Genomic DNA, 139,023 nt, shown 5'->3' on the forward strand with positions numbered 1-139,023 from the left:
AATATAGGTGTTTCCAAAACTTTTGGAATAACAATAATGTGAATTAGGGTCTCAGAAAAAGTTTATCGAGGAATTACGTATTTGGGAAAAAAAAAAAAAAAAGCAAAATGAAATATCTCACTATTGCAATGAAAGGGAAATGACTATTTTGCCTGTTAAATAAAGGAGTAATACGTCCTACAAAAAATTAGTATAAATTTTTTACACTTGCTGGGGCCTGGGGGCCTTTGGGTTCCATGACACAATCAAGACATCTTTGCTTACCCAAAAAAAAAAAAAAAATTCAATCCCCGAAGCATAGGCAAGAGAGTTCCCACCAAGCAATCCTTCAAGAAACATCCGAAATTTTCAAAAGCTGGCAATGGAATTGATGTTTGCAATTGTGAGAAGTATCAATGTTCAAATGAAAATTGGGGATACTGGTATTTACTGACGAATGAAAATGAGTATAGAGATGTTAAAACCAACGAATTCCTTCTGGAAGCACAATCAAGTGACTTACATCATGGTCTGGCTTTCTGTAATCACAAGAGTGAATTCACTCTGCCATAGATCTATCTCCATACAACAATCGGCTCATCTATCAGTGTGTTGCATCTGATAGCATCAAGACTCAAAAATTGAACCACAAACGATCTCAACCTCGGTGTCTAGCCCACTGCGTGTGTATTCTCAAAATTTGACTTGTTCTTTGCTCCTTGGGGTATAAAAAATTTTAGCTAGGATAAATAGAGCCTTCATGAAGCATTTACACAGATTATAAGCATTTGAAACTCAGAACTAGTGAATTCTTAGATATGGCCAAATCAGACAAGTTCTACCAATTTATTTTGGCACTGTATCTTCTTAGTTTTGCTTCAATCTACCACTTCAAGCATTGTCCAGAATTGTTGATCGGATCCTCTTGAATATCTTGTTTCTTTGAAACTTGCAACAGGGCAATCGATCCTCTTCCAAGGGAACCTAAGATATATATTGATTTGAACGTTCATCTACATTACCTTTGACATACCTTTGCATCACTGCATGCATTGTAATGTTTACCGTCAACTTGGTATTCGTTTTAGACGATAACTTGATAACGGATGTCAGCCATGCAGCGTTGAAAGCAATTATCAACCAAGCTTCCTCTCATGGATTGTCACTTCTCTGTGGTGTTTTAGCCGAGGTTTTGAAACTTGGCACTTAACCTCTTTCAATAACTCACTTTAGCAAGTATTTTCTACACCTAAATAATTAGAAAAAGAGAGGTTGCTTATGAAACATGTTTATTGTAGTTCAGTAGTATCGTCTATGCAATTGATTAAACACCAACATAAACTAAGTTTCCATGAAGTTGTTTTCGCTTTTGAGGACAAAGGTATGGTTCCTCCGATTGCGTATCCCCATATACAGTTATGGTTTGAGGGAACAAATCAACCAAAGAATTATGCTGGCCACAGTCCAGAAGTAGCACGCGCCGATCTGCGCTACCTGGCAAGAAATCACTTGCTACTAAAACTTGCTAAAATATACCACAAACTACAAAAGATCAGACTTTCAGGTTTGAATTCTTGTTATTGACAATATTCGTCTGCTTGGCTGTAGAATCTCCAGTGTCTGCTTCTTGCGACAATCTAAACTTTAGAATCTTATGAAGTTGTGTTATTGGCTTGACTTGCTTAGTGGGGGGCCGCTTGACGCTTGTTGTCTACTGTACATCTTCCGGAGAAAAGGTTAGCTTCAGATGGTCCTGTTTCTTGATGGAGCTCGGAAGCAGCATCTACAAACATAACTCAGCTTTAGTATAATATAGGAAAAGGTGTTCAATACATGTATTCCTAAGATTTTTGCTGGTACTATTAGAAGAAGGATACAAATTTAAGATGCTGGATAAATAATTAACTATGTAAAACGAAGAAATTCAACATTTCAAAGTCCCAAATGTGTCCAAACATGTTTGTAAAATTTCATCTACTCTTTCAGGGGTAATGGGGCAGATATTCTTCTTATTCCTCGTTTTCTCCCCCAGTGCTCACAGGAAGCCCAGAAAGGCAACGTAAAACAAGCAAAAAATAGGAAATTTTAGAACCCATAGCTAGCTTATTCTTTAAAGTGGGACAATTTGGCAATCATTTCATGTACAACTTTTAATTATGTCCCAAAAGAACTAACCTGAAAGCAACTCGAGGATCACCAAAAATTCCATTTCAAGTACTAAAGCAGTCATTCTAAGTTACATTTTCACGTTACTGAATGGCACAATATTCGTTGTAAGAAATGAAGGGCCTTGACTATGGTGAAAGAGTGGTTGTTGACCGGTATGCCAACCACTTGCACAACTACAAGCAATAATCATCAGAAGACAAAAGGATCCTTAAAAATTTCGGTTAGAATTCCATTGTGCCAATCAGCATAAAAAAAAAAAAGGGGAATAGACTAGCAGGTCTGGCAGAACTAAAATCTCACTCAGCTATCATGATAGCTCTACCCAAGTAGAATGAATAAAGCATATGTTAAAAAAAAATAAAAAAAGGCTAAAATCCTACGCTTTCAATTTGCCGGTGCTAATGGTTTATACTCGCTTTTTATCCCCTAAAGATAGAGATTGGCTAATGCATTTCAAATATTAGCAGTCATGCATTAGAACTACAATATGTGACATTAAATGTTGGCAAATTCACCTGCTAAATACGTTTCCTCAGATCATTCTAAAATTTCCAATTTTTATATTGTTTGGTAAAATAGAATACTACAATAAACATCACCAGAATGAGCAAAATATGATGTGTGACTGCAAAATTATGTTCAAGCAGACGGGAAGTAAAAAAAACTTTAAGAATTGTATATTACCATCCATAAACCATTCCCTATTTGAGAGTAATTCTGACCTGTGTCTTTCTGCTATAATAATACTTTAGGTTAGCACATCATCTTATACTTCTATAGCAAGTGCATAACACTTTAGGTTTGCATGAACCTCTGAGAGTAATTCGGGCAAGTTTATTCCTATAAATTCAAAGGTGTTGTGTTCGGGGGCAGGTTGAATACCAATGGATCTTCTAAGCTTCTTGCTAAGCACTGCAACACTATTTTCAAATACTACGATTAGATACTAAACACTGATTATATGTTTTAACAACTATTTTATAGATAATAGGATAACTCCATACTGGTTTAAACAAACAAAGTATAAGAACTCCTAAAACACCCTCGATATCTGAATAAACCATCTACCCTAACCATACTATGGCTGAAATCAAGACATGATACCTCTATCCAAGTCGAATGAAAAAAGCAAAGATAAGAAAAAAAAACCACCAAAAAAAGGTCAAAATCCTAAACTTCCAATTAGCTAGTACTGATTGTTTATGCTCTATTTCCCCCCTCCCCTAAAGATAGAAATAGGCTAATGCATTTCAAACATTAGCAATCATGCATTAGAAAAGTAATAAGTTACCATAGTATGTGACATTAAATGTTGGCAAATTCGCCTACTAAACGCATTCCCTCATTATTCTAAAATTTCTAATTTCCATCTTGCTTAGTAAAATATAATACTATAATAAAACATCACCAAAATGAGAAAAGCATAAAGTGTAACTGCAAAACTACTTGCAAGTAGATGGAAAGTAATAAAAACTTTAAGAATTGTATATACCATCCATAAACCATTCTCGATTTGAAGAAAGGTAAGCTCATTTAAGTATCTTGTTCAAATCTACAAGAAATTTTTAGCGCCATCAACTTGCAAATGACATACAAACAAGCTCAAATTTGGATGATATCAACCATAATTAGAGGAAACTAAGTGCTACAGTTTATCATGAACCAAACTTAACAGAAAAATAATTACTACTATCACCTTTTTGGACGAAAACATTATGCATTATTATCATTTTCATATCCAAATAACTACCTTTACCAAGCATACACCTCATTGTAATATAATTCCTTTCCTCTTTGCCCAATCCCTATCGTATTATGTAACTCGCTATTTACATTATCATCAAGTAAATAAAAACAGTTCACTAATTGAAACTGTCTCATTTTAGGCATAAACACTTACATTACACTTTCCTACCCTTCTTAAACTTGGCATCAGACCCTATCAATTTGCACGGACGATTATTCTAAGCAATTATTTCATGTTACCAGATACAGGCCATCAATGTACACAACTAACAAAACAAAAAACTTTACATTTGCCATGTAAAATGTGACTATGGCATTTTCCTCAAGGACTAAATTTTTTCATATTCAACCTTACCATAATTTAGCAAAAAAACTCATTATTCTTGCCTAAAACCTAATAAAAACACCTTTGCCAGGTAGTGTAGGTAGGTTATATAGTGTATTGCTGGCAGAATAAGGCTTTGGTAACTTAACAAAATTGTAAATCCGCTAATAAGTATTCATTAGCTAAAATAAGTCTCACTTTGAAAATACTGCAGAATATTCATTTTTTTACATGAATGTACTTAGCTCTATATTTTCCGGTAACTATTGCTATAGAAAAATGATAAGAAATGTCTCGCAAAGCTCTTCTCATCTGATTTAAATAGAAAAAAGCAATAATTCATTAAGACTAAATCTAATATTTGGAAAATAGAAATTTTTCAAAAAGAAAAATGATGGAGAAGAAACTTCACTAAAAATGAAACCAAGTAAGGTCATGTCTTCAACGATGGAAGTAAGTATACCATCATTATCCTAAAAGTAAGATGAATGGACAACATTTTCAGCAATTAAATGAGGGTTATATTCTCTGCATTAAGGATTAAAGTACCAAGGAAAAGCTATCTTCTTCCACCTCCCCAAGGTTTTCTTAGCATATAAAATAATATAATAGGAGAAATGAAAAATGTCTGAAAAGAAATCTTTGGAAAAACAACCATAAGAAATCACCTCCAACCACCCCAACCATTCCACTATAATTTGAACTATGTATCATAATAAGAAGTTTCGTCCTTGCAAGACAAGTGAAGTTGGATTTAACATCTCTAACAGTCTCCTTAATTGCAACATTAGCAAATCTAATCAATGGTGAAATCAAATAAGAAAATGGCTCCAACATTTACGAATAGTGTAACTTAATCCATATGGGAGAGAGAGACTTTAGATTGAAAAAAACCCTAAAATTAATACAAAACATCCAAATCATACTCACTTTAGAGGAACAAAACAGCTAATTTAGAAGCTCCTCTTTGTAAAATTGATTCAAAGACTGCTGCAAGGTTACTTTCGAAAGTGGGATAATGAAACAATATAAGTACAGATGTTTGGGAACACACATACACTATTGGTACACATTTAAGTGGAAATTGAAATCTAGTGATTTTTACAAGCCAGCAAGAAAAGCAAAATTAAGGAAAAAGGGTGATCTTTACAAGTCAGCAAGAAAAATAAAATCATGGGGAAAGGAAAAATCACTGGTAAATGTTAAGAGAAACAAAACCAGATTCAATGATGACCTTAAATCAAGTAACGAGACTCCGCCACTTCACGAGAAATACACTTTCCACCTTCAATTTTGCACTTGCGGTGGATCTTCAATCATCTGAAGGTTTTGAAATTTTAAGATTCTAAGGAAATATGTTAGCAATTGAAGAAAAGAACGAGAAGAAAGAGAAGAATTTGGAATTTAAAAAAATAGAAACGCAGAATGAGAATGAGAAAGGAAGGATACGACGAGAGTTTAGAAATTTGGAGAGGACAAGAAAGATAGGAGGGGGGAGCGGTGAAGGTATCAAGAAATGTTTTGTGCTTGGCCTAGTTTTTGGAAGAGATATTAAAATCACAGCACATCGCGCAAAAAACATGCGACTTTTTTGAAAAAAGAGGACGACGAAGGATTTGGCTGAATCGAATCGAGTTGCTACTTTATCTACTTATGTTGAAAATTTTTTTTGCGATTGTGCTGTGCGTGTAAAACAATTTTGTTTGGATAGAATATTATTTGAAATCATTACTGTAACACTTTTTGTGATGTAATGTATGTGAAATAAAAAGATAATTGAAAATATAAAAAGATGAATTGGAAAATGTATTTATGATGGAAGTGAAATATTATTTGAAATATTTGTGCTATCCAGGCAAGCGAAATATTCTTTCCTGCGAGTCCTCGTTAACAGTGGAATCTGACGCAGAATTTCACCTATTCTCCTACGTGTCAGAGAAAAGGTTGTCCACGTGGCAAAATTCTTGCAAGAATGACGAATCCATCTCGAGGAACGAGAGAGAGAACACAACCACCAAGGGCCGACAGCTCGAAAATCCACCAACAAAGAGGCCATCTTCAAGTCATCAAAACCCGGATACACTAACACACTAAAAGTACAATTGAAGTTTCATGCTTCAAATTATTCCCACACGAAATTTCAGACTAAAAATTCCACATTGGTTAGAAAAAAATAGGAGATGCATAAGGCACTCTACATTGTCATTAGTTCAGACAGCTCCATGCATACGTTGAAAAGAAGATACCTGGCCATCTCTTGAACAATTTTTTTTCTAATTTCTTATATAAAAGTAGCACAAAATTACTTCATTTGTCAGTCATCTCTGCTTTATAAAGTCCACATCTTTTAAGCAAATTTCAATAGTAAGCACCCAATGAGCTCGGCATTTGATGGATTGGTCGCTAAGCCCTCCTCAACTTTTCCTTTTTCTTTTGTCATTTGGGCTACAAAAAGTAGAAAAGATTAAAATAATCGGCACCGAAAAAGCTTTCATTAGTCACTTTCCTCTTCTTTTTCTTTTCCTTCACTAATAGTCTGTTTTTGTTTATAAGCAAAATGATTCTACAGTCTAAAAACTGCTGCTGGCTTTTCTTTACCTACTTGATTGTATCAATCCCTAGTTTCTGATCCCCCAAGTCCCCACATTTTTCTTTTCTCACTTCAGAATCACGCTTTTTTTAAAGAGTTCAACTGTAGCTGATCTGTTCTCTCTTCGGATCGAACATTTTCTCAGCTGGGCTTTCCAAAAATTCAATCTTTCTTGCACAATTCGGGTTTTGAGCTCTGATTTTAGGCTTCTCATGATTTATATTATTTCACTGCTTAAATTACGATTGAATTTCTCGTTTAAACCCTTAGTATCATCAAATTTTCTTCACTCTGACATCATTTTCTTCATAATTTGCTTATACTGTCTCCGATTTCGACTAAAAATTTGACCTTTCACCAATTCAAGCTCAATTACCCAACTCTCCTTAAAAAGAAGAAAAAAGGATCCATTTTTCTCTCTTTAAAAATGGGGGATCGGTTAAGGACTCCTTCAATGGAGGACTTGCCTTCGCATTTGGTACTTGATATATTGATCTCAGGGAGGCTAAGTGCGGTTGATTTGGCCTGTTTGGAGCTGACTTCAAGGACTTTTAGAGAGAATCATGGGTTGTTTTCCAAAGAATTCCGGTCTTTTGTGGATTTTGCTGCCTTTAGGCTCTGTCAGTTGCACCCAGTTTATGCTTCTTTGCATTTCAATGCTCAGAAAGAGGCTCTGAATAGGTGTAACGGTAATTGGAAGCGGCTGTTGAGGTTCTTGCAGTCTGTGGAGAAATCCTCGGACGTGGTTGAAACCTCTGCAGGCAATGTACTACTTCTTGGAAATTAAATTAGTTTTCAATATTTGAATTCTCGTTTGCTCGCTTATTTGTTTGCTGGTTTTAGTTGCATTTGATTTTGGAAGTTCGTAACATGGTTGTATACCTTATTTATGTAGTACTGCAGTCGATATGTCATGCTGTTGTATGTTTCGTTAGAATTATCCAGGAATTGTTAGTTTGAAATGTTTTTGGCTTTTGCTACAAACATACATGGTGTCTAGGTGAGAAGGGCAAGGTGAGGCAGACAAATATTGTCTGAGAAATCCGGCGGTCTCTACGATCGATATAGAAGGCAAAAAACAACCAAACAATTGAGAAAAAAATTGTACACGGCCCCATCGCTGCAATGAGAGGACGAAAAATGAGTCAAGTCTGCCAGGACATTTAGTCGTTTACTTCTTTACCATGGCACTTTTTTTTTTCCTTGTGTTATGGGAGTATTGCTTTTACATGGATAAGTTTGATTTCTCTGACAATAAAGCACAAACCTAGGTGTAAACTGTGGCAACATGAAATCGAACAGCATTACTTGGTTATTTAAACTTGATACTTTGCATTGTTTGGGATATTAGTTCTGTATGCCATTGTAGCGTATATTAGCAGAACTTGAAGATAATAGAAAATTAAAATTTTGGGTAAGTATTGCAAAGCTAAGTTGCTAACTATAAATATCTGATTTGAAGAAGGATAGAAACAAATTAAAGTTATCGAGTGGAAGTATCAAAAATGAGATCTTAGATTCTAAGGGGAGTTAAAAGAGTCTATGACTATGTTTATGGTGTTTGAGTTGTGATCTTTGTTTAGTTAGCCAGGATGCAAGTGTTCTAGGTACTAATTTCATTAGTGTTACCGGCAGATGCAAATAAGATGTGGTAGATATCACACACTGCTGATCAAGGATTCAGAGGTATACTCTTGTGGTTCCAGCTTATGCGGCGTTCTTGGTCACGGTCCAGAGACAACACAATGTGTAGCATTTACATGCATTAGCTTCCCAACTGCTTCACAAGTAGTCCATGTGTCGGCCTCCCACAACCATGCTGCTTTTGTTACTCAGTCTGGAGAGGTTTGTTGCTACTTCTACTTCTTTTTCTATCTATCCTAGGATATTTCCAGTAATATTTTGGAAGAAGATAGTTCCATTTGCTTCTGATTCACTGCATTGTTTGTGATGTCCTGAGCATGTAAGATGAGATAATGCCTAAATATATATTTAGGTGTTCCATTTCTACTTTTCCTGGCATTGGTTGTATTTGCATTTTGAAGGGATTAAGAAGTAAGAATAGCATGTCATTTATAATGTTTCCTTTTTTATCTTTTTATTTTTAATTTGGGCTTAAATGATATCTACATTTTTCTGGAGTGGAGACTCTAATAATGTTGCTACATGAGTGGAGAAATTGTTATACATAATTCAAAGGAATACAACTGTATTTCTTTTGCATTTGTCTCAGGAAAGGTTTCAGTATTTAAATGCATATTTTTTGGGTAATTTGTCCTGGTTTATTTGTATATATCAATCTCCCCTTTATGATTAATATTTTGAGTATCTTAAATTCTGAAGCCCTTTATTTTGACATTCTTGTGATTCTGTTTAATGATGCAGGTTTTCACCTGTGGAGATAATTCATCGTTCTGTTGTGGGCACAGAGACACAAACCGTCCTATATTCCGGCCTCGTCTTGTTGAATCACTGAAAGGAATTCCTTGTGAGAAGGTATATAATTGTTGTTACGCTTTTCTATGCAACCATCCCTTGTTATAGACACTACTAGTAAAACTTATGCAAGTAGTGACCCAAAAACCCTCTCCTCCTACCCTTTTCTTTCCTAACTAGAAGAATTATAGTCCATAAGGTGGTTGCTTAGAAGACACAGTGTTTTGGGTTGAAGTGGAATGGTTCCCTTTGAGTCTACCCTTCCAACTCTGAATGGACAGCTTTCATGTTATTGCTGAGTTTTAAATTAAGTTCTTAGCATTTTGGAGCCATTAGGCCCATTATTGAATTTTTGTTTTTTCGTGAGTTTGTTATTGACACTAATAAAACTTGTTTCAGGTTGCTGCAGGGCTTAGTTTCACTATGTTCCTCTCAAGACAAGGCCATGTCTATACATGTGGCACCAATGCACATGGTCAACTTGGACATGGTGACACACTGGATAGACCAACACCGAAAATTGTACAATTACTTGAACATCTTGGTTCTATAGTTCATATTGCTGCGGGTCCAAGTTATGCTTTTGCTGTATGCAAAGATGGGACGCTCTTCTCTTTTGGTTCAGGCACTAATTTTTGCCTGGGACACGGTGAGCAACATAATGAGCTTCAACCACGTGCATTACAGTCATTCAGGAGAAAAGGAATTCATGTGGTTCGTGTATCTGCTGGTGATGAACATGTGGTGGCACTTGATTCCTGCGGATATGTAATCCCTCACATTAGCTAAGAGAAAATGAGTTTTTTTTTTTTTGTTGCAGAGATGTTTGCTGTTAGTTACTCAATTATCCCAATCATGTTTATGCATTATTTGATAACCTACAGGTGTATACTTGGGGCAAAGGTTACTGTGGTGCACTTGGCCATGGAGATGAAACTGATAGGACGACTCCAGAGCTCTTGAGCAGCATTCAGAGTCACCTTGCTGTGCAGGTATTGTTTATGTGTTATAATTTATATAGTAATTGGCTGAGAAAAACATGTGTTATTGTTGTAATTTATTCACGTGTTAAGCATAGGTCATATTGGAAAAGATATCTAGATGTGAGGTCTGAAGATGGAATCCGTCAATCTAAAACTTATAACTAGGAGCCAGACTCTTGCTGGAAGGGCATCACTCTCTGGGATACAAATACAATGTCCTAAATATATTTTAGTCTCAACAATATACCTTTGTACCTCTATTTTTCCTGTGTTAATGTGATCCACAAAATGTCTGAGCTTTGGAGATTGTTTATCATTTCTTCACACGTCATCTTAGACGTCCACTGCAATAGCCTTATTTAAGTTACTAATATCCAATTTATCGTTTCTTAATTGCTTTATTCCTTCAAAGTTGCGCATTGACCTAATGAATCATTTTACATAGGTCTGTGCAAGCAAGAGGAAAACCTTTGTTCTGGTGGATGATGGTTCTCTTTATGGCTTCGGGTGGATGGGATTTGGTAGTCTGGGCTTTCCTGACAGGGGAGTGTCTGACAAAATATTATGGCCTCGAGTTCTTGACTGCTTGAGAAACCACCACATTTCCCAAGTTAGTACTGGGTTGTACCACAGTGTCGTGGTCACTAATCAGGGACAAATGTTTGGGTTCGGAGATAATGAAAGAGCACAACTGGGGCACGACTCGCTCAGAGGATGCCTTAAACCAACTGAAATCTTTCTTCAGGAAATAGATGGCATAGACCTTGTGCCAGAAAGTGCTGAATAGGGGTGCTCTTCTTTTTGATTATTGGAGGCTAGATATTATTTTGTGTTTGTATTGGAGACTTATTGCTTGATGTTCGGAACTGATGACAAGACAGTTGTAGTGTTGCAGTGCTTGTGCTGGATAATGATTTTTGAATGCTTTTATGTGGGACGTCCTGTTCCTTGGAACTTCTACTACAAAATTGATGTCCAAAGATCTTTTCCTGTACTTGCATGAAGCTGTTGGCCATCATTCCTGGTTTTTTCTTGCTAAAATCGGTTTATCCAAACCTGGCTGCCACTTAGCTTTTGCATAATGGTTCTTCACGTGCTACTGTTAAGATTGCTCTGGTCTGGCTTGTGCCAATAATTGAAGCTTTTCACATTTTTGCTACCTACAGCTACAACTACGCTTTCGAAAGGCAAAGGAAGCACAAACGTTTCCTTCTATATTTGCCTGTGCACCACGTGAAAATGTACCATGCAAACCGCAATTATTTTATCTGCATGCATCACCCTTTCTTGAAGAGCAGCAGTTCTGATGTACTACCCTCCTCCTCTGCTAGTAAGCTCTGAAAAATGTAGGACTACGATAGTGAATAGCACGGAGAGGATAGATGACCGTCCCCGCCCCGTGTCCGAATAACACACGTCTACACCTTCTGCAACAATCTGAAAAGCTTTTACTCCTCGTGGCTGTGGCAGCTTTGCTGTACTTGTACCTCCTCCTCCAGCATGTCCATAAACAACCTGTGTGGCCGAGGATTGATGAGAACTTTTTTTATCCAAACCGGTAAATAACTCACGCACACATGTCCACCTAATTTAAACAAATGCAGGAGTTAATCGAAAAACGATCCGAAAGCAATCTAAAGAGGCCCACAAAAAACCACCCAATTGGTGAGGATTGATGAGAACTTGATTGAGCAGTTTTATTATCCAAAAAAACTTAATAAGTACATGTTGCTAGCAAATAAGTGATGCAGATTTTTTTTTTTTTTTTTTAAAAAAGGCTTATCATACCATCAGATAAATGGCCCTCATTATTTCAGTTAGACTTTCGACCGTCCAATAACTAAGGATATGTTTGCCGTCTAATCATGTAGTAATTAGTAGCAGAGACTTGACCCTGATCAGAAGTGCAATTTAGCCCCATTAACATATAGTAATAGGCAAATGGCATGGCTCCATGCCTGGCAAATGAAGAAGGGTAAGAACTTGATTGATTTATTAATTCATGATACTGTACCTATATGCAGATTTGAAACTGAAGGCATAACACACCTGATTCATAGCTTACACTCCAATAAAGTGTATAGCTAAAACCCACCAAAATGGGTTAGGTAAATTTCGAAAATGAAGTTCCACATTTTTGACCAAGTTGTCAACTGGATAATATTGAAATTATGACTGAATAGACAACAAGTTTTTACTGTGCAAGCCTTGTGAAATTATTCGTGTATACTACCAAACTTTTCATTGTCCCAAAAAATAACTGGAACTCGCTTTCAAATCAGAGGAGACAAGGGGGAAAAAAGTGGGTGAAAACGAATTCTCAACTATAAAATGCAGTCCCATTTTGTCATAGGTTGGAACAACTGCCCCACCTGCTCCTTTCTAACACCATTGGCCTAATCATCGTATTGCATCGTGCCTTCACCATTTGCCACTTTTCCTTCGCGTCTCAATTGCTTTTACTGTTTTCCGCTATTGCTTTCATTTCACAGCAGCTAAACCTACCTACCTACCTCTGTTAATACCTTCACCACCAATGCCAGAGAAGTAGGAGCTGGAAGCCTGCAACCCAATTTTGCAATTTGCATGCACACTGCGGATGTTCTGAAAACATAGATAATCCCGGGAGAAACCATATAATAATAGCTGGTTTACTTTTGATTCGATGGATTATATCAGAAGAATGTTGGGTAGCTTAGAGCAAGAATAAAGAACACCTCCCACTAGTGCTATCAAATCAACTCGTAATCCTATATTATGAGGACTGTTGCCCTCTGTGTATTATGAGACTCACGTCTCATGTAAATCAATGTATGCCAGTTTGTATTATAACTGGAGTAGTTTTTTTGTCTTTTCACTCGAAAGTGAACGTGTTAAATAATCAAAATAGTATAAAACAAGAAGTAGGCAAAAAGAAAGCGAGAAGTATACGCCTTTCATCTCATTAATGGAGATTACTTATAATGACAACAGGATGTAGACAGAAAGAAACTTAAGAAATCCACATCATCTTTTGGGTCAGGAAACTCACCAGCTATCTTGAAGAAGCTCGTAGCAGTACATGACCCAATCTATGAAATATACAGTGGAACGAAGCATAATGCTTGTACAGATAAAACTAACTGCCATGCCTAAGCTCTCTTAACATCGATACAAGAATTGGTTATATGTATATATATAGCCCGTAAAAAGAATTCTTGATATATAGATGCCAAGTTAACATGCAAGACAAACTTGGTCTCGTCTTTTCTGAACAAGAAATCATAAATACCATTACTCATCATGCAAGTACAAGACACCATATTCCGGTGTTGCTAGCGTTCAAACATGGTTGCAATGACTCTTTTTTTTTTTTTTAAGGCATAGCTTAGCTATGGGGAACACAAGTGAGAAAAAAAAAACTTGAAGTTATTTGTTTACATAAATTCATCCTAGCCTTTGAAGCTACTTGTGACATTCTCTCTTCAACGTGCTTTCAATGAATTTCAACAAATTGGAACCACATACCATGCTTGTTGAAATATGTGTTAGAATCACATATTTTCATGCTTGTTGAAATCCATCTCTTTTTTCCCCCATTTTCTAGGTAGAAGTCTTTGTTGTTGAGCCGAGGAAGAGACTAGGATGCTGTAGGAAAAACAAACTTCTTCAGTTCTTCGGAAAAAGTTCATTTAAGTCAATAAGCTATGAGTAAAGCAACCGTGTATTCTTGCATTCTTTGCCAAAGATAGAGACAGACTAACAAAATACATAGCTAGCTAACAGGACTACCACAACTTTGCGAATGTCTTTCTTGCATCTACTGCCTTGAGAGACAGCGACTGAAAATTGAAGGATCAAGAATTTTTGATTCTTTTCAGAGAGCCTAGCATTGAGTAACCGAGCTATCATGCCTTAAGCGGCATTTCAAGCAGGGGATCAATGCACATTAAGAAAATACTAGATGCTGCTAAATCTTTGGCTTTGCCATGTAAGTAGGGGTCAATGAAGAGAAGAATACTCGTAATAGATTTGTTCATACATGAAGAAATTCATAAAAGTCAAAGCATACAAAACGTACAGCCGGATTCTCAGTCAGCAAATGTTCAATGTCACATGCTACGACAGAAAACAAAAACTGGGGCCCAGGCTCGCTCGACATATTCACATGTTCCCCTTTTTTCTATTTTACAACACCCCATTATTAACTTCTACTGATGAGAGATCAAATCCCTTAAACCATGGAATCTAGATGTTCGCGGAAAACCCCCAAAATGTCTGAAAATGTGACGATTCCAACCACACTGCCATCCTCTTCAATCACCCAAACGAAATTTACGCGATGCGCAAGTGCCTGAATCATCACAGCCACCAAAGAGCTTCCTGGATGGCAAACTATTGCCTCGGCCCTTCTCATCATCCTAGCTGAGTAACTACTAGACCTATTAAGCCTCCCCAACCGTGACAACGTCGTGGTTGAGGATGAGAACTCCTCATCAGATGAAGATGAGGAGTTAGAGGAAATGTTAGACGAATCGATCATGAACTCATCTAACATTCCCTGGAGATCTCTCTCCTTCAACCGTGCAATCACAAGCCTCACAATGTCCTCAGGTGGACCTCCGCAATCTATATAGGCCATCAGATCACTTGCGGAGAGGGTTGTGATTGCAGCTGCCACGGACTCGTCGCAGCAAGCAAGGGTGAAGGGAGAAATCTCTCCTACCAAAATGCCGTCATCATCAACAACAGCCACTGATGTTTGATCGCTGTGGGCTTGTGCAATTGCTCCAATCGCTGATGAGGCCCGCGAGTGGTACGTTACGGCCATAAATTCGGAGCTAATAATCCCAAGTCTTTCAATTGAAAGTGCAGCAATTGGCGAGAAAAGGCCAATGGAGTTGAGAAGGAATCTGATCACATCCTCTTGTGTTAACCAACAAAATTCACGGCCATTGTGTATCGTGGGAGTGACTGAGGTTGATTTTTGGAGTAATTTCCTTCTTGAGCTTCCAGTAATTCTGCTCTTTATAGGGACAACAAGATTCTGAGCCCCTTGAAGGATCAGATCAATAGCTTCGACTATGCTGTAAAAAGAGAAACAGGGTTTGAATTAAGGTTAGATCCTCAAATCTTGTCATCAACCAAATAAACATAGTTTCCATTCAGGTGCCGGTGACTCCTGTAAAGAAAAGAAAACAATAGCTAATGCCAACATAAAAATGAGAAATCCTTCTCATGTTCGTTGCAAAATTGCAGAAAAAAACAAACAGTGACTTTTACCTGAAAAACAAAAATTGAAGGATCTTTGGGCACATGAATCTCCCTCCACATAATTACCTTCTACTTATATATTGTTATTCAAAGCTTGACCTTTCTTTAAACGAAGAAGAAAAGTTAAAGAAACTCCTAGGAATAGGATATTAATTAAGTCAAAGGGAAACTATAAGTAAACAGAATTGGAGTTAAGGCCATTAATGAGGTCTAGAAAGGTACGGAAATATATATTTGTTTCTCAACAACAATCGGACTGGGCAGGCAGTACTTCTGATGAAGATTGAAGATAACACTGCAGAAAGTGCCAAATTTCTTGAAGTATGCAACAGAAAAAAAAAAAAGAAACAAGACAAAGAAAGAGAGAGAAGAGATGGAGGGATATGGAGATAGAGATTGATATCCATATCCAATCCAATAGGACCAATACCTTGAAGAGGGTTCCACGTGCCTCACCAAGCCAGGAACCTTTGACAGCAATGCAGAAACAGGAGACTGCAGAGCCAAAGAAGGGCAACAAAGGTTCTCTTCTTCACAAAGATAACAAATGATATCAACCATGCAAATTTTTCCAATGCAGACACAATCCTCATTCACATTGAAGCTGTTCTTGTTGGAGTGGTGGTCGCAGCTCCATACACTGATCCAGTTCTCATCGGAAGCCTTGAGAGCAGTCAAAGCATCAGCAACAGTGGCCGAAATGGAAAGAGATTTCAGGGGTGGCTTTCCTAAACAGAGGTCAGCTACCTCATGAGCCAACAAACCAGCTGCCATGCAACTCTGAAAATATTGGAGATTTGTTTAAGAAGTTTTGTTGCAGGAAATTAAAGAATCTACTTGGAAAAGGAATGGAGTGGAAAGTGGCTGATGCAGGGGAGTGGATGTTTTATGTATATTTATAAGCAGAGATGTTGGTTGGGTTGCCGGCTCAGTGGGAGTTCTCGGGAGGGGGGCGTTGAAAAAAATTAGTGGGGTCTTTGACACTTAGTAGTTAATAGTCTAGTCGTATAAAGTTTTTTGGTTGCATTATTATCACTATTTCTTTATTAAAAAATGCTGAGGATTACTAGTAAACATTGTACAAAAGTAACAATTACCCCAGCCCATACGTTCGTCTTTTGGAGCCAGAGGTAAACTGGGCTGCCGTATTGAGCCCACTGCTGATTAAACCCCCGACTGCTTTTTTGTTTTTTTGTTTTTTGGGCAATTTTTGTTTCTGGTATGGTACAAAAGAGCAACTGGGTATGTACTAACTTTTGTTGATGGAGTAAGGGAAAGGGTGCTGTATCGCGGTAAACTCAAGTAATAAAATGACCTATTTTGTTGATGGAACAAAAGAGCACTCTGTCCTATTTTTTGTTTCTGGTATGGTACAAAAGAGCAACTGGGCACGTACTAAAATTTTGTTGATGGAATAAGGGAAAGGGTGCTGTATCGCGGTAAATAAGTAATAAAATGACGTGGGTTTGTTTGGATAGCAAAATTTTTTAAATAATATTTCACTTATATCAGAAATATATTTTTCAATTTACCTTTTTACATTGTCAATCATCTTTTTTATTTTACATGCATCACATCACAAAAAATATTACAGTAAATATTCCAAATAATACTCTGTCCAAACAAACCCAATTGAAAAATATTATTCCCTTAGTCCTATTTTGATTGTCTTGTTTTTCTTTTTCATCGATTTTAAATTATACTTCATTTTTTAATTGAAAAATATAACCAACTTTTAATTTCTTTAAAATGTTATTATTTAATATATTTTATCATCGATGAATACAACCCATCTTATTAAATAATTGCTTTGATTCATTCTTTGAACGGTGCAACTTTCTATCAATACTGTTATTGTAATTAATGTCAAGGTATAATAATTAGCCATACTACTAATATTAATGTAAGAGTATTTTATAAAAATAATAGGTTAGATTTACTCTTCAGCTAACTAATTTTTTTTTTCAATTTGAGCGAAAAAAATCAAAACTATCAAAATAGGACGGAAGAAGTAGTGATTAGCCCAAGAAAGACCGAGTTTAACCACCAAATGAACCCATTAATTACATGAGTTACTGCTATAATGATAGTTGGTCTTATACTAGTCTTGTTTTCCGTTCAAGTCTCACTGTGTGAATTGCTTAGTTTATGTGTTATTATTTTTCCTATCATTTGTGAGTTAATTTGTAATATTACGTGAATTGATATTGATCCTCGTATTATTAAAAAAAAAAAAAAAAAAACTTTGTCCCTAGGTATGATTCCGCTGACAAATAGTAGTATCTACCTACATGATTACATGTACCAAAAGTCCATTTGGATTTTGGTGTTTGGAATGAGTCGAGATCAAATATTAATTGGTTATGATTTAACGTATGATTGTCAAAAAGAGACTACCCGTCTAATTTTAAGTATTTAAATGCATAATCCTTTTTCCACAGAGTGATGTAAGATTTGATCCAAATTTTTAAGTGCTAAAATAACTTAATCACCCTCATATTATTGTACCAAAATTTTCTTCCTTTCAATAGGTTGTTTATATTCCAAGACATATTCTTAATTATCAACACGAGACCAAGAACAAGACGAATAACTCCAGAACAATTACACTGGCGGACCACTTATTCTGAAATGAAAAGTATTCCATTATTTAAAGGAGCTCTAGGGGATCATACTGACCAAAAAAAAAAAAATTTACTTTAGATTTTGTCACACTGATTTTGGAAATGTTTAGAGCATATCACAAAAAAGTTGACTAATTTCTATCACAATCATGGAAATAAACATGAGATGAGAACAAACTTCTTTTTCATCAGATTCAGAGCAGGAGAACTTATGGATAAGGGATATTTGTTTTTTTTTTTTTTTGGGTGCTGACGATTATAGATATGGATGGAACAAAATATTGACCCATGATGGAGATTTGGAGATAAAAGTTAACATTAAAGTAACAGTTCATCACTTTCCACTTTTTAACCTGGAAATTTCTAAACATTCATTGCACTTTTGCTGGTGTGGCCAATTCCTACTACTAGTAAAAGTGATTGATGTCGGAGGAAGTTATAAGTGTCCACTAATTTAGGATAAATGTGATTATTTGGTGAACCTACTAAGGCACTTTAGCTTTGGCATGTTTAGTGATGATTACCGGTGTTATAACGATAGTAAATTTTCAAACAGCGAGTTCTTTAAAAAATATATATATATTTCTACAAGCGTGACTGTGAAAAAACTTATTCATTGAAACTTGCACTAACAGAATGCGTTTTTTGATTTTTATAAGGATTTATTTCTCACAAGTTACATTCACCAAGTGCATTTTTTAAATAAAAATTTCGTTAGTTGAGTACTTTTTCTTCAAAAGTCTCTCATTATTGTTTAGTAATTCTGTCAACAAATAACCGCCTTCTGGGAATTTGCACTCCAGGCCCGTGAAAGAGGTTCCACAGCGAAAGTTATGGAAGTAAAGTTTCAACTACCAACTTGACACCCAAATTAATAACGCGTACGCATTAAACCCGTAGGATTTGGATCAATTATTGGTTCTAGGTCTGATTTCCATTAAACATTTGAGTTAATACTTTGAGTAAATCTTATATACACTGACAGTATATACACTATCATCGTTTGATTCATGATATGTGCGCAAAAATTAAATTTCAAATTCAAATTTTACATAATTGTCATTCATCCAACGCTGATAGTATATATACTGTCAGTGTAAAAAAGATTAATCCTAATACACTGTCAGCGTAGAAAAGATTAATCCTAATACTTTTGGTATTAGGAATTCTGATACGTGATCAGGGTTTATTTGAATTGCTTTGTTTTTTGCAAAAAAAAATAATAATAAAATTTGGTCTCAGGTTAAAGCTATTTTTAATTTTTTTTATTAATTTCAACCTTTTTACTTTACGTATTATCAAGTGTTATTGTATACTTTCTATTTCAAATAATCTCCAGTCCGAACAAAAAACTTTTACTCGTTCTCTATTTATCGCACTTAGTATCCTCCCAAAAGAAGCATGACACAGCTCGTATCCAAGTCTATCTGAGGCATTTTGTATGAAATAACTAGACCCCTTTTTAGCTACTAAAAGATAATAGTATTTTTTTTAAAAAAAATCCTTTAAATACCTGTATTTTCCTTTTTTGTTTTAATCTCCCATATTCTCTTTCTTTTTTTTTTTTAGAACAAATATAATATTTTTATAATCTAATCTATCCTAATCTATAGGGAAGGGGAGTCCAAAGAGATTATATATAAAAGGCTAATAGGTATAAGAACCTATTAGACTAAAAAAATGCTCTAACACTTTCTTTAAATTTTTTTCACCAGAAATAGGGTTCAAATCCCTTACTTTAATCCTTTTTTGGTAGTCAGCTTCCCATGTCATCTCTGTCTGTACAGTTTTATGTAGAGACGGTAATAAAGATTAAAACCATACGACCAAGAGTCGTTAGGTTGCTGAATATTGGAGGACAAGTTATCAGACTTTTCCGTGCGTACGCCACCAAACCAAGCCATAGCCCACAATTGTGTACTTTTGTCGCTTGGCTGCTACTCGCGGGCAAATTCCTATAGGCTATAGGATCTCGATTGGCAGTTTCATTGCATTTTTCCTTTTTGTAACTTGAAAAGTTAATAATAATTAAGAGGCACATGCATGAAAAAGTGGAAAACCAAGCTAGGAGTAGGTTGGTGCCACGTAGAAAACGTTTTCAACGTGGTAATAACTAATTAATGATGAATTTTATGTTGATGACTTTTTGTATTATAAATAAAAATTCATGAATTTATATAAATGGAAAGAAAAAGTTTGAATTTTATCTTCATTTTGCAATATATATGTATATATTGTCACCAAAGATGATCAACAATCGAAGGTTTGCTGGAAATGTTAACGTTGTATTGTAGGACATGCTGCAAATGTTAACGTATGTATATATATATATTGCAATATATATACTACTAGTAACCCATTTTGTCATCCCCTTCCCCTTAAAAAGGTAAAAAGTAAAGTGAAGTCAATAATAAATGAAATCGTGGCTGCTATTTCTAATAATTCAGAAAAGTACTTTCCGGCATTCGAATCCGTCTTGTAGTCCTCGAAAAGGATTGATGAACAATCATGTCAACTCTCCAGTCTCCATACTCCAACGAGCTTGTAAAATGCGTATAAAATATACTTAACCTGAGACCCCCCAATATTGTCAATTGAGACGGCCAGTTGAATTTTCTTTATTCCTGTTCTAAAAAAAAATTTCTTTACTCAAGAGTACAATATCTAGGGTATATACTTCTGCAAAATTGACCCACTTCTGATCCTCAACTCCGCTGTGAAGTTTCCTTACCAAACCTCCTCATTGTTACAACAACCATCGTTGCCTCTTTTCTAGACAATTATCGACGCTTAGGGATTTATATGTTCTTCTCGGAAAAACTGCTAAACTGCATTTTATTCTTGAAAATATATATATATGTAAAAAATAATAAAAGTAGAGGATAGGAAGGTGCTATAGCAGCTATCATAAAACCAAATGAGCTTGTGGAATTTGCTTGGAACAAGCCTTGGGAATTGAAAATTGATACGGCTTATCACATACAAAAGACAAACCGGGTAGTATAACTATAACCAAGAAAATTACGCCAATTGATTAAGCGACTTGTGACCAAACCATAGATTATTTTAATGTAGCATGTTGCTCCATGCACTCTGTTCTGTTGATGACGGCTGTAATCCGTGCGAAGGATCACCTAATGTACAATGAACATGCCTTTGTTTTTGTTTAAATTCTCAACCCACACTCCTTTGATGGAACCACTTCTCCAATAATCACATGTTGATTATAGAACTTTTCTACGGCTTATAACTTTTCAAAAACCGCTCAACCTATTTATCTCCTCGTCCTGTATAAGGAGGAGTTGTATTCTACTATATTATAATACTGATAATGACTTTTTTTAAATATTGATAATACCTTTATTATCATTATCAATCAAGACAAAATTATGCCACTTTGTTTGACTCTAATTTGTATGATCAAGAAAAATGCTCCAATTACCATTAAGAATCTCCAGACACATGATGGCATCAACAAGAAGTTGGCATTGGCTACCAAATGGCCACTATCTCAATCATTAATAGTTCGTACTAATAACTTTTTTCCTTTCCCATGTGCGACTTAAATTCAAAAAAAAAAAAAACCCCCAAAATGCTCCGACCAACGAATCGAAACAATTTTGACCAAATACTACAAATCCTATGTGATCTCTCCAAAAAAAAAAAAAACCATTCGTACTTTGTCACAAGTACGATGACAGCACAAAAACATGCAGCTGACTATGATAATCAACGAATATTCCAAAAAAAAAAACAAAGAAAATAAAAGTCTTAATAATTTAATTATAATACGAAAGTAGTTTCCTACGTGGCTTAACGAGACGGCAAATAGTTTTCTACGTGGCTTTGCTCCTTTTTTGTTTGGATATATATCAATTCTTATTTCCTATAAAAATTCTTAATATTATATGATTCTTATTTCCTACCCAAAAAAGGAAGTGGAAAGTAATGCGATATAAATAAAAGAGACATAAATCTCCTCTATTAGATATATAGGAATAAATGATAATATATTTTTTTATAGTGTCCTATTCTTTTTTTTTTAACAGCTTCATCATAGATCCTTTTTATTTTAAGATAATCTACCCATATATAGAACAACATACAAACAATCTAGACATGAAAATTAAAGAAAGTTAGCCCGAGAAAGTTTTTACAAGACTCACAGTCCCCATACATAATTGATGTGCAAAGAGAAATGGCACTTCATCTGATTGAAAAATTCTAGAAAAGTCCATAAAGAAAATGGAGTGTCATCTACCAAAGAAATAAAATCCCATTATCATAGCTAAAGAAAGATGAGATAAAACATTAGATATTTGTTGAAGTTTTGCACCCCGAAGGCCCCTACCCGACCCTCCGTCCGTAGTGTCCTCCGCCCGTCTTTTTTTTTAATATATTTTTGCTAATAATTCCTTAATCACAATACATCTTTGCCCAGATGGTGGGGAGTATTTCGTGTGTGAACCCACATCATAGGAGTCCATGCACTTAAAGGACTCGATATAGTAGATGTGGTCTGTTAAGATCAGTAAAATCTATCTTGATAACGCATTTGTAAATTTATTATGTACAGGTTTATATACGTGCATAGTACGGGTCACATAAGATCTTATTTCCTACCCAAAGTTATTTGGACAATTATGGTTTTATTTCCTATAAGAATTCTTAATATTATAAGATTCTTATTTCCTACCCAAAGTTACGTACTTTAAACAACTTAAATTAAGATAAACATACTTTTAATGTTCTTATCAATATCTCTTTGTATTCTTATCAATTCTTATTTTCTATGTCTACACTACATATAGCCTCTAATATATTGATTTCAAATATCAAATTCATGGTTAGGTATTTTCAGTGCAAGCGATTGGCATATTAAAGTATCGATTTTGGGTTTCCACTCCTCTTGATTATCAGGTACATATTCTTTCAATATATATATATATTTTTTTTAAAAAGGCATGTTGATCTTCAATTGTAAGAGTTTAGTAACATATCTTGAATTTTATTTTTTTTTGTTTTATTTTCTATTTGTTTGTATGAAGACATAGGATTTAAACAAGTACTTTCATCGTTATTTTTGTAGGATTTTTTCTAACATGTTTGTTAATTGATTTTTGTGATCATATACTACGATGTTTGTTAATTTGCCTTCAGGAAAAACAACAAAAAATAAAAAGCACTGGAAAGTAATGCGATATAAATACAAGAGATATAAATATCTCTATTAGATATACCTGCAAATTCATTAGTTAATTAAAAGACTCTGGCCATTTACTTAATTATAATCTTTACGTATTGTTATACACAAATTTGAATGCGATAAATCATTTATTTTTTTTATATTTAGTTATCCTACTTTGCTATCATGCAGCGATAATAGAAAATCAATAAATGCTGATTTGCACGGACAAATCGAGGAGAATGTTCAAACAGAAAAAAATAAAAACGAGTTTCTGAATAGTAGAATATTATTTGATACTATTTACTGCACTTTTTATTTATTTTCAAGTTTTTTAATGTTATGGTATTGTTGAATGTTATTTTTTCTATTTTTGAATTATTATTCATTGAATTAGATGTTCAAAATTATATTATAAGAATACTTTACATTACAATGCGCACATAGTAATATACTTAAGACAAGTTATAATAGATTATACATTAAATATGTATTTTATATCGACATTTTTATAAATTGACTAAAGTTTATTATTTTTCGACGATTCCCGTTCAACGAACGGGTACAAAACTAGTTCTACTATATTATAATACTGATAATGACTTTTTTTAAATATTGATAATACCTTTATTATCATTATCAATCAAGACAAAATTATGCCACTTTGTTTGACTCTAATTTGTATGATCAAGAAAAATGCTCTTGATGGATGCTAGCCTCCTCTTCTTCTTCTTCTTTTTTCTAAATAAAGTTTATGAATTTTTCCAATTACCATTAAGAATCTCCAGACACATGATGGCATCAACAAGAAGTTGGCATTGGCTACCAAATGGTCACTATCTCAATCATTAATAGTTCGTACTAATAACTTTTTTCCTTTCCCATGTTCGACTTAAATTCCAAAAAAAAAAAAAAAAAACCCCCAAAATGCTCCGACCAACGAATCGAAACAATTTTGACCAAATACTACAAATCCTATGTGATCTCTCCAAAAAAAAACCATTCGTACTTTGTCACAAGTACGATGACAGCACAAAAACATGCAGCTGACTATGATAATCAACGAATATTCCAAAAAAAAAACAAAGAAAATAAAAGTCTTAATCATTTAATTATAATACGAAAGGCTGATAAAGCAAGTCGCAGAGCCGCACATGAAATATTGCAGAAGGTCTTCGACGTGGCCAGCGATAATATCGGAATGAGCTGTCGAGTTCCGTACTTTTCACAAGCGACAAAAAAGTAGTACATACGAAATGACAGAAAAGTACACGGAGAAGGTGGTGACCATGTGCGGAGCTGGGGGCTGCAGCTGGGGGCATTACTATCTACTGATTACGCTAACGACAGAAGATGATGAAATGTACACGGGCTTATCTGCACAAGGTGGAATCGCTTTCATTGGGTTATCAGCATTTCCTCTTTTCGACAAGGACAGAAGAAGCAAAGCCCCGTGAGACCCATTTCGGGATTCAATTCTTCCCGTAATGCAATTATATGGTAGGAATATGGAACCAATCACTCCTAGAGTAGTTATGAGGGATTCTTTTGACTTGCATTCTTATCCAGAATTTTTTGAAAATTTCATCGGTGAATGTTAAGGTATTTATTTGATTTGGTGGCGGCTTAGTTTCTTTCGAGTTCCTCGTTGACCTCTTTGGATCCATCCATTTCTCTTAATATAGAGTAGGATATGTGTAAAATAGAATTTGTCGTATTCAAAAAAAAATTATATGATAGGAATATGGGCTTGTTGGATTGTAGTTTATTTATCAATTTTTATTTACCTGCATTATCAACATATTTTTCAATTACTTTTTATCTCACATACATTATATCAAAAAAGTACTAGAGAATTTTTTTCAAAAAAATTTACGTCAAATAATCTATTATCCAAGTAGACTCCATCATGGTTGTTCGATTAAATACGTTTCTTGAAAAGTTTTTCCAAATTGACGACTTGACTTAGATTTCTGAGTTAATTATATAATTAGAATTCTGGAAGTTTATAAAATATTGGGGTTTATGTGATTTAAATTAAGGAGAAAAAAGGATACACCATGAAGATCCTACCATAGCAAATTTAACTTGGAGAAAGAGTGGCTACTCATTTTTGTTTACAAAATTTTGAGTTCTATATTGAAGGATTTTTACTTGGAAATAACAGAAAAACTTTAGACAGGGTAAGAAGGTTGCTATTTAAAAAATTTTGCTTGAAAACATGGACATTGCATGAATGCATTAGCTATATCCAGTTCTTGTGCTGCTAAGTTTTGAAGATATTGGGATACATGTTCTGTTGTTCTTATCCGTTCAATGATTTTCTTTACAATGTTTCAACTTAAAATGATCCATAGATAGATAAGTGCCGCTATTGGTGCAAAAAGAAAGGAAATTAATAGAAAATTTTTTTGCTTGTTTACCCAAGAAATTCTTGGGTATCCCTACTCAACTCCAGAAAACAATGTATAACATGTGTGTTTGGATAGGTGATTATTTGTAATAATTTTGTGAAAAGCACTGTAGTGATTTTAATGATGTGATGTATATGAGATAAAAATATGATTGAAAAATTTTAAAAATATATTTATAATGCAATCAAATAATTTTTGACAAATAAGAACATATTCAAATTACTGTATCTAAGTTGCACCAATATAATATATTATTGGATCATCACTAAGTGTATGGGAAACTAATAAATTTCAATTAGATGACTTATTCTAACATTCTATAGTTTTGCCAACGAGGCTTTAATCTACTCTAATATTAAGACATTCAAGGTTAAGGACTTAAGAGTTATATATCTTTAATTTTAAGTTTTGACCTAAATTTATGTTAATACCTATTTCACTATGTGTTGACTAGCTATAGTATGTTAATATTGATTCATGGAGGAAATGAGTCGGATGGTACAGAGGGATAGAATGTAAGTGAGAGATCTCCAACTTGAGACCTCCCACTTATATTAAAAAAAAATGTGAATATTGATTACATAATTGTAAGTTACACATAATCTTTTAAAGAAAAAAAACACTATTTGGAGGGATTTTTGAAATGTATTTGCTACAGCAGTGTATATGAAAATTTTTTATTTTGAATGTTTTTATGCGGTGTTTTTGAAAGGATTTTTGGAATATATTTTTGGGTACTATTTAAAATTAAAAAAATATTAGAATACATTTTTAAAAATTAACATTACCACTCACAAACCATCACCACCCACAGCCACCATCCCCTCCCTCTCCTTTCTTCTCCCTTCTTTTCCTTCCATTTTTCTCCTCCCTTCCCCTTTCCCACCAACCCCCGTCTCCCGCCCAATTTGGTCCTTCCTCTCCCCTCTTCCCTATCGCGATCTAGTTGAGGCTAGATTAGGGTTGGGAGAGGAGGAGATGGAGGGGCTGCAAGAAAGGGGAGGGGAAGGGAGGAGGAAGGGGGAAGGGGATAGGGAGGAGGAGGAAGGACATGAGAAAAAAGAGAGAGGAGGAGGAGGGGAAGGAGAAAGAAAGAGAAAAGGGGTAGTGGCGATAATGGGTGGAAATAGTAGTGGTAATAGGTAAGGGTGTGCAAATTTGAAAAATTCCGATTTACCGACCGATTTTGAATTGAATTTGGAATTTCGGTAATTCGGAATGCAATTCGGTAATTCCGATTTCGAATTGGTCGAAATCGGATCGAATTCGAAAATATAATTTTTGAAATCGGAATTACCGATTTCGAATTGGGAATTTGAAATAGGAAATATGATTTCGAATTCGATTAATAATATTTATATATAATATATATTATATAACAAAATAAGTTAATAATACATCTAACAATTGAAATTGCAAAAACCTAATCTGTTCTCTTGTTACTCTTCCGCCGCCTCTTCCTCATCGTCTCTCAAGAGTCTTCCCCTACCGCAGCCACCTCTTACCTCTTCCCTATTCAGCCACATCAAATTCGTGAGCATTGCCGAAATCGCATCGAATTTGTGTTGCAGTCTATAAGCCCGGCACATTTTAATCCGAGCAATCTTGGCAACCGCGTACCATTTGTTTGTGGGCTCCAAAGAACCTGTCAACAGCGCGCTTTCTGGGATGGGTTGGGGGGCGAATTTGGGATAAATGCAAGAGGAGCCGAGGAAGAGAAGTTTCTTGACACCATGGGAGAATGAGGAAGTGATAACGTTGGTTTGGATTTAAAGGTTGATGGTAATGAAATCAGCAGGGTAGGTGTTGTTGGCGTGGATGCCGCTGACTTTAGTGGCGGAGAGGATGACATAGCGTGGCTTCTCGGCGGCGAAGAAGGCGTCAACTGTGGATTGGACAGTGAGATCGAGCTCGGCATGGGTGTCGAGGAGGAGGTTTGTGAAGCCTAAGGATTGGGGCTTTCGGACGACGACTGAGCCGACTAAGCCACGGAGGAGGAGGTTTGTATGGACCAAATTCGTTGCTTACATTTGTATTATTTGATAATAGTTGATTTGTATTATTTACTGGAATTGTTTTGTATTTGAAATTTGAACTGGAATGGACCGAATGGTTGTATAAGTATTCTCCAAGGGGACTGCATTAAATTTGAACAGGTTTTTCCCTTTTTGAACAAGAGAAAAAAAAAAGAATTCGGTGAATTCGGAATTCACTGAATTCTGAATTCAATTCGGTATCGAATTTGAAATCGGAATTGGCCATTTCGAAATCGAATTCGGTCGGGAAAATTCATGTCAAAATTTCGAAAAATTTCTATTTCAAACTTCCGATTTACCGATTTCGATTTCTATTTCAATGCATTGCCCTAGTAATAGGTGGAAGATGTTGTAGAATTTTTCTTTGTATATTTGTGAGTTATTTTTAATATATTATATGGATAAGATATTTTTAAAGTTATTTTTATTTATATATTATTGTAACATTTTATATGAAAACTAATTTTTTGAAAATAGGCCAAATCCAAACAGATTGTTTGAAAAGTACAAAAAAGCTAAATCAGAAGCTCGAGTGGTTTTGGGCTTTTACGTGCACCTCCAAGAAAGGCCATTTGGTTAATCTCTGCAAAAGAGATGCCAGGGAAACTTCTACTTGCCCAAACCAGCTTATGGGTGGAGATAGTGGTGGTACTGGTAAGTGGTGATGATAAGTGAAAAATGTTATAGAATTCATATATATATATATATATTTGTATATTCGTGCATTATTTTTAATATATTATATAGATGAACTGTTTTTATTTGTCTATTATTGTAACATTATATATGAAAAACTAGTTTTTGAACAATAGGCCAATTGAAATGGATATTGTTTGAAAAAATACAAAATAAGCTAACTCAGAAGCCCGACTGGTTTTGGGCTTTTTACGTGCACCTCCAAGAAAGCCCATTTGCCTAAACTCCAAAAAAGAGATGCCAGGAAAACTTCTACTTATACTTACCGGAACCAGCTGTGGGTGTCTCTGTTTGGGCTTGTTTGTCGTTCCATCCACCCTTTCACCAACTTAAAAATACAAACCCACAAAACACACAACAAATTCCGTGGGGTCTCTGGAAGGCGGCAGTAGTAAATTGGGTCAGAGCGCCTCGTAAGGACATCGATAACGCTTCACCATAACAGCCCACAGAGAATAAACCTTTTCTTTTTCTTTTTCTTTTTTCTTAATTTTTTAAAATCAATCACATAGTAAATTTCGGACTCTTCTTCAAGGAAAAAGAAAAGCAACAAAAGAAAAAGGTTGGATTATGGGTTTTTTTTTGGTTTTTCTTTAATCTTCTTTCTTTTGACTTGTTTTGGAAAATAGGATCGGATTATTGTTCTAACCATGTGCCATTTGACTGATATTTTCGGAAATAAATGTTTGGTTATTTACACTCTCATTATTTATTTATTATAAAATTTAATAAATAAAAATTATATAACCAAAATGATAGTAAAAATATGATTAATAAAAATAAGGGTGTAAATAACATTTTCCTAAACGTCTTCACAAAACTGTGGGTCAGATTACATTTGAATCAGGCAGATGTGCCCACAGGTTTCTAAAAATGGCGTGGCTGCTCAACAATGCTGACCAGTTTTGGATAAGAATCGAAACCAAACTTTCCTCATTTGGAGAGCTCTCACTATCCCTCCAGCCTCCTCAAGTTTTACCCGCAAGCATTAATGAAATGTTTAATCTACTTTTTCCTCCTCCTTAAAAGATCTCCCTAGGGAAACGGATAATGATCATTGGTTCCTTTAATTTCAAGAGGTTCGAGACAAAAGAAAAGTCCAAAAAATAGAGTGACGAGGAAAGGCAGAAGAGAAGTTGCTTAAGCACTCTTCCTTTGTTCTAGTAATAGGATAACATAGAAGACTCCTGCCGCTGCAAAGGTATGGATAAAGCTGTTGGAAGAAAATAAACAAAAGATTGGTACATTACGCATAACCTTCTAATTATTTCATTTATTGCCATGTAACCCTTCCAATATTTTAAAATATTCACTTAATTTCTCTGTAATTTCTTGTAAAGCGAAAAATTGACGAGAAATAATCTCTATAACATTATTGTTAGTTGAAATATTGGTACTATCCTTATTTAAATACTAAATCATACAATGATCATCTTGTATAAAAGTATAAGAAAATTATATGAATAAAGATAATAATTAAAGGAGAGTAGAGCGGATACTCATATAAATTATAAAAAAGTAAAGTTGATATTACAATTTCATCATAAGAATTTTTTGAATGCGTGTGATTCAATAGACGTAGTGGATGATTTATTACTTTGCATAAATTTACGAGAGATTGTATGATTATTTTAGAATTTGAGGGAATGATGTGTATTATGCAAAACTATAAGGGATTATATGTAATTTAATCTGACAAATTTGACATAGGAGTAGTAGTGTCATCGAAGTACGAGAATCCTTATCCAACATCATCATCATCAATTTGTCATCATTTACACATCAACCCCACACTCTGTGACTTCTGTCCGTCTCTCCCTTATATAAAGATAAAACTTCCCCCTCCCCCTTCGATCGCCTGTTTGTGTTATCCTGTATCCTTTCCAATTTGCTACGAGTATATGTTGCGTCTCTTTTAAAGTCCCATTTGTTTTTGTTTAAGCCATATCACTCTCAGTTTAATGAAAACCGTTCCTGGTTCCAATCACATCCCGTCTCTATAGTAAAACCGAGGAATCTCATTTTTAAGTTGATTTTATAATTATCAGCTAGTTATAGACTATTTGGTTCAAGCTTCAGATAGAGGAAAAGATGCTGGCAATCTTTCACAAGGCATTTGCTCATCCACCAGATGAGCTTAATAGCCCTGCATCTCACCATGGTAGCAAGAAGCCAAAGATGCCAGAGGAGACCCTCAAAGAGTTTCTCGCTTCTAACCCCAGTGATGCTTTTTCTTTGAGCTTTGGAGATGCTGCTGTGCTTTCTTATGTTCGACAAGACCAACCTTCCCTCCTACACAAGAACCAAAGGTAATATCAGCCCCTTTTCTTTTTTCCCTTTCGTTTCTTTAAAATGCTATTCTTCTTTAAATTCTAGTAGTACGAGTGTCTGTTTCGACAGCTCAGCTGGTACGGATTCAAAAAAAGCGCAGACAGGGATCTAAATGAGGGGTTGATTGCAGGTTGTTCTGTGGGCATGATGAGATATACTGCCTCTTCATGGGAAGCTTGAACAATTTGTGTGCTCAAATCAAGCAGTATGGGCTATCAAAAGGCAGCAACGAGGCCATGCTTGTGATCGAAGCCTATAGGACTCTGAGGGACCGTGGTCCGTACCCAGCTGACCAGGTTATTAAGGATCTTGACGGTAGCTTTGCCTTCGTTGTGTACGATAGCAAGCGAGGAACTGTGTTTGCAGCGCTGGTATGTTTTCTTGGTAGCTAGCATCAATAGAATGAATTGTACTGGCTGGCATCAGTACTTTTTGTTGTTAGGCACGCTTCCTCTCTCCCTCCTCCTCCATTTGTATCAGTACTTAATTGCCTTTCCATCATAAATTCGTACACTTTTTTTTTTTTTTTTTTGGGTGCAGGGTTCTGATGGTGGAGTGAAGCTGTACTGGGGCATTGCTGCAGATGGTTCTGTGGTGATTTCAGATGATATAGCTGTCATAAAAGCAGGCTGTGCCAAGTCATATGCTCCCTTCCCAAAAGGTAATTAAAGGAACCGGAATATAGTACGTAGTATATTTTGAAGCATGAAATTTCTACTTTTTAAGAAATTTTGCTGCCATTAATTGATGGTTTGGTTGTATTTCAATTAGGGTGCATGTTTCACAGTGAGGGAGGGCTGATGAGCTTTGAGCATCCGATGAACAAAATGAGGGCTATGCCAAGGGTAGACAGTGAAGGGGCGATGTGCGGAGCTAATTTTAAGGTGGATCTTTACTCCAGGGTTAACAGCATTCCTCGTGTTGGGAGTGAAACTAATTGGGTTGATTGGAATACGGAACAGATCTAATATATATAGCTTATGGATGTGTTACGAAACACATGAAAGATCTTGTTTGTTTGATGTTTTTCTAATCTTGTATTTTGTCAGTCTTCAGTCAGCTTTGTGAGTGTTTTTCCTGGTGGATAATTGTAAATTGAGTGGAGTCTGCTTGCAATCGATGATGCATGAATAACGTCCACTCTTCAACCAAGAAAACCTGAGCATCTTGATATCTCTATCATTTTCTAACTGCCTGTGGATGCCTGAATTGATCTCTGTATTAAGTCGACTACTGTGTCTGATTTCACGAGCTTGCTTAGAGAAAAAGTTTTATGTTCGCCAAAAAATTTCACTACAATCGGCATTCCTTTGGTTTGGAGCTAGAAACCAAGATGGCAATTGACAGGCTCAGCTTTTAAAATGCTCTTTTTCTTGTTCCAATTACAAAAGTGTCATCTGATAGGCAGCAAAACTGTCTATTTGACAACCAAATGACCAATCACTCTGCTCAAGTCCTCCAAATCCAGATTCAGGTAAGAGCCAAGTTTTTGAAACTGCAGAAGTTCCACTTCCATCACAAGGAATACGTAGATGTAAATTTGCATTTGATGTTGCCACAGATCAAACTGGATACAATTTTGATCCTCTTGGGGCCTGTTTCTTTTCCCAGTGAAAATTAAGACACAAAAGGCAACTCGATTGTTCAAGTTCAACAGAATGTCCGGATTTCATCGGAAGCAATGATTTCTCTTATCAGGTCATTGAATTTAAATCTAAAACCACCTCTGGAACAACATGAATTAATTCCATGCAGACAATTAACAACTCGACAACACCAGCTGAATCCAACGCTTTGCATTGTCTACGCGCACATACGCAATACTGGTAGCTGATAATACGTGCAATTTACAAGTCAGAAGTTAGCAGTAACAATTTCCAGGCACGGTTCAAAATGTTTAATCGCTCCAAAATGTTTAGCAGTTATTAGCAAAATAACGAATTAAAAGGATTGTCAACACCGAGCCAAAACAAGTAGCCGAGTAGGATTTCATAGATTTAAATGTAAAATGATACACCAGCGCTTAAAAAATCATCACTCTCTTTTACCCCCCTACACATGAGTTGACGACAAGACTAAAAAGAATTAAACAACAATTCTTTCTTCCTCATTTGTTTCCAAATTAATAGAAGTATCTGTGTGTAAACGACAAGATGGAAATTTTCTCCTGGATACCAACACCTTCGCAACATATTCTTGATAAATACTACAGATCAACCGACATTAAAATGCATCCATTCACTGCTTGGAAGAAGATCCTTACAAACACAATTAAAGACGGAATTTTACTTGAATGCTTATAAGGTCTTCATTTGCACCAAAAGGGTGGGCAGTTTGAAGTGATGATATGCTAAAAGCTCTGCGCCAATGTTGTATCATTCATTCCACATATGTGCAAGTTCATCAACCTGCAGAGGATTCTCCAGTTCGTGCATCTTCCTCCTAGTCTTGGCTTTAATTTTCTTTGCATACTTCCCAGCCTTCTGCTTTTTCTCCAAAGCACGGATCTGTACATCGCACGATGAAATTAGATAATGAAACATAAGCACTTTGAGTTAGGGAATCTATGGCTCAGAGCAGTTGCTTATGAATATGGATTAAAGTATTTAAGCAACAGAAGTCCAATTACAGCCATCATATAACAAGAATTTTACAGCCACAATATAGCTACTACCTAAAACTTATCAAGGAAAGCAAATACAAGACGCAAATTTTCTGGAAGACCAAGGACCACAATTTACCTGTGCCGCTAAACAATTCAAGTTGATTTGGGAAAAAGAATCAAGTGACAATTAACTACTCACTAAAAGCAGCAAAAGATTGAGGAAGTTATCTAACCTGGTTTGGTGAAACATAAAATGGATTTTCATACAACGTAGGGCCTCCAAAACTACCTCCAAAAATCTTGATCGGATTCAGACAAAATCTTGGACCAACCTATTCAAAAATGTTAAAATCAATCCAAATGTACATATGCATGCATCATCCCATACTGTGTGTGCTACAGCAGATCTCATTAGTGCAAACCTCAACAAGGGTCATCTTCTCCAGGTCTGCACGATCTATTTTCTGGGTTCCAGTATGAGGGCAAGATATCTGCATCAGAGATGCAGAAAAAATACTGGTGACAATTGTTCTCATCAATGTGCAAGCATATACTGAAAATGTTAATAGTAACTCCAAAGCAGTAGAAATCAAAGATGAATAGCTATTTTATTTTCCATACTTTGCATGTCAAGAACTTGCCAAAAGTAACAGAGCACAAAGAAACATGCATGCCTCAGGGTTCCACAGATACACTTCTAAATAAACCACCATCAACATGAAAAGCAAGACTTTAACAGAGGAGATATCTGAAGCATCACAAACCTGGTAATTCCTAAACCATACATGGTCATCAAGAATGGAAAAAACAAAGACATGATCATGGTATGGTTTAGATTTCCTGTGGTCCTTAGGACTTCCAAATATCTGGTTCAAGGAAAGAATGAAGTCAACAATACTGACTATACATCAGCAAGAAGTCAAAATATCGTCAAGTAATGACTAGAAAGAACTTGCCATTCAAATAGGAAGAATATGTATACAAACCTGCATGATCATCTCTTTCAGAAGCTTCCAGTGGGGATCCTTGTCAAAATTAGTTGAGAAAGTTAAGATTGGGCGTGAACCCTTCAAGTGATTTCCAGTGAGCTTTAGTTCTTCCATTGTGTGCACTACATATGTAACATGCCCACACGCACACACATAGAGGGGGTAGTTAGGACCTCCAAAATCTCCAAATATAACTTGACAAAGCAAAGCTAATGAAAGGAGAAAATACAAAGATCAAGAAGGGTTACTACTAACCAGCATTAACTAAAAACTTCACAGATGGACCGTTTGGGCACTTGGCCATCCAAAGATAAAGGTCCCTACCTTTTCTACACTGAAATCACAAAAACCAAAGAACGAGTTATACCAGGAAAAGAACATTAGACAAGTTACAGACCTAACACAGCGTTTTTGGATCCACAAAACCCTCAACTGCCTTATATACTGAGCAAACTTAAAAGTCAAGTTTCAAATTCTGCTCCTAGTTTAGTAAATACTGAAAAACCAATGCTTTTTCAATAACTCGCATTCATCCCCAAAGAAGTTTGTAATCAGATAATCATAGTCAACCCTGATTCATACCTCAAAAAACAAACAAGAAGAACAACCCTTCAGCTCAACTAGCTCATTCAAGGTTGCACCTTTGCTATCCTTGGACTCAACCTTGTTATCCTTCTTGCAGTGTGGCAAAAGTGACACCACATTTAACATTAAATGCCGATACCTAAAATCATGGTGAATTCCAACCAAACAGAAAGTAAACAAGCGAGCAAGAATTTCAACAGAGAAAATGAATATGTAATAAAAGAACAGACAACAGAACACTCAAAAAAACAAATAAAAGTTGAATCGTGGACCTGAAACTGATACGGCGAGAGCAAGTGACCAAGACCTTCTCTTTGTTCCTAAAACCCACAACAGAATCACTCTCCTTTTTCTCTTCAATCTTATCTTTCCAACCAAGGAGTGTCCTTTTAGGCCGCTCTGCTGCACTGTCTTCTTTATTAACTTCAGTCACAGCAGCAGTTTCACTGTGCTTTCTCTTCTTCCCCATTGGATTCTTATGGAATTCTAAGCACAACAATCACATTTCCAATAAGGGACCATGAAATAAAGAGCTAAAGACAAAATCAATTGCACCTTTCAGTAAAATATTTGGGATAAACAAGATAATTAAAACCCTGTTTAAAAAAAACCTATAATTTGCTAAACAATTCTGCAAAAAAAGAAGCGGGTAAATTGAAGGACAGCTTCTCACAGCTGTCATGCCTTATTTTCTTGGGGATGATGGAGGAGGATACCTGGGATGAAGGGCTTTGACGAAGAGTCGGATGTAGTGAGTCCGGTTTGCTGCTCGGGGCGTGGCGTCGACGGCGGTGGCAAGGAAAAGTGGCAGGTTCTTTTGGTGGTCGACGGGCGAAGGAGGTTGGGGGTTTTGGGGTTTAAGCAGACGCCGCTGGCAACAAAGATATGGGGCTTAAGTTTTGGGTTCGGCCGCTTAGGATCGAAGAAAGAGGTCCATAAAGTGGCCCACCCATTATACAAGAACTGTCTCAAAATGCAAATCAAGTAAAAATAATTAGTACTATTATAAAATGTACTAGCAATTTTTCAAATGTGATTGTTTAAGAAATAAGGAAAATTCTGTAGGGAAATTAACAATCTTAAAGCTGTTAATTAGCTAATTCTAGTATTGTTATGATCCAAGTTATTATCCAAAACAATTTTTGTGCAATGCTTAATTTCTTTCACTCAATGCTTACTTTCTTATTTTGTTGTACTATTGTCCAAGATTTCTTATAGCAGAAAAGACAATATTCATTTTGACCAGTGACTTCTGATGTTACAACGTGTGTGCATATATGTATATGCGTGTGTATATGTATATATATATATATATGTATGTATGTACATATGTATACAGAGAAATATTAATTACACTCCTTTTTTTTTATTTGTACTTTCACAATTTGTTCTATCATATAGTTTAATAAATAAAATTTATATGATTAAAATGATAATAAGAGTGAAGTTAATAAAAATGAGAGCATAAATAACATATATCTATATATATATAGTGTAATTTTTTTTCATAACGATAACATTTATATAATTCAATCTATTTTATTCTACGAAAAAATTGTATACCTCGTTGAATCAAAGGATGCGGCGGCCACCGAGCCAAACCTCAGTGGTTTACATATATACTGTAATTGTCACACGTGTGCAGTACTTCTAATTCTAATTTGGAGATCTTCTTCAGAATTGTACCCGAGAAGCACCCACTCCCAAAATTCCATTCAAGAAGAGCTAGAAGAGTCCAATTCTATTTTGCACCCACAGCACCCCCGTTTGTGTTCTGCTAGTTCTAGTATGATCAGCTCCACTTAAATCGTCAGCAGAAAAGAAAACCATAAACAAACGCCCACAAAGAAACAGCAACAGAGATGGCCGACCGTTTCTTACCAAATGAAATGCCAGACTACCTCCCAGAATCTTCTGTGGAAATAGAATCAGCTTCTGACAGAGCCAAGGGGTCGCTCGAAAAGCTTCTCCATCTTCCCTGCAAAACCCTCTTTGAAAGGCTCAAGAACGACGCTTTGGATCTCAAAAAAACAGTGTGTATCATTTATTCTTCACTTGCTCGTGTCTCCCCTCCCTTCTTGAAAATTTTTTATGGTATTTGCTTGCAAGATGGTCCCCTTTTGTGTTTCTGAATATGCCCTTTTCCTTCTGGCACGAATTCTTCAGGTGGTGAAGGAGACATGGGGAGCTAGAGGAAAACGTGTTACTGACTACACACTTTACACAGGCACTCTGGGAACTGCTTTTCTGTTGTTTAAAGCTTACCAGATTACCAAAGACAAGAAAGATCTTCTTCTTTCCTCTGAGATCATTAAAGCTTGTGATTCTGCTGCTAGTGGCTCAGGGTAATGGCTGACTTGTGTGCTTTTTTGCTTAAAGGTTGTTTCTCTGGGGCAAGAATGTATGTGCATTAAGTGCACATTTGGACAAGAACTTATGGATGGAAAACTTAGGTCCTTAAAATTCGAGCAATAATGATAGGAGAAAGAGAAAGGATGTTCAGTTTGAGGTACTCCCTCATTAAAGTGCTGAATTTAGACGAAATCTGATTTGGAATTAAGTGAAAGTAGGGATGACAGAATGTAGAATCTGGAGCAGTCTAATTTTCTTTAATTTGATTGTTGTTTTACAAGTAAACAACAAATTGGGCAATTAGCTGCCTATACATGCTGTTTTGCTTGATCAAGGCAATTTCATTCCTTCCTTTGGGGCTTGTACAGGAGCATATCCAATTGATGGATTATGCTGCATATCTGACTTATTGTTAATTTGCAGGCGTGTAACATTCATATGTGGGCAAGCTGGTGTTTATGCTCTTGGTGCTGTTGTGGCAAAGCACAGTGGTGATGATCGGCTGTCTGGGTACTTTTTAACTAAATTCAGGGAGGTAAACACTATCTTCCTTGGCTTTTTTCTTTATTCGCCCTTCTATGTGGACACTTTCATAATTTGTTTAATTGTTTGCCCTATGTTTTTACTTCTGGTGAAGATTAAGCTTCCCAAAGAGCTTCCAAATGAACTATTGTATGGAAGAGCTGGGTTCTTGTGGGCATCCACATTTCTGAATAAAAACCTTGGTAAAGATACTGTATCTTCCACTGAAATGGTAAAGCCTTTACAAACATTTTAAGTTGTTGGCATTTTCTTACTTCTTATATCAGATGTAATGCCCTAACATTTTGCAGAGAGCAGTTGTTGACGAAATCATCAAGTCTGGTAGAAAATTGGCTAAAGGAAGATGTCCTTTGATGTATGAATGGCATGGGAAAAAATATTGGGGAGCTGCACATGGACTAGCTGGAATAATGTATATATTGATGGACATGGAGCTGAAGCCAGATGAGATCGAAGATGTCAGGGGCACCCTACGGTACATGATCAAGAATCGATTTCCCAGTGGAAATTACCCTTCCAGTGAGGGCAGTGAAACTGACCGTCTTGTACACTGGTGCCATGGTGCTCCTGGAATTGCTCTAACTCTCACTAAAGCAGCCGAGGTACACACCCTTTGCCTGCCTTGTATATGTTGGTCACAAAGTCAAGGAATTTAAGGAAAGAAGATTGAGTAATTGCAGAACAAACATTCCTTTAGCAATTAACAATTGGGCATAACTCCCCAGATCTGATTGGAAGTAACTGATGTTTATACAAAGCTCAACTACTTTCTCTATTTGCGCTTTTCAAAAGAAACTAGAGAGGGGAGGCTTAGAGTGGTTTGATGGATCTCTATGCGTAGGTTGATTTCTTGGCCATGTCGGTCGCTAATTGGTATACCAATTATATATGCCAAACTGATCTGATTCCTCAATAACCTCCACATTTGAAGAAAAAGAAAAGGTTTCTTGGAGCCTATAAGTTGCTCTTGTTTTCAGGTATTCAGCAGCAAGGAGTTTCTACAAGGTGCTGTTGATGCTGGGGAGGTGGTATGGAATCGTGGTCTACTCAAACGAGTGGGTCTGTGTCATGGCATCAGCGGGAATACTTATGTTTTTCTTTCACTCTATAGGATGACGGGTAGAGTGGAGTACTTGTACAGGGCCAAGGCATTTGCCAGCTTTCTGCATGATAGAGCTAAAACTCTTATTTCAGAAGGTATTATGCATGGAGGTGATCGGCCATACTCATTATTTGAAGGCATTGGAGGAATGGCTTATCTGTTTCTTGACATTGCTGAACCTTCTGCTGCTAGGTTTCCTGCTTATGAACTCTAGTTTTGTATACTTAGAATGAACCGAATGTAGATATTTGCTTCCCATGTATGCACGGTTTTGTTTCTATATGAAAATTTGATCTTTGAGGTTAGAAGTCAAGTTGTTTATAGTTGGTACTTAGCGTATTAGTTTACACATTAAGTCAGTACTTCATAAAATATTCTGTGAATGTTACGTTTATTGAGGATGATATGCACATCTTTTTGATTGGTATGCTAAACATCTTCTACTTTGGGCTCTTTTCAAATTGAAGTTGTTTTATTTCATTGTCAGATGATTTGCTTGGTTTCTAGTAACTTGGCCCTTTCTTCCAATTGTTCAAGCTGCTTGGATATACCTCAGTTTGAGAACGGAATGATATGTGCTTGCGTATTTGTTCGTGACATACAGATCATGCTTCTTTAATATTCCTACTGCATAAAATTACCCTGGACAATTTGATTTAAGTCTCAAAGATACGGTTTGAGTGATTTTATTGACATTTTAACTCAAATTTTACAAAATGCGAAATTGATTACAACAACCAAACTTCTCAATTCTAAATCTCAGAGTCTCTCACCCTTGAATTTCATCTGCCGCGGCGAAGTTAGTCAAGAAAATGATGAGGATTTTTTTAAGCCAAACCAACAAGTTTCTCACTGATTTCCCACATTTTGCGGGCTTTTTCGACATCACTGGCCTCTTGAGACAATTGGTTCTCGAAAGAAGCTGAGTCCTTGTTCCAGCTCCAGTAGACACCTGATTTTGTCAAACTTGGATCGCTTACAACCTGTATCAACAACCAAGATCATGTTCAGAAGACATAAGCTCTAGATTAAAGTAGGTAAATATTGCATATATTCATGCATGTCTTCTATCCATTGCGTGACATGTTTCTACCTGTGCAAGTCTCTTGCCAGCTTCTTCTTCGGATACGAATCCTTTTGTGACGTACTTTTGGAATGGAGGGAAGAGGAACCTGAACAAGGGGATGTGCTCCCTGAATAGGCCTGTGGTTGCAATGCAGCCTGGGTAAAGGGAAGCAAAGGTGATGCCTGTATCCTCGTGGTATCGGCGGTGGAACTCTTGCATAGTAAGCATGTTGCACACTTTGCTATCCTTGTATGCCTTGGCACCATCAAAGTCTCCACCATCAATCATGGATGCGGTGTTAAGCCCATTTAAACCACCAGCAAGACCCCTCAAATCACCAAGACTGGCCTTTGGAGGTACATTTCCAGCCAATGTATTAGTATTCCCTGGGATTTATTTTTCAAGAGGAAAACCAAATTCTAGCATCAGTCCCTATTTGTCAATTAAGCTGGATCAGGTATGAAGAGTAATCTAACCTCTGACTTGAACTACACTGTATCAGCTGATACCTGTGATTGAGCCAACAATAATGAGTCTCTTTGAGGGGTAGTCAGACTGGTTCATGTCATCAAGCAGCGATCTTGCAAGGAGGAAGTGTCCAAGGTGGTTAACCCCAACACTCAACTCAAATCCTTCAGCTGTAAAAGTAGGCTCTTTAGCAGTTGGCAAGTACACAGCAGCGTTGCAGACCAAGACATCAAGAGAGCGTCCAGATCTTCTGAAGGTGTCGGCAAATTGGCGAACACTGTCCAGAGAGCCAAGATCCAAATGCATTATTGTGTAGTTCTCCTTGGTCATGCCAACCGACTTTGCAGCTCTCTCAGCCTTAAGAAAATCTCTGCAGGCCATGATTATGTGCCATTTGCCAGTTTCAGCCAGAGCTTTGGCTGTTGCAAGACCTAGTCCGGAGGATGCTCCAGTTATCACAACAGTGCCCTTTCTTAAGGTCTTTTTCCCTTCTGCTGTTGCTCGGTTGACGGCCGGAGTTGCTGTAATGACTGCCTCGGCTCTTACGGCTCTCTGAAAGAAAATGAGATCTCAACCAATGAACATCCATGCACCGAACAGCATACTTAGAGCCATCACAGTAAAACATAAAATTTCAGGGACTGTAATTCCCAGCAAAAAAAAAAAAAAAAAGTGAATACATATCACGAATATGTTCAGACAAATTGAAAATAATCACAACTTGGGTCATCAATGGAAATGGAAGTACCTTGATCTTCAATGAGGAGGAGCTGATGTCAGACTTGATTTGGTCTGACAATGATTTGCCAAATAGACTAGAGTCTTTTAGTGATGCACCAACTTTTCCCTGCAGTACCAAAACAACAAAAAGGAAAAAAAAAATAAAGATTAATAATTAACAAGCTTTAAGTTAATAAGACTAGCAGTTAAAAAAAAAAATTGTAAATAATAGGAAGGAAGGAGGAGCAGATTGCAGACTTCTTTGGAGAAGGAGAAAGTGGAAGGGAGGAGAGCAGCAGCCTGAAGAGCCATTGGATACTAAATTGTTGGTTTTTGCTTGGTGTCACAGCAGAAAAGAAATTGTAACTCAAGATTTTTATTCTATGCTAAAAATCTTCTTTTTATCTTTGTATGATACTTTCAAGAAACGAAGCTTATATATATTGGTAAGGTGGGGGTGTCATCAGGCAGAGCTGCAGTCCCTTGGATATGAAAAGGAGGTGCGGATAAGATAATTATCTGTGGAATTATATGCCATGTCAATTCCAGTCGACCAATGAGGACTTGAGGTTTGGATTTCCTCTTGCATTTTTGTACTCCTCCTTAAGATAGCCCGGAAGTCTGTGGGGATAGAAAGGGATGTTCAGGTCCACTGCCCAAAGCCCACTCGCTGCAGTTATGGGCCTGCAGGGCTACTGACTGTTGCGGATATGGTTCTCAGAGATGAGTGCAGTTGTAAGCGCCTCATGCCTCGGCCTTATCTCTGTAAAAACCCAGCCGCGCGGTGTCTGGACAAAGGATGACATAGAGACATATATAGACCAGCATTAGCACTAAATTTCTACCAAGAAAGATAGAAAGAAAAGGATTAGCATTAGAATTATAAAATGTGATGTATAATTCCAATTTCAAAATTCTGATTGAAAAAAAGTATACAAAGTAGGAGGCGATCTATCAAGTTTCTCATTTTGTACGAATTCTGCTTACTTTAGTTCACTTCCAAAATTGGAACTCTATATTTGAAAGGGAAAATGGATATTCTTTTCAAGGGTAAATGATAGTAAAACCCCTTAATGTTTAGTCCCAGAATCACTTTATCCTATAGTGTTTATTTTTTAACACTTTAACTTCTACATTGGCAGCCAAAACTAACAGAAATATGAAAGGAGAAAAATTCCCTCATTTTAGTAGTAATTGGATTAAAATATCCATGGGGATGAGATCCAGTTTTGCATTTTTTTTCCCCAAAAAAATGACCACGAAAATGTTAGAGAAAAATATATTGCATCTTACGTTACTCCCAAAAAATTTTTTTGAAAAGAAAAGACATGAAACAGTAAAAAGTTCTGCATATTTACCTCACTTCGATATTTGAAAATATTATATGCTTTAGCAGTTTATTAAAAAAAAAAAAGTCAATTAATTTTTGTGCAGAAGATTTTCAATAAGTAACACTACAAAAATAATACCAAAATTTGAAAGACTACATTTGTTTAAGGCCATAATTGGTGAGTTTCATTAGAGCCGCAAACAATTCAAACTGACTTGCAAGCACTCGAAAGCCAGCTCAATCGCTCAATTTGAGCTCAATCAACCTCAAGCTCTAATTTAGATTGAACTAACCTAGAGAAAGAGTGGAGTCAAGTCGAACTTATAGGTACTGAACTCGTTGAGCTAAATTGAGTTCATAAAATTTTAATATTTTGTATTTTAGTGGTGAAATTTGTTGTGCCTTCTTTATCTTTGATTATTTATTAGGGTGAAATGTCTACTTCATCTATTTTAAAAAAATAAAAATTTTAAATCTCAGTTAGGCTTGATCTCAAGTTCGATTAGGCTTGAAGTAGTGTTCCAAACTCAAGTTTTAGAATGAATGCCCGTTGAGTTCGAGTCTCGCAAAATTGAGTCAAAACTCGCAAAATTGAGTCAAAACTCGATAAGACCAAAACTACACTTAACTCTACTCGGCTCGTTTTGCAATCCTAAGATAGAAGTTCAAGTCGTGACTATTATATATTTAGACATACGCCTTGCACCATAATTATCCTGTCGGTATAAATTTCCCGCCAAGAACTGAATGATTGATGAAATACAAGTTGAAAAGGAAAGGATCATAGAATATGAACTTGAGCTGCGTAAATATCAATCAACAACTTGCTTTCTTTTGCTACGTATCTGTCAATTACAACAATGATGCTACATATACCGTACAAATAAGTTAAAAGTCATCACTGAACATGTAATCCTGGCCGACCAAGGAACCAATCCATGCCCAGTTCCACGCCAAATCTTATGTATACACTAGCAAACTAGAGTAGAATGAATAGTCAAAGAATTTTATCTAGATTCGATAAACTTTCGCAATGCTTAGAACTCTACATTTGCCGATTACAGAAAATCAATCGGTTTCTAAACTGAATTGTAACTTCTTCCTTTTTTTTTTTGTTCTTTGGGTTCTCTCTTTTTCTCTTTTCTTCTTCTTCTTTTTTTTCCCCCTTTTCTTTTGTCCCCTCTTAATCCTGGGAAATCTATTTGCTTTCTCAAGGCCGCGTTGCAGAGGCTCCTCAACTGACCGGCACAAACAGAAGAAAGAAAGAAAGAAAAGCTAATAATACAAATCTCACCAAGTATCTGTACAAATATCACAAACTCTTGGGAGCAGACGTCCGTTGTGGCAATAGACACTTTATGCGAAATGGGATTCTGATGATGCCCTATATCCGCACTGGCAATCCAAAGTTTTGGAAAGTCCTGATTTCCCCTCGAAGGCCTGCAGTGACAATCACCATACCCCATGCCGACCTATTGTGGTTTAACCCATTGGAGAAGTCCACACTAACGCGAGGGCTGCAATTCTTAGTAGCTAAAGTAAGTTTTTCCTCAGGCCATGTTGCTGAGATTCTATCAAAGAAGTAGCTATTGGAGGCACTGGATATTGTCCCATTCAGTGGACTACTACTGCATCCAGATGCCGGTGGGGAATGATCACTATCATTAGCCTCTTCAACTGGTGTAGGAGGGTGGTTAGCTGTCAAAACCTCATCTGGGCGATCAATTGGACCACTCTGTTCTCTAGAAGTGGTATCCCGAAATGCCCATGTCTCGCACATCCCAGGCCAAGGAATAGCCACTGATACATCTTGGCAGTGAAAATGTTCATAAGACCGTGTTACAGTGACACCCTTACTTCTGCTTGGCCGAGAATCATCTTCATGTCTCCAAACATAAACATGAGAATCCTCACTGGCACAAACGACATACTTCCCATTAGCTGTAAGAGAGGCAGAGATTTGGCTATTGGTGTTGCGAAATCCTGTCAAACAATAGCACCAACTTTATTGGTTTATAAGCCATTATAGCATTGCAATCAGACTGTGTAATCTAAAAGCATCATGAATACTCAATTCAAACAGCATTTCTTTTGTGTCTCAGACAGCATTTCACCTAGTTTAAGAGAACAATATTCAAACCATATAGTCTTAAGTGGCAATAAACTTCTGGGAAATATACTGGTCAATGGAATCTGAGTCAGCCAGCATCACAAAAATATGCCAAGTTAACCTAACATTTTTTCTGGGTGGAAAACCCATTCTTGGTTTGTCAATAGACCAGTTCATCTTTAATCTTCCAAAGCCGTAAATTTGGAGTAAAAGAGTGTAGAACAATATTTAGGATACCTTTGAATTTGTGAATCAAATCATCTCCATCTATAACCCGAATCCTTGAATCTGCAGATGTTACAAGCACTTCTGATGTACTTCCTGGAGAAAACTGTTACAAGGAAAAGATGCAATAAGGATATGTGAAGACTGAAGATCAAATTTCTCCAAAGTATAACGTGGAAACAGGTTGATCAGAAAGGCTTTTGCAATCAAAACAAAAGTGCGAGAGGAAACTACTTTACACTCAACTAATAACCTCTCCATTCTTAATTGTCACCAACAAAAACAACATTTAAAAGATAAAACTAACTTTGGCATCTCAGGCACGCAGAAAAATGCTTAGATGCAAAGTGATCCATGATGAAAATGAAAACTATGCTCTATTTACCTGGAAACCAGTAATTTTCTTCTGATGAGATTTCTTCTTCTTAATTTGCAGATTCATTTGACTCCTTTGCTGCAATTTATTATCTAAAACAAACAAAGCATAAATTAGCCGTGACAACATCACAAAACAACAACAGCTATTTTGTAGAGAATTTGACATGTACCAGAAGTGTTGTACAAGTGACAGCTCCCTTTGTATGAACCAACCAATGCACCCTTCAAATCAACAAATGAGTTCCTTTAACTATAACTCAATATAGCATGCACAAAAGATCACTACACCTCCTCTCCCTTACTAGCACGATAAAACGAAAGAAGCAACATATATAGCAAAATAGTCAACCTGACCATCTGGTGTATAGCAGGCAGCAGTGACCATCTCATGCAAATCATTCCAATCAACAACTTTGCGCTCAGGAATACTCCATATGCGCACCTTAGCATCCAGGGATCCACTGATGAAGTATCTATCATCAACAGGGTTAAAGTGGATGCAGGTAACTGCATTAAAATCCAATGAAGATCATCAGTAGACAGGAGAAAACAAGGTCAGCATTCCAAGTATTCCCTATTTAACCATGATATCATGTCAAAATGAGGCTAGGGAAAGCAAAGATCATTTTGTTATGGTAGTGGAACCGTACTAACATTCAACACTAAGGGCCCAAGGACAAGAAAAATGAAAGGGAGGGGAGCTGAAGCAACAAGATAGAATTCAAAGTACTTACCATAGTCACTGTGTGAGAATATCTTCAGACAAGAGTTGCTAGACAAGTGCCAGAGTCGAACTGTTTTATCCATTGAGGATGATAGCAAAAGCTGAGGCAAAAGAACACTGTCATTCAGATAATGGAAAAATGTTCATTTAAAAGTACTAAGAATACTTAAAGTCATATTTAACATGAAAGTTAAGATGAATCAACATAACAGTGGGTGGCCAAGATAAAGAGAAACAAGAGGTCCCTCAAGCTGCACAGCCTATCAACAGCTCAGACAGAGAGAGAAGTTAGCACACTACTTTGAATAACTGCAAAAGACAAATCAAACCTTCCTTTCTTACTTCTAAATGCCTAAGTGACACATGCACATAACATGCTCAGATGTTCACCAAGCCAAATCCAACAACAGCCATCTTCAGGTCTATTTGTTCACTTTCCCAGATCAATTTTGAACCTCATGCCATATGACGACGCAATCTACTATTTTCCTACCTATGGTAACAAAATTACTAATAATTGCAACAACTCCTATTGTTTTGTAAAAAGTCACTCTTGATCCTGTAATAAAATAAGTTGCACACCACCAAAGTACAATCATAACTTCGAAAATAATTTCAGAGCACATTAATAAGTCTGACAAAATTAGTAATATAGATAGCAATCAACCTAATTCTGCCTCCAGCATTAAGATGGTAAACGAATACCTAAGCTTTGAAAACTTAGAAAGATAGCAATCAAGCTACATTCGTACATCCTAATGTACTCTTTACTACCAAATCAAGTACAGAAGACAATGTAAAGTACAATAGTGGTAATAGCTAGAGAAGAGGCATACAAGTCCAAGCACATGCAATCAGACTACTATTCCGTCATGCTTACTCATGGCAAATCATGAATATCAACATAAGACTGATAAGAAGCTCTACCAAATTCTTAAGTAGATTTCATATTCTTAACCTGCTCAATCACAAGTACAACCTAATGTCTCATTGTCTTTTGTGATAAAAAGGGATTCAAAACTTATTAAGTACAAATTGCCAAATAAATAACAGGTTAAGCTATTAATTTCCATAGCTCTACATGGTAAGAATGAGAGCAAAAATCCAATGTTATCAGTAGAATGATTCAACAGCATAAAACCTATAATTTTCCAATGTTTTATTGATCCAATATTTACCACTTCAGCTAAGGACTTACCCAATCTCTATGAAATTTTAAATTCCCAAAAGGAATAAAGGAACAAATGACGACTGAAGTGAACTACTCTAAATTGCAAGAAACTGATATTGTAGTCCATCCACTTAAGACAGGATTGAGAAACATACCACAATTATCTGTAAAGACAACAGACAAATAGATACTTCCTTGGTCAATGTTACATATCACTGACTCAGTTTGTGTAAGAACCAGCAAGAATTTGTTATTTGGAAGAAATTCCATTAAGTCGAAAGTGATACGAAAAATTGTCATTTTGAAGAAATTCCATTAAGTTGAAAGTGATATGAAAAACAAACACTTTCAATTCTCTAATAGACAAATAGCTATCTTCGTTGGCCAATGTCGCACCAACTCTGACTCAGTTTGCTTAACAACCAGCAAGGATTTATTATTTAGAAGAAAAGGCAATATTACAAAAAAAAAAAGCAACTTAAATTCTGTACTAGCAATTTAAATATGTTAACAAAAAAGCAGTATTACAACTTGAACAAAGAATCACTTCTCAAAAGTCCACTTATTCATCACGAGACAGTTGATTGAGAAATTGATAAAATGCCAAGGCAAAAATAATTTCTAACCTGGGACTTGGACCATGACAGGTCAAGCACATCATCCAGATGCCCTTGGAATGAACAAAAGGGTTTCTCTGAAAGGGCAAAAATTGTCTCTGGGACCAAAGCATGTTCCAAACTCACTGATTTTCGGCTTATAGACGACCTTCCTCTTCTCCTCTTATCTGAATGACCATCCAAACTCGGTGACAGCAAAGTTGGCTCAGGGGATCCATTGGTTAAAAATAGAAGATTCAGATTTCCATCTTCAGGTTTGTCAAACAACAAATCACCCTTCCTCTCTGATTCAATAACCTGCCATACATGAATGATGCAGTCCTCTCCAGCACTTGCAAGATACTTTCCATCCAAACTAAATTTAATAGTCCAAATCGATCCATTGTGTGCCTGTATCTCTTGGCTCTTGTAAAGCACAGTAAGTTCTTTATGAGACTTCCCATATTGTCTAACCCGAACTCTTTCCGGCCCATGAAAGGAAGCATCCTGGCTATCATCAGTAGCAGAACTCGACCTCCTCCCACCCTTGTCAGATGATGTATCCCTCTCATCGCTACTACGCCTCTCCTTGTGACCTGTAACAGAACTAGCAACATTTCTGATACTCTTCAACCAACTTCCCTTCTTTTTAAACCTGGATCCACTCCCACTGTTCCCGTCCACATTACAATCCCCAGCATCCCTATTCCCATTCTCCACATTCTGCCTCCTCATCAATTCTTGAACAATCGGCGAAGTCCCAACAGACATCTCAAACTCCTCCATAGTCAACTGCCTCCCTGTTCCCACTTCCTTAAGCTTGTTCCACGTCCCATCTTCCCTCACCTCATTCACCACAAACTCCTTTCCAGTGTCAAGATTCCGTATTGTACAAACTGGATTATCTGGATCATCAACCCTAACCATCCTACTACAATCCAAACCCTCCTCCACCTCCCCATTTCCCAACCCGGGCAACGAAGTACAACTCCCATTCCTTGTGCAATCCGTTCTAATCTTTCCCTTAGGAGGCTTATTCGACAAACCATTACCCAAATTATCAACAATAAGAACAACACTGTGACTTTGACTATTTCTATGATTGTTATTTACAATTATAGTACCATCACTCCCAGGCCCATTGGCCATTACTGATGGCGAAGAACCAGAATCAACCGAAAGAATATTTGAACTCTTATACTCACCGTCCGATTTTGATCGGACAAACCCAGAAACATTCCTCTTATTGTTATGATCACCGTTATCATCGTCACAACCAATTTTATGATCATCGTTAATATAACTATTTGATAGAGTTTTAGAAAAACCCTCACCAGGGTTCCTATGATTCAAGTGATCCGACAACATCGATCTGCCGAATAAATCCTGTAAGCCACCGCTGTCAAAGACGGCGGAGGACGTCGGTCTGTGGCGCACGAGGGAGGGATCACGGCTGAGACCCATCTGGCTGAGGAGACGGAGACGGCGTTCTTGAACGGAGGAGGGCTGAGAGATCCAAACATCGTAATTATTCGAGAGGCCCATCGGAAATTTAGGGACGACGCGGACAGGGTCAGACAAGCCGTCGGCTACATAATTAGGAGAACCCGGGTTTGAAAAAGGGTTTGGATCCTCGGATTCGGAAGAAGAAGGAGAACAAGAACAGGAGGTGTTGGTCGAGGAGAGGAGCCGGTCCAATGAGTCGTGGAAACGCTCGTCCTCTTCTTCTTCTTCTCCGGCTTTGCTCATCGTCTTCGTTTTTCAGTTCCTCCCATTTGCAGTACCCGTCACATTGACCCGCTGGCCCGCCCCGGTATTAAACGGGTCGGACCCTCCCCCCCCCCCCCAAAAAGCCGCCCTGGGGGAGCCAGACGGAAGAGGCCTTTTCCCACCCCCTTTGTATGCGTGCCTGCGTTTTTCCAAGTGGGTTTTCAGAGAAACGAAGTGGGGTGGAGAGAGAGTGTGTGGTCGTGTGGGGAAATGGGAAGATCGGACAAAATATAGAAGATGAGGGGATTGGTTTTAAGGTTAAGGTTTTAGCGTTGGGAACTCAGATCCGATGATGGGTTTTGTGAGAGAGATAGAGAGAGGCGGGGGGAGCAAAAAACCGGACTGTGTATTGAGATGTGAGAGAACAAAGGAAGTAACCGCAGTTCTATGCAAGTTTGCAGGCAACGGAGGAGAGAAGGGAACGGTGTCGTCTCGTGCGATGGTGTACTTTACTATGAGAGGCAATTAATTTGGAAATGACCCGCGGGGTTTGAGACAGAAAGAAGAAAGTTACTCCGCTGGCTATTGGGACATGAAAAAAATGGATTTTGGATTGAATATTATAAGTTGATGACTTTTGATCTAGCGTTGGGGTGGAGATTAGAAGAATTGTACTTAAAAATAGGCCTGGGGGCTCCGTTTGTGGAGTTTTGGAATTTTATCCGTTTTTAGGAGTTTTTGTAAAAAAATATATATTATAATAATTTTATGTATATAAAATAAAAAGTTAATTAAAAAATATAATGATGAAAAACCACAGTCAAGCTTAGTGCCTGAAATCGGAAGAGGGTTTGGACTTTGGATTGATGACACCAAGCATTCCTGACCTTTGAGACTTCTATTGTTAAAATTGGAGGTTTTGATCCGGCAATGCTTTTTACATTTTGTTTTTTCTTTTCTTTTGTCAATTAAGTTCATGGATTTACTTGAACAAGAGAATGTCACGTTTTAATTTGCAAAACGCTCGACGATAAAGACGAGGTGCGTTCCTCAAAACTAAAACAGAGGGAGTGACTGGAAACAGGGAATATTTGTTGCTTGATTTTTAGTGCTATAGCGGCAGAAAATTCCCAAAGGCCAAAGATTGGGTCCAAGAATTCAAGAAGCAAAAGAAAAACTGTTTGAATGAATCCAGCCAGCAGGTAAGGTCCTTTGAATAATGTGCAGTACCAGTACCAAGAGAGTAGGATTCATGAGTTAAGTTTATAACATCACCATCACCTGTCTACTTCCGCTTGGATAATCTAGTTACAGTTCTCTACCAAAATGAAATCAATCCAGTGAGTTTCTTTTGTTGGCTAGTTGGTATAGCATCTAATAGCAAAGTTGTATCAAGATATTTGAACAAATCTGAGTAAAATTCTTATCTGACAGCAAATTCTTATTGTCAGAGTTCAGCGGGGCAATTGAAGCAAGGATACAATATCACTTTTAGTAATAAAATAAACAAATAACCTTGAATACTAGCTGTTTTTTGGGGTGATTTTAAAATATTTTACTAGAGTAATGTATATGAAAGCCTTTTACTATAAATATGTTTTTTATGATGTTTTTGAAAGAATTTTTGGAATATATTTTGGAGGATTTTTTAAAATTAAAATATTTTTAGGGTATTTTTTAAAAATTAATACTACTACCTACAACCACCACCCCTTCTCTCTTTCTCCTCTCTTTCCCTACTCCGCACCCCTCGACCCTCTCCTCTCCCCCTCGATCAGGTCGAGGCCTCTAGTCTCAGCTAGATCACAATCAGAAAGTTGCGACCTTTTGGACGCGATTCGGCCGCAACCAGATTGAGGGTGGGGAGGGGGGAAGAGGAAGAGGGAATGGGAAAAGAGTAGTACGAAGAGGGTAGGAAAGGGAGGAGGAGGGAGGGGTTGGTAGCGGTGGTGGGTGATAGTGATAGATGGAAAATATTATAGAATTTATTTTTTTTTAATTTTTTGTGTATAATTATGGGTTATTTTTTATATACTATATGGATGAGATTTTTTTTGAATTGTTTTTATTTATGTATTGATGTAATATTGTATTTAAAAAATTAGTTTTTAAAAAAAGGCCAATCCAAATGGAGACACTAAAATGTTGGATTTAATTAAATTTATTTACATTCCTAGTTGATTAAGTTAGTATGTTTGCACCCTAGCTCATTTTCCACAACTATGTTGACGAGAATGGAGCATTCTCAAATTTAGAAACGAGGACATTGCAAGGGCTTTGAGCAGTTTAGAGGTATCTAATATTTCATGAGTGAGTAAGAATCACAATAAAGTCATTCATGTGTTAGTTAAAAATGCAAAATTCACACGCGATCATATCTTTTTGGGGGAAAGATCCTCACAACTTTGTTGTGCCATTTCTAATATGGAAGATTTGTTAGAAAGTTAGTGAAATTTCAATATTTCTATCAAAGAAACAATAATGAAGAGTAAACAAATGTTAACCAGGCCATTTGTGACAAGATTAATTAAATATCACACAGAATTTGGACCAGGCAGCTGCTAGATCCTGGCACTTGCTTTTTAACTTTATACACGAGTGAGTTGGATTAGATATGAATCAAGCTGCACGCGGTTCACCTTTGAGATCGATCCAGCTGTTAGCAGTGACAGATTAAATTAGGAATTTAGGATCCTTCCAAATCAGAAGTTAAGTAAGATTGAGTTGTCTCAGCCGATTGGAGATACCTTATTGGTCTTGCTTTGCTTTGTTTAAATTCCATGTGTAAATACAGTAGATTTGGGGAAACGAAGGGAGCAAGAATTCTGCTCAACCAACCCCAAATCCCGAATACACAAGTGTAAATTTATAGACGGTCAAACTAATGCTGGTTCAATGGGAATGTCGGAAAGTGAAACTTTTTGTGGTCCATGAAGTTCTGCAATTGTTCATTGTCGCTTTGTCCCACTCATAGTGTTGCACCAATTGATGGTATCACATAAAAAGTGCAACAAAGTGGATTTATTAACCTGAATAGAAACTCTTGAATGTACACAAACACTTACCAGCTGCTGGTAGGTCGAACGACGAAAAGGCTTGGAATGAGCTAATCTTAGAAATTTCCTAATTTACTCAAATTTGGAAAAGAGTATAAGAAGATGGAAAGAGTGCTAAAGTGATCCCAAAACAAAACAATAGGGTAAACACTTGGGTAAAATCCGACTATGTGGATCATGTGGTTTAAAATTTGTCACACTACCTCATATATTCAAGAATTGATAGTATGGCAAAATTTGGACTGCATGATATACAGAATCGGATCTACTCAAGTTTTTGTCAACAATTAAGTAGCTTTTCTTTGAGACTTAGCTCGAATTCGTGGAAATCAAGAACCGATGTCGGCATTAAAGGACCAGTTCAAGGATAAATCATATTTTTTAGGGTGGCAATTCGGGTCCAATCAGGTTGGCGGGTCGGGTCAAGATCCGGCCCGTAAAAAATGTGTTGACCCGAACCCGACCCGTCAACCAGTGACGGGTCAGTATATCTGACATGAACCCGAAAAATTTGGGTTGGCGGGTCGACCCCGAAATGACCCGAAAATTAATTTTAATTTATTAATTTATCACTGTAAATTCTAATAAAATCAGTTTCTCACAAAATTAATTACATCATCAAGTAATAAAAATTTAAATAAATAATTTCAAATCAAATCCAAAATAAATTAAACACCGTAAAAGTGTTTTATCCCAAACCAAATATAAAATAAATTAAAACGAATTATATTATTTGTCCAAATATAATAATTCTAACTTCATACAAGGTAAATAAATTCATTTAGGATTAAGTAATTAATGCCTTTGAAAAAAAAGAATGATTTAGTTTAGTTAGATAAAATAATTTTTATATTTATTAAATTATTTTTAATTTATAAACGGGTCATATCGGGTCACCACGGGTTGACCCGAAATCGACCTGTTTTCTTTTCGGGTTCATCAGGTTCGACCCGATTCTGACCCGAACCCCCAAAATTTCAACCCAAACCCCCAAAACTTCAACCCAAACCCATTAATTTCGTGTTAGGTTCGTGTCGTGTTTTCGGGTCGTGTCAAAAATTGCCACCCCTAAATTATTTTTGTGGATGAAAGAGAATTTGAGATTTCATAAAAAAAAAAAAAAAAACTGATTAGCAACGAGTAGACGGTAGAGTGATTCAAAATCTTGTTAATTTGACTGGAAATTCTTGAGCAGTTAATCCGAGGCGTTCATGCTCTTAACACTGTAGATTAGAAAAGGATAAAGGAAGCTAATAAAGTAGCCTCAAATTAGAGTACCCAGAATTATATTCTTTTCTTCGCATTGTTTCGAGACTCGACACGAATCAACCAGACCAGTTCATTTTCCACAAGGTAAAAACACTTTCCTAAGCTTCTTTATTGCTCCCTGAAAGTTGTACGCTTTGTACTACGAGGATGTGGACGTTGAAGTGTAGTAGTTGGGCTTTGAAACTACGGAGAATAGAATGGGCCTAAACCTACTAACCTTTAATCAAAAAAGAAATGTACAGTTCCCACATGCTTCCAGCCCATTACTGTTAAATCGACAGTGACATCAGTCCTCAACTGCTTCCGGGACCATCTCTCATGAATGTGGAGTTTGTCTTGGCTTAGCTGCAGCAGTGCCCTCTCAAATCTCTCCTAGGTTGGTGGTGAAGATACAAGGAACGATTTAATATACGTGAAATAAAAATGTGGCTAAAAAATAAATTTATAAAAATATATTCCCTTTATTTCATTGAAAGTATCATGTTTTTTTATCTTAAAATGTCCTAAAACAATTGTCATGTTAAAAAAGTCAAAATACTTTTTAGTCTCTCTTTCTAATCAAATGCATGTTACCATTCAAATTTAAATTTTGAATTTGTGGGGATAAAATTGAAAAAAAAGTACAAACTTTACGATCAAACTACTATTGTTAAAAAGTTAAATTTTCCAAATATGACTAAGTAAATGTAACACTCACTCACGTACTAGAGTGTGATTGAATATTATTCTTTTTTTTTTTTAAATAGTTATTTGCTTGAATTACAAAATGGTCCTTTCATGTCCGTTTGACTTTTGCATGCTTCAAACAAAAGCTGTAATGAGGAGCGGTCTATAGTGTGCTACTCTATAGCATATAGGTAAGACTTTGAGAATTCGAAGCGTGGAAGAAAGTAGAGGCCAACATGTTGAGATTGTGAGGTTAGTGGGATGTAGGTAGGTCTCAAAAGCAGTGTAAATGTCCCGCATTTTGCCTCAATTTTCAACAGTGGACTAACTGCCACCGCATACTCCAATTAGTGGAAAATTTTCGCGTTAAGATTTTGATGCTTCGAAGCTCTGAGTCTGGGGAAGAACAAGTCAAATGACACACCATTGCCCAAATTTTCTTGATTCGTTTTGTGAAGCAACTATCTTGATTCGTTTGTTCGCGTTAAATATTTGCTTAAATACATTACAAGGTTACAGAGATGGATAATGCACATATGACATACATGCATTTGGATTCATTTATACATACACTACTATTAATGTAGGAAAAATTTACTTTTATGTCTGATATAAGATGTTATCAAAATTATTTTAATAAATGTAAGTATAATTTAGGAAAAAGATTACTAAACTTTAAGATAAGTTTGATCATCTAAAGCAAACCTAAGAGCCTTGTTTGGAAAGTAATTTTTCCTTTTCGCTACGTTTTTTATGAACACATTTTTCAATCACCTTTTTACCTTACATGTATCAAATCGCTATAGTGATTTTTCTATAAAAACTTTAAGATAAAGTTTGATCATCTAGAGCAAACCAATGCCTTGTTCGGACAGTAATTTTTCAAAGAAAATTTATTACTTTTTCAGCAAATACATTTTTCAATCACCTTTTTACTTCACATATATCCAACCGTTATAATAATTTTTTTATAAAAAAAATTCAGAAAAATGCAATTCGAACGAGGGATGGAAGCAGATGCGTAGTGGTGCCGCATCATACTAGTTCACAACTCATTAACTACCACTACTCATCATTTTTTTTTTTTTGGGTTATAAACATGGGGATACTAAACAACTCATTCGATCGTGGGCATTTTAAAAAGACAGAACGGACTAGCTCGTCTGCAAGTGTAGACAGCAGGAACGCGGGGCAGATGGTATAATGGTAAAGAGGTTCAACAGAAAAGGATTAATAAGGAAGGACGGTGGCTGGCTGCTGGCTCTCATCCTCTTATCTAATCATCTAAACACAGCCAGCGTTGGCGCACATGCTGATCACTAATCATAATTGGCAGCGATAATAATAATATTCTATTTGTTTAGTTGCTCCTTTCTTCACAGCTCTCCATTGGAAACTTCATGTTGTACTTGGCAGTATTAATTATTCAGGCAATATGCATATACAGAAGGACCAATCCACGAGCCATCTCAATTATTTTTCTTTGTTAATAATGTTTTATTTCTCAGATTAGTACGCACTAATTTGTCTCCCAGACCCAGAATTTATTTATGAGTTTTCGAGCAAGTACGTTTCAAAATAAATTTATTACAAGAGCCAAGTAAAGTAATTTAGTCCGTAAGGAGCTTTCATTTTTTTTTTTTTTAACTTTTTTAATAGCTTTGTAGATGAATGTTATTATCGTATCTTTAGTAACAGGAGAAATAAGTACATTGGAATATTTAAACATATGTTTAACGGCTTTAATTTGAAGAAATGTGAATTATGAGATAACAATTTAGTAATATTCGTAATGATTTGTCCCTTCTTTTCTTTCTGATCCATTAATCATCTAAAATGTACTTCTTTCTTTTTCTTTAACCGTCCATACCTTCCATCACCACCTAAAATTTAATTTGGTTGAAAATTGACATGGAAAAAAAAAAATTAATGGGCATGGGCAAAAGAAAGGGCCATGTCAAACAGGTCAATTCGTTGACCTAATTTCAGCATCACACTGAAAAATATTTACTGCAACCAACAAGCAGACCAAATTAAGTGCCTTGTCACAAAAAAGTTGAACTTCTACCATATGCTGTCTTGTTTTTCTAATTTCTGCAAAGAAATCTTACTTGAGATTTTTTTTTTTTTTTTTACAAAAAATGGAAACTGGAATGTTAAGTGGCTGGGAAGTTCCTTCACAAAAAAACAAAAATCACAAAATGTACTCAAAATGAACTTAAAATCATCAAGGAATGTTCAGTAAAAGTTTGAAAAAAAAAATTAACAGTAGGTGTCCCTTTTTTTTGTTTTGTTTTACACCCTCATCTAAGTGGACTCTGTGAATCGGCCTGAAAACGAAATGCGGGTTGTATACAATTATAGCTTGGGATTCCATTCCATCGCCATCGATGGAGATCAAGTATTTTGTAACCCCACCACATTTGGCCTCCATGGATGGGATTTTGGAATAATGAAAGGACCACATGATGAGATATGTGGTGGACGATTGCACGACGTCCATGAATTGGAAGAAGCCACAGCCAAGCACTGTCATTAACCACATAAATCATATATACACCGGTAATTAACCAAGTTTGTGTGGTTTTGCTTCGCCTTACATTATTGTAATTGGACCATTATTTTCTGATTTATCATGGAAACTTGTGGAAAATGCTACCATGATTAGTAGTAAGTACATTGTATAGTGCCAGACAGACAACGTGGCCTGATTCCCTTGAAAGGAATCTTAATCAGCAGCAATGCAAAGATGTGAGAGAGACTCAAGTTGAGGCTTAATTTAGTGGTTTAGATTTTACTACTATTTGGAGTAGTTTTTACTGATGTCATTAAGACTATGATGTTTTACTATTTTATTGTTAATCAAAAGTTACAACCTGACTTCCTCAATCATCAGTGGTCCGATTAATGAAACCATAGAATATAAGTTTGTTCTTATATATAAAGCTTATTACCAATTCAACTATAATGGGTAGACATCAACATTTGAGACCACACGTTCAAAAGGACTCCATTATGTGCTTTTATCTTTGATTAGATGGCTTTTGATTTTGGCGCATCATATCACCAATCACAGCTGCTTTTCGAAAATGGCAAGTGACAATTATGCGATTTAATTAAGCTCTTGCCAGGTGTGTTTCAGACGTTGAGAATAAAAGCCTCTGGTGGTGGTGGGGTGGGAGATTAAGGATTCAAATCTTGACTCCCATCATTTACTACATTATACAGTTTTTTCAAATTCATATGGGTGTGTAGTGCACGCGTCTGACTCGATGATAGTTCAGTTCTCGTCGACTCACCTATATGCCCCGTTGGGCCTCTCTCATAAGTGACGAATGACAAAAAAAAAAGAAAAAAAAAAGAAAACACGATGCCACTCCAATTTTCTTTTTCCTTTTTTCGAACGACCCTTAGAACAACATTAATCTTTTTATATGCATAGCGTGGATCAATAAATTTAAAAAGAATTTCAAGACGTTAATGTCTGAAAGAATCATTTCTCCAACGTTTTAACTTAAACGTGACCCCAACCCAAAACCAAAAGGAATGATTTTTGGCAAAAATCTAAATAAAAAACAAAGCTGTGACCCCAAGAGAAAAAATCAAAGGAACGATCAACAAGATAAGTTTTAGAGTACAGAATAGTATCATTGCTTAGATCACAATTAGATGGTTAAGAAAGTTGTGAGACCAAATTGAATATGGCAATCTCGTACCAACCTCCAATGAAAGCAGCATTTTCTTGATGCATGTACTTAGCAGATTTGATAAAAAGAAAAAGAAAGGTCATTGGTGAAGGCAGACATGCTTGAGATACTACGTACTACTACTCCACAACCAACAACGACTAGAGAGTAGAGAGCATGCATGTGCATTGTACTAACTTTGGGTTTTATTAAACATTAATATCAGAATATGATAGATCAATGAAAAGCGATCGAGTTGAGATTAGGCCAATGGAACGTTTTGGCAGAAACATGGCAACATGATATATCACAAATATAAAGACATATATATATATATATGGCAGAGACAGCATGTCAGTAACATATTAATAATTATAAGATATTAGTATAAGATTCAGATATAACTGTTTCTTCAAGTAGTACTAAGCATCTTAGAGTTTAACTTTCACAGCTGCTCAGCTTCTGAAACATATAAGACCAAACCGCTTGTGATCTGTGTCAAGCCCCCTCCTTGTACTCAACTTCAATTTTGTAGTTTTTTTTTTTTTTTATAGCTCAAACTTCGATTTTGTAGTTTAAATGCAAAATATGATGGTATTTTTGAGGTTGGTCGGGCACAAATCCAAGGTCAGGCGTCAAACAAAATTTTTTTTTTTTTAAAAAGGCTTAACAATGGGCCGAGAGAAATTTTATGTTGCACTCTCTAGGTTTTGGGTGCCCCATATTTTTAGTGGACTCATTATAGCTCAATCCTCGTACCAGCTAACAGTTTTGTTTCTGGGCCTAACGGGGATTTGGGTCTCAATGGTGCTAGACTACTTGTCTTCTAGTCTGTCGTTGTCTCCCTTCACATCCTCGTTATGTTGTGCAAAACCTAAAGCCTCAGACAGTAAAACCAATAAACAACTAAGGAAAAGTCCAAGGTTTATAAAAAAAAAAATTTCATGATCGTTAAGAAAATGTTTGATTGGAGGAATTGGGAAGCCGCCAGCGGTCAACTTGTCCCTTTTATAATCTTTCTTCGTCTACAACTCTAAGAAGAATTCCACTGATTTTTCACCCTCACACTACAAAAATATTTGAGCCACTCATTCTTATTTCGAACCTTTCCTCCTAAAGAATTTCAAACCTTGAACAATATTATATAATAGTATCTTAACTTGTACTTTGGTAATGTTTGTAATTTGCGGTTCAATTACTTTTTTAATAAATAAAAAAATCTTAAATTTAGAATTTCCTATTTACTATTTCTCCCGACCAACTCAACCCTCCCCGATTACTGGTTTATTCTAACCCTGGGGCGATGAATTCAACGGTATCGCTTAGAAGATAAGATAGGCGGCGCTACACTACACTGTAAGCTGACTCCGACCCTTCGAATTTAGAAAGCTCAGTTATTTCTTTTAAGCTCAGTAACTCTTTCAGAAACACGTTAGCCATTACATGCATCTCCGACGATCCACCGGCGAAATATGTTTATTTCTGTTAAGGTAGAAGAATATGTAGTTGATCTTCGTGCAGTTACAACGTTAACGTTTATACTGTAATTCTATAACATCACTAACCTAATCATCAATTAGGCTTAATGAGTAATGACTGACTATTTAGTTTAGAAAACTCTGCGATGGTTAGGCATGCGTTGGGACGGAGCCAAAAATTTTAATTTGAGGAGACAAAATACATGTGCATATAAACTTTATAATAAATCCAATTTTTTTTAGGGAGAGGGGAGAAATAGTTCAAAATACATATAAAAAATTTAAAATATCTCAAAATTTTGAGAAGAAAGAAAATCTGGATATCAAGAACTTTGGGTGCAGTGGCCCTTCCTGCCCCTCCCCAGTTCTGTCCTTCCCATGCGAAGCTCTCAAACTTAATATGTCAAAATATATATATATATATGTAGTTCCACTGCCTCGCCCACAAGGAAAAAAAACCAATCCAGAAGAAAAAATGCAATCCAAACAACAACCATCATATGCATGTTTGTAGAATAAAGTTTAAAGTCACATAGAGGAGCTAGGGAACCGTGGTCCATGCCACCAACTCCGTGCGTGCTTCAATTCGATAAGCATTATAGCTCAATTTGCTATATGTCTGGTTGAGAAAAGGTTAGTTTACCTGACAGATCAAAAGTGGAAATTCATGCTGAGGCCGAGAGACATCCTACTTTTAAGAGCCAAAAGAGTGCAAGTCTACAAAGTACAAAGATCATATTCGTCTTTCTGATGCAACAACGTATGCAGGGAATGACTAAAACGATTGTGTAATTAATTAATGGATCGTCTAGGAAAAGAAGCCAAAGTGAAGCAAAATCTGGATGCAGGAAGTTGATTATGGGCTAAGAATAAGAATTACTCCCTCTACATCAAAAAGAGCATGTAAACAATCACTTCAGGGAAATTAATGAGAAACAAATTCAGCCAAATATATCAGGAGACTACATTGAATATAACGTATCAGGATTCAAGAACCAGACTAGGATTGCTTGTGTGTGTCTGTACTTACTCGGTTAAGAATTAACATTGTCGTGCATGCCTATTATGACAGTATTCTCCGATGGTAAAAACTAAAAACTAGTGCCTTTCTGACCTACCCTTTGTTTAAGGGATTGAAGGCATTTGAACATCAAGAACGGCGCATGAATTTTCAGTCAAGCAATATCCATCAGATTGTTGCAGCAAATCTGTCATGGTAATGTTTTCCCACATTGGACTACTTGGAATGGGAAAACCACTACTGCCACCCTGGATTGCAGTGGTCAAAACTTCTGTCATGCTCCTCCCCCACATAATTGGATCAGAAAAACCCTGAAGACCTTGTTCTGGTGGAATACTTATTCTACCTGCCTGATTATCAGCGAGAATAATATCCTCTGATCTTGATTCATCAAAACTGCTTTTGTACTCAAAGCCCTTTTCAGTGTACTCCGTGATTATGCTAGTTTTGTTTCCATTGGTTGAAGGAACTACAACTCCCTGTTTATTGGGCATTTGGAACTTGTTGAGTTTAGAGGTCTCAGTGGCGATGCAAGATGAAGATAGGGAGCTTGTACCTGAGACTTCTGGTGCCTCCATCTGGCATGCTGCTTCGCTGCCAGGGAAAAGATGAGGAAAATTGAGTCTCGCATTCTCTCCTCTCAACCTGAAGGCTTCACGATCATAAGCCAAAGCAGCTTCTTCTGCGGTATCGAATGTGCCTAACCACAAACGCTTCCTGTTTCGAGGGAGACGAATCTCCGCTACCCATTTCCCCCAGTGCCGTTGCCTAACGCCCCTGTAAATTTTAGGGGGCGAAACAGGAAGGTTATGGGGAAGAACAAGTCCTAATCTATTCATCATCACTGTTGTAGCTGATCTTCCTCGAGGACTCAAAGCTAGGGTGTCTTTCCAGTCCTGAAGAAGCTCCTGATGATCATGTTCAGGTCCAAAAGAAATCATATGGTGATTCTCGGATGGTATCGATGATGTTGAATGAAACCCAGCTGGAGATTGAGTTGTAACTCCTATTTGTCTAGATCTTGTAATTGCTTGAGGTTCATGGTCTACAGCGAAAGGGAAAACAAACCTTGAAGATGGAGAACACATGGGTGTTCTTGGGTATGTTTGATGATGATTGGATATTGCTGCAGGGCTTCGGATCTTCTTGAGAGGCCTGTCCAATGTAACTGTCTTTTGGTGAACTTCTTTCCCATGTTCCATGTTCTTTCCTTCTCTTTTGCTGAAATTCAGATTATATTGATCATCTGCATAATGATCCCCCACATGCAAGCTGGCGTCTTCCATTAATTATAACCTATTTCCAGGGTGCAGTGCAGCATAAAAATTGACTCAAGAGCAAAGGCCTGGAAGTCTGGAATGTGAACAAAGGCCTGATCACAATTGACTCGAGCATCATGACGAAAGATGAGAAACAGAAGCATTGTGTGTAAGCCTTACATGAGAGTAAAGAGTTCAAGGGGCGCAGACTTTGAGATATGATATACTTTGCTTGCAGGGAAAAACAAATGTCCTTATAAGTACTGGTGGATTGTGATTTTTCTCACCCACCTCATGGCGCTGTTTTTCAAACTTGTGCAGATCTTTCCGCCACTGGAATAGAAGCTAACGCTTCCCACAACTGTCCTCAGTGCAAGCCATCAAGAACTTAACTGACTCCTCCAGTTCTAGACGAGCCAGTCTTGACATGCTTGTAAACTTTATGCTCTTCCAAGGGGCTAAAAGAATAGTAGTATACGGCCATAATAGATGCATGATAGATGCTTATTCTTTAATTTAGGCCAAAATTTCTGATGGCCCTCAAACTATTACAAATTTTAATTTTGGCCCTTCAATTATTGACTGATAAATTTTTGCCCTCAACTAATTAAAACGTATAATTTTAGTCCTTCCATCAACTTGAACTACATAATTCATGATTCTCTAGTGGTTCTCAAACTATTAAAAAGTTCAACTTTTGGTCCTCTAACTATTAACTTATAAGTTTTAACCTTCCAACGAATTAAAACATAATCCTAACTTTTCCGTTAGTTTGAGTTGTCATGTCGAATAGAAACGTCTCCACATGCGCTATAAGGGAATAACCGAGCACGTTTTCATCTTGATAGTGATGTTTTTATTAGACATAACGACACAAGTTGATAGAAAAAACTAGGATTATATATTTTAATTAGTTGAAGGGCTAAAATTTATCAGTTAATAGTTAGATGGCTACTGGAACACGTACACATCATGCTATTTCTATTAGATATAACACTCAAATTGATGGAACTGTTAGGGTTATATTTTTTTTTAATTAATTACAAGACTAAAACTTCTTAGTTAATAATTGGAGGGCCAAAAATTAAATTTCATAACAATTTGAGGGCCATTGGGACATTCTATCCTTTAATTTAATACTGAGAGTGAGAAGAAGTTAGATGTGCCTTGACATCTCAAATTTTTTTTTTTTTTTTTTAACATTCCACCCAGCTTCGTGCCCTTTTCACCCCCAACTGCCGTGCATAAACCTAAGACAAGTTAGTTGTATATCAAGCCATTGACGACATCTGATGTATACCGGGCATGCTCTCAAACCTAAGACAAGTTGGTTTTTCAAGGAATAACAAGCGGCATGCTCAGCATACAAAAGATTAATCAGCACCAAATCTGACAAATGTGATCAACAATCTTACTCGGCATGTACGCTAAACTGCAAATTCATCATTCAAGACCAAATTTTTACCCTTTTTTATTTTTTTATTTTTTGAGTAACAATAGCTTAATCGGGTCCTATTTATTTGAACTTGATTTGCTAAAGTTACAACAGATGAATATCCAGACTGAAAATTCATAAATAATTTTAGATTACGTTCATTTATTACTTTTGACATGGAGTCTACTTCACTAGCCCAGTGATGGTAAGTATCTACAAATTTTCTTGGCAGTATCATTAGGCAAAAAAATCTACCCAGGCGGTAGATTACGAAGTTGAGGAATCAGGATTCAATGACGAAGGAGGCATGCAGCTGCCGGTTTCGCTTGGGGGCTAAATGGAGTAGAGGATGAGAGGAGGATCCTTTGCTTTTGCAATCTTCGGTGTGAAGTATATCATATAACTAAGTAATCTGTATCGTATAATGTGTAGTGTGTTGTAACGCAAAAAATTATAATTACTATAAATAATAATTCAAAAATAATAACAAATTTTTGTTACTCAACGAAAGTGCCCTAATAAATTTCATCCATCTAAATTTTGCTTAAGCCTCTCTGGCCATCAATTACATGGCTCAAAGTGAAAATGAAACCAAAGTTAATGTCGATTTCAATATTTAAGCAGAATTATACAGCATGCCATTTGTGGAAAGAAGCTCAATCTAGTGTTGATCCACTTAAACAATCCCTTTTTTACCAAATCGGGCCCCGTCGACGAGAATTAATCGTCATTAGAGAAATACTACAAATAAAATAGGTATTTTTAAAAGTCAAAACACTGAACTGACACTAGTTAATGATGGCCACAAAGTCAAAGCAGCGACCAGGCGTGCAGATTTGATGCCACCAGCACGCTTAATGGTTAATAATTCTTTTTGTCCCTCAAATTCTAATGCAGAGAAGTAAAGTTCAAACCATTAATTTGGCACCCATAGACAGTCATAAGGTCTGTGGATTATATTAATTGAGGCGTGATTTGCCATTGTCGTCACTCATTGTAGACTACAGCAGACAGTGGAAAATCTTTTAAGTCACAGTCAAAAACAAATCCAGTCACATTCCTCTTTGTACAACAATATTTTAACACTAATATTTTTCATTTAAATAGTGAATGCTATTTTTAGGATTCATCGTTTTCCCAACACTAATTTTTTTAAAACTCCTTTTAGCCAATAAAATAAACCAACAAAAGCTCTATAGAGATTGGAGTTTTAAGGGGAAAAAAAAAACAAATTTTGTATATCTAAATACAAGCCTAAAATAACATACTTTCAAATTACTCACAATACATCCTCAATGCACCTAACAAAAATACAGGAAAAAGTGTTTTGAAAAAATCACCATCATTTTCTTCGTCCATCACCACCACCATCCTCTCTCGCCACCTTCTCCCTCCCATCAGATGCCCACCACCCCTCTCTCCTCTGCACCCTCTTCCCAACACCCCCCCCCCCCGACCTTGCTCCTCCACTTCTCCTTCTCCCCAGATTTGGTCTTAGGGAGAAAGGAGGAAGAGGGAAAGAGGAAAAAAGGCAGAAAGAGGGGGTTTTTTTCGGGGGGGAGGGGTGAGAGGAAAGGAGAGAAAGGAAGGAGAAAGGTGGCCGATAGGAGAGGGAGGGAGGGGCGACGACAGAGAGATGGTGTCGGGTGGGGAGGAGTGGAGGGTGGTGCGAGGTTGGAGAAGGGGGAAGGAGAATAAATTTTAAAATTTTCAGAAATGTTCCAAAAAAAAGTCAAAATTTTAAAGGTACCTCAAAACATACCATACAAACAGAAATTTTCTATGAATACATCTACAAATTTTTTTGAAAAAAAAAAAACCCTTAAAAGCACCCAATCCATACGGATTCAAACGCTTTTGCAAGAACTCTTCTAAAAAACTACCGTTTACACGGACAAGTTAAGGAAATAACTCCCACAGTTCCCTGCCGGCAACAATGTAGCCGTCCCTTCTTGAAGTAGGATCACCTTTAAGGACAGTTCTTTATCACCTTGAAATTGGTAAAAAGATCAAAGCTGCCAAAATCCAATGCCGCTTTAATAAGTATTACACCTTACTTAAAATGTGAACTCCCAACCTTGAATTCGAGATTTCGATGTATTGCAATTCAACTCAGACTCTCACACTAGATACATGGTATAGAGACATTTGTAATACATGCATCTAAGATATTTGCAATGACAGGCATGAAAGAATCAAAAACTCAATTAAGACTCCTGTGACATCAATAGAAGTAGAAAGGGGAAATACAAGTCAATCACAGACTCCAGTCCACACTACGACTTCTCTATCAACAAGATGTAGTTCACCTATCAGCTTAACAAGCTTTACTTGTAGGCTCCCATGCCCACAGCAGATTCTCCACCATAAGGTTCAAAGCTGGCTCCGGCGTTAGAAAAGGAAACGTAGTAGAACTCGGAAACTATGCCAGTGAAGAATACGAAAGCTGCTCCTGCGGCAAAAACTCCCTTCCTAACTGTCTCACAGGAGGGAGGATCATCACCACCAAAGATCGTCCTGTATTTGGTGTGATAAGCATTCCTAACTGAACCAGCTAGCAAGCACGCCTCGGCAATCAGGAAGAACACCCTGAATCATAGCAATTTTTTGCAGAAGATAATAAAACCATCAATCTTTCAAACACCAACTTGTGTTGTAAGTGGTATTGATAATGGAGAAAAGCATTTCTCATCATGCCAATTAGATTATAACAATTACATTAAACGGAGCTAACAGCTCCGCAGCAACATACCAGAGAATAATAAAGAGGAGGACTGCGCAAGCTCTTGAACCTCCAGGTTTGAGAGCCTTGCCACAGCAAAAACATTTGCTTGCCAACATTATGATCACTTGACTAGCCATGAGGAAGAAAAATGCCCCAACACCGAACCCCGTTGCGATATCAGAGTCATAGACACAATAATTATAATCTTTCTCATTATCCGATGTAACTTTGGCCTGCCAACAAGCACATTAGAGCACCATTAGTAAGGGCTTGCTTATTGAAAAAAAGACAGAAAAGAGCTCATAATTCAAATGAAAGTTTAGCATATTAAGTACATTTTTCAGAATAACTCGAAAGTCTGCAAAACAAGATCCATCTCGAGCAGCAAAAATAAACTCTATTCAAACAGCAGACGATAACGATAATGTCCACCAGCTTACGTTTTGGTTGAACCCAAAGGAGCATATTGGGTGATTCCAATAGATCAGGTGTACAGAAGCAACAATCTAAAGCATGCATGTACAACGCGCCAGCAGTGGGAGTCGGATTATGGCAACACATCTACTAGATTTCAAACTACTACTCGCTAGAAATAATTGTGGAAGTAATATGTAAGCATTTACAGATGAAACAAGTCAAAGTAGAGACTGGCTGAATTTCAGAGAAGGAATCTTGAGATGATGTGCATGTGTAGGTCAGACAATGGTATTTAACAGGGCAAATTAAGCTGACTTTTCTGTGCAAAGCATCGTCTTCTAGTGATTGGTTTCTGTGAACCTTGACAAGAAGTCCGACGCAACATGATATATCTTTTGCATCCAGTTTCTCAATTATCATGAACAAAGCGGAACTGCTAAAGTTTGAATGGCTGCACAGAGTATGATATAGTTCTGCAGGCATCATAGACCATTCCAATCTCAATATCTGGATCTTGATTATGTGATAAACAGGATGAATCAAATGATCAAAATGGTAGATAACTTACCACTTAGACTTCGAAGCCACTCCGAATCTAGACATGTACTTGATACTTCACACAACTCTTATATTTCTTGATATTAATTAAACCTATCAAACAAATCCAAGAGGTGGAAAGTCCCTACTATGCAGTAATTACAAAGTAAATCAAACTCAGCAACAATCTGATTCGTAACATATGAGCTACCACATTCAAGTGAATAAACAGCGTTCCGTTCCAGTCTCCATCAGTTCAAGTGAATAAACATTGCTCGTAGCCATTTTTCTTCGGATCAATATTTGCAAAGTTCAGATCTTTGTTACTTTTTGCATTGCAAAATGGGCAATGTGGACTCAAAAAAAAAAGGTAGAAGGTCCACAAACAATCACAACTTACAGTGCTTCTTCTTTGCTCAGCAGCAACAGCCAAACCAAAAGCAATCAGATCAAATATGAAGATAGTAACCATCAACAATTTTGAAGCCATCGGAGTAAGGCTTCTTCAGTTCACACTCTCCAGATCTCCTCCTCACTCTTTTTCTCTCAATGTACAGCTCCCCCGTTACGTACCTGGCTACTAAATATACAACAAAATTCAATATTTGAGTAATCAAGAAGAAGAGAAACCAACTACTAAAATATTTATCTTACAGAAGGAGAGAGACTTTTTACCAAAAACTAATGACAACCCAACAGTTCGCCAGCCACCATCTATAGCTACTGACCACCAAAAACAGACAGCCAAAATTCTCCCTGATAATTTTAATTTATTTACTTATATTTTGGGTGCGTACAAGATCTACGAGTGGTGGAAAATGAGTTGCTTCGGTCCGACGGTTACTGCTCCACCGAGTAGTAACTGTAATTGGCGGGGATGATTGTGACAGATATTGCGTGTCGGTGACGCAAAACTTTTTGTGAAAGATAAATGGGGATCTGACGGCTGATGTAGCGGTGCGGTGTACGTTGGATCACATGATCTGCTCGTTGATGGAGCCACGTGGCAGCGGTTGACAACGAAGCATACTCTTCCTGTCGGTGGCCTTCTAAGCAGCACAAAATACAAACCCCGTCTAAACTCTCTGCACGAATGTCATACGCTGTAGTAGCCGCTTCAATCCATGGCCTTTTCTAATTTGGTTTTTATTTTTTGAAATAATCTAATCTGGTTTTCTAAGTACCCTGAGGCCTTTGTTTGCCCACATTAATCATCAAAATTTACAGTTACAACTAATGCAAATATGCTTATAACTTGGTTAATGGGCCGCTTGTCAGAGGATTTGAAATTAAGAATTTATAATGCTTGATGCACTAGTCGCTTGATTTATAAGTATGAGATTCAATGTTTAAAATCTTTTATTTGATAGATTAATTCAACACTTAAATTTAATATATTTAAATCTTAATTATTTAATTGCATTTGATACCTAAAAATTAAACATCCTAATTTATTAAATGACATTGAATTTTCAAACGATACAAGTGGAGAAAATCAAAACTCATGAGAACAAAGTCTTAGACTCTTAGGTGTGTGCACAGGTACAAGTATAGATATGCACCTGTGCTTGTGTTCGTGAAGAGTCCTGTCTAGCGTACATCCCTATCCATTCAAGTACAAAATGATTACACGCACACTGGTCCTCATAATTTTTTTTTTCCTCTGTTTGGGCCGGGTTGAAAGCAAACATTTGAATCCAGACGTTCCCTTTGCTTTGTGTTAAAATGGGCTGGGACTTTAATGGGCTTAGGATGTCTTGTAGGTATGGGCCTTTGAGGGGCGATGCTTTGTGGTTTGGCATTGGGACACATGTGGTCTTATAACTAGTGGGCTAATATCCATCAGATCAAAACTTGCTCATGGGAGTAACAGAAATCTTTAGATTTTTTTTTAAAAATTTTTTATCAACTAACAACCTTTCCTCGGTTGATTATTTTAATTGATTATAGATTTTGATTTTGAATAATTATTTTTGTGATATTCTCACTTACTTTCGATTCAGATTATAGACTCTTTAATAACTAAAAAAACTAAAATTCATAGTCAATCAAAGATTAGTTTTTGCTGATTCTGATTATATTCTATAATCATCATAATTTGCAAAACATATCAAAGCAAGCGAGAACAAGGCCTAAATCTTAAATGGAACAGCAGAAAACAACCAAATGGAGTATTTCCATATAGGACAACGTGAATGACACTCAACTAAAAACTTTAGGTTTTAATTTCTAAAACACCTAATAATTTGAGTACCAGCTGCACAACCAAAAGTCCAACATGCTTAATGCCCAGTGATCCTTCACCCGAGAATTATGAGCACATATTGGTTGTAGTGGAAGAGAATAATATCACCAAGGAAATTCAAGAGGCCTAAAAGGAATGTAGAGATACAGTTTCTACATTTGATCAAGATTTTGCGTACGTAGGGGTAATATTTCTAGCATGGAAAGACTCTCCATAAATAAATACGGGGCAGCTGGTTATATAAATCTAATCACGAATAGTTTCTTTGGCCTCTTACTATATGACTATCTATTGCAAGAAGATTTTATAGCACAGTATCATGACTTTATTGTTTGTTCCATGAAATTTTGTTCCCTCTTCCCCTCTTCTTCTTCATCTATATGCCACTGTTTAAATTGCGTTCCCAGGTCTACTAAGCGAAGATGGGATTCAAAGCGTTTTGCGCAATTTTTGAGGTGATCAAAGGCTCAAGATGGAGAAAAGCATCCAAGTGGTACGCAATAGTCATGCCTCAGCTTGTGTTTCATTGTTTTTTTTCCTTGCTGATCAATTTATTTTTCTCACCATTATTATTCTATATACTTTCTTATATACGCACTTCAGAACACATTTTTTGCAATTATATACTGTTAACACTGGTCTGTTGATATTATTGAGATCGAAAAAAGCATTTCGATCACATGCAAATAGTACTTTTTGAGGGAAAGAACTTGATTTACTTGAGTTAATGTTGCCTTTTTGTTTGATATTCGCTACCCTGATGTATTCATTTACAGTTCTTTACTGGACATCATGGCCTCGTTTGGCAAGTGAGTTTTTTGGGTGTTTGTCTAAAATTTTACTGTGACTTATTATAGAAGTTGCAGAAAAATTTTTTGAAGTGCGTAAAATTTAGAATATTTTGAAGTGTATAATTTAAAAACTTTGAGAAGTTTTTTAAGATTACTGTTGTTAAAGTTGTTAAAAAACTTGTAGCAGACAAACTTGATCAAAAATTTGCTTGCTAAACAAGGCCTATATTTTTTGTGATAATTTACTGCGATATATTCACAGTAAGAATTTGTAATTTATATGAGAATGCTAAAGGTTAATGCCTTTGTTCTTTGCAATTTTGGGTCTATATCATCAAGTTTTCTTCCATTTTGCTGTAGAAAAAAGCGAAGCATATGAAAGGAAGTTCAACAGGCTAATACCCGCTTTTAAGCCATTTTACTTGCATGCCAAGGCTTTGACCGACAAATTATTTACTTGTTTATCCTCTTATTAAAATTTCAACATGCATCTGGGTAGTAAAGGTGGGAAAATCCAACAGGCCCATTGGGCCAAGTGTATCTAAGACGAAAAGGTCTGCAACTAATTTAGAATCTTTCGTAACTTCTTCTAGGGAAGCCCTCCTTATTTTATACTATGACAATATAGCCACCTAAGAAATTTTTTTATTTTAATTTTTATTTGTTGCATTTCAATAAAAAATTTTCTCCTTCCCAATTTCCAAAATCTAAGATGAATACTGAGTCTATGGGGTTTAAGAGTTTTGAGTTGTGGTGACACCATTCGAACCGCATTCTTGTTTTACCACAGCAAAAAACTGATCAAGGAACTGAGGCAAAGCTTAGCAATCCAAAAGAACAGGAGGAATGCCATGATGAGGCAGCTGCGTGCTGATATTGCTGAACTTCTCCAAAATGGCCAGCATAAGGCTGCTTTATCCAGGGTAATCATAGCTCTTGATATTCCCTTTTGGTAACGTGAAGTTTTCTTTGCATTAACTTTTACTCAGTGATATAGACTGTGCAGCTTCACAAGGACGAGCTTAAGTTATCAGCTTATGATCAAGTTGACAAGTTTTGTGATTGTGTTGTCAAAAACCTCAAGGATATTAGACCTGACGGGTAAGCTAATTTTGATTTCGGTCTTGTTCATTCCAGCATCTTATAGAGATTTAATTGAGCATTGCAATCATTTTTATAGTTGGACTGTTTTCTCTGTCAACTTACTGCCGCAGAAAGCTGCCTGTTGATGTTTGTGAAGCAATATCAAGCTTGATATTTGCTGCTTCAAGATGTGGTGAACTGCCAGAGCTGCATTCATTAAGATATCTTTTCAAAGGACTTCTTGGTCCGAAATTTGAGAGAGCCAATGTCGAGCTTCTGCCAGGAAACACCGTGAACTCTTTAATAAAGCACAGTCTCGTTGTTAAGTCAGTAGCAGAAGATGTGAAGATCCAATTAATAAATGACATAGCAAGAGAGTACAAGCAGGATACTGGACCTCTCTCAAATGATGGTAATAATGGCATTAAAGATCAAACTCGACCCAAAAAGTTCGAGGAAATGCTGCCTGACATTGGACCGAAATTTGCCTTGCAAGATTGCAAGGATATGGTAACCTTTTGGAGTAATTTTCCTGATAGTTCAGATGGTACTGCAGGTTATGTAGCCTCTAAAGCAGCTAATACAGTTACATTCAAAGAGAAGAGTGATGACGATTCCTTGGAAAGTATTAGATCAGACGGAAAACCGATTGAAATAGAGGCAGCCCCACTCTGTTTCCATGACAGGGAAAAGCTACATATGCAAGGGGAAGATATTATGACTGGGAGTGAATACACTACTTTGGACTCCTCCAACAGCTTTAAGAGATCTTCCAACACGAATGCCGCTGATAAAAAGTGTGATCACTTGATCAAGCCAGATTCAGTAGATGCAAGATATGATACCGCAATTGCCACGAACACTTCTCAACATGAAGAAGTCATCGGGGGTCAATGTTTACACAATGACAAAGATATCAAGGCTGAATGTCACGTCAAGGAAACAAAAGAAATTCCCAGATCTCCTATTGCCCATGTACATCCAAAGCTTCCTGACTATGATGATTTGGTAGTCCAGTTTGGGAATCTAAAGAAAGAGTACATGCGGAAAATTTCAAATAAATAAGTACCTTATAAGTAGTTGAGGTGGAAAAATTGATCTTGCTCTTGCTGCCTAAGTGTTAATTGACAGTTCACCAGTCATAGCTGCGCCCTTTTGATTCTCTAGTACAGAAGCTTCATGTTAGTGTCAGTTTTTAGACACACGGAAGTTTGTGGTAAGCTCTTGCAGGACTTCATTTTGCAGTATTGAAGTCTAGATACCAAAATGCATTCAAAAGTAATTCGAGTCACTATTTCTTTATCCCCTTGGTTTTACATCTGAATTTTGAATGGTGCTGGAATTTTCAAATGCAAAACATTCTATACAACAGCAATGTACATAATACCACAGTTAAAGAAGATGAACACAAGTACCTTTTTGAACAATATAAAGAAAGCTTATATTACATGAGATAATCCTAGCGAGATTCAGAAGTAAAGGAATAAATACATTTTCACACACAAACGGAGAGAGTTTACAGTGCTATTGAGAATGCTACAAGATCATATTGGCAACATTTCACAAAGAATATTATACCAATTCAAATTTATTGGACACGTGAAACAAAGAATACTCTCTTACATTTCTTCTATAGGAATTGTAGATAACCTGTTTAGATGTATATTCATTTGGCAACAAAACCCAAGGCCTTATTGAATCGAAATCATTTCATTTCTTTATCTACCTGGCACACAAAAATTTCAATTAATAATCAACTGCTTCACAAATCAAATAAAAGAATTTGGACTAGCGTACGGTCGGAACAATTCCGGGAGGCTTTCAGCTTTTCCGACCAAACAATAGAAGCTTTCTGAATCCCTTGGAGATTTTAGGGGAGGTTTCACCATTGTTCCACTTTTTACGGCTGTGGTATTCAGGGCTTGTGTCACATTTCTGTGGTGGGGTTGAGACTTCAGACACAGAAACCTTGGGCAAGACAGGAAAATTTTCACTCACCATAATATCCTCAATAACGTCTGAAGCAGTGGAAGGTAGTTCATAACCGCTCATTTCAGGCTTTGATCCAGTATAATCGTTGGTCACCAGAGATGCCTTGGTTGTATCCTCAACATTAACACTCAAGGGTTCTGTTTGAGCAGAATGATTTTCAATCGGCACTGGCAAGTCTCTTTCTCTTTCAGTTTTATCAATTGAAGAAATACTGTGCAACTCCTTAATATCTTCAGCTTCCTCGCGCAAACCACCTGGTGTAGCTTTCGGCCTGCTTTGCTTGTTTTGCAATGATTTCACTGCTGCCATATCATCACTTCCAGGAGCATCAGAAATAGAAGAATATTTATTGGAATCCTTTGCACCAGTTTTCTTATCTGAGAATATCAACTTTTCTTGATTTACCTTCTTGTTCTGAGGTCCACTGTCCTTCATCGTTGCTTTTTTAGTTTGGCCTGCTTTTGATTCACTTGATGACCGCAGATCACTTGTCCGAGCAGCAGATAGGCGATCTATCGTGGAACTCCTGAAAACAGGCTTGTGTAATTTTGTTGTCTCCTGAGTTGAAGCCTGCACCTTAGTCTCCCCATTATTTGCAGACAATGTGGCTTTCTTGTTCTCCTTTGTGGTCATCCTTGAAGTTACTGCAGGGGACGCCTTGGTGGCACTTCTTTCAGCAATTCGTTTTTGGCGCTGAATGCGTAATTCTTCCATCTTCTTTCTATTCTCTTCTTCCTGCCAACGAGATGCAGAGAAGGTAAGAGGACATCGAAGAAAGTGGTGTGAATCATACAAATGCGTAAAATAGATTAAATGAGTAAAACACTTTTGGATATAGTCTAATGAGCCCAAACAAGTCATTTTACAACCCTATACTAACTTCAATGTGCAAGGAGATGAGCTAATGCCAAGGAAAAGACTCTTTATACTTGTGATTACAAATTACAGGTACTGCATATCAAAAGGTAGTCGTAACTCTTGTTCTATGTGATTTCCATGGACTAATAAGGTTTGATGTTTACCTGATCAGTTTTGCTCCTGTGAACCATTGTTTTGCTTCTGGAAGGAGTGTTCCCAGATTTTGATAACAATTCCGATCTGCTCCTACTTAGTAATCCAGCTGTGGTTTTAGACTTGACTTGAGACTTACCAGCAGTGGTGTTAGTTGATTTAACATTTTGGAGCTTCTTAACATCAATAGAATCGTTTGTTTCAACATCAGACTGTTGTTTCACAGCTTCAGCTAATGAATTCTCATTGTAGTCCATCTCTGGATTCCAAGGGGCAGCAACTTGCTCAGCTACCGAATGCCGTCCAAGCACCATATAGAGATCATCTGGTTCATAACCATTATTAGTTCTGATCTTATCTTGTGCATCATCAGGTCTGCTAGTATCATGTTGGTGTGCACCAGCTATATCTGCTTCCAGAAAAATATCAGTCTTTTGTTCGTCAATGGATGGCCCACCAACTGGCCCAGCTTGAATCATGAATGAGTCGTCAACGAGAACATCTTTATTGCTTTCCTTAATCTGCAAAGGCTCAACACCGTAGGCAGGAGTATTTTGACCATTAAACATCGCGTGATCTCCAGATATATCTGGTCGATTGCCAACAAACCAGTTTTCTTCTCTTTGGCTCTTCATGATGGATGATTCAGTTCCCCAGTCAGACAAAGTAGCTTGGCGATGTGCTTCTGAACCTACAAATCTCTGTGACAGTAATAATTCCTCATCTGCAGTTCCTCTCTTTACTACAGCACGGACATTTTCCCCAGCATCAAAATTTGCCATATTTGGTATACCCTCATCAGCTACAGACCTTTTTCCCAACAGAAAAGCATCTGTTGCAATACCACGATTTCTTGGCACATCCTCTGCTTCCACACTAAAGGACGAAAATTTTTGTCCCCCTGAGAACTTGTTGGTCATATACTCGTGATATTCTCCGGTGCTTTGGCTAGTGTCAATCGCTCTTGAATCTGAGTCTGCATCCTTCATAAGAAGACTCTGGAAAACATCCCACTCCTGAGTTTTCTTTTCTCCGTCAGTTATGGCTGCGGATATATTTTCAATGTCCCTATTAGCAAGACCATCTGTTTCATTGATGTGTTTTTTGATTCCATCCCGTTTTCTGTTCTTGCCTGATGTTGATTTGTGCCGTTTATCGAATGATCCAAGAGCTTCATCCACCTGCTGTTTAAGGGAATTAGCATCTATGAATCCATCCTCATCTGACGAATCAACTTCAGAATTGCTCTCTCTTTCTCCACTTCTTTTGGAAGTAATGTAGTTTATGTTGCGGAAAACAACCTTCCGCGAAGAACTTTTTCCAGACTTCTTAGGCAACTGATCCAAGGAATGCCTTTTTCCATCATCCTCATAGTCCTCTGAATCACTTGCTGAGCTGGAGTAACTAGGCTCATTGCTATCACTATGTTTAGATGTACGCTCTTTTCTTCTATTTGAAAATTTGTCCTTGTTCTTGGAAACAGATTTACTTTTCCGATCATCATCCGCATGATGGCCCAAACCAGATTCTTCAGTACCTGAAGGCCATGGTCCATTTCCTGGAAAATATGACGGGGGAACCTGCATTCCGGGATAGAAGTAGCCTTGATATGGGGGAAACTGTTGGAATGCAGGACCTTGAAAATTATGCATGTACTGTGCCCATGGTGGTACTTGAGATGATTGTGCAAAAGTTGCTTTTGGCAAGCCATTATCTGCAAATACCAGGATGATCATTGGTGGTTGACGGTGACAGGATAGAACTAAATTGAGTTACTGTAAAAATAATAATGTTCATGAATTTAAATTTTAATGTTTGCAAAGGAAAAGAAAAAGGATATTTCAATGGTGCTTGAAATTGATACAGAAGTGATAATGCTATTGCTTTAACTAACACTTCTTTTGCCAGTGCCCTGAAGGTGTGGCTATTTATTGCAAAAGCACATTGTGATAGTTCTGTGGCTTCTGTCTCATCTAGAGACAGACACTTTGGATGAAGTTGAGAAGAATTGGAGAAGCAAATATGTGGAAGATTAAATAACATTTTCAGCCAGAAATTAAGATTCAGTCTAACTTCTTAGGTCATTGGACACTGTAAATTCAAGGTATTGTCTAACTGGGAGGAAGGCGTTACGTGTCTGATGCACTGGCTTTTGTATACATGCTTGTTGAACTGCCATGATCAAAATGGAGAATAAGAAGAGAGTGTGTTACAAGCTGTTCAGGTCTATTAATACTTACCCTATATAGAGAGGCATATCATAAATGATTTTACAGGTCCTTAGAATGCATTAAAGATGGATTTCTATGACAACAAAGGGGTAAGCTGTCAAAGTTGCAAAACAGACAGATGTTTTACACTTTCTTTGAGCAGAAATAGAAGCAACGAAAACGAGATACAAGGAAGGAAGAGGATAGTAAATTAACTTCAGTTAACCGTCTATCCAAAACCATCAGACAGTCAGCAGTCAGCATTCTAAAGTTGATTTTGACCCCAGAAGTTAGATTCTTTAAGTAGTAACAAGGAAAATGGAGAGTCAACTTTACCAGGATTAGTCTCTAAACTTCCAGGACTTGTGGTTGAGTCAGATGCTGGTGCATCTACTTGCCCATTCGGTTGTCTGCTGGAGAGACCACCATCATTACCTTCACCAGCAATGATGATTCCAGATGTTCCCAAGTAAGAAAATTCTGGAGAGAAGGCCTGCATTGCTGCCACTTCATCCATCCAGATTCTATCGTCACTCTTTTTATTGCACAATTCCATGAAATTGTTACATGCTTCCCTGATGAAACCAGATATTAGAGTCATTCAGAGTAGGAGGGAGAGAGAGACTTGTGAATTAATTATTTTATGGAGGAAACTTTTTTTGTTCAATAATCAAGCAGAAAATGCTTCTTGTATCTAGAAGGGAACACTTTACTCGATACAGTTTAAACGTTATCCTGTTCAAGGAATAAAAAAGGACATGTCAAAATAGATCTGCAACATGAGAAAGAGTCTTGCAGTTTACTCAAGTATCAGGATAACAATCTTTATAATATGTTTCACTAATAACCAAGAGACAAGAAGAAAATTGCTCATGGCAATGCAGAATTTTTAACTCAAAATTTGAATGTCTAGATTCTAAAGCAACTGGAGGTCAGGCTTCCTTTCGTTAATGTTATAAAAGTATAAATGGAAAGAGAAGTAGAGACAACTAGCAGTCTCGAAGTACCAAAATTGGTTTCTGAAAGAGAGTTCTAATCACACCAAGAAAAAATGATTTAGATAAGCCTGTAGGCTGAATCAGGGTATTTCCCATCTTCAATTTATGGTCAATCCATGATTTGTTAAACAGGCAAAGCTGATGCAATCCAGAGGGTCCATAACAAAACACTTTCCTACCTTAAACGATTAGCTCCAAATGCATCGCTGAATGATATCAGATCATCTATGTAATCCATCTCGAATCCTGCTACCAAAGCACGAGCATAAGCCATTGCTTGCTCTTTCCTTAGTACAGCCCTCCGAGTTTCCAAGGCACGCAAAAGTTGAACCCTGTAAATTACAAGCAGCAAACAATTATTGAGAGAAAAAATTGGAGAGACCTTAACTTCATAGACACAATAGATCACTATGACCAGGTGCCGATATTTACTTGGAATTCTCTTCTTGTGTGGCATCTCCATTTCCACTCGACTCGACCTTGACAACAGTAAACATGAAATTAATTATTGCACTCGTTAAGAAAATATAAGTAGGAATTGCAAAATGTGTCACAAAACCTATCAACCATAGTCGAATTTACCTTAGCTTGAGCAGCTGAACCTTTTGTATTCGCAACAGCCAAGGACATGTTTCCTGCTGATGACATCGTGATTGTTGAGAAGCTCAAAGTAGTGCACAAGAAGCATTTTTAATGATATAAAAACAAGTTGAAGTATACAGTTCGTCGAATCAGCCTCCTATACTAAGTAGTTTTCCCACAATTTCAGAAGTGCATGGTGCTTGGGCAGTGGAAAACAAAGAAAATCAGATCTATCTCTTTTAAAGGAGGAGGAAGAAGGAGGGAGAAAGAGAGAGAGAGAACTCCTCTTTTGGTCCGTATTTTAGCCCAAAGACATACTGTTTTGATCTCTTTACCAATTCTTTTTACATCTTTTGATGTATATGGTACCAGATTCCGAAATTTCCAATGTACACGGGGCCTGCAGCTCATAACCAAGCAATTTCATATTCTCTTTATCATAACTGATTGGAGATTATGAACTGTATACTAAAGTTCAATCCAAGTCCACAAAGTGTATGGCAGAATCTTTGAAAGTAGGTCCATCAATCTTACCGTCAGCATCAATCTGCCCATTTGCTTGTTCATTCAACAGAATTGAGTCCTCAATCTGCGTGATCTCCCTCTCAATAGTCACGAATCTCTCAAGAACTTCTGGAGTACTAACAAACCTCACGAACCTGAAAGGAACAACATGATCAATAGCATAAAAATGGAACAACTGATTAACAGCATAAAAATCTCAGAACAACTGATCAATAGCATAAAAATGGAACCTTTCCAGAGTGGCTTTAGTGAACCAAGAGGCGTTATTGGACGTAGGCCGAAGAGTAATGGAATAACCCCCTTTAGAAATCTGATCTTTTGCAGATTTGAGATGAGAAAGAAATGGTTCCAGCAGCCCAGAAGCTAATTTCTCATTCTTGTTACCAGCAAAAATTACAAGATCACACCTTTATTACACCATTAAGCAAACCAATCAAAATAAGCGAGTTTTCTCACAAATAAATGGACAAATTTGCATGAAAAAGCACAACTGTTTTACCTGGTTCTAGTCGGTGTAAGCTGAAACAGAACATAATCAAGATGGGTTCTCGAGTCCATACTTTTTCACGCACAAAAGCACACACTCAGAGAAACAAAGAAACAGGAATCAGAAAGTCTTGTTGTTTCAGTACATTAGTCTTCTTGGAAGATGATTCTTGCAATTCTTTAATCAGAAATTTAGATAATGGACAGGAAAAGGGGAGGCGATGAAGCTCCTGGGGCACATGCTGCTACATGCTGGCAAGTGAGTGAATGTGAAACACAGGGAGGGATTTCTACCGGGATTCAAACGTGGGGTCCACTATCCCCAGCCGACATGTCCTCTCAATAGTACTATAAATAAAAAAGTAGCAAGTTCATATCAAGGTAGAAATTGGTGCCTATTTGATGATCCATATTCTGTAGCATAGTGAAGGAATATTAGATGTCTGCGTCAGAAATAGAATTATGAATAATGTATTGATAGGAACCAGGAAGGAGCCATTGGCAATTTGGATATTGGCCCATTGTTAGAGGTTAGTTGAGAAGTCGTTTCAGTGTGTTGTTTAGCCTTATAATGCAGCTGTTGTAACTTAATAATCTTGTGTTTAAAGATAAAGAGGGCTCCTCCATTCCGGCAGCAGTTCCATTTGGTTTACTGACAAACCACCTCACCATACTGCAGCCTTCTTCTCTAAGAAGAGAAATGCAAGAGGGGGTGGGTTAAAATCTTTGATCAAAACTGGCATTGCTTTACTTTGCTGTCACTCTCAATGTTGTAGTAGAGTAAGAATGAGGGCAAGGAATAATCAATTGCATTACAGGTTGGAGCTGCACCTGATTGTATGAACCAGACTTTTCCAAAGGAAAAATATCCACTACTTGGAGCCCTTCCTTCTAACCAATACAACTGGACCTCTTTCTTTCTTTTTTATTTACTTTCTATATACCTTTTCAATTGTTAGGAACTGTCCCAATTTCTATATACCTATGTGTATTTCTTTCCTTTGACACTTGTTATGCAGCCAAGCACGAGAACAGCGATACATTCTAAATTAATCATCATCAAGAACATCAGCTGATTCACTAATATGTGTCAAAGTGGAACATAACATATATATATGGATCGAGTAGTAAAAGAATGTTGTTGAGAAGATGTTCCAAAGAAAGAAAGCGGTTAAAATATGATTAACCTCTTGTAAAACGAATGTCCTTCCCGGATGAAAGAGGAAGAGGAAATTAATTATGCATGTGTGGGTGATTTCACAACTGGCAACATTTGTCTTTGTTATAATCAACTTGGGTGCAATTATTGGTTTGACTAATTACAAATATCATTGGATAATTATCATACACATGCAGAACCGGGTAGGACTAGACTTGATCATACTCATTCACAAACCTTTTCGGTCTCGTAGTTTTAGCTGTAACTAGTACTGTTGTTGCTGTTGATCTTGCCTGGCCCGTCAAATATTCAGATCTAGTTCTGGGACTAATTCATGTTCCCTTTTTTTTTTATTAATGATGATTAGTAACACAATACCTGCAGATTCCGGAAAAAACATATATCAAGACAAATAACATTCCCTTTCATTTGTGTTCCTTTGCTCGGTGCATGAATGTCAGAGATATACATGAATATGCTACTAGCATCTAACAAGAAAAAACTCAAAGGAAGAGAGTGTAAGCAAGAGGTTTCGGGTTCGAGTCCTTCCGTTTATACTAAAAAAAAAAACAAGAAAAAACCCGCGGTAGGGAAAAATTTTTCTTCAGATAAAACTTGCCTGGGCTATACACAACATATACCACAGAAAAAGTTGTTTACTGCTACACTAGATAAAATCCGACCCAATTTCCCAGTTTGAATTATGGCCCTTTCCTCTACTTGGACAAAGTGGGATCAGAAGTAGCCATCGGAGTTTGCATCTTGCGAATGAATAAGTTTTAGGCTGGTTAGTATGGATGGGGGCTGTAAATGGGCTTCCACGCCTCCATAATAAATGCCCGGAGCCAATCCTCCCCCGCAACTTAATATAAGTTGCTCATAATTTGGAAACCCCACCCCTGCTTAACTTCCATAGTTACATAATACTAAATCTAAAATTTGAGAGCTCCATGATAAGGGATTAGTCAAAATTTTAGCAAAAAGTCGGGGGATAATTCGTTTGGGGGAACGAGGAAGCATCTTAATTAATCGCATTCTGCTTAATCAAGACACGGAGTTGGGGGAAAGAAAAAGGCATAGAGCAAAAAATGATGTCCTGAATAAGTAACATTTGTCGGTCTCAATTTTGTGGTCCTTAGGTGAAGATGATTAGACAAAGTCCCTTACCCTCATAAAAGGATATTTATTGGAGATTATTTGTGACATTGAGTTACCTTTGTTTAGTTGGATGCATGCCTCACTTTTCTATTTTTTTTAGGTAGGAAGAAGTTTGGATAAATTCAGCTCCAATCACCTTAGGAATTAGGGGCATGCATTCGAAACTACTACTATAAGTTGCTCACTTTTCTATCATGATACTGACCAAATGACTATATTATTGGGTCCCATGATTATACCAAATTTTCATTATTCTGTTCTTGATTAAAAAAGAAAAAACTTTTAGTTTTTAGATACTCATTCTAAAACTTTGTGCCCTCTAATGATCACCATCCATTAAAAGAAAGAAATGCTAAACTAGGTGCATACGAAGAATAGAAGAATTATGAAAAAGATAATCAGTGGGCAATTAGGTATTTGGGTTTTTCTTTTCCTTTTCCTTTTTGTTTTGTTTTGTTTTGTTTTGTAGTAGTGGCTGACAAGATTCAAAAACATTATGGGAGAAAAAACCATAGTACTTTATGACAATGTAACTGGAAGGCTTTAGCATCATTATATGTTATTGTAATGGTGGGCATTAGTGATGGACTAGATCAAACAAGTAACTCTTAGACTCATTCTCGCCAAACAAGGGGAAAAAAAAAAAAAGAAAAAGAAAGAAAAAGAAAACATGACTCATTCAACAGAGTCACAGCGTCGGCTTTTTCAGTTTCTTGAAAATTTTGGGGAACAAAATCCAAATTTTATAAGAACACAGGTGAAAATTTAGCATCATTGGAGGCCTATGGTGATTCCCAAGATTTCCCTCTGGACTCTGAAGTCTGAGGGAGTTGATAAAAGAATAATTGTTAGACTCATTCTTGCAGAACAAGGGGACAAAAAGAAGAGGAAAAATATTGACTCGTTCATATACTACTAGTACTGCTATTTTCTGCATTCTTAGGCTTCTTTTACCGGTTGATAGCCTAAACCAAATGAGGAGTCCGAGGGTCAGGATCATACACAGCTGCTGAGAATTTGTTGAGCCTTGTGAGGGGCAGGTGGGCTTTTCTCTTGTCCCCCGGTTTCATGTGATTTTATTCAATAAACCCACCTTCTTTAATGATCCTACTCGGAGGTTGGAATTTGCGTCTGTCCCCATTATTACTTTTGAGTATTTTCACATTTTTATAATTTCCACTTCTGGAAAGTATTGGAAGCATAGACATTTTAAGTGGATAGACAGCTTTGAACAAGTAAAAAATGTTCTTTCAAGAAATAAAAAAATAAAAAGGGAATGCCAGACAGTTCTCTCAAGGGTGAAAGAAGGAAAAAAATCTTATAAAAAAATATAATGTGGAAAAAAAAGGACAAGAACAAATCAAATTTTATCATTTTAATAGACGTTACGGTTGGCTAATTATTCCTAATTTTTTTAGTAGAAAGAACTACAAATCCTGGTAAACGAGGATTCAAATCCTAGCTGATAGTTTGGAGTAGAAAGGTAAAAATTAGTTAAAAAAAAAAAAAAAAAGGGAGAGGGGGCGGGTGTCTTTATTATTTTCGATATTACCAGGCCTTTGATTAAATATTATTAATTTTGTCAATTATTACGTGCAACTTTGGTTGGGCCTTTAGACGTACAATTTGGGCTTCAGACAAATTCGTAGCTCCACCAATCCAATCCCATGTTAGCATAACCAATCTAATGCGGCGTCCATTTCCGACTATTAGTTATGTTGCCCTCCCGCCCGGCTGGCCGGCTCAATTTATCCACTCAAGCTCATTTAGCTGAGGGATTTGTTTTGGTAAATACTACTCTACTTTGGATTGTACTAGTTAATCAATATATATTCTCCTTATTTCTACTAAAAAAAGAATATTTAGCCTTGAAGTACCTCTAGATCAAAAGTAATAAAACAAAGGAGCTTTCAAGAAAATTTTGGCCAAAGTTAGACGAAAGAAGACAAGAATGATTGTCTATACAATCATTCCTGAGTGTAAAACCTTTTAAGTACTTTATAATTCATAATCTCGTAAGATATTTATAATATCATAAAATAATTCACGTAAAGTTATACACGTCAGTTTATTGAAATTACAACAATCCACCATTTGTCTTTTTTTTTTGTGTGTGTTAGTGATGTTATCTCATCCATACTTTGTTCGAACTAATTAAACGAGGATGGTTCGTAATATTAATGTAAAATGTCCCTTCTCCTACACTTACTTATATGAAAGCCATAAAACAAAGACGAAAAAGTGCCTTCGATGACATCCTTAGGGGAGGCCAAGGATACATCTAAAGTGCCTTAGATGAGTTAATGGTACGAAAATGTTTCAATGCGTCCAGTAGTTAAGAAAGCTATTTAATTAGTTACGACTCGTAAAAGTGCTTCAATGCACCATGTAGAGCTTTCAAGACTTGATGATATAAGGCTACAAACAGCCGAGTTAAGTCGAGTTTTGGCCTAATCGAATCGAGTCTTGACTTAATTTTATCGAATTCGAACTCGAACTCGAGCTCGACGAGCTTACAATTTTGTAGTTCGAGCTCGAAAAAATAAAAATAATTATTTTATTTTATTTTTTAAAAAATAAATAAAATAATTTTTTTCTTAATAAATAATAAAATATTAAGAATATTTATGTAATTTTACTATTAAAATAAAAAATAAAAAATAAATAAATGCATATACTCTAGCTCGCGAGCATGACGAGCTTAATATTTTGAGATCGAATTCGAATTCGAGTTCAACTTTGACTCGACCAGCTCGAGCCGCTCGATTCATTTGCAGCCCTGTAAGCAACTAGTTGTTTAGTAAAACATTGCCAATTCTATATTCCACGGTGCCCCAAATGTGAACTTCAGAAGATTTTAAAGCAAGTTCTGAATTGTCAAACCTCTGCTGTGATGACTCTTGGTTTTGAGGATTACACACAAGAAAGGGCATGTGAACAAGTTCAAATTCTTGAATCTTGACAGAGGAAAGGGAATTCAAATCGAAGTTTGTAAGATTATTAAATGTTTCTTAGAAGACGACATTTACCCCAAAGCTGGTCCCCCCCCCCCCCTACTGCTCCCCACCCCCACCACCACACAACAACAAAGTTTTTTTAGATTTTTTTTTTTAAGAAAAAAACTGAATATATATGGTTCTAACATACTCAGATATCCGGTAATTTTTTTTTAAAAAAAATATTTTTTCAGTTAGGACGTTATATAATATAATTAGACTTATAGTTAGGGTAAATTCAAAACTATATTAGTGTGCTTTTTGGAGATTACATTATTATGTTGAACTTATCTAATAAAATTAACATTTTTAGCACTTTATTTTAATTGATTACAGATAAGAGTTGAACTGTGGAGTGTATATTATTCTGGTAACTATAGTCAGCAATCGAAATCTAGAACCGTGAAGACCCATCAGTGAAATATTATTATTCTCTTAACTATAGTCAGCAATCGAAATCTAGAACCATGAAAACCCATCAACGAATTTTACTAATTAATGTATCAAAAACAAAAGCAAAAGGAGGGAAGGGGCTGAAATAAATAATGAAAAATTGGTTGATAAATGACCGGCCGATACATGCAAAAGAGAAAAAGTGCTTCATTGACAATTCCAATTGAAAAGTTGAGGAGCTCCGGTGGTCGCAATTCTTTTGTGCTTGTGGAAACTTTGCTGCTTTCACTAGAGGCATCATGCATGAAGTAGGAAACAGAGAGTTATGACCGTAAACCTTTTTTATGATGAGTTTAAGCTACGCAGAGCATTTTTTTTTTTCTTCCTCTTTTCTTGGTCCATGAAGAAAACTTTTGAAGTACTTTTCAACTGGTACTCAACGAGTATCAATTAAAAGGGGCCTTTTTTTTTTTTTTTTTTTGGTTTTTCAAGCATTGAAGTTAAATTGAAAATTTTCAAATGCGAGGAAAAATAATAAATGTAAGTGTATAATGAAATGATAAATTAGTGCTAACCAATTTTTATTGTAGTACACCAATTAGAATATCCTTCTATGAATTGGTAAAATAAGTAAGTAACTATAGGGAAAGCCATGGGGAAGCTGCATGCGTCTCTCACTTTTTTCTTATCTGTAACTAGAAGAGCTGAAAGTGTCAAGGCTTTTGAAGCCCAGGCCACAGAGATAAACTCAAAAACCATCCAAAAAACAAGAGGGACAGTAAGTGTAAATGTTTATATTTACACTTTACAAAAAATAAATGCTACTGATGTCTTGGTATACCATTTATTAAAAAATCCATCGTTAACACTCATTCGCAACCATATTGTATGCTCATCATTTCAGGTGGGAAGCTCCAAGAAAAGAATTGAAAGCCTGGAACATTCGTTGACTATCTAGCTGAAAACATGTTGAAACTTTCAACATTTGTCGGCCAATTACGCAAAGGTTTCATTTACAAACTTGGCAATGGTTTGAAATGGTAATTATCACTTATGCAACTAAGATTTATTAGTCCAAAACATGCGCAAGTTAGTTGATTTTTAGGGTGTATATGTATCAGTATAAGCGAGAGAAGTCGAATTTGATATTTTTTACCTACATTCTTTCCTTTCAAATCATTCAATCCATTTCTTCCCTATTTTTAAGGTACTGTTTAGACAAGATGACAAAAAAATATTCAAAAAAACAACTTAGCACCCCGTCGTATCTTGAGAAAACAACAGTCAAAATCGACTTGTTTGAAGGGTCTAGGGAATAATTCGTCTGAGCACCCCGAAGAGAAAATTAAGTTTCGTCCTTTTATGTCTCTTGTCAAAATCACTCGGTTATAACATGAATTTCAACGTCCTTTCCGTGGAACTTCCCACTAAAAATATATGTCAAAACTCCAAATCAACGTTAAACGTTCGAACTGGTAGTAAACTCGAAAATTCTTAACACAACACATAAACTATACCAATGTTGTTCTTTAGTAGAACGTGATTAATGATCAACAGGCCATTTTGAGAACCCTATATAAACTGCAAAAGCCAAAACGAATTTCATTACAAACTCAAACAGCCAAAAGAAAAAGAAACACATTCTATTTTTTTTTATTGCAATACTCAAAAACCCAAAAAAAAAAAAGAAGAAGAAGAAGAAGAGGGTTTTGAAATCTTCATAAAAAACCATGCAGCGTTCAGTGGCCAAGAACATACTCCAACGCCATGTTCTCAGCTACCAAAATCCGACCCGTCTGATTAACAAAATTCCTCAGCCACCATGCGATGTCTTCATTAACCACAGGGGCGTTGATACTAAGAAAACCATAGCTTCCTTGCTATATGATCATCTTGTTCGGCTGAGACGTCGTCCATTTTTGGACAACAAGACTATGAAGCCGGGCGACAAGTTATTCGAGAAAATCGATACTGCGATAAAGGGGTGCAAGATTGGAGTTGCAGTGTTTTCTCCTACATATTGTCAGTCGTATTTCTGCTTGCATGAGCTGGCCCTCATCATGGAGACTAAGAAAAAGGTGATCCCTATCTTCTGTGATGTTAAGCCATCACAGCTTCGTGTTGTGAACGATGGAAGGGTTCCCCCGGAGCAGATTGAGAGGTTTAACATGGCCCTAGAGGAAGCCAAATTCACCGTAGGCCTTGCATTTGACTCCACCAAAGGGTAAGAAATAAATCTTCATTCTTGTTTTTACTTTCTTACGTAAAAAAGAACGATAATTAATTAGTTATCGCAGATGAAAATATGCATTATGGACTTGCTATATATGCTCATTGTTTAGATACGATTGATTCTGAACCAAATGGATATGCAGTTCAATTTCAAGACATAATTTACTTATACTATTAATTATGCAGACTCAATTGTGAAGGAGGAGTTCAGATTTTTAGAGATCTTGGGTTCAAATCCTCAATTTTCATTCCCGTTTCTTAAATTTAAAAAAAAAAACATAAATGAAAGAAAACAAAAAGATAAAGAGATTGATAGCACGATTGATTTCAAAAGTTCAAACACTTGCGTTCTTGGGAAATTTATGATATGTATGTGTTGTATGTTTCCTTAATATTGAAATTAAACTTTATTAATTAATTGTTGAATTTCTTTATTGATTAATAATGTCTGTGTGGAAATTAACAGGAACTGGTCCGAAGTGCTAACGGACGCAGCAGAGATAGTAATGGAGAGCTTGGCTGAGGTCGAGAATGAAGAGAGAATGATGCACATGAGAATGCTAAAGTCCCCTTCCGATGTGCCCAAGATTTGCTCCACCAACACTGGCAACTGATCTTAAAACCAAGATTATGACCAAAATAATACATCTGCTGAGTTTTCTGAACGAAGCCAATAATTAACTAATAATTAATCTCCCTATATTCATTCAATTCAATTCAAATTCTTTCAGTCTTGCACGGTCTCATTCGTAAATAAAGTGACATCCCTACATATACATGTCGTTTGTCCCCTTTGACTGTATCTTTTACCAATTCTTTGAAGCGAAAATTCGTTGTAATTGTTCTCCTACTTAAATTTTCTTTGTTGGTTCTCCAAATTAATGCTGCTTGTATCACTGTAACTGAGACTCGAATAAGCGTTGTACTTTTTCCCGGAAAGCATAAAATAAAATAAAATAAAGCACTGTATTCACTGAAGTCATTTATTAATTGACTTTTTTTTTATTATAATTAACATAAACTTGTGCTTCTTATTATTAATATTATTTTCCAACAGAAGGTGGTATCCCAGTTTAGGCAGACTAATCCACCTCTTGACCTGCAAAGTTTTGTCCAGGGATACGAGAGCGCCATACCATAGGATTCGAACTGGCGACCTAGGGATACTACCTCATTCCTCGCTGGGGGCTCGTGCTAATTATTAATAGATAGATGATCCATGAGACCAAATGTGTGTCACTATTTGATTCATTTATCTGTGATGCTTATCAGTTATGGTCGTTACTATTTATGTATTTAACTGTGATGACAAATATAATCTCTGTAACACTTGCATTCCTTTTCTTTTTTATCCATTTTTTTCTGCCTCCTCGTGATAGTAGATTATCCATCATTTTTCAGTATTTGACATATGTGAAACACAGTACATCCCATTTGAGTTCGTGCAATATAATACCAGTATGACTAAAGGAAATCGAACGAAAATCGTAATGGCGAGGGAAGAAGAGTTAAAGGACGGCATGTTTTCACATTTTTCTCCCATAATATGGAGTTGTTCAATAAGAAATTTTCTTTTTTTCTGTTTCTGCCAAGTAATGGACGGTAAGAATTTCTTGAACGAGGGAGTAGAAATTCTACATTTTTTTTGTTGGTTATTCAGTATTTCTCCCCTGAGCCAACAAACCTAGAGCCTAGAGGGCGGTAATGGAAAGTTAAGACTGCTAAGTTGAATATACGTTCAATTCTAGAGATAGCAACGGGGCAGTTTTGGGGATCCTCCAAAAAACCTAGAAGGCTGAGCAAGTGATCGTCGCGTTGCCTAAGGCCTCTGCCACGCTCCCGTTTCCCACTCACCCAATGAACTACGGGCCCCCCACGTGTGGCTAAACTCTGCGGGCTCCATTCCCTCCATCCACGTCGACACCCTCGCCCCCACTTCTTTGTACGGCGTTGCGACGCCGTTACTCCTCCTGCACGCTACGCCCTCTGCTTTAACGTTTCCCGCTGACTTGGCATTTCCCTGATTTACGTTACCGTTACTTTTGCCACGAAACAACAAAAACACACACGTTTCGGGCGTCCGTAGTGTGCATGCCCGTTGCCCCGGTCGGGCCCAGCAACACTTTTCCTTTCCTTTACTCGCCCCACTTCCCCCGCGGTGTCCGCAAGTGATAATTTGGTTTTTTTTTTTTTTTTGTCTAGAAGCTTCTATTCAATAGATCAAAGTTAAATTTAAAAAATAAAATAAAATACGGAACTGAAAAAAGTGAAACAAGAAAAATGAAACAAGAAAAATGTTGAAATAAAACACCAAGAAAATTAAGAAAGTCAATTGGATTGTATAGATAACATCTGAGAATACTCATAAAATGCATAACATGCTTGTGCCAAATATCAATTAGAAATTAGATATAAATGAAATAACTGTTATGTTTAGTTGTCAAATATTCTAAATTTATTATTATTAGATTATATAATATAATATATTTATTTATATTAATAAATTGAAAGAAGAGATGAGGCGAGAGATGGGACCCCAAATTTAAAAAAAGGGGAAGAAAATTCCCCTGTCCTTGCCCCCGTCCAGCCCCATTACTCCCTCACGGGGCACCCGCTCCCATTGTCATCCTCGTTCAATTCTTGTTATTGTTAAGAAGAAGCAGGAGTACTCACATTAGGTAAGACTTTGCCATAGTATAAACACTACAAGGAGTAAGACGACTTTATTTTAGGCATGCGTTGACTTGAAAATCCACTTTCATAAACTTTTCCGAGCATTAAATGTCATAAAAGATAGATTGGTTGGAAGCAGAAAAACCTCGTGGAGATTGAAAAGAAAATTTCTGCAATCCTTAAAATTTTGAGGTAAGCAAACACTTAGAGCAGCAATTGAGTGCCTTATGCATTCAATTCAAAATATTTTCTGCGCCTCGAGCTCAAGTTATTTACACGAGTCCCATCCGTTTTTAACATAATTAAAATGTATCAAATTAATAGGGAAATGGTAAATGAATGTGTGCCTAATAATTTCCATGATAAAGCCTCACTAGCCCCTCTACTTAGATATGCTGATCACATTTGAAGCACGTAACTATTTAATATCAACATCTTATTTTAGTCATGAATTGACTAGAAAATGAATTCCCATAAACTTTTCCGAGCATTATTAGCCATAAAAAGATGATTGGTTCAAAACAAAAAGGGCAACTCGAGGATCAAAGTGAGAACTTTTGCAATCGTTAACATTTTCAGGTAAGCAACTGCGTGAAGGAACAATTGAATGACTTGATGCATAAACAATTCGAATTATTTTCTGTTCCACCAGTCCAATCCATTTTTTGTGGACATAATTAAAATGCACCAAATTAATTGCGCAATAGGAAAAAAAATAATGGCCAAGCATAATATTTTTCATGATGAAACGTTAGTACTCCCTGCAGCCATGTTTATCACATTCAAAGTCTTTTAGTATTAACTACTGAGGAGTTTACAGTAGAAAACTACATGGGAACTTCCGTGGGAGAACAAAACAGGAAGCTGTGAGAGCAAAAAACAGAAGTCAAGAAATCCGATCAGTTAGGAGCGTGTAATGAAACGGAACATGATTTCTGTCACCGGAAAATTCATCACCTAAACATCAAAGGTGACGGCAATGGAAAATTGTACACCATTACTTCACTTGTAACTAATCTTGAATGAATTAGTGCAATAATTTTTGAACCCACAAAAAAAAAAAACATAAAAAAAGGACACAGAGGAAAACAATAATTTCTTCCCTAGCTACAACACCTTTTTCCTCTGATTCCCTACCCGATCAATATAGGAAAGAAGTTGAATATGGTAGATAAGAAGAAGGAGAGTATGATGGATTGCCCCTGCAAATCCTATAAATTGCACGCCCAAGGACCTCCACCATTTCTGCAGCAAACCTCATGGTCAATGGCCTCAAAGACGTTGCCCACAATCCCACCACCGCCATCACTATTTCTGCGCCCAAGCTCATCATGCATTCTCATCGCTCATCCCAGGCCCCTTTGATTCCATCTGCAACACCAAGTCGCATTTTCAGCCAAACGCTCTTCCCAGACCATCAGAAAGGGTTGGAAAAAAGAAAACGTTCTAATGCGTAGTTGGTTGATTGTTAGGAGGTGCGATTTGCAAAGTAGTTGTCTCCGGGAGGATACGTGTCAGTTTACAAAAGTTACAAAATTCAAATGAAAATATGCGTGTTATACGCTTAAACCTGTCAGTGTCATAAAGGAAAAAAAAACGCCAACAAAGTAAGAAGTACTATTTTTTTTTTTTATCTGCAAAAGATAGGTGTTCTATAACCTAAACTAGTCTAATGTAAGCGGAAAAGGGCAAGGGGAGATGATCAACTAAGACAAGCCACATATTATGACAAATTTGAGAGAGGCAAGGGTTGAACTCTGACCTCCAACATCACTAAAGAGGGTGATGACCACGGGACCAAATGGCCAGTGACCAACAAAGTAAGAAGTACTAACTACTTCTTTCTTTTGTGCCTCTGTCCTTGCACAATTAATTATATGCTAGATATTTTAAATGTCGATATGTGATTGAAAATCCGTTTGAAGAAGTGGACGATGAGTAGGCCACCTGTGGCTAAGGAACAAGGACCGTTCCATAGGCTACATGAAGAATTAGCAAGGGTGGGCCATTTCAACAACGGCTATTCATGACGAAATTTTGATGCACAATTGTCGTCATCACATTTACTTCTTTTACTACTACTGATGCATGAATTTGGACAGGGACTTGCCCAAAAGTTCTCAGCTTGTATTTTGCTTTGCTTTACTACCTCATCTTCTGTTTTCTGCAAGAGATGCAGATTCCTAGCCATGCTAACAACACGGTAGCAACCCATAGAAACAATAATTACTGCTAGGATTACAACAAAGTTGAAATTGAGACTAGAATTGAGGCCAGTACTTGTCAGGAAATATTTATACCATTTAGCAGATGACCAAGGATTCAATTTAACCTTACATGATCACGTTTTTTTCATGTGCAAGACATAAGACTGGGCACATGACACGAGTCAATCAAATACAGGCATAATGACCTTCAATCAAACCATAGAACAAGAAGAACAAATGACTGCTATGGTGACATCAAAGGTGAAAGTATAAACACTAGAAAGATAGTTTTATATCAGTAATCAAGCCATTTCTGCACTACCATCCTTTACATTGGGTACCAGACCATCTTGATTAATAGCAGGAATTGCACTTCTTGACTCCAGATCTTTAAGGCTAGTCTTCCTCAGGAAATCTCTGTACCACTTGGCAGACAGTCTTGGAATGCGATTCAAGGTTACGCGGTCTAAAGAATAAAGTCCAAATTTGAGATCATAACCACTGGACCACTCAAAGGCATCCATCAAGGTCCAAATGAAATAGCCCCGTACGTCAGCTCCATCCCTATTAGAAGACAAGTAGAAATCTCTTCAGCAAACTTCCAAAGAAAGGTGATCATAACAGGAGTATTAAACAGCTCTATACCCAGTTTATAATTGCAAATTTTGATGATGAAAAATGCATAACTAGCCTGCAAAAGGTTAAGCCAATATAGAAATGCCATTAACACATTGCTCTAAAATGGGCACATGGGGCAGACAAGTTTAGCAGCTACACATACACAAAGCTAGCAGCAACCCAGAGAAATTCAAAAAGAGAAAACAGCAACAACAAAAAAAAAAAAAAATTCAATTTTAATAATTTTTTTTTTTTAAAAAAAAGTTAGAATCAATATTAACTTTGTAACTGGGGAAAAAGGCTTTACAGTGCAGGCTCATTTGGAAAGAAAGTGTACCAGATAGAGTCTAACAGTGTAACATGAAGTTTGAATCAGTTTCTAATGCATCAGATTCTAAGAATCAAAGCTCTGTTAAATAAATAAGAGAAACAATCACCTTATAGCTTGAGCCAAAGATGCAATATATGCTTTATGATATTCAACTCGCTTGGTATCATGCCGCAAGTCATCAACTTCACCATGTTCCCACGGTGGACAATAACCTGAAGGTAAGTAAACAAACATATTATGACAATGAACATTATCATCAAATTTTCTATCAATTTTATGCAATTGCAATTAGTTTCCCATGCCTGAGCTGATGAGTTGAGGAAATAATGTGAAATGTCAGACAACTTCACGAGACACATTACTTTTAAATACTTGGTGCTTTCTAAAATCAATCTTAGCCACTTATTTAATTTAATGCAACTTAAACCATTCCACTTCAGCAGCAAAATTTAACTTCAACAACAGAGTGACACTGCAGATCAAAAACCAGATTCGCAGACGACTATTAAATACACTGCATATATCTAGACCCATGAGAATTCAGAAATATATATGTACCATTCTCCACGATGAAAACAGGCTTGTCAGGGTATCGCTTCTTAGCATAGTCCACAATCTCTTTAATGCCTCTTGGAACAATAAAAGTTTGAAACATCCCTGTCTGTTAAAAACAGGATAATTTACTTTAAATCACAGAAAAACAATAAATCTCTAGTTCAAGTTGTCATTGCAAATTGAATGCGATAAAAAATATTGAGTATTTAAGTCATGGAAAATGGACTTCTTTTTACCGGTTCCCCAATCGGAACACCATCTCGTTCTGTAATAGTAGACACAAAGCCTTTGATTGCACGGTTTTCACCCGGTAAACAGGTACTATTAGAGCACATACAATTAGAATAGATGCAGTCCTTGGCATATACAGTTGCATAGTGGTTAAGCCCTATGAAGTCCGTACTATTGCTTAAGAGTTGTTTTTCCTCTGAAGTGAATGTCGGTAATTCTTTCCCGTGGTAGCGACGCATTTCTGGAGGATAATCACCATATACCAGAGGATCCAAACCCCTAGTTGGTAGGAATTACATCATGTCAAATCAAGAAAGTGGATTGTTATTCCATGATAACAGAGTTCACACCCACATGCAGCTCAACACCAAGAATTCTAGCCCACGAGGCCTACATCCAATCTTAAAAAGACATTGAGAACAAAACAGTAGAATTTATAAGATTTCAGTATTACTGGTTGGTGGATTATAGTCTAACTATTTGTTGGTTCATGTTCCATAGAATGTATTCCATGCCCACTACCCATTGTGAGACAATAATAAGGGAGTGCTGTTTTTTTTCTAGATCTCTACACTATCATAGCACAGAGAAAACACTAGGATTACCACAAGATATATCCATCCCGGTCTAGCACTGCTTGATTTAATGGTCTGGTATATAAACCTACCAATTATCCAACTTACAGGTCTAGCAGGCTTGTTTCAAAGGACCTGTGAAGGGAGGGCAGTTTGCTTGCAGGTGTTTCCAAATACCAAACTAGTGAATAACTCATCAAGCCAGATTAAAGGCCTACTATTAGGTCATGATAGCACTTACCAAGCCAAAGAAAAAGCCAATGCCCTATTTGCAGCTTCCTTGTCAAGCTCATCATCACTCAATGGTTCATACATCATTGCACTCACTGCAACTCCCATCATGCCACCTTGTTTGTGCTGCATCAACATTAATTGATCTTTGTAATCAAAGAAGAAAAAAAAAAAGAGTATAAAACAGTGGTACAAAGAATTACTTCACTTGCCTGAAACTGCTCACGGTAGAGTTTAACAGCCTTGGAATGTGCCAGTAACATATTGTGCATTGCAATGAGTGGCTCAATATCTGAATTTCCAGCAGAACAATTGCCAAAAGGAGGTGAGCAACGACCTGGAGGGTATATTCCCTTTTCATAGGCTAATTCAGAAAGCAAATTTGCTTCATTCATTGTGATCCAATACCTCACGCGATCACCAAAGTACTTGAAACATGTTTCAGCAAAATGGGCATAATCATCCCTTGCATATCACATGCACCGCAAATTTTGGTCATGAAATAAAAGACTTAACAACATCATTGAACACAGTAGAAAAAAGTTCAACATACTGCATAAAAGGACTTAGCCAGCCCCCGTATCTGTCCAAAAGTTCTTGGGGAAAATCGTAATGGTGAATTGTCACGAACGGCTTAATTCCTGCTACGCATAAATATTTCAAGCCTCAAAAGGAAAAAATGAGGTTGTGGGGCAGGGTTGACCAAGACTTTCTCCAGATTACCTCTGATTAATAGATTATCAATGATTTTGTTGTAAAACATGATTCCAGCAGGGTTAACATCACCTAACTTCCCTCCTGGCCATACCAAAAAAGGATTATAGTTACTGATAAGTGCTGATTGAACTTGATACTCACCAATAAACAACCAAAGAAAAGGTGTATGCAAAGGATCCGAAATTAACCATACTAGGCAAAATTCTGGCCCAAGAAATGGAGAACCGGTAAGCATCCACACCAAGAGAATGGATTATCTCGATGTCCTCCTATTGGAATTGAAAAAGTTTCAAAACTTCACGTCATTTCATTACTTCAATTTCTCAGTATTACATCTTCATCATACCGTGAATGTTAAAGAGTGCTTGAAAATAACAAGAAATAGGAGTAGAGATAGTACCAAATAACGATGGTAATGGTCAGCAGCTATATCTGCAGTGTCGCCATTATTTACACTACCTAAAAGAATTTGAATCAAATAAGAAATTAAACTGCTATCGTACAACAAGAAATGCTGGAAGACAGAGGCATACTAAAAAAGAAGCAGCTGCAAAATAGTATGACAAGCACCTCGTTTGCGGACAAAAACATCCCAGTTACTAAGACTCTTATCATCATCAAGAATTGCACCCTCAATCTAAAATTATCGGCACAGTATTATTGTTTTGGGCGAACTAAAGAATAAAAAAATTGAATCTTTACAGCCAAGAACACATACCCAAATCAGAAAAGTAGCAAAAGAAGCATACCTGGTATGAAGAAGTGGAAACACCAAAGAGAAACCCATCTGGGAAATCTGATTTTTTGACTTCTGCTGGTTGTTCTGCATTTCCATTGCCTTCTTCAGCAAAGGCTTTTGCAGAAATCAGCAATATGACCAACAAAAAGCAGAAAAAGTAGTAATAGGTAATACTAGCAGTTATTTTCATGATCGGACCAGGTTGACTTGTCCTGAATTTCTTGAAACCAATAATATGAAGCAAATATTACTGTTCAGGGCAATTTGATTAGTGCAGCTGCTCTGCAAAGTTATGGGGTACTAAAAAATTTACAGAACTGACAATTGGACGAATAATATGATGTATCGCGATGGGCATGAATGGTTCTTAGAGCAGCGGTTTCTCCGGCTGGCTGCGTCAAGGATGGTTAATCGTGAACTGCTTACCTACTCTTACTCTTACTCTTACACTAGTCCTTTGGATTTTAGTGCAGATACAGAGGTTTCAACCTCTGACCTGCAATCAAACCTTGTCTCAAAGGATAAGTGTGACAGTGACACTCAACGACTATGGGCGTCTCCAGTCTCCACTCTCCCATTATGATACTCAATTTCAAGTTTTCAACCTGCATGCAAAGGAAAAGGAATTTTTCACAAAAAAAAAAAAAAAAAAATTTCTATATTTTCGTAAACACATTTTTCAATAACTTTTTTTTTATTTCACGTATATTAAATCGTTACAGATTTTCTATAAAAACTCCTAAAAATTGCAAATGGCTAAAAACCGAAGGAACGTAAATAATTTGACCACAAAAGAAGAAAACAAAGGAAGAAGGGAGGTAAATGTAATTAATCCAAAATATTAAGACAATAAAAGTACATTAAGGAAATAACGTCCAAAAACAAAGCAAATTTTAACACTCGTTGTAGACTATTTTTTTTTACAATGAATATCATTAATTAAAATTTAGATCGATCACATTTGGACCATTAACTGTATTAAGACAGACACCCTTTCAAAGAAAAAGTAACACTAATTGTCCCACCTAACTTCTTGTAACTTCGAAAGTTCCAGGAAGTTGTGAGTAAGTCAATTTTTACGTGTTAATTGCCCCACCGAACTTCAAAGGGTTCGGCTAATTTTGTTTTTTTTTCCCTTGTAAGTGCAATGAAAGGACTCAAACTAAGATCGGAACATTGAAGAACATTTATTGAAGGTGATGTTGCCAATATTGTCAAACTGATCAATGAAGATTCATTTGATATTGGGACATTCATCCAAGATTATTCGTAAACTGCTTGGCATGTACCCAGATTGGGCAGTTACTACGATTCTAAGACGTTTTAGTTCTACTTTTCTTGATCGTTTCGGTGGTTATATGATCCACCATCATTTGTAATTTCCTACTCGTAACGCGGATCTTCCTTTGCATTAATATAATTCTTACATCTTTCTTTATCAAAAAAAAAACCTTCTTAATTTTTTTTTGCACAAACAGTCTATTTTTTTTTTTTTTTTGGTCCAAATACTGTGTGAGTTCGTTTCTCTATTAGGAGATAAAGGCTTTATGTCAAAAAAGAAAGTAACACCCGCCCATCAAGTATGACTGCCAGTTGCCAAAAAAAAAAAAACACAGTCGAGCTCAAACTTGTACAAGTCGAGCCAAATTGAGCTCACAAGCAATTTGGTTCCTGTAATAGCTCTTACTCAAGAGTCTTAGCCGCAATAAATTCTGTTGACCGGTTTTGTCAATGATTTCTTTGTGCGGCAGATAGCTCGATATTTCACATACTACCAATAATGTAACATAAAAAAAAAAAAATTTTTTTTTGGAAAGAAACATCAATTGATGATAACAAGGCAGATTATTAATGTAATATGAATTGTTGATAATGTGGCTATATCGGACTACGGATCTTTAAAGCATCGTTCCTTTTCTTGGTGACCTTCCAGCAACACCACTGCCGACAAGTAATAATAGCACGCGGCCGCTATAGAAAGAAAAAGGTGCGTCTCTTTTTCTTTGTTTGTTAATCTTAATGATGAGTTGCTTGTCCTTTGCCGAAGATGATCTGGAATTGTTCATTCCCTAAAATTTTCCTATATATATATATATATATATATCAACAACATTAAATACATATCGCATGTGCAAAACTTAAATCTCAAATATAAATTTTATATATGTATCATACGTCTAGAACTCTCGCTTATATCCTGTTTCCTTCCTTTTTGCTTGACATAAATTTAATGCTAAGATTATAGAAATCAGTTTAATTATTGAAGGAACACGAACTCAGAACAACCATAAGATCAGATAAAAGGATACTGGCTAAGATGACTCCAAAGATGGAATCATGCCATTTCTGCAGTACCATTCTTTATATTGGGCAGAAAGCCATCGGCACTACTAAATGGAATTGCAATTCTTGGCTCCTGATGATTGAAGCTAATGTTGTGGAGGAAATCTCGATACCATTTAGCAGAGGACTTCGGAATTCGATCCATCGTGACACGATCTACGGCATAAAGCCCAAATTTTATGTCATAACCATCTGTCCACTCGAAATTGTCTATCAAACTCCATATGAAATAGCCGCGCACATCAGCTCCATTTCTACAATCGAAGAAGCCATCTCTCATTCCAGATGCAAGTGAGAGAATTGCATTGCTAATGATCACTATAAAGGTGAATGTTTAGGATGATTTTTTTTTTTTTCCCTAGAGGTTACAACAATCCTTAGAAATGTCATTCTGCCTCGTTCCAAGAAAAGATGCATATCATGGCTTCTAATTGGAAAATTAGCACCAAAGAAAGAAAAGCAAAGCTATTGTCGTATCATGGGACAGGAATCGACCATATTTAGATTAATGCAGGATCAAACAGTAAAACACAACTCCTGCATTTTCTGCCTGCCAACAAAAAACTACACCAGAACTCTGTGAACAAATCAGAGGAGGAAGAATCACCTGATTGCTCGAGCCAAGGCTGAAAGGTATGATTTATGATACGCTACACGCTTGATGTCGTGCTGCAAATCAACAACTTGCTGGCCTTTTGGTGAAGCATAACCTGGAGGTAATTTGGAACTATCACTTCTTGTCTGCTAAGATTTTCATAAATATATTAGTTCTTTGTTTGCCTAAAAGTGTTCCACCGATTGACTTTATGGCCTCATGTGGCATGACAACTTATTTCATGAGACACCATACTCAAAACTTATTTATGGCAGCCTGAAAAATATTAGGAAGGTTTAACAATCCCACTTCAGTCCATCTGCAAATTTTAGCTGGAACAACTCTACCCGCATATTCAGGTCAGGGTATGCAGAAGACGGGAAAATGTTTTATTTGCCAGAAGAACAAAAATAGAAGATGCAAAAAACATAGCGAGCGTGCTACATAAATTTGGATCCAAGAGCATCTTAAAAGAATATATTCACCGTTCTCAGTGATAAACATAGGCTTGTTATGGTATCTCTCCTTAATGTAGTCCACAACTTCTTCCATTCCTCTTGGAACAACAAAAAATCGAGGATTCCCAGTCTGCTAGAAAGAAGAAACTTACACCTTAAAAGTTGGAAAAGAAATAACTTGTTGGTGTAGTGAAATAAACAACAGATATTATTGATTATAAGTCAGGCAGAATCACGTTCATACCGGTTCCCCTATTGCAACACCATCCCGGAATCCAGTGGTAGACACAAAGCCTCGAATAGCGCGGTCTCCACCCGGGAAACAGCTTGGAACAAAACAGGTACAACTAGAATGGATGCAATCCTTAGCATATAGAGTTACATAATGATTTAGTCCGAGGAAGTCAGTACTATCTCTCATGAGTTGTCTCTCGTCTGATGTGAATGTTGGTAGTTCACTCCCATGGTAGCGACGCATTTCCGGAGGATAATCACCAAAAACTACAGGATCAAAACTCCTGTTTTGCAAAAAATTAAATATAAGGTGATGTGAGTACAACACATGCTTCTCAATAATGCTAACAAGGCCTCGGTCCATCTGCAAATTAGAAAGGCCAGTACGGAGGCAATGAGAGTAAAACTGCACACTCTCAATTGGATAATTTTAACCACTTACTCCCGCCAGTTGCCGCTGGCCATTTGGTCCAGTGGTCATCACCTTAATGGTGATGCTGGAAGTCAGAGGTTCAACCCCCCGCCTCCCACAAAAATTTGTCACAATATGTGGCTGGTTTTAGTTGACCATTCCCCTTACCCCTTCCCTTAAATTAGGCTAGAGTAGGTTATAGGATATCTATCGTTGCGAAAAAAAAAAATACTCCCGCCAGTTGTATGTATAGTATACTAACCATCAGATAAAATGAGAGGTATTATACTTCTCCGACACAACATATACAGTTTACGAAAACAATTTAAAAGCTTTTCTGCATAGATCCCAGGATATTTTGGAACAGAAAGAGACTTGTTCAAGTGCAGTCTAAAGCTGTCAGTGCTCCACCTTGCAAGGCATATAGACTTTGCATGCATACCGTTCATATTAATTCCTGATCATCCATCAACACTTACCAACCCACATAGAAGGCCAAACCCCTACTTGCTGCTTCTCTGTCAAGCTCGTCATCAGTTAATGGTTCGTACATATGTGTGCTTACAACAAGCCCTATAGTCCCACCTTGTTTGGGCTGCATCAACAGGAATAAGGTTATGGTAGTCAATACAGGAAAACTAGTATATCTGCAATTACCAATGCACTCAACTGACTCTACTTGCCTGAAACTGCTCACGGTATAGCTTGACAGCCTTGGCATGTGCCAGTAACATGTGGTGCATTACGATCAGCGGCTCAACATCTGAATTACCAGCAGAACAGTTGCCGAAAGGAGGCGAGCAACGAGCTGGAGGATATTTTCCCCTCTCATAGGCAAATTCTGAGACCAAGTTCGGTTCATTGATGGTGATCCAGTACCTTACCCGATCACCAAAATGCTTGAAACATGCCTCAGCAAGACGGACAAAGTCTTCCCTAATGCATATACCCAAAATTTTGCTCACAGACGGCATTAACTTCTGAAAATAATTCAACAACCAGAGAGAAACAAACCAACATACTGGATCAGAGGGCTAAGCCAACCCCCATATCTGTCCATAAGCTCTTGGGGAAGGTCATGATGGTGTATTGTCAAGAATGGCTCAATGCCTACATTTTAACATTTTGAGTCAGAAGTGACAGAATAAAAGTGGGTGGGGCGGGATGGGTGGGTCAAGCGAAGGTGCCGAAGCTTTTGCAGATTACCTCTAAGCAACAGATTGTCAATTATTTTGTTGTAGAACAAGATTCCAGCAGGGTTAACATCACCAAATTTCCCTCCTGTCCAACCGCAAAAAGTTTATACTCATCAAGGAACGCAGATGCCCAACATAAATATATATTAAAAAGAAAAGATACCTACTTGGCAGAATTCTTTCCCATGAAACTGAGAAACGGTAAGAATCCACCCCAAGAGAATGCATAATCTCAATGTCTTCCTGCAATAGTACAGAAAAGGATACAAACTTCTTCAAATCACTATTTCAAGGCTATTACTCTTTCCTAGTTAATAATAAGAATGCAAGTAGTTAAGGATCCATACAAGAGAGAAACAAGAAAACAGACTAAATTTGGTACCAAGCAACGATGGTAATGGTCGTCAGCTATATCTGCATTATCTCCGTTCTCTATATTGCCTAAAAGAAGTTAAAGGAAAGTACAAACTGAATAGTTAAATGTAATGGCAAATCAGAAGTAACACAGAATAAGAGTACTATCTTGCAGTTTACCTTTGGTATGGGCAAAAACATCCCAGTTACTGAGACTCCTACCATCTTCATGAACTGCACCCTCAACCTAAAGCATTGGCATCAAACAAGTACTCTCTATTCAGCTAATTCTGGGAGAAACAGAGCGAACATGCTTTACTAAGAAATCAGAGCAAATGAAGCAAAAGTAGCATGGGATGCATACTTGATAGGAAGAAGTGGCAACACCAAAGAGAAACCCATCTGGGAATTGTGACCTTTCGACATCTTCTGCTTGTTCTGCATTCTCTTCCCCTCCTTCAACAATGATATTTGGAACAAAATCCAGCACAGACGTGAGTAGTAGTAGCAGCAGAAAGACGAGTGAGGACAACGCAGAGCTGACTTTCATGATTTACTTTTTCGTTTCTGTGTATTGCAAATCACTACTTTTATATACATTGATGTTTTTGAGTTATGAGTAAATCAATCAATTCTTTTAGGGAGTATGAACCAAAAGGAGTTTGACCAAAAAAAAAAAAAAAGAACCAAAAGGAAATGTCACAAGTTCTGAATAGAGCTGATAAAAAGCATTGATTAGAGCAGGCGACCAGGCCCCAGGCGGGACAACCATCAGCATCTCAGATCTGGAATTTTTTTTTTTTTTTTTTTTTTTGGTAGGAGATCTGGATATTTTTAAGTGAAAGCTTTTTGAGCCCAGTCCCGACTCATCAAATCCTTCTAGCGAACACATCGTATTTGGAGAGATCAAATCCTTCTAAAGTCACTTTTATTAAGTTCGAAATCAAACAGCAATCGTACGAAAAATTTTCCTAGAACATGTAATTCCGAGCTCGCCATCATGTCTGGACACAAACTTTATGTTCGACAGTCCGAGATAGATAATTGAACGTTGTTGCTTTTGATATCCGCCACCTACGAGCCAAGGGTACTAAAACGAGTATGTTGATCCGTGCATAATAATTCAATAAAAGATAAAATAATAATTTTATATATTCATGTGTATATATATATATATATATATATATATATTCATGTGAGAAATTTGTTAAAAAAGGATTGAATTGTCAGAGTAATTCACAATTTGATATGTGCAACTTTTGCTTTTTCCTTGTTTTATAAATTCACCATATTCAAAAAAATTACTTTTGGGCCGATAAGTTCGATCTTTCGCGAGAAATGTAAGTGCAAGAGTCCAGAAATTGGAGTGAGGCATAGTTTCAACTTATATTCTAATTCTTCACTATTGATTTTAAGTAAGTAACACATATAAACACACACACATGCAGACAAGTGTGTTCGGATAGTAGAATATTTGGAATAATTTTTAAAAATATATATATTATAATACTTTTTTGATATAATATATGTGTAATAACAAAGTAATTAAAAAATAAATTGATGATATAAGCATATATATATTTTGATAAATAATTCACTGTCCAAACAAAGAATCGATCAAAGATGGACGGACGGAAATATGGAGAGCAGAAAATAGTGTGGAATCCGTCACCCATCAGCTCCACCTACTTTTACTCCTAAATAAATGAAAATGTGGGTCTCCGCTCCGTATTATTATTATTGGAGCTAGGTGATTTCCTGAGGAAATTTCTGTACCACTCAGCAGAGGATCGAGGTGTTCGATTCAACGTCGTACGATCCACGGAGCAAAGTCCAAATTTTACACCATAGCCAAGCGTCCATTCAAAATCATCCATCAATGTCCAAATAAAATATCCCCGCACGTCGGCGCCGTTTCTGTCAAAACAAAATTCGTAAATAATTTGATCAATTTTCCATCAGAAGATGATATACTACTAGTACAAGTGAAAACATCAAGAAAAAAAAACTAATAATGATAACTGTAAAGGTAAATGCGAGAGGAATGGATCCTTATCGTGCAAGAGCTCATGTAAATTTGTTGAAATGCCCCTTTATACCCTTGCCTGAGGATCATGATGAGATGAATAGTTGGAAGCTTGATACTATGTTCTTATCTTAAAGAAACAAAGTGGCAAGGCAAAGATGATAGATAATTTCTAGATTAGAAGAAGACTGTATATCGTCTCGTAATTGGATTAGAATCGTCCAGATTTAATGCCGGGATAAATGGATGTCACAGGAACAATCTCAGTCTCACCTCATGGCTCGAGCCAAGGATGCAAGGTATGCTTTATGATATTCAATCCGCTTATCATCCAGCAGGTCATCAAGTTGATCTTCTTGCTGCGGTGGAGAATAACCTGTAGATAAGTTGGAATCAAGATTCCACAAATGGTGAAACATTATTATTATTATGTAAGATTCCGTAATGGTAGTTGTTGGGACAGCATATAGAACTCAAGAAAACTTCGTGCAATTTGCACTCCAGAATCTTAATAACACCCCCCCTCGAACTGGAAATGGCGAAAAAAGCATAAAAGCAAGAGTCAAAATCTTCTGAAAACAACCAAACACTCGTAATCTTCTGGATCCTAGATATTTCCTCATAGTATAAGTTTACCATTCTCAGTAATAAATATAGGCTTGTTATGGTATCTGTTCTTTACATAATCCACAAGCTCTTCCATTCCTCTTGGTACAACATAGCATATTGGCAACCCTGTCTGTTTAAAAACATAACAAACACGTCAGGAAGTTGCTATCTTATTCTCATAGCGCTACAATCAATTGAATCTGATACTCATATTTTTAATGAAACAAATCAATTGAAAATTCTCTTACTGGTTCCCCAATCAAAAAACCGTCACGCTCTTCAGTAGTAGACACGAAGCCCCGGATGGCACGGTCTCCACCGGCCACACACGCAGATCCGGAGCAGGCACAACTCGATCGTGCGCAGTCCTTAGCATAAAGAGTTCCGTAGTGGTTTAATCCGAGGAAGTCGATGCTGTCCCTGATGAGCAGTCTTTCCTCGGACGTGAATTTGGGTAACTCATTCCTGAGATAGCGACGCATCTCTGGAGGATAATCACCAAACACTGGAGGATCGAGATTCCTGTGTGTATACAATTACAATTGAAGCGTGACAAGTCGACAATTTCAATCTATTTCAGGGCAAAAGGCATGATTCATTATGTCAAATATTAAAGCCAATGAAGCTTTGATCAAACGAAAGGAAAAAGTTGCATGGATTGGAGGCTGGCAGGGCAAAAGGTACAACTGATTGTGATTGCAGAACTCACCAAGCCACATTAAAAGCCAAAGCCCTATTTGCAGCTTCCTTGTCGCGCTCATCATCAGTTAATGGCTCGTACATAAATGCGTTGACCACAATGCCGATTACACCACCCTGTTTGGGCTGCATCAGATTTCGTGTAGCCAAAACAACAGAAGTGAGCTGCATAATCCTCTAAAAACTAAGGGATGCGGAGAGAAGATGATATCGCCAACCAACCACTTGCCTGAAACTGCTCACGGTAGAGTTTCGAAGCCTTGGCATGTGCAAGTAACATGTTATGCATTGCAGTCAGGGGCTCAGTATCTGAATTGCCCTTCGAACAGTTGCCAAAAGGAGGGGAGCAGTGGCCTGGTGGAAATATTCCCATTTCGTAGGCAAATTCTGAAACCAAATTTGCTTCGTTGATGGTGACCCAATACCTCACCCGATCGCCAAAATTCTTGAAACATGTTTCAGCAAAATGGACAAAATCATCCCTAATGCATCACATACACACCAAAGTTAGTTCTTATTATTTACAACAGTTACCTTTCACACAAAATCCACAATCAGAATAAAAGTTCAACATACTGAATCAGAGGACTGAGCCAGCCACCATATCTGTCATGAAGCACTTGGGGCAGATCACCATGGTGAATCGTCACAAATGGCCGGATTCCTGCCAATGTATTGGACAAATTACTTGGACCTCTAAGACAGTAGCAGTAAAGGAGAGATTAAGAATGCAATGAACATCTGATGTTTGGTTAGTACCTCTGACCAGAAGGTTATCAATTATACTATTGTAAAACATGATTCCAGCAGCATTAACATCACCGAGTTTTCCATCTGCCCAATTACCCAAAGAATCATCTCGAGTCTCTATCACACGGAGAAAAATGGGAAGTGTCCTGAGGAGGGGTTGTAACTTGAAAGAAAAACAACGTACTTGGGAGGATTCTTGGCCAGGAAATGGAGAACCGGTAAGCATCCACCCCCAGAGAATGAATCATCTCTATATCTTCCTATTATGATTCAAAAACAACAAACTTTATATCGTTTGAATAGTTAAATACGTTAATATTACGTCTTCGTTTCATTCATGTAAAAATGTTATGGTCCATGAATAAAGTAAAAAGAAAGCACAGTGGTAGAGTCGGCAACTTGGTACCATGTAATGATGGTAATGGTCAGTGGCTATATCTCCAGTGTCTCCATTCTCTACATTACCTAAAACATATTTGAAACAAACTAGAAATTTCAAAATTCTTTCCAAAAGCAAATACTTGTAAGAAAGCAGTTGAAAATGTCACTATTAATTACCATTTTTGTGCACAAAAACATCCCAGTCACTGAGGCCCTTTCCATCTTCGAGAATCGCACCCTCAATCTAAAACCATTGGTAGAGTGTCACAACAAGCAAATTTCAACAGGACTGCATAGAGAAACATTACCAAAAAATGCAGACAAATGCAGAAAGGGGGTAGAAATACGCATATATATACTTGATATGAAGAAGTGGCGACACCAAAGAGAAAGCCACCCGGGAAATGTGATCTTTTGACGTCTTCAAGCTCCTCTGTTTTTTCATTGCCTCCTTTGTAAAACACCGTTGCACAAGGATTTGCAGAATTCAGCAATACGAAGAGCCAAAAGCAGGAAGATGACAAGATAGTGGTAATTTTCATCGGTTGATTATTCGAGTGCGATGTGGGTTCTGAAAATTCAGTGTTGGACTGGACGTTGTATAAAAAGTAGTAACAAGAAGTCAAATTGGCACTTGAGAAGATCGCTCCTCATCCCATGAAAATGCCTGTTACCTACTCAGACATACTATCTTTTATTTGTCATGAGAATGAAGATTTGTTTCAAAAGATATTGATTACTGAAGGCAAATATTAGAGAAATTGATAAAGGGTTTAAACAAATTATAGAAAACATTACGGAAACTTAACAAGGTTCGTTGATTTTAAAGGATTGAGTGCCGATGTAATTGTGTTACATGTTATTCGATCTCGTTATTATACATATTTATTTATTATAATATCGTAGTGAATATATGTGATGTATTTTGCTCACGTATTATGATTATGCACCAAACAATATAACAACGCCACCGGCATGAGGCATCCGTTCCGGATAAAAATGGTGGCCAAGGTCATACACAGTTAACGTAAACGTGAAGGTTGGTTATGTTGTTGTGTTGCGTGCTGCCGTCAGGCATACGGATTAAGGATTGTTTATTCTTAAGTACCAACAAAGTCAACAAGTACAAACATGTTAAATTTAATCATTGAGGGTACCTGTCCAATGATGCTGATTGGCCGTGTTATCAGTTTAATCGGCGGATGATATCAATGAGAATTAATATTGGGAATGGCCGGCGCCAACTGCCGAGTGCATTTTTTGTTTTTTGTTTTTTGTTTTGGCTCAACAGACGACTGTGAATAGATAGAGTCCTTCCTAGGAAATAGGGTGTCAACCGGCCGGTTTCGGATCGAAATTGAAAATTTTGAATTCAGACCCATTTTTATATAGTAGGTTCGAACTCAATCTATATATTCGACGGATCTTGATCTTAAGAATTCTGGAATCGGGTTCAACGTGTTCCAAGTCGGATTCGAGTCTACTCGAAAAGAAAAGATGGAAACTTAAATATTCTAAAAATCAAATCCAAAACCAATCATAAATCCAATCTCCAAACTTAAATAAATCAAATTACAAAACTAACTACAAATAACTCGCAATAGTCAATCCAAAACTAACTACAAATCAATCTACAAAGTCATTACTAAATTGCTAATTTGGTAAAAGAATATATTTAGAAATATTTATATTTTATAATTATTAATATATTGTTCGGATCCCAGTCGAAATCTTACATTTCGTATCTGACCCGTTTTTTGTTGGAATAAATGGGTACGGGATCGGATCTAGATAGCAGAATTATTTTTCAACCCAAACTCAGAATATATTATCGGATTTTGAATTGGGTCCGGGTCCAAACTAGACCCATTGACACCCTACCCGAAAATACACTAATTATTTATTATGAGGGTCTAAATTCAACAATCGCCTTCTTAACCAGAAACGGTAAAAACTCCACCCCGTAACAAAATATCATTTTTCCTAAATTCTACAAGCACGTTTACGAGTACCAGTAAGAGATCAAGCGTTAAGGAATAAAACTACTAGTAGTGATGAACTTAAAAAGGTATTCAAGGATCAATAATTGTATTGTGCGAGAATATAACTAAAATAAGTACTTTTGTTTATGTGATTTGGTTGATGGGGATTCGGTCTATAGGAAAGAGAATCAGACTACGTCGGTTTGTTTGGATTGCTTCATATTTTCCCAATTTTATTTGCTTACATCATCTTTACAATTTCCAATACACCTTTTTATCTTCCCAATATCTTTTTATCTCACATACATCACATCACAAAAAGTGTAAACAACCCCGAGAAGCATCACATGGTGGACAGAGGGTGAGCTAGTTGGGATTCACGGGCCTCTTTTTTCCGAAACAGAATAAACTCACACACGCACACAATTAGATTAAAAACATTCGAAAGTTACGTCCGTTAAATCTAAGCGGAATCCACAGAGAACTCACGTACAGCCAATTGGATTTTAAGGGCCTCCAGATTTGTTCTTAGTTGATTAAAAAGAAATATTATGCTTTAAAAATGAAATTTTTTTTGTAATTTTTCTATTCTGAGTTTTTTTTTAAAACTTTTAAAAAGTCAAAAGCAGGAAGAAGAAATAATTGACAATAGCAAATAATTAATATTCTGAAAGCGAAGCTTAAAAGATTTTTTAAAAAAAATCAGTTTAGAACACGCCGTTTATGTTGTCATCATAGCAAAATGGGTTCTTCTCTTCCACCATGTTCACACAAAATTGACTGCAAAAATCTCATGAGCCTTGCTTTGTCAAAGCCTGATCCTGTAAGCCCTATCAATAGGCCTACTTGACTATGTGCCTCATGAATTTGCCCAGCCGACTTGGACTATGTCGGCAAGAATAAAGTTTTGAAATGGCCGCTAAATGCCAGCAGTCTGTTGGGCTTCGGAAAAATTTAGATGATTCATTTTTTCACCTGCAGGGCAATCAGGCCGAAAAAATGAGAATTATTTTGGTAGGCCCAACAATACAGAAGATTGTGTATATCACACAAAATACATGTCACGTCCAAATAACTTTTTTTAATACATATGTCATGAACCAAACGGTCATAATGTATATATTAACTTTGGTCTCCAGTTATTGGTTTCGTCAGTGTACATAATAATTTAATCAGTATACACAAAATTCACTCCTTTCTAATTATGCAAATCTAGCCAGTACTATTAGACAAGGGGTTATTTGGCCATTCCCTTTTCTGTTTGACTTGGAATATTTGCTAGAATGCTAAGTCTTTTTTTTTCCCCCTTTTTTTCTTTTTTTTTTAAGAGAATCAATAGTGACTCTCCATTTACCCGTGTGATGACTCAAACTCATAAATTTTTTATTACGAGTATCTTACCAACTAAACCATGCTTTGTTTGTCGAATCGAAGTCTTTAACTCACCAATTCTTTTGCTCAAAAAGTGGAGTAACTAAATTTTAGAGTATTTAGGTGCATTCCTAGCATGGTGAATCCTTTTTTGGAACCAGCATTATCATTAAATAAACCCCAATACAGTCAAGGTTTTTTAGTGTCTCATTAACGATTAAAATGTGATTTTACTGCTCCTGGGTATGAATTCAATCCTTCTTTCCCAAACTAAATTTGTTGTGAAAAGAATGGATGATAATTTCTCCAAAAGCTTCTAGCTCGGTAGCTGACAATGCCTTCAAAGTCCCCTCAACATTTGACAGAATACTTGTTATTAATATTGATATACTTTCGTACCCCATTTTTTTTTTTATGTACTCCTATCTTAATTTCCTTTTGTTTATTTATTTAAGGGTTATTATTAGCCCGCGGGGGGCTATCGGGGCGGGGGTTGGGACGGGGGCGGGGGGGAATTATTTCCCCCCGCTTAGAAACGGGGCGGGGGCGGGGGAGTATACCCCCGCCCCATCCCCCCGCCCCGCCACCCGCAAAACAAAAAATATATATATATAAATATATATAATATGTAAGTTAATTAGTTATAAACTTATGATAATGATATTATTAGTTAGATGTATTATATAATGTATATTAGTTTATGTAATATAATTGATATTATCAATTATATGAATAATTATGCATGTCTACTAATAGAATTTATTAATTAGTTATACTAAATTTACTAATACATTTATACTAAATTTCTAATTACACTTAATAGAATAACACTTTTTTCTCAAAAAAAAGCACAAACACAATAAAGAATTAGTGATTGCATTTGTACTAAAAGTGAAAACTTGACTATTTTAGTTATATTTATTTCATCATATTGGATTGTATTCAAATAACTTCTGTTTGATTGTTTTTATGAGTTTCAATTGTAAAATTACAATGAATAATAATTTGGTGATGTGTTGATATTTTAGTACTTGATTATTTATTAAAATTTAATTATAATAAAATTATATAATAAAATTTTATTAACCCCGCGAGGGAAGCGGGGCAAGGCGGGGGGAGCAGGAAACGGGGGACGGGGCGGGGGACGGGGGGAACTAATAGGCAACGGGGCGGGGGGCGGGGGACGCCCCGTTGCCATCCCTAGTTATTATCACTTTACCCCCCTTAAACTATATCACTACTGTCAGTTTACCTCCTAATATTATTTTTTAGTTACTTTACCCCCCATAAGTAATTCAACTCAACATGTTAAGAAATTTTGGACCAAAATATCATTTTATTCTATAGCATTACTACATTGTTATTATTACTTTATTCCTTTAAATTATAGTGATATAATTGCTTTAATTCCTAACATTATTTTCTAAGCATTTGACTTCATTGTTAATCTAACTAATATGGTCAAAAAATTTTAAATATATTTACCCTTATATATATAATTAAAAATAAAAAAGTTGGAATGATTATTATTCTTTTTTTTTCACTTTAACAGATCCAAAAATATAAAAATAAAAGGATTTTCTCAAATTTCTTTTTTCACACTTATTAATACTAAGAAAAGAAAAAGAGACAAGAAAGAAGAAAACAGAAAATTAGATTTTGTGAAGAAAAATATTTAAAAAGTCTAACATTGTTATATTAATTTAAGGTTGTTGGGATTAAGATTGAAATCTGGTGGTAAACAGTAAAGTGAAATAATTTTAAAATAATAAAAGTATTTTAAATCTTTTTTATTTGTATTTTTAAAAAAAGAATTGAGCTCTCTCTCTCTCTCTCCCCCTCCCCCTACCCATCTTTCTATTTTTTTTGTAATTTTAATAAGATTACCAAGAAGAAATAGATTAATACTTTGACTTTTTTTTCTTGATACTAAAGAGGAAAAAAGCCACTCAAAATTTTTTATTGTTTTTATTATACAAAGAGGAGGGTACTTTCTTCTAAAGTTTTTTAACTTACTAAGTTGGTTTAATGGTGGGATAAATTGCTCAAAAAATAACTCTATGGGGTAAACTGATAATGAGGCTATAGTTTATGGGAGTAAAGTGATAATAACTTTAAGGGTTAAACTTGTCTTTTCACTTTAATTAACAAACTCCGTTATTTTTGTGCGTTAGTCTTGGGAGTAAAGTGACTAAAAGATAACGTTAAGGGGGAAATTGATAGTGGCACCGAACGTTAAGGGGGTAAAGTAATAATAACCCTTTATTTAATTTTGGTGCTTAGAAACGATCATGTTATACAACTATTGTGTGATGTATACATGTCATGATAAGGTGATCGCTAATGTGTAGTAAATGATAATGCTACAGAAGTCCTTGTTGATATCAAGTTCTTTCCTATAAAAGAGGATATGGTCAACACTTCATAAAAACCAAGTAAATCAGCATTCGTACATGCGGTATCATGCATTACATGCTCATCTACCAAATATTTTACAATTTGGAATACCTCTTAAATGTTACTACTACTATAAAAGGTGGAATAACATATGGCAGAGTGCATCTTAAATTAGGGTGAAACTCTGAGGAGAGTACAAGGTAAGATATTTCTTGTTGCAAGAAAATTTTGCCATGTTTAGTTACAAATTTATTGCTCAATTTCTGATTTAGCTTTAAAAAAAAAAGATATTCTACTTGACTCTCTAATTCCCATTAATTTTAGGATTTGAAAGGCTCGAACTCTTCTTGTTTTTCCTAGACAGTTACCATATTTCTCCTTTTGTATAACAAAGAAAAAAAAAACCAAACAATCACTTCAAACCAGACTTAAGAAATTCATGACCAAACATGACAGGGGCTTGGACCATAGGAAAATCCCTATCTCAAAATTCTCCTAGGAAATGGGAAAAACAAAAAGATCATTCGTTCCGTCTTTCCTTGTTCCTTGGCCCCATGAATATGATAGCAGGATAGCAATGCATTTGAGCTTATTAGAATGCCAAGAAATTAGAACTTCCAAAAAGTTTGGATTTAGTTCAATGCAGCTTAGGAATTTTTTTTTTTTTTGGGGGTCGTGACATAATAATTCTATTTTTATTTTTATTTTTATTTTTCTCATTCTTCGTTTACACGTTCCAAAAGTAGAATAAAAAGAAACAAAATGAGTCCTAAAAATGTTGAACTCCCATCTGGCTACAAAAAGGTACAGCGTACACGTGAAGCATATGAGAAGAAGATGTCATAGTTCAACAACATTTGTATTCCAATACGGCAAAACCAAACAAGCATTTAAAGGTTTCCCAAGTCCCAGAAAGAATATGAAATCCAGCTAGCAACTTAGCAAGAGAGACGGAGACTGCTATTATAAGAAGAGAGAAGAACCGAATGAATGACAAAAAAAAAAAAGGGTTGGAAAAAGAAAGATGCGAACGCGGAGTCTCCATAACCACGGCAATAAGTAAGGAGTTGGGAATAGCTCAAAGTTTTGATAACCTTATAACTCTTTCACATATATCAACGAAACAATTACCCAAAACCGCCCAAGTCCCCCTCTCATCTTTCTTGCATGACACATTAAATCTCACACACAGGAATTTTTTACGCCTACACTTATTTCTTCTTTCAAGGCTACACTGCTTCAAAGCTAGCACTATAATCATTTATTGTATCTGCAAAGCAACATTATTGATATCAAAGACGAAAAAAGTTGGAAAACAATACAATACAGGTTTCTTTTTTTTTTTTGATCTTACGTGGGTGTTGTCGCTCATGCAGAGAAGGGAGGGAATTCAAAGAGATGTTTTGATATGTAGATTTTCCCATTATTATTATTTAAATCCTCTAGATCATATATATTTATAGTTTTATGCAGTGTTTTGCTGACTTCACTCATTGTATTTGCACCTCTTTCTCAGTAGAGAAGGAGTAGAGAGTGAACAGATTGAGTTTTATAGTTGAACGGTGCCGGCAGATTGAAATAGTGTGGTTTAAAAAAAAAAAAAAGGGCTCATGGAACAGGAGATGGCGGACGTAGAGGCACCACAACCAAATGGAAGTGCAGGCCAGCAAAAGCGTTGCGCCGCCGCCATCTTTGAGAAAGCTAATCGTCCGGTTACATTGAAGGTATTTTTTAATTATTATTAATCATTCTGATCCATGTTGAATTAATTTCTCTTGAGGGCACAATAAATTTTTGTGTTTTAAACTAAATAAAGTAAGTATATAAAAGTCAGGTTTTGTTTTTTTCTCTCCAATACACCTCTGTTCGGGTCCCTAGGACAACATTTAAACCCTAACTAACTTCTGTATTATATTCTACAGGATGAGTCATTCAGATTCTTGATTTGATGCTTCATTGTTGTTTTCTTTTTATAATAAGAGCAGAATTTACTTTGCAATTTATTTTCGTCTGAGGTCATGGAATTGAACTTTTTAGATTTGTTTCCAAGAAGGGGTGTTTTGGCGTTAAGGCGTAATAGAACCCTTTTCTTCGTTCTGGGCATTATGGCTTTTCCTCAAAACGACATGTGCCTTTTTGTTCTTCCCGTGCACTTATATCTAGGAAGGTTGATGCTCCTCCACCTGAAAATGAAATCTGATGCGTTGACTCTTTCCGCCCGACTCCTTCTGCACACGTGTAAATGGCATTAATTTTTATCTTTTGACTTCGTAACTGACACTAAGTAGCAACATGATACAGTAAAGATTCGAACCCCATGTGGAAAATTAACAAAAATAATTCCTAGATTAAATCATGAGAATTGAGCAGGGATTCGTATTAAATTGTTCATCCTAATCATGATCGTTAGCTCCATTTATTAATTAGCCTGATATGCATATTGGTGCAGTTTGAGGACGTGGTGTACAAGATTAAAGTGAAAAAGGAAGGGTGGTTCAAGAAAAGTACTGAATCTGAAGAGAAAACGATATTGAAGGGAATTTCAGGCATGGTATTGCCAGGGGAAATGTTGGCCATGCTAGGACCTTCGGGCAGTGGGAAAACCACGCTTTTAACTGCATTAGGGGGTCGACTTGGTGGATCTCTTAGTGGTAGCATTACTTACAATGGCAAGCCTTTCTCCAATGTCGTGAAGCGAAACACTGGCTTTGTCACACAGGATGATATCTTGTATTCTCATCTCACAGTAAATGAAACTCTAGTTTTCACTGCTCTTCTGCGTTTACCTAATTCTCTTACTAAAGAGGAGAAGGTTATGCGTGCTGAGGCTGTGATTACTCAACTTGGATTAACAAAGTGCAAAAATAGCATAATCGGAAGTCGTCTTGTTAGGGGAGTTTCAGGAGGTGAGCGAAAAAGAGTCAGCATTGGGCAAGAAATGCTTATCAATCCGAGCTTTTTGCTGTTGGATGAGCCCACATCAGGCCTTGATTCCACAACTGCTCAGAGGATCGTGTCGACATTGGGGGAGTTAGCAAATGGAGGGAGGACAGTTGTGATGACAATTCATCAACCTTCCAGCAGGCTTTTCTACCTGTTTCACAAGGTCTTAGTATTATCGGAAGGTAATCCTATATATTATGGGAAGGGCATGGATGCCATGGATTACTTCAGTGATGTTGGATTCACGCCAAAGTTTTCAATGAATCCTGCAGATTTCTTGCTAGATCTTGCAAATGGTATGCTTACTGCTTATGTTCTCATTATACATGCAGATGGATATATCCACTTGTTAGACTAGTTCCATGATGATTGCATCACTCAGGCTTTTTTTTCTTTTTTTTTTTTCTGGATTTGTCTTGCTTACTCCTTTTTGGCATGTTTGGACTCATTTTTAACTATCATTATGCTTCTTCTGTCGTTATCTTTTTTCCGTCATTTTGTTTTTCCTCCGAATTTCTGGATGTAATACTAGTGGCACCCATAGGAGGTATGAAGCTGCTGTTGTAGTTGAATATGAGCTTCATGCTCCGGAGCACAATACATTTTTTTTATTCTTGTTCGTTCTAACCAACATACTACTTAGGAACAACTAATTTTCACTTACCAGATGAAAGGCAAACCTTTTCATGTCCTAAAAGTATCCTATTCATCGTGATTCTTAAACTTTTTACCTTGCTTTTGTTTCTGTTTTATTCCTAAATTCTTCATCTACTGCACCTAAATAGTTAGGTAGTTTTTGGATCATAACTTAGTGACAAAAAGATCTTCCATTTCTGGAGAAACCACTTAGTCATGTTTGATTTCTAATGCAAATAAAGTAGTAGAAATTTTTAAGTAGTATATATAGAAGCAAGTCGAAGTTAAATCTTCACATCTTTTATCCTCAACTACATGAGAAGATTATTTAATTTTAAACTATATCTAGGTGTAAGAATAAGTTTTAAAGTTACATCTCTTTTCCTTCACAAAGCGTGAGCAAATTCAAACGCGCAAAGCCAAAATTTCTGCCTTCATGTGGTATAATTTAATTGGGAACTCCAAAATCGTTTTGTGTCATAGTTAAGTTAGTAGTGCAGAGTTGTAACTTACAGCAATTATCTGTGATTAGATCCATCTGGCTCCCTAGTTACAATTGATGAGGATATGATCACATCATCCACCCCCTTTTCAGAGTGCCTGAACATGTAGTAGAGTCTGGGGTTTGTCACTCTGGTTGTCAAGATGAAGATACTGGTTGAGGAGTTTTAGCTACATATGTGAATTAATTTCTTTTTTTTTTTGAGTGCAACCTCACCATGGTACAAGATGTTAACATATGAATATTTTCAAATATACCATTTTCTTTTTCTGCATTCAATTTTTAATCAAGCCACTCCTGAGTCATTATTATTGACAGATAATATGTTCTTTCTCTTGAATAGTTCACTAATTACCAAAGATGCCTGCTATGATTTTATAGGTGTCTCGGTAGATGATTCACGAGATGATCAAGCTTTGATTAAGCAGACTCTGGTGTCTGCATACAAGGCCAAGTTAGCAGAGAATTTGCAAATAGAACTGAAACAGACTACTGATAACCTACACAGTGTATCAGAAGGAAAGCAGTTCAACCGATGGACAACAACTTGGTGGCAACAATTCTCTGTGTTAATTAGAAGAGGTATGAAGGAAAGAAAGCATGAATCCTTCTCAGGCATCAAGATAGTTCAAATCTTGGTGGTTGCGATCCTATGTGGCTTATTGTGGTGGCAATCTGACCCCAGCCATTTGCAAGACCAGGTAAGGCTTTTCTCTCTAATCATATTAGCTAAGCCAAATTCACGATCATTTTCAACACCTATATGTACGTAATCAAACACATATTGACATTTTCCCTGTAGTGGTTTAAGTAGTTTATTTACCAAATCAAAGGGAAGTAGAATCAAATGGGATGCAGATAAAACTGACTTAAAAATCTGATTAATCAAGCTGTGTAATGACTTAGCGCATACATGTCAAACTGCTTTGTTTCGAGTTATTGAAAATCTTGCATGAATTAATATGCAGATTGGCCTTTTGTTCTTCTACACTGGATTCTGGGGATTCTTCCCACTCTTCAATGCAATCTTCACCTTCCCTCAAGAGCGCCTGATGCTCGAGAAGGAAAGGGCGTCGGGCATGTATAGACTTTCATCGTACTTCATGGCAAGGACTATAGGTGATCTTCCCATGGAGTTGGTCCTTCCCTCAGTTTTTATTACCATAACCTATTGGATGGCAGGGCTGAAAGCCACAGCGGCAAGTTTCCTTGGTTGTTGGTTGGTTCTACTATATGCCGTATTAGTTGCTCAAGGTCTAGGACTTGCTGTTGGTGCTTTGGTTTTGGATCAGAAGAATGCAACGATACTCGGGTCCGTCATTATGCTGTCTTTCATTCTTGCTGGTGGGTATTATGTCCAACATGTGCCCAGTTTCATAGCATGGATCAAGTATGTTTCTATAGGCCAGTACGCATACAAGCTCTTCATCATGTCACAGTATAATCCTGGAGAAACCTATCCTTGTGCTGCAAATAAGACCTGTTTGGTTGAAGATTTTCCTTCTATCAAGTCTATAGGACCGCACGGACTATTCTCATCAGTGGTTGCAATGGCTATCATGCTTGTGGGATACAGGCTAGTCGCCTACATTGCACTAATGAGGATTGGAGTTACAAGAAATAGATTGAATTAGCGGGATTCATTCCATTGTAGAATGATGAATGACTGAATTTCATTTCTTTTTTTCTTTTTTTTTTTTTGGTTTCCAACGATCGACCACTTGAAGTTTTAGACAATATTCTTCTCTAAGCAAATAAATACCACTTGAACTGATTTTCGCAACTCCCAAATTCACCCTCTCGCACTCTGCGGTGGCATTTTACTGAGTTAGTGGATTGAAGCCCAACATGCTACTTCTAGTTTTTACATGATCGAATGATTAGTTTGCCAGCCATGCATGAGTGAGTTCTTAGATACCCAATACAAATACCTACCAAGTTTAAAGCTGGCAAAATGACTTTTTTTTTTTATCATTCAGAAAGGACTGACAACTAAGGTACAGGTTTCGTGGACGCCAACTTGTAATTTTGTCTATAAACGGAACCTGACATTTAGGGGATCCTAAGAAAACAAATAACGAGACATAATCAGAAAAGTTAGGAGTCTGCCTTGGGCAATGAAATGTGAATATATGATCATTCTCTAATAATGGGTTGTGATGTTAGAAATCTCCGGCCACAAGGTCAGGTACCTACCACATCAATTTTTGGTCTAATGTTGCTCTGCCTAAGTGGTGCTAAAGTTTTCTTGTTGGTTTTCCATTTTTGTGCACTCATTAAATCTTCATTTCTATACTGTTTTATGGTTAATTTGCTGAAACTTTAATGAGGTTTGAGGTTGAAAAGTTACAAGTTTTCTTTCCGGTAAATTGCAATAGATATATGCCGCCATTCAAAGTAGACAGGTTTTGGTCTGATCAACGTTAAAAAAAAAAAAAAAAAAAAAAAGATCTGGTCTGATCAAAATTTTATGTATTGTAAATGAGTAAATATTCTATGTATTTAATTGTCCCCCTTTGATGCCATTGCCTACCAGGAACCGTAATTTGGCATTTGCCTGGCCTAAAAAAAAAGTTTTCCATTGTCTACCCTATAGAAACTGTTAGTTTTCCATTGTTTAAAAAAAGTTTTCAAAAGGGTTATGTATCCTTTCATGCCTTTTGAATCCAAAAAGTAAGAAATGGCTCCACTTATATAGGAATTTGTTTTGAATTCTATTAATGTGAGGATAAATAAAGAGGAAACATTATCAAACCCCCTAAAATTAAAAATGTAAATAATACTATTTTACCCTTCAACTTAATAATTCAACTAAAAGAGCAAATTATATAGAAAATAAAAAAGAAATAATATTCATTGGTCATGGATTTAAAAAATCAAGAATGTTAGCATTCATGAAACCTAAATTATGAAATCGCTAAATAAAAAACAAAGTACTACTAACCTTTAGATATGGAAATTTTTATTTTTATTTTATTTTTGATGAAAAATAATTATAAAATTAACACAAATTCTACCAAAATAAAAAACTAACAATACAGTCTAAGAGAAAAATATAGACCATCTGACCTTAAAATATATCTCTTTAATTTGTATATATCTTATCCAAATTCGACCCTAATTAAATTTGAATAAGAATACAAAACTAAATGCCAAGAATAGCTATGGGTATTATTGATTATTTTATGTATTCTTATCATTTTCTCCATATGTATATATGTAACTACTATGCCATTTTTATATAGATTTTTTTTGTAGTAGTTGGGGATATTATAAGATATTACCAAATTTTTGTTTGCATTTTTAGAAACCAATGCTATTTTGTAACACAGGTTATGATATTTTTTTTTTGCTTCAAATTTTATCTTTTCAATTTATTTTGAAAGTAAAAATATACATATATTTAAGTGCAAAACCAAATTGCAAATTATGGAAAATTTTGTTTTACTTCAAACTTTAATCTTCAATTTGGGGATTGAATATGGATTCAACTTCTCTTTTGAAAATTTGAAATTATTCAATTAAAAAATAATATGAAAAATAAATAAATTTGGTTTTTTATGCTTTTGTATTGAATTTTCATTTTTATATTTTACTTGCCAAATTTACTTTATAATAGTGTAACATTGAATAAAAGTTAAATAAATCAGGACTCTCAGACCAACAGATTTGAGAAATGCCGATTGTAATTACTACAAAAAAAAAGGAAAATCCCAACACACACGGAGCATATTATATATACATATATATATATATATGTAATTCTTATAAGTATATAAGAGAAAAATATAAAATTTTTATATATCAAATGAAAAATTGTGATATTACTTGATTCTAATCGGGTGGGAAGAAGAAAAAGGGAAAAAATCAAGAAAAATGAATTAGTTATTATTTATGTTTTTTTATTATAATTTTTGAGACATGGATATAAAAAACAGCTTTCGTCAACTATTGATAAATAGGTTTACAACCGCTCTGTCATGTAAATCATTATAAATTAAATTATTTTATTCAAATTCTTATCGTATATTGACAAACAATAAGCAAACAAATTTTGGTTTCAACTTATTTTGAAATTTAAAAAGTCCATGTTGTGCTCATGAAGTAAAATTTTTTTTGAACGTGTTAAACATACGCTTCTTTGAAATTTTTAATCCTTTTCATACACTCTATCATGTACTACGTATATATCATTATTTTGAATTGAAATATAAACCTATGCATAGCACGGGTCAGACGACTAGTAGTATAAAATTGTAGCATAGTTAATATTATGTGTAAAACTATAAGATGTACATTCTAATATATAAAATAGCCAATTACTATACATTTGGTCAAACTGTCAAATGAATATTTAGTTTTCTTGTAATTCGTATGGTTAGACGTATAAGTGGAGTTCAATATTAAGCAAACTGCAGGACTTATTAAAAAGGAAAAACTAATCGTTTTATGATTTGTTTCAAGATTCCATAGTAGAAATGGAGAGGGCAGCCATTAAAAAATTTCAATAGTTTTGTGGCTCCGGTCCTGTTCATGGGATTAGAGCCTCTAACCTTACGGCTTACATAAAAAAAGAACTTGAGTTGTCGCTTGCTTCGCAGCCCGAGTTGGTTGCAGCTATTGTATGATATAATATGGTGGTCTCATGCATATAAAATTGTGGCCCCTTGAACTGAACTTTAAGCATGCGATCTCAAATTCTACGAGGAAATAATTTACCACTGCAACTTGTCTAAAGCATATGGACATCAAAGTCTAAATAATATAATTCTCCATTTAAGGCAGGCATATGGTGTTTGGCGGACGCAGATGTCTGAATCCATATCCACTTCCCTTTCCCCGGGATACCTAAACCGGTGGTATGATTATTAAATCAATGGTCCAACTACGAGTTTGCAAAGAATATGAAACATGTGTTGTAGGCATGTTGATATTTTATAAACCAAAAATGTGTATCGTTCAATCCAGAATCTGGACTACCTTTTAGCTGTATCAGTCTTGCGAAGAGCAGTCAATAAACTACACATCATATTTGCATCCTTCTTCCTCAGGACGACTAATCTTCACATGTTTAATTCTTCACCGAGCTATATATATATATATATATATATTTATTTATTTACTAATCCCGGGTTAGAAGTTTTCAGTTCAACAATGCAATAATTAATATGATCTCGGCTAAATAGATTAAACGATGCTCGAACGAGAATTCGGCCCCAGATGGTGTAGCTTTTGGTTAACCCTGCAGCAACAAATCTTTTTATTTTTATTTTTATTTTTATTTTAGGGAACAAAATCTGTCGTATATATATACACACACGCTTATTATTATGCCTACAATAAATGAAATAAGCATTGCACGCAAGGAAGCTCGATTAAAATTAAAACAAGCATTGTCATGTGTGTCGACATCATACATTGTATCTGCTGCAAACTCTATTAGCATCATGAATAGTGCTTTACGAAAGAAGAATGGATGCACCAATCAATAAAAGCCAAGGGCCTAAATATTATTATCTCCTGTAGATGTACATTATTCTTCACATGAATTGAAAATCCCATACGATAAAAGCAATCCTCATGCCAAATTAGAAACAAATTTATACCCATTTGAAAACATTATATATATATATAAAAGAAAGAAATCTCATCATTCATCTAAATTCAAAATATTATTTGTTAGGTCTTTAATTTTTGGACGTCCGTTCAATTAACATACATTGAGAGGGCAAAGACTAGCCAAAACTGTGCTTCGGAGATTAGTCCTGATTGACAGCAAAACCAAATTGTCGTTGCGTCAAACATGTCACCAACGCATATTCATCTAAATTTCTATACTACTTACAAACGTCCAATTAATCCACAAAGTTTTCAAACAGTAGTGGTATTTACTATATTCTAGTTCAAGCGTGAGTCCAGAAAAGTTCAAATCAATTTCTGCAGTGCCCTGCGTACGTACCCAAAGGGCAAAAGGCAAAAGGCAAAAGAGCATATGCTCTGCTCAAGTGGTCGTCGACGTTTGCATGGATCATCCATGAAACAAGAAGTGACGTTATTCATACGTGGTACTCGTCGAAAAAGAGCGAGCGAACACACGCAAGATACAAACACATGCTTGTAAGAAAACTCGAGTAGTGTCACCTAACCCCCACCTTCTTTTCCTTTTCTATTAGTATAAAAAAATTTGTTTATTTGTTTTTCTTACCAATGTGCATTATTTCCTTTGAATTTTCCTCACATACAGCTAAGACGAGAGGATATATTTTCAACACTTTTACGTCTAACTCCATCTGCGCCTGCTGCAAAGTATACATCAAAAGAAGATTTGGTTGCCTATTTAAATATCCTAAACCGCTCGTCATGTCGTATGCACAAATTAAGTTGACAAATAGGAGCGAACTATCTATCAATATGATGTTATCAAAGACCAAGAAAATAAAATTTTTTTCTTTTTGTCAAACGTTATAATTTAGGTGGGAATGAGATTTTCTTCTTCTTTTTTGTTTTTTCTATTATTTGTATTTATCACTATTCCAAGAGTGCATAACATACTCACACCCTCAACCTCCTCCCTCCTCACCTGATCTTGCTTGTAAAATTATTTCTCTCTTTCACATATATCGAATCGATACAGTATAATATTTTGTATTACAAAATATCAAGTTCTTAGGGAAGGAAAAAAAAGAGAGGAGGAAGGAGATGAAACAGAAGCTCGCAAGTCAGTCAGTCGTATCATTGAGCATCTCATGGTGACCCACGTTAAGTTCGATGATGTGTAGCTTGTTGCAAAAGTAAAAGTTAGTGTATATCTTAAAACTCTAAGGTATATGCCAGATACTACAAACTTAGGACTTGTCAAAATCTGGACCTCATAATATATCTCCAAACACTGGCAAATCCCTCAAAAAGCCTTCGACGTCTGCCCTTTTTTTTTTTTTTTTTTTTTTGTCAAACAGACGTGTGCCCATTTGACCTACCAAACATTTCCACTTCGATTCTGCCACTAAATTGAAGGATCACCACGTGCACGCCAGACCATGACAACCCCAATCAAAGAACAATCGAAAAGCAACGCTTTCCTTCCTTCCTTCCAACCTTTTTATTCAACTATTCAAGATTTGACCTAGCTAACGCTTTCTCTTTATACGCGATCAAGCCCCACAAACATACTCTCCCTATGATAGACACGTACGCACGTTGCAGTATAAGAATCTCAACAAACGATTAATTATGCCAACTAATAATCATCACCAAAATTACTACATTATTATTTAATTAATCCAAACACCACCTTTAAACTTGAAATGCCTCGTGCTGTATATTCAAAGCTCGCTCTGATCGTAGGTTCTAAGAAAACAAAATGGAATTTTTTTGAAATAATTTCACAATAAATTTATCAACTTTTTTTTTTTAAATTTCATATACATTACATTTTAAAAAACGTGTCATAAAATTGCAGTAGCGTAAATAGAATCTAATCTCCTCAGCCCAACATTTTGTTGTTCACTTCTCGTGCACATTGTCTTCAGATATGAAACATGAGTTGCAATCGATGTCATGGTGATGAGGTTCATTAGTTTCTTCGTTAGTGATTATCTTTTAGTTGTACTGATTAATCAAGGATTAGATGTCAATGTGATGATTACTCTTTCTTTAGTCTACGTACTTCATAGGCTACCACGTAGACTTTTGGGAGCCTCTATTGAATTGAAAATTGATATTTATCCATTTGAGTTACGCCGGGAGGAGATTGTGGAGTGAAAGAAACCCCAAAAAGCCGTAGAAAAATACAAACGCCCATAATCGGGCCCCACCTACCTATTCGAAGAGGAGTAAAAAGAAGGAAAAAAAATAAAGAAAAAAATGTGGGTAACGTGGCAGCAAAATGTGACTCCAGTACAGGACCCCCTTTCTTTACTGTCGATTTCACTATCCTTCTTTTGAAAAATTCCGCCAACTCCAAAACGCCTCTCGTGCTTTGAGTCCACGTGTATGCACGTGTCCATCACTCTATCTCTCATCCCTGCCGACGTGTTCTTAATCAACGCGTGAAAAATGCATTCCACTTTTTTTCATGTTTACTAGGAAGGAAAGAAAGAAAAAAACACCTCACACAATCACACACTGACACACACTACACACACCACAGAATGGTAGAGAATCAACCCACCCAGGGTGCGCCATTCTCTCTCTCTCTCTCTTTTTTTTTTTTTGGATCTCTCGGAGAGATCCGAGAAATGCCACAGAAGTAACACAGGTCTTCTAGAGATTACGTGAGGGAGAGGCACGTGGCCGGGAGATCTTTCAATTTTTTTTTTTTTTCATTTTGCAGAAAAAAAAATTTTTTGGTCGAGGGAATTAATGCATTTTCTTTTCTGGGAGGGTTCATGCACCTGGAGGGAGGCTTTACCACTGGATAAGGTCGGCCGCTTGATAATGCCGAATTTCTTAGTACGTGTCACCCTATGAACGGTGATGAACTCGGGATGGGACCCATTTCTGGACTTTTCAGAAAATGACGACCGTACTTATCTCTACGTTACCCCTCAGTCTGCACCAATATAAATACCGTCCAATCCCCCACTACCCAAAAAATTGAAAAAAGAATTCTTGGAGAGCGTTTCCAGAGTTCGACTTCTCCAACGCCACCTCCCGCCCTTTTTTGCCCTCCACTCTAGTCAAAGTTATTTTTTAACTATTTTCTTCCTGAAAGGAAAACGAAAAAAAAAAAATGGGTGTTCGAGAAACTGACCCGCTTTCACAACTGAGCTTGCCACCTGGGTTTAGATTCTATCCTACAGACGAGGAGCTGTTGGTGCAGTACCTCTGCAGAAAAGTTGCAGGCCATGATTTTAATCTTCAAATTATAGCAGAGATTGATCTTTACAAGTTTGACCCATGGGATCTTCCGAGTAAGAATTTCTCTTTTTCTTTTTTCCTAATGATTTGTTGTGACGATCATTTAAAAAAAAAAGACAAAGTTGTTTCTGATTGTTTTATGTTATTTATTGATTTTGTGCAGGTAAGGCAATATTTGGGGAGAAAGAATGGTACTTTTTTAGCCCAAGGGACAGGAAGTACCCGAATGGATCGAGACCCAATAGAGTTGCTGGCTCCGGCTACTGGAAAGCCACTGGAACCGACAAGGTCATCACCACCGAAGGACGTAAAGTTGGGATCAAGAAAGCCCTGGTTTTTTATGTGGGCAAAGCACCTAAAGGCACCAAGACCAATTGGATCATGCATGAATACAGACTCTCCGAGCCTTCAAGGAAAAATGGTAGCGCCAGGGTAAGGACGATTAGTTTACATTTTTATCTTTTATCATATCCATCGATTCCTTGGATTTTTTTATTAAAAATTTTTTTGTGGTTTTCCAAGATTAATCGGAGTTTTTCTTTGTACATGCAGTTGGATGATTGGGTGCTATGTCGAATTTACAAGAAAAATTCGAGTGCAGGTGCAAAGCCGGTTTCTGGGCTTCAGAGCAGAGAGCACAGTCATGGCTCATCTACGTCATCCTCATCTCAGTTCGACGATGTTCTCGAGTCGTTGCCGGAGATTAGTGACCGGTTTTTCGCCTTACCAAGAATGAACTCTCTCAAGAATCTCCACCAAGATGATCAGAAAATCAATATTCAAAACTTGGGTTCAGGGAGCTTTGATTGGGCGACCCTCGCCGGACTGAACTCGTTGCCGGAACTCGGTCCCGGAAGCCAAGCTCAAGCTATTCCGGCAGCAGCTGCACATGGACATGTGAACAACAACGTGGCCAGCTGCAATAACAACGATAGGAATAATGTGAATGCCCAGAATGACATGTACGTCCCATCGTTTCCGCAGGCCGGCCACGTGGAGGAGGAAGTACAGAGTGGGCTGAGGAGGCACCGGGTTGAGAATTCGAGTTTCTTTCAGCATAACGCCAACCCTCTTGTGCCTCACACACACAGCTTTCACAACTCGGTGGACCCATTCGGGATCCGGTACCCGCCGACCCAAACCGGGATTATGGGTTTTAGGCCATGAAGAGTAAATCTAGGAGATAAAACTGTGATGGGTGAAGATTGTGCTTTGGGGTGAATTTGTAAATATATGGATTCTTTGGGCCGACAATTTGACTTTAATTCCAAGAGAAGACAAAGAAGAGCACGGGGAGACTTTCAAGAATTTTATTATGGGTGGGGTTGGGTGTCTTGATACATATGCCTTATGGTTACCCCATTCGTTTTTTTGTAGTAGTAATTTCTAGGAGAATGCTATTTACCTGAAATGTCCATGACCATGAGAATGTATATGTACTCTCTGCTCAAAAGCTGAGCGAGCTATTAATGTACATCAAGATCTTAATATAATTGGGGAATTCAAAGGTAATTATTGTAGTATATTCAGCATTATTTATTTCTTTCCTTAAAACTTGTTTTCTTGGCTAGTTGAGAATATTTTGCAAAAATTTTGTCTACGTGCAAGTGATATCCCTTAAACTATCAATAGGGGTTGATCTGAGTGGTAAGCGGCTCGAATTCGCTTAAACAGGTCTCGTGTTCGAGTTCTAGTGTACGCAGACACCCTTGTTGGGAGATTCACCCCTCACCCATCAAACCAGGTGCGCTACGCGGGTCGTGTCCGGATTAGTTGGGGCAAAGTTTCGGATACCGGACGGGTAACCAAAGATATCCCTTAAACTTATCAATGGCACCCCATCACGCAAATTAAACTTATCTTTTGTATTTTTACATTTTTTTAATTAAGTTTATCACTCAAAAAATTTAAAACTTGAAATAGATACATACATGTAAACAAGGCATGCATGCTCAAGATTTTATGTTCCTTTTTTTTTCCCCACATAGCAAAGAGTTAATGTTAACGAAATGTTGCTCATTGGACGTTGAATTAGTATCGGCTCCATCTAAATTAGTATTTTTGAAAAATCCGAACCAAACACATTTTTTTTTTTTAAAAAAAAAATTTATACGCGTCATATTGTAAAAAGTACCAGCATAATTATTTTCTCTAAAATCAAACTTTTGAAAATAAAAATGCAATCCGATACATGGTATGAACCCTTACATTGGAGTGACGCGAAGATGCCGAAGTCAAATTCCATTCTTGATCCTTGAATTGAGGATCGCACGCCTGCCCATGACATGATGAAACATTGTATTTGACAGGGTCAAGTTGTTTGACCAGAAATAAGCACGTGATTTTAGAACAACCGCCAAGATTAGGCCTAACGGCGATATCCTTTTTCTTTTTCCGAGGAAGGTATCCTATAGTTTCACCATTGCGGCGCCAGCTGAATGACAGGTCCTAAGCTACATTGGCGGCGGCGGCTGTTAAACTCCAATGAAGGAAGTTGGAATTCTCTGCCAAAATAAATAAAAAAAAGTTGGGACATTTATAATTCAAAAGCTTTTCGAAGATTTTCTTTTTCTTTTTTTACTTTCATTTGTTTCTTCTAACATTTCTTTTTTCGGTCCGTCTAACGGGTGCTAGTGCCTTTTGAACACCCATTAAAATGTATTTCAGGTATTCGATTTTTAAAAATGTAAAAAAATAATAATTATTAATATGCATGTATATATATATATATATATATGATAAATTAGATAAAATGTACATGTGTTAAAGGAGTGTCCTGAACCGTTCATTTTTTCTACGGAGAAACCTTTGCATGTGCCATTGTACCAATAAAGAAAGATTAGCCGGCAGGAAGAAAGCCCATTTTGGAGAGGACCTTTGAAAAGTATGCAACTTGCATATGTTAATTAAATGATGAGCTTGCTTAAGAAAAATTGACCGACTTATTTTATTGGACTCTTGTGAAAGATAAAGATGTTTCCATTATCTTCTGAAACTAAAATATTTGTGGACATCAACGTTGAGTTGTTCTTGGGAAGGTTAAATAATGACAATAATATTCTATTGATTGGCTTTTTATACATGTTCTTTTCCTCTGTAATATAAGTTTCTGAAAAAGAAAATTCCATTTTATGAAGCTAGAAGTGAAAATATATAATGGCCACTTTTTTCTTTTTGGTAAGTAAGAGATTTTGAATCCAGAAGCTCCTACTCACAATTACTTCCACTTACCACCCAACCCAATCCTCCCTCGTCTAATTACCACTTGATTGTTCGTTTCTTCGGATTTCGAAAAAAACAAAAAAAAATCTTGAACTTGGACCTCCCTGAAAAATCATAAAATGGCTTAATTTGGATCACTGCATAGTCCCTCGAAAGCTTCCACAGCTATACATTTGACGTTTCGTAAAAGGATTTCCTAACCAGTAAAGCACCACTATCCAGTAACGACACATTGGGCCCATCTTATTGGACTTAAATAGGATTTGAGGCTGTGGTTGATTTTGGGCCTCTTTTGACTATCTATTTAAGCCTTCCATGATTTGTGATCTTGCAACATTACAAAAGTAAACGTGCAGCGACACAAATTGGCTCATGACATATGATTCATGGCCTCGTGCACAAGACTCAACCAGCACAAACTTATATTCTCTCCCCCTCTCTCTCTCTTCTTCCCCAATTTTTAATAACTTATCAATAAAGCATTAATCTTCTAGCATATACATATCAAGCTTTGGTGCATGATAATTAATTTTAATTTAATTTTAAAATTCAAAATTTACACGTGTGATATGTATCCAAATTCAATAATATATATACCATCAATGTATATATATATATATAAGATTAATTCATGGATGAATAGCGAGGGAGAGATTTATTTGGATTTTATATGTTGAACGACCTTTTTTTTCCTAGACACAATAAATTCTATTTTGGACCAATTTCTACCTTACACTAAAGGGAATGGTTAAATTCAATGGGGAACCCGAAAGGAGTTGAACGCTACTAAACCAGATGCTGGACAAGATTACAGGTCAAGCGCCCCCGGTGGCCAACTACTTGGTTGTTGAACAACTTGCCTTAGTCTTTTCATTTGCAGCGAGGGAGCTGCTGGTTTGCGGTGGGAGCAAATATGCGTTTACGAGAATCCCGCAAGAGCACGAAGTGCGACTGAACCTCCACGAATCATGGGTTTTGTCCATTTCCTAAAGCATTTTGCACCGCGGAGAACAGCAAGTTATTATTGCATTTAATATATTTACGTTACAACTAGAAGTATTTATACATCCTTTAGTTCATCCTTTAAAAAAGGAAAAAACTTAATCCTGCTCTTACTTATCGAGATTTTTGAGAGAATGAAGTCGCCTATGGCTACATGATCAATGACCCGATTAGGGGTGATATTGAACCAAATAGCTCGATTCGAACTCGCGAGCTACTTGATCAATTACTCGACTCGAACCAACTAGCTCGATTCAAACTCGCGAGCTACTTGATCAACAGCTCGACTCGAACTCATTTTGACAGAATTCGAGATTAAGTTTGAGTTACTTGTTTAAACGCGTGAGTCTAGCTCAAGTTCCAAATTATTGTACTCGAAACTCGATGAGCCTAATCGAGTATTTTTATAATATATATATAATTTTGTATATTTATTATTGTGAAATGTCAATAGACTCGATTGAGTTTGATTAGAATCGATTAGATTTAATTAGACGCGAGTGAGACAAACTGAAGTCGAATTCAAATTCGAACTCAATTATTTTACCTTGAGTCGAGCTTTACTAGTGCACTACTTGAATTCGATTCGACTCGATTCAAATGCACCCCTAAATCTGATAACACGACAGCTATGAAAAAATATCGAGGAAACAGCGACTATATATGCATGTTAAAAGCTTCACAATGTTAAAATCATTCAAGAAATCTACAATATAACTGTACAAGGTTTTAACTATTAACATCAATCGGACATTACATAGTTGCAATATTCTTGTGCCCAGATGCTTACAAGTTAAAAGGGGGCAAAAAAAAAAAAAAATCATAAGTTCCCTTTGGGTGTACTTCGGCTGCTGATGTCAGTCCCACTTGCAATAGTGAATAGCCTAATTGATGTACATACAATCCTTTTCACATAGAGATTACCTTTCCGGATTTTGTCAAAATATTAGTGAATGGATACGAAAAATAGTTGACATTCATTTTTACTATAGATGGATAGGCAATGAGATCAATGAGCATGAAGCTGCAAAACAAATCACTCCTATAACTTCACAAACAAAAGCAGCCCTTATCATCATTGTTATAACCCCACTGAACTTCTCCCCAAGAAAAATGAAAAAGTAACCCATAAATTAAGGAGGTTAAATGAATCTTGTGACACGTGTCAAAGATATTACGCATATGTCCAAAGGTGGCAGTGCGTATCTTTATCTTTTGTTGAGAGGAAGTATTAGCTGTGTGACAGTAATATTTCTTTAGCTGCTAATTACTTGGATCAAGATAAATGATCAAGTATATGTCTTTGTATACAAATTTGGAAAGTGATTGTGCCCAGCAGCACCATGTACAGCATGGATTAGTATTATCAATAGCTAGTTGTGATTGCAACTTTTAAGTTAGATTATCTTTACATTCTATATTTGGAAAAGCAAAACTCAGACACCTAGAACCCTCTTCAATCGCAATTCTTAGCTCTTCTAAATTGTGGCCATGCTTGTCATTGTTTTAGATAATGAAATCCATTAGCAAAATCCTAGTTTAGGTGCAACGAATTCGTATTCGTGTTAGGGAAAGACTACCGCATATTATGCCAAATTACGGAACTTGATTTTGATAATTATTATGTGATTCATTACCATTGTTTTCGTACATTATACGGTAGATCTGCAATTATACACAATTTGAATATTCTAATTATAAAGTGCTACCTTTGTACGTATATCTAATTTTGTTACTGCACAAAATATCTTCATCTAGCTAGTTGGGTGCGTGATTGGAGGTTTAAGAAAAATTTCGAATTTGGGACCTCAAGGAATTTCTTTTTCTTTTACAGGAAATTAAAATTGTGCGAGATTCAATTTTTGTTGTTAATCGTGTCATTTTTTTCATTATTAAATCATTTTCGTGTACGATAAGAAGATACTAAAACTTCAATTCTCTTGTTTTAGGGGAAAAACTAACAAAAATTCACGTCTTAATGGCAAAAAATAAAAGAAAAAGAAAACTACAGTCTTCTTGAATACATCCATGATTGTCTATGGCTTTTAATTCCTTCTCCACCTATTTGAGAAAAGCTATTCCAAAGTATTTATGAAACCCATGCTTTGCAACAAATAAATAGATACTGATATTGCTTTACTTACATAAGTAAAGTGACGCACAAAAAATCCGTCTGTACATTTTGTCCATGAACCATGAAGCACTCAAATTCGCTTTAGAAGTATTAGCCTAAATAAATAAATGAAAGGGTTGTTTGGAATAGTCGAAGATGGGTTAAAATCACTATGGAATCGGAAGGTTGGCCTCTTTTGCTTTCTTAGGGCAGTCAATAATCATGCTGCTTCAGTTCCAGTGTAAAATAGGTAACTTGTTTGCCGTTTGACGGATTCACTTCCCTCGTAGTCATAGGTTCATTCGTAGTACTAATGTGACATTCGAATATGGTTGACCATTGATACAAGAAAATCAAAATTACCATGAAATTAACCTTCTTGCATTTGAAAAACGCAGTCAAAATGGATAAGTCCAAGTCCACTAACAACTTTATTAATTCTACTTCCTTTTTTTTTTTTTTTTCCAGAATTTGCCTTTTTAGCTAGGAACCCTTAATTCTTCTTCAGTTCAATTTTGTTTCGGTTCCTATATATAAGTTCAATATTGTCAAAACTCTTAGGAACTCAATATTCAAATTGAGCATCTTGTCACAACTAGCTAGGGATATATAGGTGATGTGCAGATGACAACAGCAGAACATCAGTAATGGACACATGCATATATATGATGAAGATCATTGACGATGATAAAAAAAAAAGAAAAAAAAAAAGAAATATATGATGATGATGTGGTTAGTGTATTAATTAAGAAGGAAAACAAATTGTTGTAGCATACCAAACTGCTGATTTCGTAAGGATAATTATGTACAACAGATTTATTTGATGAGGCTTGAATCACATGTGAAAGGGTCATGCAATTGTGACTTGCCTGAATTTGTTAGATGTTATGGAATTCTGCCTTTCTTGTGGCGTAATTCCAGGGCCTGTCTTTTAAACTTGTTCGGCATCATAACTGATGCATGCCAAAGGAAAGCTGACTTTGCCTACCCCATTGTCAAAATCATATTACATACAATCTTTGTCTATTTTCAGAATGCGTAGGAATCCCATTGTAACTCTTCTTCCCTGGATTTTAGCTACATCAAGGGTTTAATGGTTTTTTTTTTTTTTTTTTGTGAGGCTACAAAAAGTTTTTTTCCAGCTATCAAGTACCTACGTACAAATTGATGAAATGGTTCTCCAAAGGACAGGCTGTATATGCTCTCGATCGATTATTTTAACTAATTATAATCACCCAAAAAATAGCTATTTCAGTTTCTACAGTCAGATTTTGTAAAATCTAAATCAACCGAGAACAGGGCCATAGGGTTTTACTGCACGCGATGCAACAATCCCATATATATATAAAACTTTTAATACGTACGTACACCATTGCTTAGCAGTGATGATGATACATTAATTGATGAAAGGAGTATGGATCACCGCTGAAGCATACAAAAAGTCACGAGTCGTACGAGATGCACATGCAAATCTATACTTTTTCTCGTTAAACAGCATAAAGAGCAAATTAGGTTTTCCAATAATCTGAAACCGATACGTACCATATTTTCACAGTACGTCATGGCAGCCCACATGGACGGTAGTAATTAATTAAGCTTATGTTTTAACTCTACTGTTAATTAAATGGCTGTGCTTAATTATTACATTTCTTTCGTCCCCCGATGCTGGATATATATGATTTCCATGACCTCATAAATGAACGTATAGTAGTAGAATTAACAACTTCTTCTTGTCTTAAGAGGTGCCCTTTTTTCTCTGTCTGTGGTGTCCATGACGACAATGATGGAGAAATGACATTTTTATCTATCCTTCTTTCTTCAGCTCCCTCGTGAAAAGATGATTATTTTTCTTTCTAATTTCCTCTTCATGCACTCAGGACGTGATAAAAGCTGTGTTATGTATGTGTAACATATATAATCGGGGGATAAAATGGTGATAAAATTGTATACACTCGATCGTTTGTCCGGGCCGGGGTTACATCTGAACAAAAGACGGTTTTGATTTATGGATAGCATCGTTGTGGTTTCAATCACGTTAAGTATTATTATTAGTAACTTGGAATCTATTAATTTGAAGGAGAAGTAATAAATTCTGAGGATGCTATAGTTTATTTTGGCTTCTTATTGCTTCGGCTGCAACCATGCATAGGGTAGAAGCACCCCACCCCGAAGTCCAAGTTTTTTGTGAAAGGAAAAAAGGCATCTGTTATTGATAATATTCTCGAAAATATTGACAAAAAATTGAACTAGAAATAGGTCCAAATGTATCTCCGACTTTGGCAGGCACCATAATCATATGCTTCAACCTAAGACTTTGTCCTTTTTATTTTCATATAGAGCTGCATGTACAAATTATTTGTTGTCAATTTATGTAGATGTATAAAAATTCTTCCGAGCTTAACGGTAATTACTCACTATCTCCGATTACGAGTAGACAATTGATTTCGATCTGTTGTTGCGAATTGGCAGTCACCCACCCCCAAAAAAAAAAAAACTAGAAACATGAATAAAACATTCACACCTAACACCCCCTCTTTATCTTTAATTTCCTCATGGTTGTATATGTGTAATACTCCGTTAGGGGTCCTAATTTGATGCTTCTAACGTACATCAGGCGAAATTTTAGTCAATGAGCTATGTTTGTGATTGTTCTTTGTCCATCAGTGAGCCCATAAAAGCTTGGTTCAGGTAATCGAATTTTAATTAATATATATCATCAGAAATCATGATATATATATATATATGTATACATACATGTACAAGCAAGCAAACATGCACATATAAGTCAACGTGGACCGGATGCATCCATGACTAAAGGACCAAAAAAATCAAATCCCGGAAAAAGAAAATGGAGTATTTCCAGACTGCCTTTAAATAGTGTTGAAAGATGAGTCTAATTAACCGGTGTTTGAATCTAACTCGATTTGATAAGAACTCATTTAAATTTGATTCTCCAACTAATCAATTTAAGTTTGAACACGTCTAATAACACTCAAATTCAATAAAAAAAAAAAAACTTATTCAAATTCAATTTCACAAATAAATAATTAAATAAGTTTGAACACTAAAATATTAAACTTGTTTACACCTCTATCCATCTTTAAGGCGTGGGATCCACCATCTTGTCCAGCAGCCCACAGAGGATACTAATTTGACATTGATGGAAGGTTTTGACGGAGTAATTATACATATTCGAGACTGATGATAGGACGGGGCCAGCTTTCATTCTTTATACTGTATGGTTATCTATTTATTCCAATGGGGGAGATTAATTTAGGGGTTAATTAATGAGAGGAAGAAATGGAATACAAATACAAGGATGTGGGGTCATACAGATATAGGCTACAAATCAGGGATGTGGGTCGTGTTGGTTCTGATGATAAGAAATGGACTCCGAGAATTGACCCAATCGGGACCCTACTGGTCGATCATGAACCAGCAATTAGGACCCACCGCTCATCTCCATGCATGGTTTTCCATGAAGATTTTGTTGCCAACAGTCTCAAAATAATAACATGTATGTCTAGTTTTTTTTTTTTTCTCTCTCTTCTTTTTTTAATCTTTCTTTTTTGGTCTAATTTTCTGATGAGGTCTTCGTCCTTAAAAATTCGCTTCCATTACCATACATATAACATCCCAGTATTAATTAAGAAGGTCAAATATTGGATTTGAATTTTCGTTTTGCGTTATTTTGTCAGCACTAGGGTTTGCATCTCGACCGTCTATTTTACCTGAAATGACCATAAGGAAAAAGAAAATCAGACTTACACAAAAAAGATTACGACTACCTAATGGGAGAAGACACGAGCGGCTAGCTAATAAAATCCATTATCAAAAATATCAAATGATATGGTCGCCGCCTAATATGCATTCACAACATTAGACTAGTTAACTTATTGCTTGTCATATATATCAAAATTTACTAAGAAACACAAATTGGGATTAATCAGTACTCACCACCACATAGCCTTTTAGAAAGATTCTATGGTTTCTTTTGGAAACCATCCATTCTCTTTAACTTGTATCTCTCAAGAACGATATCTATCTATTTTTAAAAATATTTAATTTGCTATAATTCACGGATCAAAATTACTTATTCATCATCCAACCAACGACAAATTTAATTCAAAAGAGAATATTTTCTCTCTCTTTCTCTCTCTCTCTCTTAGAGATACATGTATACATCTTTGGCACGAGCATTTTAACTAGTACGTAGATCATTATCTCAACTGATCAAAGTATATAATGGGTTTCTTTTCAAATAAGCATAGGAATTGTCTTTTTTTTTGTGTGTGTGTGGGGGGGGGGGGGGCGGGATTAGTTGATTGAGTACAGCTGTCAAGTCGTTCCTGGGACCTGTATGATGTATGTCAAAACTTATTGAAGACCAGAAATAATTAAGACCATAGTTAAGATAATGACGACCATCATCTACCCTCTTATTCCTTCTCGTGTACAATCACGAAGGCGAAGAATAATTAGACTTCGAGTTCATTGGCCTAGGTTTCAGTTTCAAGCCTTAGCCCGTGCAAACTTGTCCAAAGTTAAAAGGATGATAATTATATGCTAACTCTTGTGGTTTTTCTTTTTCCTGTTCATGATGATTTTCTTTTGGCCACTGCCAAGAAAACTAGAAAAAGCGTGATGCTTGAGAGCTTTAAAGTAGGACCAAAAACAGAGGCCCTTACTCCAACCCGATCACCGGGGCCGGGGCAGGGGAAATTATCTTTCGTCCTATCAAACCTTTTATCGTCGATGTACTGGGAGAGTGTGTGTTGCGGAGTGGTCCCCACCCCCTGAGCTGCCACGTGTCACGAATTGTCTCATTTAAGAATCACGCGTGTCGGTTGATTAAAGGCCTAAATTTCAGTTCTCAACTCCCTCAATGCGCATATCCGGCGTTAATCACCTAATTTTCACACTCAACGTCCGGCTGTAACAACAGGGGCAAATTTGGCATGACGTGGAAGAGTGTGACTGGCCAGTGACATCTTGGCTTAAAGATAATTGAGGAATTTCATTGTATTTTATTATTGTGACACCACCGTAATCCCGTGGTCCGTACCCGTATAAAAGATGGACCAGCCAGCTCTAAACAACAATTCGGTCGATTCTCTGTATTTTCTGATGTTGTGCTAATGTTCTTCTTGCCCGATAGCTTTTCTTCTTTCTTTTTTTTTTTTTTCTTTTTTGGGGGTCCAAAAAATCCAAAGCTCAATAACAGTAGTATCTCTTCCTGATCAAATTCCACTGCTTTTCAGATTGATCAAATTTTGATCCATCAGTCCTAGTAGTAATTAATGGAGAGTACGGATTCATCCACTGGCTCTCAGCAGCCTCAGCTTCCTCCCGGCTTTCGCTTCCACCCCACCGATGAAGAGCTTGTAGTCCACTACCTCAAGAAAAAGGCCGCCTCAGCTCCCCTTCCCGTTTCCATCATAGCTGAAGTCGATCTCTATAAATTTGATCCTTGGGAGCTCCCAGGTCAGTACTACTATGTTGAAACTGTTAATCAACCCTTTTACTTTTTGTTCATGTATTTGCATAGTTCCTTTTGAGTCCTATACCGGGTAAAGCATTTTAATACGGGTTATGGTCGTTTTTCTTGTTTTGTTACTTTTGTTTTTTTTGCAGCGAAGGCGACTTTTGGCGAACAAGAATGGTACTTTTTCAGTCCGAGGGACAGGAAGTATCCCAACGGGGCACGGCCGAATCGGGCGGCTACGTCGGGATACTGGAAGGCTACGGGGACTGACAAGCCTGTGCTTACCTCTGGGGGGACGCAGAAAGTTGGGGTGAAGAAAGCTCTGGTGTTCTACGGGGGAAAGCCACCAAAAGGGATCAAAACTAATTGGATCATGCATGAGTATAGGCTGGTTGATAACAAAACTAGTATCAAGCCTCCAGGTTGTGATATTGGCAACAAAAAAGGCTCCCTCAGGGTAAATGTCTCCATCATTTCCTCTTTTTCAAATTTATCATTTTTGTGGAAGATTGGTACCTTTTTTGATGTTAATTTCCTAGGATGATGAATTCAATTACACTTATTTGTGAGGTTTCTTTTATTTTTTTTCCCTTTTATTATTATTATTTTTTTGGCTTTTCCAGCTTGATGATTGGGTGCTATGTCGGATCTACAAGAAGAACAATACACCAAGACCAATGGATCATGACAGGGATGATTTGAATGATATGATGCCATCAATCCCTCCATCTTTCCCGCCTTCAATGTCTATGTCGTCACAACAGAAGATTCTGGGACTGAAGGCTTCAAACTTTGGTGCATTGCTCGAAAATGAACAAAGCGCGTTTGAAGTACCGGGGATGCTGAGTAGTGAAGGTAACTCTATGTCTCAGTTAACTTCATCTGGGGCCGCAAAATCACAGCTGCCTTTGGTTGGTTCAGCTTCCAATCATGTCATCCCTGCAAAGAGAGCACTCCCAGCTCTGTACTGGAACGACGAGGGAAACCCAATTTCTCCATCGAATAAGAGGTTTCTTGCTGATAGCAGTGATGGAAACATTGGGAGGACTAATAATGATGAGAACAGTTCAATCGCCACCCTCTTGAGTCAGCTTCCTCAAACAACTTCATTGCACCAACAAGCAATGTTGGGATCTCTTGGAGATGGGGTTTTTCGACAGCCTTATCAAGTTACTGGCATGAATTGGTACTCATAGATGGGTTGCATGATTCATGATGGTTTAATTATAGGCATGATTATTTATGTTTTAAATTTTCAAGACAATTTTTATATGCTGATGACGGAAACCAAGGAGTTAAGTTTGGATGATGAGTATCCGAAGATTGATTGCCGGAATGGAGGTTGAAATTTCGTGCTAAGCATATTATGCCAAGACTTCTCAGTTGAAATTTCGCCCGCGGTTCTCGATGGAGCTTTTAGCCAATTGTAGGTGAGGCCGTGCATATTTAACAGCCGGATTAATATGGATACTTCTCTATAGGATTGGTTATTCTTAGACTTCCAGAAGAATTTTCTACTCTTTCTTTAGAGAAATAGGGGATAAATACCTACCTATATCTTCTTCTAGAATGCAGCAACTTAATGGTATTTGAAGAAAATGTAGCACAATATTGCTCTTTATTGTATAGTAAATTTAAGGGAGTATACAAGTAACTCTGCTTGCTTATAATTAAGTAGTTCACAATTTAGTATCATTTGAGTTCCTTTTGATCATAAGTCTGAGCATGCATTTACATATGGCAGCTACGTACGTACCTTGAAATTGCACAACGGCCTTTCTTTCCGGTTGGCTTCAAAAACCCTAAAGAGGTTGCAAAATCAGATGTTTGCTCACTTAAACCATTAGTTCTTCGATCTTCAATAAGTTTTCCAGAACTCGAATTCTCTTTGGGTTTATTCATTATTGCCAACCGAATCCTGTTACTAATTTGAAGCTAATATTTTGATTTTGATTTCTTCGCTTTCAAGTTGTTGTTTGTCTTCCATAAATTTGACGTGATAGGATTAATTTCTGCCAGGCCCGAGTATTTGAAAATATTAATTATGTTTTTGTTGAAGATTTTGCTCTTATGAAGCCAGTGGCATAGGCTTATAGAAGACAAAAGCCTTAATTTTGGTTGTGTTCAAGAAAACGCAAGAAGAATTGATCTTTGTCGCGTCCGAATACTGAATGAAGAAGTCCTGTTGTGGTTAATGTGCTAACAGATAATTAACTTAAGTACGGGGATTACTGTCCCAAATCGCGAAATCTGTATGCTAACTCAGAGATTCTAATCGCTGGAGCAAAAGAGTTGAAGATAAACCCTTGCGTGATTTGATTTGAAACATCATTATTGGCAGATGGCATTCTGATTAAGACGTATCATGATACGACATAATTTAAGGAGGAAAATCATAGAGTGTAAAATTGAAGTCCCTTGTGTTATCTTGTTTTGACTTAAATTAGGACCCCCAAACCTCTGAGTAAAAATTATAGCATACCAAATTAATAATAATAATGTTTCTAGGAGGAAAATAATCAAGAAGCAAGCAGATATTACTTTTTTTTCTGTACAAAGGGAACCAAAAATACTAATACTAGTTCCTTTTAACTTAATTGCAGCAGCAGCTCTTTACATTTGTTTGTAGTAAAAATGAAAGGCACTAGTGTGTGTGAACATGGTAAATGGGTTTTGGATTTTTCCACTTTAGCTAGCCGTTGGAAACGTTCCATATTAATGTACAA

At 36.5% G+C, this 139,023-nt stretch overlaps 18 protein-coding genes across 24 annotated transcripts; 8 read left to right on the forward strand and 10 right to left on the reverse strand.

Annotated features, from left to right (window-relative positions):
- The first annotated feature begins 6,592 nt into the window (after window positions 1-6,592).
- On the forward strand, window positions 6,593-11,224 carry LOC113772098 (ultraviolet-B receptor UVR8). 2 transcript variants are annotated; one of them, XM_027316644.1, is made up of 6 exons: window positions 6,593-7,575; window positions 8,442-8,654; window positions 9,195-9,305; window positions 9,645-10,013; window positions 10,130-10,237; window positions 10,674-11,224. In XM_027316644.1, exons 1-6 carry the CDS (start codon window positions 7,237-7,239, stop codon window positions 11,013-11,015), a joined length of 1,482 nt encoding a protein of 493 aa, XP_027172445.1. In that variant the 5' UTR covers window positions 6,593-7,236; the 3' UTR covers window positions 11,016-11,224. The 2 variants fall into 2 exon arrangements, with proteins under 2 accessions (XP_027172445.1, XP_027172446.1); XM_027316645.1 differs by having other exon boundaries at window positions 6,594-7,575; window positions 8,445-8,654.
- A 3,217-nt stretch (window positions 11,225-14,441) lies between these two features.
- On the reverse strand, window positions 14,442-16,255 carry LOC113769990 (CBS domain-containing protein CBSX5-like). The gene is made up of 2 exons (XM_027314334.1): window positions 15,912-16,255; window positions 14,442-15,294 (listed from the first exon to the last, which is right to left on the reverse strand). Exons 1-2 carry the CDS (start codon window positions 16,253-16,255, stop codon window positions 14,442-14,444), a joined length of 1,197 nt encoding a protein of 398 aa, XP_027170135.1.
- A 14,040-nt stretch (window positions 16,256-30,295) lies between these two features.
- Window positions 30,296-31,946, forward strand: LOC113770802 (stem-specific protein TSJT1). Its single transcript, XM_027315387.1, has 4 exons — window positions 30,296-30,745; window positions 30,898-31,138; window positions 31,308-31,428; window positions 31,539-31,946. The coding sequence occupies exons 1-4, from the start codon at window positions 30,528-30,530 to the stop codon at window positions 31,733-31,735; spliced, it is 777 nt and encodes a 258-aa protein (XP_027171188.1). The 5' UTR covers window positions 30,296-30,527; the 3' UTR covers window positions 31,736-31,946.
- A 786-nt stretch (window positions 31,947-32,732) lies between these two features.
- Window positions 32,733-35,835, reverse strand: LOC113770694 (ribosome biogenesis protein BRX1 homolog 1-like). Its single transcript, XM_027315244.1, has 9 exons — window positions 35,663-35,835; window positions 35,219-35,432; window positions 34,944-35,085; window positions 34,617-34,695; window positions 34,359-34,483; window positions 34,137-34,238; window positions 33,795-33,863; window positions 33,606-33,704; window positions 32,733-33,274 (listed from the first exon to the last, which is right to left on the reverse strand). Exons 2-9 carry the CDS (start codon window positions 35,413-35,415, stop codon window positions 33,143-33,145), a joined length of 945 nt encoding a protein of 314 aa, XP_027171045.1. The 5' UTR covers window positions 35,416-35,432; window positions 35,663-35,835; the 3' UTR covers window positions 32,733-33,142.
- Window positions 35,836-36,643: 808 nt separating this feature from the next.
- On the forward strand, window positions 36,644-39,248 carry LOC113770750 (lanC-like protein GCR2). Its single transcript, XM_027315323.1, has 6 exons — window positions 36,644-36,979; window positions 37,113-37,291; window positions 37,722-37,833; window positions 37,936-38,052; window positions 38,132-38,443; window positions 38,819-39,248. Exons 1-6 carry the CDS (start codon window positions 36,809-36,811, stop codon window positions 39,155-39,157), a joined length of 1,230 nt encoding a protein of 409 aa, XP_027171124.1. The 5' UTR covers window positions 36,644-36,808; the 3' UTR covers window positions 39,158-39,248.
- Window positions 39,249-39,593: 345 nt separating this feature from the next.
- Window positions 39,594-41,611, reverse strand: LOC113769913 (protochlorophyllide reductase, chloroplastic-like). Its single transcript, XM_027314232.1, has 5 exons — window positions 41,456-41,611; window positions 41,226-41,324; window positions 40,519-41,029; window positions 40,037-40,395; window positions 39,594-39,926 (listed from the first exon to the last, which is right to left on the reverse strand). Exons 1-5 carry the CDS (start codon window positions 41,507-41,509, stop codon window positions 39,771-39,773), a joined length of 1,179 nt encoding a protein of 392 aa, XP_027170033.1. The 5' UTR covers window positions 41,510-41,611; the 3' UTR covers window positions 39,594-39,770.
- A 1,726-nt stretch (window positions 41,612-43,337) lies between these two features.
- Window positions 43,338-49,547, reverse strand: LOC113770753 (WD repeat-containing protein 44). Its single transcript, XM_027315325.1, has 7 exons — window positions 47,762-49,547; window positions 45,975-46,065; window positions 45,590-45,747; window positions 45,411-45,462; window positions 45,248-45,330; window positions 44,875-44,968; window positions 43,338-44,510 (listed from the first exon to the last, which is right to left on the reverse strand). The coding sequence occupies exons 1-7, from the start codon at window positions 49,478-49,480 to the stop codon at window positions 43,912-43,914; spliced, it is 2,796 nt and encodes a 931-aa protein (XP_027171126.1). The 5' UTR covers window positions 49,481-49,547; the 3' UTR covers window positions 43,338-43,911.
- An 11,174-nt stretch (window positions 49,548-60,721) lies between these two features.
- LOC113771931 (ethylene-responsive transcription factor ERF054-like) lies at window positions 60,722-61,903 on the reverse strand. The gene has a single exon (XM_027316477.1). The coding sequence runs from the start codon at window positions 61,901-61,903 to the stop codon at window positions 60,722-60,724; it is 1,182 nt and encodes a 393-aa protein (XP_027172278.1).
- A 3,465-nt stretch (window positions 61,904-65,368) lies between these two features.
- Window positions 65,369-67,850, reverse strand: LOC113770107. Of its 3 annotated transcripts, none has more exons than XM_027314470.1 (4): window positions 67,666-67,850; window positions 67,391-67,567; window positions 66,064-66,269; window positions 65,369-65,900 (listed from the first exon to the last, which is right to left on the reverse strand). In XM_027314470.1, exons 2-4 carry the CDS (start codon window positions 67,478-67,480, stop codon window positions 65,639-65,641), a joined length of 558 nt encoding a protein of 185 aa, XP_027170271.1. In that variant the 5' UTR covers window positions 67,481-67,567; window positions 67,666-67,850; the 3' UTR covers window positions 65,369-65,638. The 3 variants fall into 3 exon arrangements, with proteins under 3 accessions (XP_027170271.1, XP_027170269.1, XP_027170270.1); XM_027314468.1 differs by having other exon boundaries at window positions 67,391-67,570; XM_027314469.1 differs by lacking the exon at window positions 67,666-67,850 and having other exon boundaries at window positions 67,391-67,647.
- A 3,030-nt stretch (window positions 67,851-70,880) lies between these two features.
- LOC113771932 lies at window positions 70,881-72,174 on the forward strand. The gene is made up of 3 exons (XM_027316479.1): window positions 70,881-70,949; window positions 71,033-71,127; window positions 71,241-72,174. Exons 1-3 carry the CDS (start codon window positions 70,881-70,883, stop codon window positions 72,172-72,174), a joined length of 1,098 nt encoding a protein of 365 aa, XP_027172280.1.
- A 535-nt stretch (window positions 72,175-72,709) lies between these two features.
- Window positions 72,710-79,153, reverse strand: LOC113770256 (COP1-interacting protein 7). 4 transcript variants are annotated; one of them, XM_027314671.1, is made up of 10 exons: window positions 78,927-79,153; window positions 78,658-78,834; window positions 78,437-78,561; window positions 77,903-77,958; window positions 77,753-77,799; window positions 77,500-77,652; window positions 76,659-76,897; window positions 74,124-75,826; window positions 73,507-73,836; window positions 73,313-73,403 (listed from the first exon to the last, which is right to left on the reverse strand). In XM_027314671.1, exons 1-10 carry the CDS (start codon window positions 78,983-78,985, stop codon window positions 73,398-73,400), a joined length of 2,895 nt encoding a protein of 964 aa, XP_027170472.1. In that variant the 5' UTR covers window positions 78,986-79,153; the 3' UTR covers window positions 73,313-73,397. The 4 variants fall into 4 exon arrangements, with proteins under 4 accessions (XP_027170471.1, XP_027170470.1, XP_027170472.1 ...); XM_027314672.1 differs by having other exon boundaries at window positions 73,315-73,400; XM_027314670.1 differs by having other exon boundaries at window positions 72,710-73,836; window positions 77,903-77,955.
- A 7,196-nt stretch (window positions 79,154-86,349) lies between these two features.
- Window positions 86,350-87,465, forward strand: LOC113771933 (TIR domain-containing protein-like). Its single transcript, XM_027316480.1, has 2 exons — window positions 86,350-86,843; window positions 87,318-87,465. The coding sequence occupies exons 1-2, from the start codon at window positions 86,350-86,352 to the stop codon at window positions 87,463-87,465; spliced, it is 642 nt and encodes a 213-aa protein (XP_027172281.1).
- Window positions 87,466-91,806: 4,341 nt separating this feature from the next.
- LOC113772109 (beta-glucosidase 18-like) lies at window positions 91,807-96,277 on the reverse strand. Its single transcript, XM_027316659.1, has 12 exons — window positions 95,739-96,277; window positions 95,560-95,626; window positions 95,390-95,448; window positions 95,183-95,258; window positions 94,996-95,070; window positions 94,826-94,913; window positions 94,485-94,737; window positions 94,283-94,398; window positions 93,472-93,745; window positions 93,239-93,341; window positions 92,787-92,892; window positions 91,807-92,295 (listed from the first exon to the last, which is right to left on the reverse strand). The coding sequence occupies exons 1-12, from the start codon at window positions 95,916-95,918 to the stop codon at window positions 92,034-92,036; spliced, it is 1,659 nt and encodes a 552-aa protein (XP_027172460.1). The 5' UTR covers window positions 95,919-96,277; the 3' UTR covers window positions 91,807-92,033.
- Window positions 96,278-97,858: 1,581 nt separating this feature from the next.
- Window positions 97,859-102,007, reverse strand: LOC113770591 (beta-glucosidase 18-like). Its single transcript, XM_027315101.1, has 12 exons — window positions 101,685-102,007; window positions 101,501-101,567; window positions 101,349-101,407; window positions 101,134-101,209; window positions 100,977-101,051; window positions 100,793-100,880; window positions 100,454-100,706; window positions 100,250-100,365; window positions 99,369-99,642; window positions 99,152-99,254; window positions 98,679-98,781; window positions 97,859-98,325 (listed from the first exon to the last, which is right to left on the reverse strand). Exons 1-12 carry the CDS (start codon window positions 101,868-101,870, stop codon window positions 98,064-98,066), a joined length of 1,662 nt encoding a protein of 553 aa, XP_027170902.1. The 5' UTR covers window positions 101,871-102,007; the 3' UTR covers window positions 97,859-98,063.
- Window positions 102,008-102,900: 893 nt separating this feature from the next.
- LOC113772119 (beta-glucosidase 18-like) lies at window positions 102,901-106,396 on the reverse strand. The gene is made up of 12 exons (XM_027316679.1): window positions 106,145-106,396; window positions 105,963-106,029; window positions 105,811-105,869; window positions 105,589-105,664; window positions 105,414-105,488; window positions 105,231-105,318; window positions 104,884-105,136; window positions 104,665-104,780; window positions 104,204-104,477; window positions 103,983-104,085; window positions 103,620-103,722; window positions 102,901-103,237 (listed from the first exon to the last, which is right to left on the reverse strand). Exons 1-12 carry the CDS (start codon window positions 106,325-106,327, stop codon window positions 103,018-103,020), a joined length of 1,617 nt encoding a protein of 538 aa, XP_027172480.1. The 5' UTR covers window positions 106,328-106,396; the 3' UTR covers window positions 102,901-103,017.
- Window positions 106,397-113,145: 6,749 nt separating this feature from the next.
- Window positions 113,146-117,250, forward strand: LOC113771934 (ABC transporter G family member 9). The gene is made up of 4 exons (XM_027316481.1): window positions 113,146-113,259; window positions 113,985-114,774; window positions 115,998-116,317; window positions 116,585-117,250. The coding sequence occupies exons 1-4, from the start codon at window positions 113,146-113,148 to the stop codon at window positions 117,248-117,250; spliced, it is 1,890 nt and encodes a 629-aa protein (XP_027172282.1).
- Window positions 117,251-124,231: 6,981 nt separating this feature from the next.
- On the forward strand, window positions 124,232-125,998 carry LOC113770715 (NAC domain-containing protein 72). The gene is made up of 3 exons (XM_027315275.1): window positions 124,232-124,528; window positions 124,639-124,907; window positions 125,028-125,998. The coding sequence occupies exons 1-3, from the start codon at window positions 124,348-124,350 to the stop codon at window positions 125,640-125,642; spliced, it is 1,065 nt and encodes a 354-aa protein (XP_027171076.1). The 5' UTR covers window positions 124,232-124,347; the 3' UTR covers window positions 125,643-125,998.
- A 9,950-nt stretch (window positions 125,999-135,948) lies between these two features.
- On the forward strand, window positions 135,949-137,962 carry LOC113772133 (NAC transcription factor 56). The gene is made up of 3 exons (XM_027316691.1): window positions 135,949-136,296; window positions 136,447-136,754; window positions 136,921-137,962. Exons 1-3 carry the CDS (start codon window positions 136,113-136,115, stop codon window positions 137,491-137,493), a joined length of 1,065 nt encoding a protein of 354 aa, XP_027172492.1. The 5' UTR covers window positions 135,949-136,112; the 3' UTR covers window positions 137,494-137,962.
- The last annotated feature ends 1,061 nt before the right edge of the window (window positions 137,963-139,023 follow it).

This window comes from Coffea eugenioides, chromosome 5 (genome assembly GCF_003713205.1).
Source record: "Coffea eugenioides isolate CCC68of chromosome 5, Ceug_1.0, whole genome shotgun sequence".
In the NCBI taxonomy this organism is placed as follows: domain Eukaryota; kingdom Viridiplantae; phylum Streptophyta; class Magnoliopsida; order Gentianales; family Rubiaceae; genus Coffea; species Coffea eugenioides.

Excerpts from the sequence above, each read along its gene's own strand:
- LOC113772098 (XM_027316644.1), top strand. The coding sequence starts at position 7,237 with ATGGGGGATCGGTTAAGGACTCCTTCAATGGAGGACTTGCCTTCGCAT. Across the intron at positions 7,576-8,441 it reads TTGAAACCTCTGCAGGCAAT|CAGATGCAAATAAGATGTGG; the intron begins GTACTACTTCTT and ends TAGTGTTACCGG. Across the intron at positions 10,238-10,673 it reads AGAGTCACCTTGCTGTGCAG|GTCTGTGCAAGCAAGAGGAA; the intron begins GTATTGTTTATG and ends CATTTTACATAG.
- LOC113769990 (XM_027314334.1), bottom strand. The coding sequence starts at position 16,255 with ATGGCAGCTGGTTTGTTGGCTCATGAGGTAGCTGACCTCTGTTTAGGA. Across the intron at positions 15,295-15,911 it reads CACGTGGAACCCTCTTCAAG|CATAGTCGAAGCTATTGATC; the intron begins GTATTGGTCCTA and ends CTCTTTTTACAG.
- LOC113770802 (XM_027315387.1), top strand. The coding sequence starts at position 30,528 with ATGCTGGCAATCTTTCACAAGGCATTTGCTCATCCACCAGATGAGCTT. Across the intron at positions 30,746-30,897 it reads CTCCTACACAAGAACCAAAG|GTTGTTCTGTGGGCATGATG; the intron begins GTAATATCAGCC and ends GGTTGATTGCAG. Across the intron at positions 31,139-31,307 it reads GAACTGTGTTTGCAGCGCTG|GGTTCTGATGGTGGAGTGAA; the intron begins GTATGTTTTCTT and ends TTTTGGGTGCAG.
- LOC113770694 (XM_027315244.1), bottom strand. The coding sequence starts at position 35,415 with ATGGGGAAGAAGAGAAAGCACAGTGAAACTGCTGCTGTGACTGAAGTT. Across the intron at positions 34,484-34,616 it reads GAAGTTTTTAGTTAATGCTG|TGCACACAATGGAAGAACTA; the intron begins GTTAGTAGTAAC and ends TTACATATGTAG. Across the intron at positions 33,864-34,136 it reads TATGGTTTAGGAATTACCAG|ATATCTTGCCCTCATACTGG; the intron begins GTTTGTGATGCT and ends TCTCTGATGCAG.
- LOC113770750 (XM_027315323.1), top strand. The coding sequence starts at position 36,809 with ATGGCCGACCGTTTCTTACCAAATGAAATGCCAGACTACCTCCCAGAA. Across the intron at positions 36,980-37,112 it reads CTTTGGATCTCAAAAAAACA|GTGGTGAAGGAGACATGGGG; the intron begins GTGTGTATCATT and ends CGAATTCTTCAG. Across the intron at positions 38,444-38,818 it reads CTCTCACTAAAGCAGCCGAG|GTATTCAGCAGCAAGGAGTT; the intron begins GTACACACCCTT and ends TCTTGTTTTCAG.
- LOC113769913 (XM_027314232.1), bottom strand. The coding sequence starts at position 41,509 with ATGGCTCTTCAGGCTGCTGCTCTCCTCCCTTCCACTTTCTCCTTCTCC. Across the intron at positions 40,396-40,518 it reads TATTGTTGGCTCAATCACAG|GGAATACTAATACATTGGCT; the intron begins GTATCAGCTGAT and ends AATAAATCCCAG. Across the intron at positions 39,927-40,036 it reads CTGGCAAGAGACTTGCACAG|GTTGTAAGCGATCCAAGTTT; the intron begins GTAGAAACATGT and ends TTGTTGATACAG.
- LOC113770753 (XM_027315325.1), bottom strand. The coding sequence starts at position 49,480 with ATGAGCAAAGCCGGAGAAGAAGAAGAAGAGGACGAGCGTTTCCACGAC. Across the intron at positions 46,066-47,761 it reads TGTCATGGTCCAAGTCCCAG|CTTTTGCTATCATCCTCAAT; the intron begins GTTAGAAATTAT and ends CTTTTGCCTCAG. Across the intron at positions 44,969-45,247 it reads AGAAAATTACTGGTTTCCAG|TTTTCTCCAGGAAGTACATC; the intron begins GTAAATAGAGCA and ends TCCTTGTAACAG.
- LOC113771931 (XM_027316477.1), bottom strand. The coding sequence starts at position 61,903 with ATGGAAGACGCCAGCTTGCATGTGGGGGATCATTATGCAGATGATCAA.
- LOC113770107 (XM_027314470.1), bottom strand. The coding sequence starts at position 67,480 with ATGGCTTCAAAATTGTTGATGGTTACTATCTTCATATTTGATCTGATT. Across the intron at positions 66,270-67,390 it reads CTGAGCAAAGAAGAAGCACT|GCCAAAGTTACATCGGATAA; the intron begins GTAAGTTGTGAT and ends GCTTGTTGGCAG. Across the intron at positions 65,901-66,063 it reads CTCCTCTTTATTATTCTCTG|GGTGTTCTTCCTGATTGCCG; the intron begins GTATGTTGCTGC and ends GCTATGATTCAG.
- LOC113771932 (XM_027316479.1), top strand. The coding sequence starts at position 70,881 with ATGAGGCAGCTGCGTGCTGATATTGCTGAACTTCTCCAAAATGGCCAG. Across the intron at positions 70,950-71,032 it reads ATAAGGCTGCTTTATCCAGG|CTTCACAAGGACGAGCTTAA; the intron begins GTAATCATAGCT and ends TAGACTGTGCAG. Across the intron at positions 71,128-71,240 it reads AAGGATATTAGACCTGACGG|AAAGCTGCCTGTTGATGTTT; the intron begins GTAAGCTAATTT and ends TTACTGCCGCAG.
- LOC113770256 (XM_027314669.1), bottom strand. The coding sequence starts at position 78,985 with ATGGACTCGAGAACCCATCTTGATTATGTTCTGTTTCAGCTTACACCG. Across the intron at positions 77,653-77,752 it reads ACACAAGAAGAGAATTCCAA|GGTTCAACTTTTGCGTGCCT; the intron begins GTAAATATCGGC and ends TGTAATTTACAG. Across the intron at positions 76,898-77,499 it reads TTTGGAGCTAATCGTTTAAG|GGAAGCATGTAACAATTTCA; the intron begins GTAGGAAAGTGT and ends TGGTTTCATCAG.
- LOC113771933 (XM_027316480.1), top strand. The coding sequence starts at position 86,350 with ATGCAGCGTTCAGTGGCCAAGAACATACTCCAACGCCATGTTCTCAGC. Across the intron at positions 86,844-87,317 it reads GCATTTGACTCCACCAAAGG|GAACTGGTCCGAAGTGCTAA; the intron begins GTAAGAAATAAA and ends GGAAATTAACAG.
- LOC113772109 (XM_027316659.1), bottom strand. The coding sequence starts at position 95,918 with ATGAAAATAACTGCTAGTATTACCTATTACTACTTTTTCTGCTTTTTG. Across the intron at positions 94,914-94,995 it reads TGATAATCTATTAATCAGAG|GAATTAAGCCGTTCGTGACA; the intron begins GTAATCTGGAGA and ends TATGCGTAGCAG. Across the intron at positions 92,296-92,786 it reads TCTTTGGCTCAAGCTATAAG|GGATGGAGCTGACGTACGGG; the intron begins GTGATTGTTTCT and ends GTCTTCTAATAG.
- LOC113770591 (XM_027315101.1), bottom strand. The coding sequence starts at position 101,870 with ATGAAAGTCAGCTCTGCGTTGTCCTCACTCGTCTTTCTGCTGCTACTA. Across the intron at positions 100,707-100,792 it reads TGGCTTAGCCCTCTGATCCA|GGAAGACTTTGTCCGTCTTG; the intron begins GTATGTTGGTTT and ends TATATGCATTAG. Across the intron at positions 98,782-99,151 it reads TATGTTTATCACTGAGAACG|GTTATGCTTCACCAAAAGGC; the intron begins GTGAATATATTC and ends AATTACCTCCAG.
- LOC113772119 (XM_027316679.1), bottom strand. The coding sequence starts at position 106,327 with ATGAAAATTACCACTATCTTGTCATCTTCCTGCTTTTGGCTCTTCGTA. Across the intron at positions 104,781-104,883 it reads TCTACCGTGAGCAGTTTCAG|CCCAAACAGGGTGGTGTAAT; the intron begins GCAAGTGGTTGG and ends AATCTGATGCAG. Across the intron at positions 103,238-103,619 it reads TCCTTGGCTCGAGCCATGAG|AAACGGCGCCGACGTGCGGG; the intron begins GTGAGACTGAGA and ends TTGTTTTGACAG.
- LOC113771934 (XM_027316481.1), top strand. The coding sequence starts at position 113,146 with ATGGAACAGGAGATGGCGGACGTAGAGGCACCACAACCAAATGGAAGT. Across the intron at positions 113,260-113,984 it reads ATCGTCCGGTTACATTGAAG|TTTGAGGACGTGGTGTACAA; the intron begins GTATTTTTTAAT and ends ATATTGGTGCAG. Across the intron at positions 114,775-115,997 it reads CTTGCTAGATCTTGCAAATG|GTGTCTCGGTAGATGATTCA; the intron begins GTATGCTTACTG and ends ATGATTTTATAG.
- LOC113770715 (XM_027315275.1), top strand. The coding sequence starts at position 124,348 with ATGGGTGTTCGAGAAACTGACCCGCTTTCACAACTGAGCTTGCCACCT. Across the intron at positions 124,529-124,638 it reads TGACCCATGGGATCTTCCGA|GTAAGGCAATATTTGGGGAG; the intron begins GTAAGAATTTCT and ends GATTTTGTGCAG. Across the intron at positions 124,908-125,027 it reads GGAAAAATGGTAGCGCCAGG|TTGGATGATTGGGTGCTATG; the intron begins GTAAGGACGATT and ends TTGTACATGCAG.
- LOC113772133 (XM_027316691.1), top strand. The coding sequence starts at position 136,113 with ATGGAGAGTACGGATTCATCCACTGGCTCTCAGCAGCCTCAGCTTCCT. Across the intron at positions 136,297-136,446 it reads TGATCCTTGGGAGCTCCCAG|CGAAGGCGACTTTTGGCGAA; the intron begins GTCAGTACTACT and ends TTTTTTTTGCAG. Across the intron at positions 136,755-136,920 it reads ACAAAAAAGGCTCCCTCAGG|CTTGATGATTGGGTGCTATG; the intron begins GTAAATGTCTCC and ends TGGCTTTTCCAG.